General features: G+C 46.8%; 2 protein-coding genes and 2 long non-coding RNA genes across 11 annotated transcripts in view; all 4 read right to left on the bottom strand.

The window, feature by feature from the left end:
- Nucleotides 1-57155, bottom strand: part of ARID1A (AT-rich interaction domain 1A) — a 61325-nt gene extending 4170 nt beyond the window's left edge. Inside the window, exons 1-18 of one of the 2 annotated variants that reach the window (XM_030038623.2) lie at nt 55979-57155; nt 33177-33389; nt 32015-32473; nt 30889-31002; nt 15097-15337; nt 14638-14727; nt 13761-13928; nt 12822-13137; nt 11335-11480; nt 11139-11248; nt 8504-8713; nt 7739-7946; nt 3753-3885; nt 3211-3383; nt 2878-3028; nt 2588-2719; nt 2381-2477; nt 43-916 (exon numbers count right to left, since the gene is read on the bottom strand). In XM_030038623.2, the coding sequence (XP_029894483.1) occupies nt 43-916; nt 2381-2477; nt 2588-2719; nt 2878-3028; nt 3211-3383; nt 3753-3885; nt 7739-7946; nt 8504-8713; nt 11139-11248; nt 11335-11480; nt 12822-13137; nt 13761-13928; nt 14638-14727; nt 15097-15337; nt 30889-31002; nt 32015-32473; nt 33177-33389; nt 55979-57127 (4984 nt within the window). In that variant the 5' untranslated portion in view covers nt 57128-57155. The remainder of the gene's footprint in view (nt 1-42; nt 917-2380; nt 2478-2587; nt 2720-2877; nt 3029-3210; nt 3384-3752; nt 3886-7738; nt 7947-8503; nt 8714-11138; nt 11249-11334; nt 11481-12821; nt 13138-13760; nt 13929-14637; nt 14728-15096; nt 15338-30888; nt 31003-32014; nt 32474-33176; nt 33390-55978) is intronic. The other variant, XM_041129050.1, reaches the window with a different exon arrangement.
- Nucleotides 45529-50428, bottom strand: LOC121233847. The gene is made up of 2 exons (XR_005934091.1): nt 47498-50428; nt 45529-47375 (listed from the first exon to the last, which is right to left on the bottom strand). It is a non-coding gene; the product is annotated as an uncharacterized LOC121233847 (long non-coding RNA).
- Nucleotides 57156-63749: 6594 nt separating the features above from the next.
- On the bottom strand, nt 63750-80385 carry LOC115351663. Its single transcript, XR_003926861.2, has 3 exons — nt 79645-80385; nt 75847-75933; nt 63750-64756 (listed from the first exon to the last, which is right to left on the bottom strand). It is a non-coding gene; the product is annotated as an uncharacterized LOC115351663 (long non-coding RNA).
- A 12282-nt stretch (nt 80386-92667) lies between these two features.
- Nucleotides 92668-135295, bottom strand: RPS6KA1 (ribosomal protein S6 kinase A1). 7 transcript variants are annotated; one of them, XM_030039228.2, is made up of 23 exons: nt 135116-135295; nt 128082-128126; nt 111122-111175; nt 106250-106366; nt 105054-105135; nt 104677-104757; nt 103799-103878; nt 103080-103186; nt 102438-102475; nt 102162-102304; nt 101506-101576; nt 101168-101256; nt 100903-100967; nt 99800-99902; nt 99363-99490; nt 98764-98889; nt 98206-98295; nt 97803-97961; nt 97421-97582; nt 96707-96783; nt 96419-96536; nt 95871-96008; nt 92668-95530 (listed from the first exon to the last, which is right to left on the bottom strand). In XM_030039228.2, exons 1-23 carry the CDS (start codon nt 135176-135178, stop codon nt 95408-95410), a joined length of 2259 nt encoding a protein of 752 aa, XP_029895088.1. In that variant the 5' UTR covers nt 135179-135295; the 3' UTR covers nt 92668-95407. The 7 variants fall into 7 exon arrangements, with proteins under 7 accessions (XP_029895088.1, XP_029895090.1, XP_029895089.1 ...); XM_030039230.2 differs by lacking the exon at nt 111122-111175; XM_030039229.2 differs by lacking the exon at nt 128082-128126.
- Between the last annotated feature and the right edge of the window lie 8000 nt (nt 135296-143295).

Below are 143295 nucleotides of genomic sequence, written 5' to 3'. Positions count from 1 at the left end.
CCCTCGACAGGCGTAAGCGGAAAAGCAGGAGTTTCCTCTTACCAATATCTTTTGCTGTCAGCCGTCTCCTCTGCTTCAACACAGGTTGCGTAGCTTCTACTGATCCTGGAGGGAAGGTGATGTCTCGTCGGATCATGGGAGGCTGTACAGCTGCTGGTGTTATATGCGAGGCAGGGACGGGCGGTCCTGCCTTCTGCATTTTCATCCCCGAGTGCAGGAATGGAGATTTACTAGGAGAAGTGCGATTCTCCAGAGGTCTGGGCAGAGGTGCTGGGCTGGATACCTGAGGAATGTGATTCTGCATGCTAGGGGGGGTCTGGTAGTTAGACTGGGGGGGCCTAGTCATTGGGGGCACGGGGGCAGAGGGACCATAAGGAGGTTGCCGGTTCCCGTGGGAAGGCCATGGTCCCTCATGGTTGACCCTCTGGTCTGAATGCAGAATTTCGTCTGTTCGAGTCACTCCGTGATAAGCAGGCCCCTGGGGCGCAGAGCCAGTGCTCTGCCGATTCGGATAGCTGTACCCTATTTCGTTGCGCCCTTGCCACATGGCGCCTTGCTGCGGGCCCTCTGGAGTAGACTGTATAGGACCACCCATCATCTGAGGAGGCATGTTTTGCTGAGCATTGGAGCCTGGGGGAGCCGAGACCCTGTCTCTGCCAAATTGGAATGGGAACTGGTTCTGTGGCCCTCCGGCAGATCGGCGGTCAGCAGCAGGGTATGTACTCCCATACTGGTTATACAAGTCCTGCTGCGGAGACGGCTGTGCAGTTTGCTGCTGGCTCGGTTGCTGGGTCTGTGCTGGAGGCAGCTGCTGCTGCGTCTGCCCCTGCCCGGCGCTGTATGGTACGTTGTACATCTCCCCTTCATGTCGCTTAGCAGGCGGGCCGTAGCTACCATCCATCGGTCGCTTGTAATTCTACAGGGAAAATAAAAGCATCGACAATAGGAGATTATCTACTTAGAAACAAGCAACCCAAAGCTCAGTGGGCAGAGCTATTCAGAGCCAGAGGATATGCCCCACGGCATGGCCTGTAGGAGGGCAAGACTTGTCTTGTTAGCCATATCCAATGTGAAGTTGGATCAGTCTTTCAATTTCACAAGCCAAGACCAATTCCTTGCGGCTGGCTGGGTAGTTTCCTTGTGGATTCTACAAGGATGCCTTGGGGGCAGAAGTCTGCCCACAGAAAGGACCTTCCTGTAGAAAAGACTCTGCTCTACTATACGTTCACCACAAACCAAACTGTGCACAGGTACTTGTTTCCTTTCACATCCGAGAATTTTATCAGACCTTATTTCTCTTGCATTTCCCAGAAAACAGAGGTTTCTGCTGAAGCATCAAACAAGATGCATTAGAAACTGTTGTACTTCCTGCTTCTTCCTTTCCTGTAGATTTCAAAACACATCACTGAAAGGAGCAAGAACTATTCACCCCCCTTCTTCTTTTATGTGCAAATGGAGAAAACAGTCAATTGCTGAGACAAAATTAAAATCCAAGATCTCTCTTGCCTCCAAGGGTCTATGCTCTAGCTGCTACACAGTCTACTCAGAAGCTCCACGGTCATGACTGGCTTCAGATGGAGCTCTAGGGCTTCAAAGATGACAAGTACCAGAGTAACTCGAACTCTTGGCTCAGAGCCCCGTGGCTCTGGTTGCAGAGCCAAACTGCAGAGCAGTTGGAATTATTCTTAGCACAGCTCAGCGAGTGCCCTCTCCATACTCTCCTAAACCAGAAGACTCAAAATTATCTGAAAAAACATTATGGGTCCTGGCACTGACACAAAGAGCAAGTAATATATAAGGATTACAGAAAGAGATATATGTTCATTCAAACTCTGTCCTGAAACAAACCTGATGTTTTTCAGAACAGCGAGTAGGAGGCAGTGGAGACAGGCCTGAAGCCTTTGTCTGCAGGCTCAGTAAGGCAAAGACAAAAAAAAGCCCTGGATTGTGCAGAACGATGCACCTGAAACAGCTCCCCAGAACGATGAAGGACTTACTCCAAACAAACTCATCTGATCACTTGGACCAAAAGTGTTACAGAAACATGATGGGATTCAGAAAGTTCCGGAGGGGCACAGAAGCCCAATAACACTTCCTGATCTCCTGCTGCCTGACCAGAGCACGGACGTCTGCAAACTACACAACCTCCATTCTCAGAACATTGTTTTGCTAAGGCAACACTGGAAGTGCTAATTAGAACTTACTTAAACTATTTGGAAACTGGGGAAATAAAAGCCTCCTGTATAAGGTACTTAATTCTACACATTCATAAAGCAAACACACAGCCCAAAGAGTTTTTACTGTCCCCTTTTCACAAATTTCACAGATAAAACTCTTCTGTCTCTCAGTCGAACAAATCAGAAACTTCATGATAATTTACCTGCTGTTGCTGTTGATACATGGTAGTTTGCTGGCTAGGGAAGGGGCTGCCCGAGGATGTGCCTTGAGTGGAGAATTGATTGCCATAGGAATCATGTCTGGAGAAGAAACAGATGTATTACTTGTCTGATCAGATGCATGCTTCACTTTCACAGTCTCAGAGCTCTCTCACTGGGAAGAGCTGTTTGTGGCAACACCCCGCACAGACCTTTGCTGCTGCTGCTGCTGCTGTGGGTAGCGGCTGGGAGAGTACATCCCCGATTCAGGGGTGGAAGGCATGATGTTGGGCTGCGGAGTTCCGGTTGCTAAGTTGCCCTCAGGTCCCATGCCGGGCTCCGTCCTACATGGAAACAAAGAGAAAAGCCCCACACGTCCACTTAAATTCACCCTTGCTCCTCAGATGGAAAAGGATGATCAGTAAAGTCACAGTAGTGAAGAGAAAGTAATCATTTCACATGAGTGAAGCAAATCAGGATCTCACCAGGTTCAAATACCCACCTCACTCTGTCATAAGGACCTCCGTAGGAATAATGTTGCCGCTGTCCCATGGCCATGTTACCCATCCCTGGACCTGCAGCACGATTGTAAGGGTCACCCATACCACTGTTGGGGCCCTGCCCTGAGGACATGAAGGGATCGCTTCCTGGAGCTGAAATATTGAAAAAAGGACCAATAAACGTGTCTACCTCTGCCCTAGAAAGAAACGTCCCATCTTCTGGGCAAGAAGGGCAAGTAGAAGGTCTCCTTCTACAGCGCATTCCAGCGTACAGCCAGATACAGGGATTAGTACTCAAGGAGAAAAGGGAGAGGAGCACACAAAGACTTCCTTACCTTTCCTCATACTGCTGTAAGGATCTTTATTTGGCTCGTAAGACATGCGACCCATCATGTCAGAGGTATTCATGCTGGGCTGGTACCCTGGATTTGGAGTCATGGAGTTCCGTTTCTGGAACGTAGGATCACTACCATCTGCAAAGGCATCCTGAAGGCCCACTGAGTTACTCCTGATTCAAAAAAACCCACAGACACGGGATTATAGAGGTCCACAATGCTCCTCAGGATACTTTTCCCCACATGTTCCCTCTCAGGTGTTGCTATCCCCTAGAAGGACCACAGTCATGCTCCCCTAAGAGATGCATGAAGAACTGCCCTCCTACAATACCGTCCTCAGACCCAATCCAAAAGTAATGATTATTCACACACAGATGCAGAGTCAACAATGGTGCTGAGAGCCATTAACAAAGGAGCAAAGCCATGGAGCTCCACCAAAACAGGTATTCAAGTCTCCAGCCACCAGTAGTAATGTCCCAGAAGTGACCTCACGTTCACAGCTTGCATCCAGCATAGCGGAAGAGGGTGCAATGGTTTCATACCTGATGCCTGGCAAAGGGGGCATCTGACTGTGTGGCGTAGACGCTGGAGTTGGTGGCTTCAAGTCTCCTCCTTCTGCCATGGAGCTGCTGGTGGACTGAGGTGTCTGAGGACCCTGCATTGAGCCTGAACCCGCTGCAAGAACAGAAACGTGGTGTGAGAAGCTCTGCACCCTACAGATGCAACCCAGAACCTCCCAGAACATCAGCCTCAAGAACAGAGAGCAAAGAGTCCTTCAAGAAAGAGACAGATGAAATATGGCCAAAAAGGTACAAGGAGCTCAACATTTCAAGGACATACTGGGCCAGACTTCCCAGAAGAACCATGTACAGTAATCGAAAGCTGAGAGGATGCGTTCATTTTCGTTATGCCTTCATTCTTAACCGCATTCCTTTTTATACACCGTGCCACTACTGTGGCACTGTGTCATGTTGCCCAAGCTATCTAGCTTCAAAGGCTGATGCTCTACAGTGCACCATGCGGCAGGGAATGCGGTGCTTCTTGCCAAGTGACAACCACTGACCCATCACCTTCGCGCTCTTTCTACCCAGAAAGAAGGTGGGTTTTAGTCCTCTCCTGGAAGTCTCACAATCTTTCTAGTGATGGAAACTCCAGGACGCCAGCTGAAGTCACCAAGTAACTGTGAACAAGGCTCCTCTGTCTGCTCTGCCCTTCGAGAGGGGTTAATTCATGCAGGTTAATTCAAGCACCACTCCCAAGGATTCCTGGAACAGGGAATGCTGGAGATGCCGGATCTTTCACTGAATGACAAAACCTGTCCAGCAAGTTCCCTGGCTCTGTAGGGGTTGCTTTACGCTACAGTAAGCTTTCACCAAAAATCCCAAGCCGTCATGTGTAATCCAGCTGTGCCATGAGCTCTAGGAGCTCTCCTCTGCCCCTGGATCGCTGTGACACTGTCAGCTCTCAGGTTCATATGCTCCTCACAGCTGGCAAGAGCTGAACTCTTAATTAATGTTTCCATTAGTTACCATCCCCAGCACCCGATATCCCTCAGCTTCAGCCCTGCTGGTTGATGAGTCATTCCAGCTATTCATTAAAATCCTCCGAGGTCACGTCCAGGGCATGTTTGTTTACACCCCACCTTCCTGGCACCCTGTCCTCTTCTCCAGGACTCCCTCCCAGCCCAGGGAGGTCTCGGGAGAAGGAAGGGCAGAGGCAAGCTCAGCAGGGAGTTTCATTCATGGGCCCTCCCCGCCTTTCTCAGTGGCGGTTCAGCTCCACTCGCTTCCCCCAGGAATTCGTCGCTCCTCTTGGTTTGTAATGCTGGCATCGGCAGGAAGAGGCCTCGAGACATTCCCTGCGTCGCTGCCATTTGGTGTTTGTCCCCACCCCCTGCCGTCCCTCCCACTCACAAATTTACACACAGTTGGAGCTGGGCCAGTTCCATGCTCTGGGAATTAAAACCCAACGGCAGACTGATTACGCCTCCCCAGGGACATGCTGCAGTTTGTGAGCAGGAACCCAAGAAGGTCTGCAGGAAACCCGTGCCAAGTGCCCACGAGACAATACCCAGTCCACTCCAGCCAAGGCCTTTCTGTAAACACTTTTGGTTTTCGAGGGTTATGAATGCACACTGCATGGAAACCAGCTCCGGCAGCAAGAGCTGTACCTAGATGACTGTCCTGCAAGGCCTTTAGATGCTCTGCAGCCTCAAAAAGTGGTTAATGGAGAATTGTACAGTGCGATCCTCATCATTTACAAAGTTATGCAGTAATTAATTTGACAGAACAGGCTGAAATGAAGTGTAAGCCAACAACAACAGGTTATAAAGTCTGCAAGAAGAGCAGAGCATGTGTGTCTGTGTGGGATGACAGAGCGCTTTATCCAAATGATGGGACTTCAAAATGCCCCACTGTTGTCCACTTGCCTTTCAAACAGGGAAGTTATTCTCTCTAAGGGTGCTTTGCTGGGAGACAGACCTCTGTGTGTGCAAGTCTGGAGGACGCTGCTTCAGCGGGCCTCAGCAAGCCTCTGGAACAGTAGTGCCCACTGGGACTCAATGCTCCTTTAAGGCTCTTAAGCCTGGAGCTGGGGTTGGGAGAGCTATTTGTGTCATGCCCTGCACCCTCAGTTCCTACCGATCCAGGGGAGCAAGAGAGAGGAAGAAAAGCAAAGTGAAAGAGGAGCATGAACATGCCGAGTGATACAGCTTAAAAGGATCAGAGCAACCAACCATGCTTCACTGCTGCCTCTGCATATTCCTAGTTGCAGGAGTCTGGAGTAAGACAAGTAGAGAGAACAGTTTAAATAGAAAATACAGCACAGTCCTCACGTAGCAGGAATCAAACCTGTGGACTAAGTCAACAGAGCTGCACAAATGTGCAGAGTTTGGGATAGCAGCCCCACAAATTCCTCCCGCTGATGTGCTTAAGCAAGAGATCACCTGTACGACAGCCCAGAAGGCAGACTCACAACCTTCACGTAGCACCATATTAGCTAAAACAAAATAAAAATTGGTGCACCATCTAATCCATTCTGACAGGCACCTAGTGCTACAAAAAGTTTTCAGTGCCTTCCTAGAAGTCTCAGTCCTCTCCAAATAAACTCCAAATGCTCTTAACATCTTTGTTCCACTGTCTAGTATCTCAGCGGGGCAAGAAAGAGGTTTTGGAAAGAAAGTGGGGATGGATTTGTGGTCTAGTTTAAGTGGAACTCAGACACCACTTTAGACAGAAGTTTAGTCTAATGACACAAAAGTTGCTTTATCTTGCAGAATACACCAAGGTTGAAGCTACACTGGGACAGGTTTCCTGACTAGTGAAAAGACATGATTTAGTTCTTTAAAAAAACAACACTCTGTAACTGAGAGGATAGATAAACGTAGTTGCCAACAGAATATTCGGACAAGCGTACTGTCAATCAAGGGCTTAGCAAGGCTGAGACACAACTGCAGTACAATCTAAAAAGGGTTCACTATTCCACTCCTCAGGAGTGAGACAAAGATGATGCCAGGTTTCAGAACCAAAAAGGCTTTTTTTTTTCAAACATTAAAGGAACATCAAAGCAGACAAAGTTTTTATTTCACCTACAAGAACGGGCTTCTGACCAGAAAGAGCATCTGAAGGTTTTACTTATATAAGACAAACTGGAAAACTGAAGCTGAAAGGGTTGGCAAGTTCAGCAGCAATTCAAGCAATGAACTCAATGCAAATGAGACAGAAATGATCAGACTTTCCGAAGACGAAAGAGTACAGCATGCACTGCTAGCCTGGATGTTTTCTCCTTTTTTCTTTTTTTTTTTTTTTAATGTTAAACAAATCTGAATTGAACACTGCTTAAATATTCAGAAACTGGACCACCTCATCAAATTTGAAACAACAGTAGAAGTTCATTTTAAAGGGCTTGATTTCTAGAGCATCCAACTTGTAATAGGCTTACAATGCTCTCTGTCCACAAAGCCTCAGAAAGTCCTCACTGACTCCTGCTGAAGACAGAAAGAACTAACTCATGAGGAAGATGAGTGCACACCCACATCAAGCATTTACTCCCAGAAGGTAGCACTTGCATAGTCAAAATGAGCACAACTCTTCCAGCAAGTTCCCAAAGCTCAGCAGTAACAACAAGGGCTGCTGTTAGAAGTGCAGAGATCACCTTGTAGGGATAACTCAGGACTTCTCTCTCCACCAGATTCTCATACGGCAGTGATGTACTAGTAAGCATAGAGGTATGTGTATATAGGTATGTATGTATTTTTATGTTTTCCTTTTTCTTAAACTTACTACAGAGGTGGGACACACAAAACCTGAACTACCCCAAGCAACTTGACTTATTCCCAGTACCATTCACTCCCCCATTACAAAAGTATTTAATCTACACAACCAGAGAACATCTAATTAGAAACAGACATGGGGGCTTTGTGGAAGTTTGGAACCAGTCTGGCCCACAGCACATGGAGTCGGGCATACAGTGCCAGAGATCCTCTGGTTCAAACATTCATTGCACACCTTAAACCAGTGTCTAAACTCACCTGGAGATGGAGGCTGTATCTTAGTCTGAGACTTCTTTGAATCAGCAGCTGCAAAGATATCTGGAGGGGGGTCTTCACCTCGCTCAATCTTGCACTCAAAGGCATAGAGACACTGGATGTACTGCTTCTTCAAAGAACTAGCTGCACTGCTGGATGTGCCCACATTGAGATTTGTGGCTAACTCGCGCCATTTCTTGTTTTTGTTGACCTGCACAAACAAAGAAGAGGCTCTGAACTCAAAAGCCCAGCTACTTCTCCAACAAATTTTCTGGGGAGAAATCAACACTTCCCAGCTAACACAAAGGATGCAGTAAGGGCTAAGCAGAGCAGATACAGTTGCGTTCAAAACCCAAAACTAGTAAACCCTCTTCCCCACCTACAAAAAACTTTTGAAACAGGGACGGATTGCAAATCAAGTTAGTCACAAGGTCAGTTGACAGCCAGATGCAAAGACAAAGACAGTGTCACCAATCTTTGAACTGGACAAAACATGGAAAAAAAAGCACTCGAATTGAATCTCACTACAGACTGTTCTCAACCAGACAACAGGAGAGCAGACATTTGGGTCACTTAAAGGATGCTGGGTCTTATAAGCATTATTTAAAAAAATAAAAAGAAAATAAACACAGCTAAATGGAAAGTCATGGCTTACATCTAGCTACAAAGCTGACTTTAAATTGTGTTGCCCATTGGCTTGCAACTGCCAGACAGTAGGCAGCTCTGAATACAAATACCCAGTCACCACACTGGCTGCTGGACGCTCACCTGAGTCAATCCTCCAATCTCTTTCACTGAGATGTAGAGCCGGTAAAGGTCCAAGGGTTTCCTGCCTACTGCTGGGAGATTTGTCATGCCCATGGCCTTCTCTTCAGTAAAGGCCAGGTAACGATCTACCCAGATCTTCCTCTCAGGCTCACCACCCAGCTCATAGAGTTTGGTGATCTTCTCATTGGTTGTAGTAGAGGAACTGGACTTCTAGGAGAAGCAAAGAGATATCAGGACTGAGCAGCACAAAAGCAGCTAGTTCACGTCCGAGATGGTTTCAAAAAAGCAGTCAGATAAGAATTCAAATTTCTACTGTTATATTGAGAAAAGCTTTATATTAGACCTACAATAGTTTCAGATCAACATCAGGGAAGTATTATTTGACAAAGGTATCACAAAACCAGCCGCTACTCAGGGAATTCATAGAGTATGTATTTTTAAAAAGTGAAGGGTTTCAGGAATGCTACAGAAACCAAACAAACCTCAAAGAGACTTTGCAGAGAGCCATCTCTTTAAGATGTCCTTTGTGGGCTTGTTTGCTAAATATATGAGAAAACACCTAATTCAACTGCAAATGAGATTCCCCATGGCTACTGCAAGTTAGTCTCTTCTCTTACCCAAGTCGTAGATTCCAGATTAAACTGTCACTAAACACTGCCAAGGAATAAAAATAAACATGCCTCAAAGAAAAATAAAGATTAGAGGCACCTGTTTGATGAATGTGTGCGAGGGGTCCCCCACAAAGACCATCTCTCTTCCTTTGCCTATTGACTGACAGAAGCGCAGAAATCTCCTGCTACCCAGATACGACATAAGCTCCCATACTGGTTTGCTATATCGGGATCCAGGAAGACTGACGTGGAAAGGCATCACAGCAATTTCGAATACAAGCTTTCAGTTACGAAGTGTGAGTATCACACTAGTTCCTACACATCTGATTCACTGAATTGTCCGAGGGTCTATTTAGAGGTAAAACCTGTGGCCCTGCATCTTGTCTTGCTTCCCCCAAGTCTTCTGAAGTAGTGCATAAGCATGTTATTTTGTCTCTCACCATGTGGATCACATACACTTGGAGTAAAGGCAGAAATGGTTTTGGCATTCCAAATGCTTACTTAAAAATGAACTTCCAAGGTAGAAGTGAACTTCAAATCTGATGATGTTGTAGATGAACCCCTACACCCAAGACTGAGTATATTCATTAACACAAGATAATCCTTGAACAACACAGACCAGGAGGACAGAACAACCCTATTTGTAGCTTCTGGCATCTCCTAGCCCAAGAGTATTTAAGTCCTTGTTCGTCATAAATAGAAAGGCAGGTGTCAGAACACATGAGCAGCAGTAAGAGATCTTCTGAATCTTCTCGGAGACTGCTGGTGGTACAGGTATCAAACTTGCACAGCATTTATTTTCTTTCAAGTAGCAAAAGAGGAGACTACGGGCTCAGAAACTGGTTTTTTGGTGGTTCTTTTGAAACTGGTAGCAGTAAGGCAAAGAAAAACAGTCCCTGAAGAACTTGTTTGCCTCCCTCTTCTGGCTTTAACACAGGATTAGTTTGTTTGTGAAACAACAGTAGCACTTTAGTATACCACCTCCCAGCTGAGAGGTGGTAAGTGACTAGCTCCAAGTCTACACCAGAAACAAACTCAGGTTTGTTCTTTTGGCAGTTTCACTGTGGCAAGTGATATTTCCTAATATTAAGTTGTTTTTCAAGTGAAATTGATTGGTCCCGAAGGACTGCGAAATGCTCCCCTTCATTTCTGAACAGTTTATGAATCCCAGCAGTAAAACCCTCAATTGTTTGAATTTTCCTGATAAATCCTGAAGAACCTCTTGGAACCACTGCCACAGTTCAAGCACAGCCGGGGCTAGACACATCAAGCATAATTCACATTGAATCTCCTTACACTGAGCACTTCAACTACATGGTCTTTACCTTTACACTTCCGATTCAAGCAACAGTCTAATCAGCTATTTGTAGGATCTGGTGACTTGGATAAAGCCAATCCAAAAGGCACATCTGTTCAGGTACCTTCTCCCCAGTTAATAAAGGCAAGACTAGCCCACATTTGAAACGAGAACATATAAATAAGGTGTGCCAGGCATCTGTTAGAAATTCTAGATAAAGGCTTAAAACAGGGGAGGACATGTGAATTCTAATGGAAGAGTCCCTTTCCTGGCCTTACTGAGGGCTAGAGGGTCTTTGTAGGGGATGGCACAGTTCAGGCTCTGCAAGAATACTATTATTAACATATGTGTGTATTTAGTGGTTTATTGCAAATATAGCCAGAGCCTACTCTAAAACACAGATACACACATTTCGAGACACTTACGTCTTTAATTACGCTCCAAAACATAACACAACCCAAAAGAGGATATCCCACTCACTCGGCACACTTGTGAGTTAGAACCGTGGTCACAAGTAGCAGTCAGATCACATACTACTATAAGGACAACCATGCTAACGAGAAGTCTGTTCAGGGTGAGGAGGATGAATCAAAATAGCTTTCTCTGAGGAACCACGCTCACTACTAGACAGATGCACTGTTCACTCCAAGTTAACATGCAATGATTTTATTTCCCTGCACGCTGAAGAGGATGGGAGTCATTAAAAACAAAACCCAAAACATTTTACCTTTGACTTGGATTCTGCTTTTGGTGTCCCATCTGCCTTATTGTTCATTTTAGTTGCAGGTGTTAACTTGACATCCCCAAGACCCATCATTTCAGGGCTTGCTGCCATCCCTAGGAAGTTAAAACAATCTTTAACACTGATTCTCCATCCAGTACAATGAAATCAAGGAAATGCCTGATGGTCAGCACTGGCTTACCTGCAGAGTTGTTAGCCATATTCCCACCCATCGGATAGGGTGGGCCCTGGGGGTTTATCATGCCAGCCATGCTGTTAATTCCCTGTCCATAAGGAGGTCCAGTGCCCATCATTCCCCCTTGATTCATGTTGGGATAACCAGGAGGCCTAGAGAAGGCAAGGAAGAAACAGACACTTACTCCACATACTAAGCATTAAGATCTTGTCTTCCAAGGAAGCAGGTTTGCTAAAAGAAACCTTCTACAAAGGAAGTGGAGAAGTGACTTTCTCCAGCTCAATCTTCCAGCAAAAGACCAAAGATCAGGTGCTGTTTTAAAGCTTAACAACCCTAGAGCCTAAGTCTCATTCTCAAAAGAAAACGCGATGCAAACCATTTTAAAAGAGGGACTTCAGTTCTGAACATTTTCACCCTTAATCTTGTTCTACTACATCCCCAAACTGAACTTCAATTCAGTTGTTAAGTTGCCTTTACAGGGAAGAACAGATATGCAAATAATGCAGCCCTGTGCATTTAAGTGAGAATCCATTATTTGTATAGATGAACAGTGTAGTGCTCCAGCCACGTTTAATGATTTTTCTTTCTTTCTTTCCCTTGTGTTACCCATACAAGCTACATTATTTTACCTGTATCAGAAAACCTCATACACAACTGTTGCTCAAACTTGTTACTCAAAGGGACAGGCTTTGATGCCTTTATTGGCATTTGGGAACTTGGCCTCTTGGCAGTCATAGGTAACATCAGACAGTAGATTGCAGAAGCAGTCCTTAAGTCAGCATAAGGACCACAATGGCCAGTCAGACAACAAATATATCTAACAACTTTACTGGGGGAACCCAATTTATAAGCAGGTTCATGGCTCTCCTGGCATTCTGGTAGGCTACATACACCTACTCTGAAATGTGCAATAAAATAAATAAATAAATAAATAAATAAATAAATAAATAAATAAATAAAAATTAAAAAAACAAACCCCAAAAAACCACCATCACAGAAAATAGTTGCAAAGGTCAGTGCTGAATTCCAGCTCCCTTTCCCACAGCTGCTCATCAAGGCCCTAAAAGGAAGAAGTTCATTACACTGGACAAGTAATGCCTTGGTTCAGACAAATGCAGCTGGATGGCTGTCTGCTAGATTTATGGGTTCTACCACACACGCAGCATCTTCTAAGCCACTCATGTAACAAAGACGACCAGAAAGGGAAAACAACTGAAGGGATCTCAGAGTTAAATAGATTTCACCTATGAATATTAAAAATTCCGTAAGCACGTCATTAATGATGTATTCCAACACAGTGCTCATCCAAGCTTTATGCTCTTCCTTTTTTAACACTTAAGATTGATAAAAAAGTCTCCAAGAAGTGCAAACCTTCACGGTAGTGTATGTTCAGTATTACCTGAAATTTGGGTTATCCCATCCACAGCTTTGAAACCTAGATCTGACATAGAGAAGGGACTTTAACAGAGACCAGGGGCAATCTCATTTCTTACCTGTTCTGGATGGAGTTGGCAGCAGCATGCATGGCGGCAGCAGCCGCTTCTTGTGCTTTGCGATTCATGCCACCTGGTGGGGGGCACATGCCTGTCCCCACCTGAGGTGGCATATTCGCCATGTTAGGTCCATAAGGTCTGTTCCCCATGGTTGCATGGCTCATCCTCCCTGGAGGAAGCCCGCTGTATGGTGGCACACCAGTTTGCCCATGCATCTGGCTCCCTGCTCCCATGGGGTTCATGCTTCCTCCCATTCCTGGACTGGGGTAGTTGGCATTGGACATAGCATTGTAGTTTGGCTGCCTGGGATAACCTCCTAAGGAGATAAAAAGAGGGGAAGACAACATCATTCAACTAGTTAGTTTATGAATCACCATAAAAATCTTCTATCAGCAAATATTTAAAGATCACTAACAGAGATGAGGGGGAGTGTTAACACCTCAACAAAAAGTCAAAGTACTTGGATATAAGCCACATAAAATGTGTTTTGACATAGCCAAGTAACAACATCGATTCAAAAGCTGCCTGAAACTCTCCCAAACCTCAACCAAGCAGAGTGAGCTAAATGGTCCAGGACAGGATGTAAAAAACTCACTTAACCCTTTCCAAAACACCCAACACTCAATTTTCTTCCTCTCCAAAGAGAACTGGCCCTTCTTCTCTACTACACTGGATGCACGACCTACACCTTTTTAAACGAGGAGGAGGGATCCTACATTTAGAAGTACGACTAGCCCCAAAAGCAACGTATTTCATCGATCTCAACATGAACAAAGCACAGTTCCTTCCAGCTCATAAGGAGCCCACTGTTTTGTATTACCCACATATTAAGAGGGGACAAAGAAAAACTGTTTATCAAAGACAAGATGTTACAGTTGAGAGAGGCCTTTTGTATTTGCTCAGCTCAGTTCCCACCTGGAGGAGCTGACTGTGCCTCACCTTGAGGTCCATACTGCCCACCCTGCGGTCCATAGCTTCCCATGGAGTTCTGCTGGTATGGCCCCATTCCAGCGTGCATCTGTCCTCCAGAAGACTGACGGGGAGATAAGGCTGAGCCGGGCTGGGGTGAGCTGTACTGGGGCATCTGAGGATTCCTCTGCATGTAACCTGGTCACCCAGTGAATGGAGCAGACAATTATTAGTGCAAAGTATCCATAGGTGCCACTGGACACACATGTTCTTAGGTAACAGCAACCCCTGGGACCCACTAACAAAATCCTTTCAGCAACAGCCTAGACAGATTTTTACAGTGGTTGCTATTAAGGAGCCAGGGTTATCTGCTAAGATAACAGATCCAATTTCCTGTTTTAACCAGGAAAAAACCAACTTAGTGTCACAGGAGTAGACAGTACAAATCTGCAAATCCTAGGGGCTTCTTGTTGTTGGTTTTTTGTTTGCTTGTTTGTTTTCTCAGGGTGACAACTATATACCTTCATCCATGAGAGCTGAAATTTTACACACATTTTCCCCCACATTAACCTTATTTTCTTAGGGGGAAAAGGCACACAATATTGTTGCGAGCACCCCTCATTTTGAGCTTAAGGTCATGGACCTTGGACAAGCACTGTTCACAGAAAAGTGTGTCAAAAGCCACAGAAAACATCTTACAAGCCAAACTATTAGCTTGGATGGAACATGAAGAGGCTGAACAACCAGTAACAGTTGAATCTACTACAAGGTGCCTAAACGCTTGCAACTTATAAACTTGGGGCAGCTTTTAAATGCTATCTCACCATAGAATCCATGCCATCAGGTCAGGTAATTTTTAGTCACACATCTAGCTTTACAATTACATCTTTTAAGTCATGTCACACACCTCGATCTTGCGCTATGCTTGACTGGTTCATGGAAGGATGCATGATACTGTCTGACTGGCCACTGGGCGGTCGGGGTGGCATCTGATTGCCTACACCGCAAAAAGGAGAGTGGTTAATTACAAAAATTGCACACCACAAAACCCAGGATGCAAGAGTATTAAATACCAGTACTACAAACAACTTCGGGAGAAGAGCACGTTAGCCACAGTGAAGAAAAACAAGAGCAAGATCAGTCACATTAACCCAGCAAAATGACACCACTGGTTTACCAGCCATCCCACCCATCTTACTGCATCCTTTAAAAGTTACAGACATTTTAAAGCAAACAAATGAGATCACAGGACCTCAATAACCACATACTACTGACACTGGCCAATTCCTCCCCACCGGCCATGTTAATTCACTCTCCAGCTGCATGAAGCAGCCCCACCAAAAGATCAACACGTGAGTAGTGTTACCTGGTACTGCAGCAGGTGAAAGTGGACCAGAGCGGGACTGAGCAACACTAGCTGGAGATCCAACTGGGGATGGGGAGGGTCCTCTGATGCCTGGCAGGTGAGGAGAGGTATGTGGAGAGAAAGGAGACTGAGCTGGGTTACTCTGCTCTCCTTGACTGCTGGAAATCCCTGATGTGCTTACTCCAGGACTCAGGGCTCCTTCTGTACCCATGGGTAGATCATCTATTGAACCAGACAGGTCCTGCAATACACAGAGAAACAGATCAGGCAAAAATAAAAAGACACGGGACTGTTCTCTCACATACCACTAAGAAAGAGTGCATTTCTCCCTTAGGCATACTACAAATAGAAATCAATGAACTCTGTTCATGCTATTGTCAGTAATGAAGGCTGCTGCAGACTGAGGTAACTGCCAAATGTGTCTTATCCTCCTGCCTGTCTCTGAACCCAAGAGTTCCCTAGCTGGTTTGCTGAATGCTTCCTGATGGTCCAAACAACTAGCTAATTCTCCTACTTGCTTATTTTAATTCAGTTTAGAGGCAAGAAATTAAAGAATGCATCAACAATACACGTAAAACTGCAAACAGAAGACACAGTCCATGTGATCATGGCTTGGAAGAGAAACGTGGCTCAGCCTCTGAAAGACAGAAAACTCCTGCCTCACCATAATTAATTCATAAACCTCATATGAGCTGGGAAACTACTCACTTGAGATGGATAAAAACAAACTAAACAGAGATTTAAAAGAAAACAGTAAAATACTCTTCAGGGTTCCCACTTCCCTTTCTTCAAAGATAGCAAAAATTAGCAGTTACAGTATCAGCCTGTGAAGTTCAGCTTTTCTTGAAGGCAAGGCTAGAAAATACCCTTCCTACTGCATGTATCCACCCTGAATAAGAGAAGCATGAAAAGCCTAAGAAAGTTGAAACCTCCAATCGCCACAGTAGCGACTGCAAAGCAACAGCACCAAAAATCAGCTGGCAAGTCTGAAAAATGGGGATACTTCCAAGAAGGTGATGTGCAGATCCAACATGCACAATTGTGTTAGCTGTTTGATAATAAGGTGCATCAGCTATTCAGGCTTGGCCTGGAATAAATGAGTAAGTAACAGTCCAAGACAGAGTAAGCGGTGGCATATTTGAACAGAAAGCTGGCAAGTTATAACTATTCCAGTGATTAGATAAAATCTCTGCCAGAGATTCAAAGGATCACAGCAGGTGAAGAAGCGGCAGACCAAAGCTTACCAGGACTTCACCTATCCTTTGTAAGTCCTTCAGAGCAATCAACCCTGGATCTGAAGTGTTCTGGACTGAGCCCTGAAGGCATTTCAGATCCAACTCCCTCTGCACAGAATTCAGCTGACCAGCATGAAGAGAGCCAACCTCGTTTAAAACACCATGCAGAAAGGCTGAGCCAACTGATAAATAACTTGGACGCTCCGGTCTCATTTACACTGACTCGCTGATGCCTTCTTTAGCAGCAGTTCGGATAACATTTTCCCAGCTCTGTGCAGTGCGGAAGGACCTCAGACACAAGATACTGCAAACTTATCAGCCTTCAGAAGCAAGCAAGAGCCCTATCACTCTGTAACACCTGTCTGCCAGGTGATGTGTGAAAAGGTTCTGACAGCATGTCCCCATCATCTAAGCTGGAGAACAGTACATCACCACATCCTAGGAAGTGGAAAACTGGAGTTACAGAAGAATAAAAAACGACCCGGCAGACACCCGGCCACCTCATCACACTTGTTGGATAGACAGTGACATTCAGAAGGACAAAGGGGAGAGTTGGGCATCAGCTGCACCACATTCAGTTGCCTGCTGCAGTAAGGCAATCTTGTCCATTTTAACAGTGGAATTTGATCAAAACACTTCTAACAAATGCTGGCAAATGCTACATTTGAGCTGAAAACGCCAGTCACTTGGTGGGATGACTTCGTGCATAGCACGTCCTTCCTCCCCTTCCATTACTGCTTCTGTTTGAGAGATCATTTCCTGCACGACAGTCTCAGAGGTGCATTTGCTTACTGCTGAAGTATTATCTTCCTGAGGAAAAAAAAAGAGCTTTGTTTTATTCCAATGAAAGCTAAAAAACTGCAGAAAAAGCCTAAAAATAGTGTCTAAGAGCTCTTGCAATTTTCACTACCTTCCTATTGTAACATCAAAAGCATTGCTGCTTTATGCAGCTACTCAGTGTTTTCTTTTCCCCCGGACAACTTAGACAAACTGCACATTCCTACTGTGGAAACCATCTGAAGTGGGAGTAAAGAGACAGTAGTTCCAACATTTTGCATTAAAAAGCATCAACCAACACAAACAATCAAGAGCAAAACACTCCTCTCCCTGGACTCACTGCATCTAACTTGAGCCACTGGTATAAGATACATACATAGATTCCCCTCCCTCTAAGTCAACAAAGGGATCAGAATGCCCAGAAGCCAATTCAGTCCAACCTAAAACTGGATGGAAATACTGGTGTTACCCTTAAACACATTAAGGTACTTTTAGTCTGAATCACCGAATGCATCCAAACACTGTTTTCATCATCACTGAAATGGAGACCAAAACCCTTTGCAGAGACAACTCACCACCATGAGCTTATACGGGTACAGCATTTTAGAGCAGTTAAACCTTCAGACCAGAGGGGCAGAGCGTATAGCTACTTAGGTGAGAGATTTTTAGGCAGAAAGGAAAAAACACATTATAAAATGTACACCTGAAGCAAAATACTGGCATGAAAGGACATATACAGAGCAAGCGTGCAAGGTGAAATGTGAAAGTTTCCTTCCATTATCAGGAGTGTAAGTGACATGCTTCTCCAAGAGGCAAAAGAGAACATTTGCCTCCAGGATCTGAGGGGGTCACTGTCTGCTACATGGTATGAGCAATATTCATACATAAACTTGGCAGACTAAGAGGGTATGACTTGGTAATGCCAGGCACGAAAATATCTGCAAGACATAAAATGAAGCAATGTTAAAAACTGTTTGAAAATTAACTCCTAAGTAACTAGATAACAATCTTTAAAGCTGATGTCTTTGACCTTGCCTATGCATCAAAGCTTAACCTAAGTACTGCAAGTCATTTAAAAACATTCAGTTTTAATTAAGCAGGTTAATACAGGGTAGACATGCGAGCGAGGGCCCCTCTGCATTGCTAGCATACCATCACAGACCTCACATATAGGAAAAGCAGGCCTTCTAGCTATAAGACTGTAGATCAGACTCTCAGATCATCAGTTTAAATAAGTTAAAAGTGAATCACATGGCAACCTTTCTTGGATGTTAGGACATGAATTGAAACAGGACCATAAAAATCAAGTAACTCATAAAGTTACTTTCACCGCTAAAGATCTGTAAGTTTTATGAATTCCAACAATAAAGCCATTTCCCAGCAAAGAAACGCTCTGCCAGCACAGCAGCAGCATTTTCTAAGTGTGTTGTTCAGCAGGACTAAGTTTCTCAGAAGTGAGACTCCTGCAAGGGAAAGGAGAGAAGCAGGGACTGGAACGCCTAAGTGCAAGCAGCTGATCAGTAAGGAGCTGTTTTCTACCTATCAAGTTATTTTCTCAGGATGCCAACCATCAAGGCACAGAGTGGGGTTTTTTTTTTTAACTAAACCTAAAGGACACCCTCCAGCTCTGATATCCCATTTACTTAAGTGCACCACAAACTAGGGGAAAAAGAAATCTCTCAGTCTCTCTACAGACTGTTTTAAGGACAGCCGTAGCAGAGAAGCCTTTAAAAAAAGAAAACCTCATTGAAATAATGGAGACCTGCTGCCGTCAGTGGGTTCTGGATCAAGCCCAAGAGGAGAGGGCCAGTGAGGTTTTATTTGCCTCCCACAGAGCATCAGGAGACCTGGAAAGACACAGCAGCACCAGGAGAAGGGCTCTCCTCTTCCATCCTCCCGCCAGCACAGCCAATCGAGCCGAGACAGGAGGTGAGGCTTGACAGCAGTAACTCTGCCAACTTGAAGGAAACGTCAGGGTCTGGAGAATTTCCTCACGTGTTTCCAATGTGTTTTTTATGCATTTTATTGCTCATCTGCCATGCAGATCAAAAACGCTGGAGGGATTCCAACTATTTCACACAGAATCTCACACTCCAGGCTGGCTGCAGCCCCAAAGCCTGAGTTTCTTCACTTGAAATACTGCCCAGTGTTATTTTGGGATGTGACCTGATAGCGGAAGCCCACAGGGACCCTGAAACGATAACTGTTCCAGCTGCGATTGGTTGCCCAGCCCTCACCGATGCCAGCATGGGTTTGTCAGTACTGCTGACAAACAAGGACTCAGCAGCTAACACCTCCTTTTCACACCACAACAAAACCATGCCTGAAATCACACAATCTGGTACCCAAAGGAGGGGGCAGGGGAGTTCATCTATCTCAGGGAAAGGGTTGCAAGTCCTGGCATGACCAACACAAGGGAGTCAGTTAGTTTATGCTGGAAACAGCAAGGTTTCTTTTATATGAAAAGAGGAACCACCATTTCACTATCTGATACAAGCTCATTTGTTAAACAAACATAAAAGATGAAACAACAAGAAATACTTAAGATCAAGGTAACAAAACCCCAGAGGAGAAGAGATTCAAGGCTCCACTCTGGCCCATCCCACTGATCTGGAAGAGCAGGAAGACTGACCAGAAAGCAAATTGATCTCCTCACTGGGGACTGCAGCCTTCCTCTACTACTCCCCTGCCCATCCCCAACCTAAGTGCATATGAAAAGTGTGGGGGAAGAGGGAAGGAGCGCAGTCAGACAGTAATGATTGTAGGCACTATCAGATCACTAGATAGCACTCAAGGAAATTATGATCTGGAGACGAGCATGTCATGGAGCTTATAAATTCTGTAAGGCCAGTTGTTTCCATAAAGATGCTTACAAGCAAGACCAGAGAACAATGGCTAAATTTATTCCCCGATTCTTTCTGAAAGGGAAAAAGCCTCTTCATTGCTTCTGACTAATTGAAACACCTACTTTCTATTACAATTTCATTTTCTCTGCAGTTTCTTTTCCACTCATTCAAGAAGTATCAACACTTAGAAATCACAAGCTTGTCCTTTCCTTCCCCTTTACTTCCACACCCAAAATACCTCAATCCTCTCTATCACAAAAATTACACAGCTGACCGACAAGCTAGGATCTCCCTGCTATTTTGGGGAAACGGATAGACCTATTCCTCCTTCTACAGTACAGACAACTGAATCTTGCATCTTATGCTTCACAAAGCACTCTATCTCGTAATACAAAGCGGCCTAGAGACCTCACCGTCCTCAATTTACACCAGACTTACAGATTCACATCACATCCAAGACGACACCTTGCAAAGCTGACTTGAGATTGCCACATGATGTGACAGAAGGGTCTGGAGAGGGCTCTGCAGCCTGCCACAGCCTTCCTACTTACTGTATGCCACTTCCAGATTGCTTCCCCAGTAGAAACCAGAAGTTGGAGCTGGGGAACACAAGTTAAGCTACAGTAGAAATCCAGCTGATACTTTTCATCGAGAGAGTTATAAACTACTTTCTCCAAAGTCTTATCTTGCTTGCAAATCAAAGAGTCAGAATGGAGTTTTTCAGTCTCCAAGCTGGTCCAGCTTACTAGAGGCACACTGGAAAGGGCCCACACTCCTGCAAGCCCCGCACCACCACCAGCTCAATTTCGACTGCCATGCTTTAAAATTCTGACAAAATCCATCAGCACCTACCACCACAAACACAAAACCCACTGAGCACTGGCTCTCAGCATTTGGTAGGCACCTGCAGGCTCACTGAACACCGTGGGTGGGAATGTAAAGACCTACCATCACCACGAGAAGAAAGTGAACTATTCCAAAGCAGATTTCCAAGTCCTGTCCTATCCCAAAATATACAAGTTGTCCCAGCGAAGACCACCATTCACCTCACTTTGCTCTTCTACCATCGGTTACTGTGCAGAAGATAACAAGTCCATCTTTATAGCACCAAAAGTACCTTCTAGATGCTCATCATTCTTGGAGCACGTATAGGCTGGACAAGAGACAAAAGGGAGGAGGAGGAAGGATGCATGCAGGATGTCTCTCCAATAAAACCTCTCGCCACATCTAGAACATTTCTGGAATTTAAAGTGAAGTAAAAGATGCTCTTAACGCTCTGTTCCTGTGTGCTCTGTACCCTGTCATACTTTGGGAGGAGTGGGGTAGAAACCAAAAATATGTATTTTTAAGCTGCCAGTTTACCTGTTACTGATTTTGTGTTCATACATGTGCGGGAACCATGTTCATCCACATTCCCAAGCTACCCAAGATGACTAAAGACTAATCAAATACAACCAAAGCCTAGCAACACAACTAGCAAGACAAGCTGGTGTTCCCTTGACCGCATGAAGCTTTCGTCCACTGCCACGTAGCTCTTACATCTACGTTCCAAGGCGCTGAAGTTTGGTTTTACTTTAACAAGGAAAGATGACTTTCTCCTGGCATAAGAAACAGGGAATGCCCAGAAGGAAGATCACTGCCACACTAGCACAAGCTGCACAATACACTTCTGTGTTTTATGAAAGCTTTTTAAATTCATGGCTTTGCCTCTTCTCTTATATCCACTTCAAAATGGGACAAGATCAGCAATCAGAAGGAACAAAGGGATTTAATAATGCAATGAAATCACTGGGTTTGGCCCCTCAGGTATGTCCCTGGAAGCTCAGCCTCTGATCTGAGCAAGGACCACATGTGAGCAACTAGAAACGAGACAGTTCTCAGGTTCTGCAGCAACCCGATTTGGAGGAAAACCCAAGATCCTGGTTACAAAACTAAGCATGCATAAAAACCTTCGAGTCCTATTACGTGCCACTTGCTCATCCAAGCAGTCCTTAGGTAAAGGAAATAAGTGCTAGACTTTTACTACTTCAAGGAAATAACACCTGCCCACTAAAACAAATATCAGGAAGGTAACACTATCAAGGCTTCAGCCTCTGCTAGATGGAGTCCATATTCCCTTCCCTTATGAGGAGTTTAAGCTCCTCTCAGGCATCAGTGCTGACAATTACAAACCTAAGATGGGGACTAGAACATGCAAGAGAGATTCGTGCAGTTTCCTTGCTCAAAAAAGAAGCTGAAAAGCTCATTCTTCCAGGCTGGCTTTAGACAAACTGGTAGAAGCTGCTGGCTCTAGCTGCACTGCAGGAAAAAGAGCATTTGGAAAGGAGGCTGTCAGGAGGAGGGGCTCAGTGTCACACAAGAAATTTTACTCTGATTGCAAAAATAAGCTGCTGTTCTAATCCACCTCAGTAAATCTAGGTAAGTCTGGTTGTTTGGCAGAAAGCAGGTACAAAATAAAAAGGGAGGACGACAGACGGAAGTGCTGCTGGCTTTACTACATTCCTGCAACGGGAGACCTTGCAAAACAGCCAGCACTGCTACCGCAGCAGCCATTGATTTTTCAGAGGTCGATACTCCACTCCCACAGATCTACTCGGCAGGAGCTTTAATCACATCTACTGCTCCTACCCTGTGCTACCCCTCCTTCTCTTCCCCCTCCAAATAAAATTTAAAAAAAAAGAAAAAAAAAAAAAAGGGGGGGAGGGGGCAAGGGTACTTTCCTCCCCCTCCAAACACTGAGCAGACTAACAAATTTCATATTCTCAGTCTTTGGAGACGAGAGATTCAGAAGCTGTAGTTGCAGCACAAAGTATAGAAGGAGCAACATGATTCATCCACAGAACAAGATGTCGCTGAAGGGAAAACCCACCGCATGGAAGGCCAGCATTCCCACTCGGGGAGCACTGGGTGCTGAGCTGCTCTGCAGGACCCTGGCAAATGCAGCAGCAAAACTCTCCAGAAGAGAGTTTCTGTTTAACCCATTGAAAGCCGCTCAGCTTCTAAAAAGCATTCCCAGGTTTATCTAAACATTGAGACAACATAAAGTATTCCAAGCAGCAGTGGTAAATGCTGAAGTTTTGCTTGGCAGAGTAGTGTCACTTTGGCTAACACAGAAGTTGGCCCAGCCATCTAGCAGCAGTATTGTCACACAAGAGGACAAAACCTCCAGCTTCAACAGTAACACTGACGCTAAAACAAGCTGCAGGAAAGAAGCATGGAGGACCCCGGGCACAATGAGCAGCAACATCGCAGCAGCATCTGAGGATGCTCTCAGCAACACTGAGTTTATGGAGGGTGTTGGGGATGCAGGTGGAGCAAGACGTACAAGTCAATCACAGCCATCAGAAAGGCTGGTCTGACACCAGGCCTTGGGAAGGCAAGTGCAAGCGAGAAACTAGCATGGGTCTCAGATGACAGACCACAAGCTGTTTATTTAAAGAGCTTTTGTTTTTCTTCCAGAGGTTTTTAAATATTCTACTTCAGTCTGAAGACAAACCCCAGATCATATAAAACACTAAATCACATAAGAGGCAGGAAGCTACCCTCTTTATTGCCAGCCATAGGGATATTCCAATTCCCCAGCAGTGCTTCCTCTGGAAGGCGCTTTCCAGTTTCCGATGTGTTCAATTTAGACTCCAAAGCATTTAGTCATCTCAGCATGTGACTATGCCACCATGCCAACCACACGAGTTAGGGTGGGCAAAGAAATGCAGTAAAGGCAGGAGTCTGAAATAATTAAAGATTAAAAAGGCCCCTGTTCAGGCCAATACTTTGGATTTTAAGACAACTCAGCTTTTAGTATTGTTATCAGCCTCTTTGAAACAATTAAGAGTGACAGAATCAATTTCTAAAAAAGTGGAAGGAAGATTTTAGGAGAGAACAAGATTTCTAAGGTATCAGGTATTTGCAAGCCTGATGAATCTGGCAGTTTCCTCACTGGAAAAAAAGCTGCTGTAGAGACAGCTGAAAGCTGGCAGCTCCTTCCCAAAGTCCGTTGTACCTGTGGGGAGGCAATGATGGAGCAACATGAGGGGCTACAGCTGAGCCCCCTGACACTGCCAGCTGGGGCATCTCTAGAGAAACCACTTCCAGTCAAGAACCTGTCTGCAATACTGCACCCGTACCCAGGTACAATTGATCTGGATGGGACAGAGAAACTGAAGACACATTTGGAAAGAATCAAGGAAATTCTCCTCTCGCCCTGGCTCAGAGCAGCGAGTGTGCACAGGAAGAGGTAACATAACCATGGAAACCTGGCCCATGCGAGACGCTGACGTACGCCCAGTGCTGCCCTCGGGGTCAGGGTGCCAGAACAGTCAATTCCTAGAGATGTCACTTCTTGTCATTTCAGGAAATTCAGGGGTTTTTTTGTTTTTTTTTAAATAAAGGTTTCTATTTTCCTGGGTAAGACCCGATTCAAAATTATAATAAAAACCAATTATACAACTCCTCCTCCAATTACCAGGACTTGTTTGAAATCACAGCGTAAACCTTGTACCCACAATGGTGCGGGCACAAGCCCATAGGAGCAGCGTGGCCGCTGCAGGAAGGGAGCAGAGCAGACTGAGCCTTGGGCCCCTGCCATGCCCCACATTTGAGCACCATGTGGAAACAGTTTTCTCCATGGCATTTATGATCGTGTACGTCTCCAAGACAAGTCAATCCAGCACGCCAAAAGGACATTAACAGGAAAATGATTCCTGTAAACTGAAAGCTCAGGTGTGGCAGCATTTAAAACGCGTGCAGTGCTGTCAGCCAAAGCTAAACACCTTCACTTATCCCCGTGACCGCTCCACGCAGCAGATGAAGGTCACACCAACATGGACTCTCCCTCCCCTACATGGTGTGGGATCTCTGGCAGGGTTAAGTTTTGATGGACAAGGAAGAGGATGAGGCTAGTATGTCCGACACCAGACTGACAAGAGGCCCCCGCACATTTTAAAGGGTCTCCAACGACACCAAGTCAGCAGCAAAAGAAAGTGAAAAACTGATTTCCCTGCCCTACAACAACGAGCTTCTTGAAAGCGCATTTAAAAGCTGAGGGTCACCTCGCGAGGCGTGCGCTTCAGCAGTTATGACACAAGGAGCAGCTCTGTATTTTCAGGCTGCAGCAGTGCAGGGGATGCGTGTGACAGAGCACGGACTATTGTTCGGGATCCAAGACCAGAACTGGTCATCCTACAGCAATTTCCTGATTAAACACTGACCCGCCTAGTCACTCCGGCCGGGCCTAAAAGAACGAAAGCCTGTCCTCTCCCGAGCAAGCCGCCAGCCGTCCCCACCGCCCACCTCCACACGGAGGTCGCCGTCTCCTCTTTCCGTTGGGTCCGCAACTGAAATCGCTCCTAAGAAAACGAAAGGCTGGGGGTTAGGGGAATCAGTGCGAGGCGTGCAGGCAGGAAGCAGAGCTGAGCCGCTCTCGACCAGAATAGAAACAGGAAACGAGCCCGGCATCGAGCATAGCACAGCCCGCTGCCAGCGCGGGCTCCCGCGAAGCTGCATCCGTGGCTCCGCGCGGCATCGTCTCGAAAAGGGACATTTATTGGCGACGAAGGCGGAGGGTTCCGCGCAGCCCGGAGCGGGCCCAGGCGATGCAGCGTGGGGTGGAGAGTTTCCTCCCGAGCACCGGGTCGGATTAGCTCAGTTCAAACCCGGAGGAAGGAGTGGGAGGAGAGAAAATTGCCACATGGACAAATAGCTAAGCAACCCTGAGAAGCAGGTCACAGGCGTGAAACATGTCACTGGAGTGGCTGGAAGATTAGGGTAGCTTTGCAAGCAGCTCTCCACACTCTCCACTATTAGCAAAATTAAAAAAAAAAAAAAAAAAAAAAAAAAGGCACAGCCTTCTCAAGAAACCACACAGAAATGACGGCCACAATCACACACTGAGAAAAGTCTAGGCAGAGGAGCCTTGGTCAGGAAAAAAAAAAAACCAAAACATTTTCAACTCCTTGTATCACCATAACTTGGAATCGAAAACTTCATATTAGCATAAACTGGAACGCACCACTCTCTCTAATACCAGTGTTTCAAGTATTGTGCTCCTCAGGGCAAGCCTTCGGGTGCTGCTGTGTTTACCTGCATATCCACTGTAATGCCCAGGCACCACAGCATGCAACTAACCTGCTTTGAAATGCATACATCACTAATCCCTCTCTTAAGGCAAGCAATAAGACAAGCTCAAAAGGCCAAATACAAACCAAACAGAAGCAGGAAGTCCCATATGGAAAAAGAAAAAAGAAAAAAAAAGAGCTTGAAGTGACCAGCAGATTCAACTATAGAAGGTTATTTTCCCCTTCCCCCCAAAAAAATTGTCAAAATGATTAATTTTAAGCTCAAAGAATTTTTAAGAAAACGTTCATTTCCTGGGCTGCGCCTCCTTCCCCATCTACAGCAGCTCAGACAGTTTTTTGCTGCATTTCAGCCTGTTGCATTGATTATTTCCAGGTCAGGGGACACAGCTGACAGAGCTCAACTTTATTCCACTTCAAGTACCTACAGAGTACAAGTTGAAATGACCACTTTGTAAGAATGTTAAATCCAAACGGTGCTTCCGTGACAACCCCCAGTGTCCAAATTCAGAAACTACTTGACTCAAGAAAGGAAGACGTAATCAAACAAAAAATACCCCGCAACTGCTGGGGATATTCACAGAAGGGTTCTTTCTGCACAATCCAAAACTCTGCAGCTTCATTCCTCTCCCCTCCCCACAAAACCTAATTTTGCTAAATCCATACTGCAAAGACCCAAGACCAGAATGCACGTTCAAAAGTCAAACATGGATCAGGAATTTGTTTTCAGTTGGTTATATTCCTTTCTGCCATTGACAAGACACTTTTCAGATCTAAAGTCAGAGATGAACTAAAGTGAAACACAGCTGAATAAGCAAAATAGTTTTTCAATAGTGCAAAATACTGAGATTAAAATGATTCCCACTCCACATCAAGATGAAAATAAGTTGACCAGGACAGGGATGGGGTTTCTCCCTCAGGCTACGCAGTACACTGACCAAAACAAACTAAGGACATTCTGGGGTCGGAATTCTGAAAATCCTGTCCAAGCTGCCCCAGTTTGCTTCATTATGTATCCGCTGCAACAAAAACTCAAACGCAACCTTGCTATTTCAGGACATCCAAAACCTAGCCAGTATCTGTCCTCCTGGTTCGGCCAGAAGTCCCACCCTATGTAGAACCTTTCCTGTTGAAGCACTGCTGAAAACAATAGCTCTCACAAAAGTTTTGGTTTCCACAGATAGGAAAGTTTCACTGAAGAAATCCCAGAAAGGCCAGTGAAAGGCAAATAAAAGCCAGCACACACTGGTATCAAATCAGTTTTGCTTTATAAATGGCTTTTGGGGCCACCCTGGAAGTCCTAACGCCACAGATACCAACTTCTGCAGTTGGGAAGGTGTAAACAGCCTGGCGTGGCAACCACTGTCTTGATGCTCTACTCCTCATCCATCTCAAAGACATCAGGAACTTGCACTCAACTCCTTCACCGCAGCCCATAAGACAGAGACTGAGGCAAGATAACCATCTGTTGCATGTTCCATAATGAGATACAAAATTCCTCCCAACAAACCTAAAACTCCAGAGAACTTTGCAGCAGAACTGATTTGCAATCCAAACGCAAATGGATGTCCTAGTACCCTATTTGCTTCCCCTATACTTGCTACCACCACCTTCCATGTCTAAGCAGAAGGTAATTAATAGCTGGAAATATTTGATTCCTACAGACTCAGAATCCAAGCCTCAAAAGGTAAAGACACCAAACAAACTCGATACGACTTGCCAGGAAGAATTCTTTGCTAAGGAGAAGAGACTAGGGAATCTCCTGGGAGAAACAGATTTATACTAAGGATTACTATTCCTCTATTACACCCAGACACAAAAGACTACACTTCACTTCTCCCATACACAATAGCAATCTAAGTTTAGTTTAGCTGCAATCCTGACAGAGACTCCCTAGGGAAGCAGCAAATTCTTCAGAGAAAATTCTTCACCTAGCCTGCTACAGGAAAAGAGTACCAGCCAGGACACTCGCATGGATGCATTACTCTTTAAAAGGCATCAGTGAGTTCAAGTTAGCAGCAGCATTCTCCCCCAAAATACAGCAAGTATAATCTTCAGAAAGGAAACAACAAACCAGGAAATACTTAAGCTAGAACAGCCTGTAACACAAGCAGAAATGGAAGACCAGACATTTTGCTGCTTACAGATGAGCAGACAAAGCATTAGAGAAATCAGTAATTTGACTCTGCTGCTGTTAAAAGTCTGAATACAGGAACATTCATCAGGAAAAAGTTTAGTGACACAAAAATTGTTATCCAGATGGTATCTTGAAGACCCCCACCCAGAACGCTCAATGTGACATTTCTCAGGCAGATCCTAACAAAGCCAGCAAGAGCTCACAGGAGTTGAACAACTTGACAATGTCACAATCTAGGAGATCACCACCTCCTGAAATGGTGATAGGATCAGGCAAAGAAAATATTCCTCCCTTTATTGCTTAGAATTCCAACATTAATGTTGATGTACAATATTCATGTATAAAGGCCAAGGACTCGTAAAGGCACTGGGTACATAAATTTAACACTTTATAAGAACCTAAAAGGCAGAAAACCTCCTTTTCCTGCTGGAGCTGATCTATGTTTAATTAAAGATGATGCATGGCACAATTTGCCCCGATTCCAAGATACCCAGTGAGCTATTCTACAGCGCCCATTGAGGCTTGGAAAAGGGCTCAGAACTCCACAAAAAATTAAAAGCCCATAAACTAACTATGCTTCTGTAAGTCATACATAATGGCAAAACAGGGATCTAGGAATCCTCCCGAGTAGGATAAAACTTTCTAAAACAGACAGACTGAGCAATATAAGGAAGATAAAAAGAAATTGATAGCACCCTTCCACGTAGGTCTTTTGTTTCTAAGCATCCCCAGGCCAAACTTCATGCAAGAGATTGATCACTGAAACAAAGAGTTGACTTCCATACACTTCAGAGGTCCTCCCTTTAAACCATTCCACAGCATCACTGTCTGATGCATTTCTCAATTTACAGACAGGGGTGCTGGTCTTGTCCTACAAGATCCTAACAAGACGACAAGGAATTATGAAACACGTACAAGAGTAAGGGTGAGTTTCTGCAGGGGGGTCTCCTTTTTTAAATTTTTGTCTACTAAGGAAGAGAAGGCCCAAAAATACACCAGGGTTGGGTAAGCTAAAGACTGCTTTATTTCTTAAACGCAAATCATTTGGTGATGAACTCAAGAAAACAAGATGACTATAAAGTCTGTTTAAAACAGAAGCAAGCTTTATAGCTAGCCACTTCTAAAAGCTGGACCCATTTTTTACACCCTGGATTTCTTTCATCAAACCTCTAAAGTACCTGATTGGAAATTGGTGGACATTTAAAACTTTTAAATTGGATCAAATTCCCTTGTTTCTAGGTTCCTTCACTCTTACAGCCGAGATGGGTATCTTTTCTTAAACTGCTTGGAAAAATGGAAAACTCGAAAGAGGCCAAATACATATAACCACAAGGTATAAAACAAACTCCCACTTGGTGCTGAGAAGGAGCCACTTCTGCTAAGCAGAGCAACTAATTCCTATAATCTGAGTCAGAGGGCGCTGATTGGTAGGATTCATGAAGGCTCTATCAACAATGCTACTGAACAGGACTTCCCACCGTTTGGAGCTAGAGCAATTTCTTCAATTACTTCAGTGGCTTCACTTTTCCTACATTCTTCGCCAGAAGATGGGTCACATGGAAGAACTTGTGGAGAGGCAGAGTGGAAAGAAACATGCTATTTAAAAGGATTTTTCCCCAGGCCTCAGAACAAATTAAATCTTTGTAATCAGGGTCCAAAAGGCAAAAAAAAAAGGAAAAGAAAGAAAAAAGAAACAACCCACAACTACTCCCATTAGGTGGTCAGAACTAGAATCACTTTGTATTTTGGGTGACAATTTGTACCCACAATCCAAAGGAATTATTTCAAGGGGCTCACAACAAAGCCGTTCTCACTGCTGAGAGCAAAAATAACTTTGCTATGTACACAGCTCGCTCTCCTCTGACCAATCCAACTGCAGCTTAGGAACCTGACTTAGCCAGCGGCTAAATAAAAAAATAAAAGCTCACTCTTTTCCTACTGGTTACAATGAAAGTAACCAGCAAAATCAGAACTCAGCAGCTCAAAAATTTAACTCCAAGTCAGAGGCACAGAACAACTTGTGCAAACTAACCTAAACTTTTAACCCTTCTCCATTTTCTTGATGAAGTTTTAACCTAAAGTTAAACTACTCTGGTCCAAAAACTGCTGGAACACTAGGCACTAGTCTCACACCCAAGTGCTCGCTCTACCTACAGCAAGCAGATTTAGAATGCAAAAGAAAATATAATTCTCCATCTGTCAAGGAAGAAGCTATCTGTGACTGATCTTCCTCACTGCAGGTACAATAAACTTGTCTTTTTCACCAACTGTTCATTCTGATTGGACCAAAGAAGCTTAAATCAGCAGTATAAGGATCCAATGACGCAGAAAGGGAACCGCGCTGTCAGTCTGCTAACCACCAGTGCAACAGTGGGCTGAAGGAACAAGAAAATAAAATAAAAGTGAGACACTTTCCCCTGAAGGTCAGGGTCTACTCTAACAGCAGTCAGGTACTTCAGACACTACAAACAGAAAGCTCAAGAAAAAAAATCTTTTGGCTAGAACATGAGACCAGAGTATTTAGGGTTAAACTTTACTCTCAAATCCATTACTTTTGTAAATTACATTTAATCTCCAGTGGGAAGCCAGAAGCTAATGACTTAGTAAAAAGCACAAGCAGCCTCCATCATTCCCATTTCCATGTGGAATACTACCAGTGCTAATTTATCCTGCTGTGCTTCTGATTGCTCTCGCCCCATTCACTTCTAGAGCAGCTCACCACTCACCGGCAGGCTAGAAGGTCTGGACTGAAGATTCAAGTTCATATCTTCTTGCCCTTTACTGGAAGCCATTGAGGGAGCAGATGATGCCTGGGACCCAAATGAGTCTTGAGATAACTCCTGAAACATCAAGAAACACCAAAAAAACCACAAATGGGAATAAAATAAAGGCTCTGCTGGAATCACCCTGGTATATTCTCACATTGTGGAAGAATTATGTACCCTCGGTGACATTTGCCCAAAACAGGAAATAAGACAGCAAAGAGTTCAAGCCAGCATGTCTAGTGCTCTGCAGGAGGACAAATACTGCCGGACTACTACAGAGAGTGTTGGGAGTAGAAGTCTAAAGCATGACAAAACAGTAATTCTCCAGCTTTCCCTTATTATAGATCCTGAAGAACAGAGACTGTCCTGGGAGACTGCCCGCTTAGCTTCTTGATCTTTTAACATCTTACAATAGCTTTAAGTACTTCATTACACAAACAAGGCAAGTCAATTAAAATCTTTCAATTTTTCAAAAGCTACCTTCGATGCACTGCAATGTTTGCCAAAACATCCCAGCCAGCTTTTCACACAACTATTAAAATATTATTAAGCCTTGCTGAAAATAAATATGGTTTATGTAAAAAAAAAAAAAAATATATATAATTGCTTCATAATTTTTTCTTCAATTCCATGCACTTGCTGCTTTATTTCTCCTCCCTAAGGCCAAGTTTTACATTTAAGAGCAAACTCGTCCATCACCATCTATGTGTCACTCTGCAAGCTGTGTTCTGCTATTGTGCTAAACCAAGTGGCTCTGGAAACCACCTGGAGAACTTCTGCAGACCACAGCATGAAAACCATTCCATTATGAAATCCTTTAGACTGGTATTGCCAATCAGCAGCATTTACTCGACGTTGGTCTTCAAAACTGCAGTATTAGGGTGGCTTAGCCTGTTACCACCATAATATCTCTCTGTAAGAGATACAGATCTAGACACAACAGAGAAAACAGCACATGTATTACTGTAATCATTCCAGCCAGCTTGCTGACGTGTAGTTCAACCGACTTTAATGCACAAAGAAAAGGATTTGCCCAAGATTCTTTAAAAATCACTTACAGAAGGAAACAAAGCAGGAGACAGCCTACCTGAGGAGGGGGGAAGCGTTGCTGGGAGTATGCAGACTGCTGCTGCTGCGGCTGTGACTGAGGGTATGAAGATGACTGCTGAGAAAGAGCCGAGGAAGCTGTCTGAGTTTGTTGCTGCTGCTGGTAGGGTGACTGTGACTGCTGCTGTGAGTAGGGAGGCTGACTCTGTTGATGTTGCTGGGCTGTGGACTGCTGTTGAGGATATGGAGTTGGGGACTGCTGATGGGGTGGCTGGGACTGCTGCTGAGAATACGCAGGCTGCGATGTCTGAAGTTGTGGAGGTTGAGACTGAGGCTGTTGCTGCTGCTGATAAGAAGGCTGAGAGTGAGGGGTCTGGGATGGAGGCTGCTGAGAATATGGAGGCTGCTGCTGTTGGGGATGAGGGCTTTGCTGGTTGTAATATGGAGTCTGGCTTTGCTGCCCATATGCACTGGGTCCCTGCTGTCCATAAGGAGGAATCTACAGAAGAAGAGGATAGAGTTATACCAGTTATTAAGGTATTTCACATACACACACCAAATAAGGTTATGCTCAAAAAGAAAAAATTCAGATACCTGTGCAGAGCAGTTAACTGGGAATGCACTGGAAATGCCACTACTTAGATGCTTCCCAGACAACAGCAAAAGTCACTTGTGTATGATGTTATTCTTGGCAGTAACAAAATTTTAATAGGCACCATAACTAAGTTTTTAGGGATCCCTACCTGACCACCTTTCAATGATAGTAACATTGAAAGAAAAGACTGCTTGCTCCAAAAAAAAAAAAAAAAAAAAAAAAAAGGCAGCCTTTTGAATCCTGCAAACAGTCCAGCAGGATCATGTAATGAGCCAAAACTGACCTGAAGTCATTTCTTCTGTAAAGAACAGCTGTGTCTTTAACAGAACACAGCGGAAAGAACATCTTACTCCCCCCACTATTTATTTCTGCCTTGTTTGATTCAATGCTCTGCCGCTGCCTCTCTTGGAATCAAGGATTCCACAGGTCTTTGTACATCGATCACACCTGCATCCAGATGTGGTGCAACATAGCCTAAAGAAATGCCATTTTACCTAAGCAACCGATTCCAACCTGGTTGAAGGTGGTCCCTTCAGAAGACACAGTACTTTGTTGCTCTTCTGCCTGCCCCTGCTGTAAACAGACTACAGAAGCTTGGGTGCTCTACCTGCTGTGCATATGAGATGCTGCCCATTGTACTTTGTGTCCTGCTTTGCATTCCCATGGGATATCTCTGGGGAGTCTGTGGCCCATATGGCTGTCCTGGATAGCCATGTCCTTGCTGTGGCCCCGCCTGAGGTCCCTGTTGCTGTGTGTACGGGTTGTTTCCTCCATACGGCTGAGGCCTCATCTTCCCCATCTGATCCATTGGGCTTGAAGGCTGCAAAGCAAGTTGTGACACACAATGTACATCCAGCTACATATAGGAATCATTCACAACTTCCCAAAAACCCCAGAAGAAAACTTCAACAGGTTGGCGCAGAGAAGCAGAAGCTCGTCTGCCTCTTCTCAGGCGCTTAAACCCCACAGTTGCATTCTGAATTACAGCAGGATTCCTGTTGCCCTTTCAAACCTACAGACGTTCACAAAGAACAAACCCAATGAGAAGTCATTTTGTGCTGACGTATCTCCCATGGCCGGAGGACAGGGAAGAAGGGCGGAAGGATCATTAAGGAAGATGAATTATCAGTCTAAGTGGCTTTTCCCCATAGTAGGTAGTAGTTTAATGTCCAGATACTCCACAACAAGGTAAATTTAGGCTGAAAATTTAAATATTCACAAGAAACACTGCTTCCTTCACATATAACAAGGTCTCCCAAAACACTACAGGCCGTTAATTTACACTTACGCATTTCAATTAATCCATATTGATGTAGTAATACTGGGCAGTGCTACTGACATTGACAGCATTCAAGGCTGCAGTTCCATTTTTGCTTTTTTTTTTTTTTTTAACATGTGCTTTGCGTCTGCTGCCTTTTGTAGAATAAAGGTTTCTAAATCAAATTTCTTCCGATGCATGAAAAAAAGATTTGTCAGCCTTGAAAGTCAGGTCCCTGAGTTTTAGAGCAGACATGAGACGAGTGAATAAATGCAACTTTCTTAGGACTTCCTAATCTGTACTACCCCTGCCTGCAGCCAAGACATAGGAACAGTCAATCATATTTCCTAAAAATACTATAAACCTCAAAACACAGTCTTTCTACCTAGGCAGTACTATTCCCACCTTAAAGCAAGGACTGCTTTGGTGTAGCGACCTCTAAATGAATCCCAGGCGTAGTCTTTAACCTCCATCACTTGGACTGAATAAGAATTGTTCACTGATCTCCTGATGACCTAATACCAATTAGATGTCTTCCACCAGATCACCATGACAATGGACTCTCTATTACACCATTCCTTCCTGCAACTAGCCCTAGGGTGGTATTTGTACAGATCCACCCTCTCTTGCTGAGATCAGGTGCTTGAGGAGTGGCACTACAGGCCTGCACAAGCAAATATCGCACAAAGCCAGCTCCTGCTGGAAACCTGAAAGAATCCCAGAGACCAGAACAGTATTTCAGTTATATTTGCAGAATCCACCCTCCTAGGAAAAAAAGTTCGTGCAGTATGCTACACTTCAGAAAATCCTACCCCAACAGCCAGCACAGCTTGAAGTCCCAACACACAGACCCTGAAAACATTTGTTTGACCAGCTGTCTGCTACGTCTTGGCTGCCAGGCAAGCCACACAGCACCGAGCCCACGCCAAACAGAAGTAAGTAGGGGCACAACGGGGAGTTAATAGTACTCTTGTGGGGCAACAGGAGCTAGGCCATGGGAGGGAATTCAATGGAGATGGCAGGAAAAGCGCCCCATTTTTGGTAAGGGGGGGCTACCCACTCAACTGAAATCAGGCTCTCTTAGACAAATTCGCACCAATATGGCATAAATCAATTAAGAACCAGGTCCAAGTCCCCTCCTCCACTCCAGTTCAGCCCCGGACACCCCTGCAGATACAGTGTTTGCCGTTCTACGGAAGCTGTTCACAAACGACCATGTGCATGGCACCAGTATGATTCTCTCCACTGAGGCAGATTTTAGATGCCCTGCCACACTCAGTTGCGCTGGATGTTTCCATTTTCGTCCATACTGATACTAAAAGAGTTCTGAAAAAGTTACGCTTCACGTTTTATGTTCAAGTTATCATGGATACTACCACTGAGAAGCAAGACGGACAGAGGCTGCAGGACCTCAGAGGAGGAAGTCCGGAGAAGCCGTAAATCCCTGCACTCCCAAACAGCCGTACCCTGCAGACCATGCCATGCAACCCACACGGGTTTTGTACCATGCTCTGAAAAGGAGCTTCCATTCAGGGGGTCAGAAAAGAAAAAAAAGAGGTCTTTGATGGCTGTAGTCTGAATCCTCAGAGCTACAGTGACTTACCTCCTGAATGGCAGCACCCATGTGGAGCTTCCATACACCCTAACGGATGCAAATCGTGTTTACATCTTTCAAGCAATTGTCCCTAATGCTTCCTGAGTCTTGTCTTGTGGGTATCACCTTAGATTACCAACATCTTTTCCCTCCCCACACTACCTTCTTTGGTATGTAAAAACAGTGCCACCAGGAGTGCTTCCCAGCCCCTAGCTTTTGACAAGTCAAAGCTCTCTTTCACCACCCCGCAAACACACACCTCCTTTCTTCTTCTACCTGATGAAGTGCAACTTTGGGGTTACTGACTACGCATTTCAGCATCTTTTCCGTTTGTTACTTGCTTCCTCTTGCTGGTTACCTCACCTTCGCAGCCTGCTAGCAACGGCAGCTTCTCAAATACATTCCTGTTCGGGGATTTTATTTTTTTTTTTTTTCTAAATATGCACACACCACATGCTGCCTTCTCTGCACAGATTTTCTTGTCTGTGGTCACCCGCAAAGCTAACCATATCTTCAGGAAAGATAGAAACAAGGTGAAGATGCACTTTTCCATGACTCCTACAGGAAGCATGACGACTGTTAAAAAACTTCAAGAAACATTTGGAACTGTTTATGCAGCCATAAAAAAAAAAAAAAAAAAGCCAAACCCAAAACCCAAACATATTTCCAGGATGTGACCAAGTCGTCACCTTGATTGCTCAGCGTAGGAGTACGCAACGTGCTTCCAAACTGCGCTGCTTTGAACTGCCACTCTTCCACAAGGCCCTAGCGCACAGAGGATGCTAAAAACAAACATGAAGAGCACCACTCTAAATTACAGCCTTATAGATAAAATTCTATACACAGAAGAAATGTAAACGCCAATTAATCTCTAATGAAGGAACTATTTCATACGCACACTCCTGACTCGTTGCAAACCAACAGGCTAATTCGTGCTCCCTGGGGCTGCCGCGTACATCTCAAATGCTGCAACGCATTGTTTCTTCCTTTAAAATCTCCCATTAAAGACAAATATCTCTTTTGCTGACAGGGCTTTAACTGCTCTCGTCTTAGCAGTGTTGCTCTGGCTTAGAGCCTACCATCAGGAAGTCTACTTGAATCTGCTGTCTCAATCCTTTTAGGTAATTTAACTACACGTGCCTCAAGAAAAGAACAGTCAAAGTTGAAACGCAGCAAAGTGCAGATCGATCCAACAGCTTGTGCGAAGATTTTAGGGGGAGCAGAGGTGCTGCACAGCTCCTTTGTACACCCATGTTACACGAGATGGGTAAGCCAAGAGGAAGCAACGCCTATTTGCTTGCAAGAACACTTCAGGATAAATAAGGAAATACCAAACTCCGACTGCAAAAGGCTGGAGATTCTTCTCTGGACTGATACATGGGAAATCCTTTCAATAGGAAACCACAGGAGTAGATTACTGTGATTACACTTCAAAAGCAAAGGCCCTGCCACAGAGAGACATAATTGAGAGAAAGTGTTGCTCCTTGATCACTGAAGTCCAGACCCCCTGCTTACACCTCCTTGCATTCATAGAAATTGCTTCTATTCTCCCTTCAATCTCTGTATCTCTGCTGTTTTATAACACTCTTAAGTACCAAAACTTGGCAAAACATAGCCCTGCCACAAGTCAAACTTTCAAAAGCAAAGTTGGTTGGTACGGTGTGTAATGAAAGCAACTGTAAGCCAGTGCTCCGCAGAAACTGCTGAGCTTTCGAGAAAACTTAAGATATTTCTAGACTAAGAGCTTGTAACAGCAAGCCCAAAGCGAGCTTAAATTGCCGAGTTCAAAAGCTCTCCAAATCAGTATGTGTAATGTGAAGTATGTCAGACCCCTAAAATGAAATGGCACTGTGAAAACCAGCTATTCTTAAAAACAACGCCAGAGTTTTCCTTAAAAAAAAAGCTTTTAAGCAGACGAGAGGATTCCACAAACAATTCTTTTACAGATTTTGTCCGGTAGAAGAGAAATTTGGCCTCTTGAAAGAACAGTTTGGTTAAATTGGAGGGGACTTGCTTAATGGTCCCAGCAGGAAAACGAGTAAAGGGATGAGGCAAATCCCACTTCAGAAGCAAGAGCCAAACTCTCCACAGCTGTATAGAAAAATGTAATTCTGACTTTCCCGATTACTTTATTACATATTTGTATTTTATTACGCCAGAGGAAGAAAAGGAAGGAGAGTCATTTACTGAACTCTCCAGTTTCAAATCAGCATCATTCAATTATTGGCAAACGTGGGTATTGGCAAACGTGGGTATTGGCCGCAACTGGCTTCCTCAGCTGCCCAAAAAAAAATAGAAAGGCCAAAAAAATAATAAAAAAGCCCTAAGCTCTCACCTTAGATTTGACATCTTTTCCTGACCAGATTTGTTGTCCATTTTTTGTGATAAAAAATAATAAAAAGCATTACTGGCTGTTTAACCGAGAGAAGCCCTAATTGATTCCCACAGTAATTAACCTGCATTTTACCTCGGAGAGTGGTAGTTAAGGAAGTCGGCACTGCTATTTATAACTCATCTCAAATTGAGGGCAGACTGCCTAAAATCTAACACATCCCAGCTGTACTCCTGTTTGAACTGGGGCCAAGGGAATTTTTTAAAGCAATCTTGGCACTGAATGAATGACACCAACAGTATGAGCGCGCGTGTGGTTGTGTTGTGGTGACGTAGCAGTGGAGGTGGAAGGGGAAGGGGGGGCAGCACGCCGTAATCCCTCTCCCAAGCCCGCTCGCCGCGTACAGGCTCGGCCCCAGCCGGTACAACACGCCGGAGCCGCCCACCGAGAAGCAAACACAGGAAACTTCTTTTCCTGCGGAACGCCTTGAAGTGAGAAGCACATGGCTAATCTGCATAAAAGCAAAGCCACACCACTCCTGCCAGGAAGGTTAGTGCTCGTAATCTCTGGCCATGGAGCTGGCTGCCTGCGAGGACTTGGACCCGCGCCTGATAACCCAGAAAGAGCCGAGAACAGATGGGCAAGGACCCCGGCAGAAACAGCACTGCGCACGTGACTCGCCACATGGCCCCGCGAGCACAAACTATTGTTTGGCTGCTGAGCGCCGGTACAAAGACAAGCCCGACCGGGCTCTGCAAATTCAGTGAGAGGCGGCAGCTGCTCCCCTACCATCGTCAGGCTGGCCGGAGGATGGGGACCACTGAACCCTGGAGGCCTGGAAGTTGCCAAGATGAGAAGATGCTGACCAGCGCCAATGCAGGTTAACGCTGTCCCACAGGCTCACAAAATGAACTGCTCACCTCCCCGGGGCTGAAGCCGGATAGGATCTTACTGAAGTGAAGAAACTAGGTCTTGGTAGAAGAGCATGCTCTTTCCTCGTGTCTCCAACTCCTCGTTAGCCAAAGGCAAGGGCAAGTAGTCTCTGCAGCCCGTGAAGTTACAAAGCAGATTGCCATGTTGTCTATAAAAATTACGTTAGTGATGGACAATGCTGGGAAAGGGGAGGCATTTTCCCTAAGAATTAGTCAGCTGGGATCATGGTCATATTGGATTTAATCACTGAAACCAGGCAAGAGCATAAAACCACCCATGGTCCCCCAACCTTTCTGTGCCATTTCTCTCAAAATCAACAAGCCGTATGAAGCAGAAAACCAGTGACGGCAGCATCAGCTTAACAGGCTGGTAACACCTAGAGTGGCTCATGAAAAAGACCTGGGCTCAAAATCAGCAGCTTTCCCCGCCCATTTTCCAGTCCATTCCACCCCGCTGAGAAACTTCAACCATGCGAAGGCACATGAGAGTCATGGCAAATGGAGAATCACCCAGGAAAAATATTTTGTCTTGATCGCAAGGCTGCCAAGAGGCTTTATCAACTGAGCATTAATGTTTTAAAGAAGCAACCCTAATCAAAGTGGAGAGGCTGCACTGACCTTTGCCATTTCTAGTACACTCCACATCCTCTGGAGCTACCAAGAGCTCAGGCTGTCACAAGACAACCAAGACTGGGTTGGGTCTTGGAGGTCCCAACATCCAACACCATTAACACACCACATTCGCACTGCCTCCAGGGATGAGCGCTTTGACCTCCCACCTCCTAGACTAAACCTCTGCCATATTTTCAAGTTCAAAGGGCACTATAAGAGTTATGCTGCCTGCAGCATCAAGACACCAGTGCCTTGGTCAAGACAAACCCAGTTTTCCGCATACTCACCAGTGTTAAGCTACATTAGGTGTGATGGTGCCCGCAAATAAAGCACAGGTACTCGCAAACAAACGTGAAACGCACAGGAGGGATTGCTCCAAAATGGCACGAAGCCTCGCAGACCCACCAACACCAGCCAGGCAGACTGGAAGACTGAAGCAAGCAGACAGGTACTCCCTCGTGACTTCATCCAACCATGGCAACGCCATGACGTCGCTGAGAAAACAGAACTAACAGGGAGGGGGGAACACAAAGACATCCAGGAGGCAACACAAGATGCTACAGCAAACCCTACTTTCAGCTGGTCACTCTCATGCCTCAGGTTTGCACTTCAGACACTTCCATGCCTGTCTGTATCTCCTGAAACTCCATCGTAAGTGACTCCCAATTCCTCCGTAACCACTCTAGATCAAGCTGAGAAACGAGCACAAACTAACAACCATCCTCATTCGTGAGCAAACACAGTTCATCTTCCAGTGAGGAACACTTTCATCTGGTCTATTTAAGGTGCAACTGGCTGTGCTAAGGTCAATATCCCAGCCTGAACTCGCTGCCTTTTAATAGCCTTCTGAAGGGCCAGTGCACTGGGTCATACTTCATTGCCTCTCTTCCTATGGTGGTCTGCTTTTAAAGAGAGATGGAAGAGGCCGAGGGGAAATTAAAGTTAAGACAAAAAGAAAAATCCTCCTGTAGTAGATGAAGATGCCCCCAAAAGACAAAACACCTAGAAAACCCTGCAGTAAACACTACGCTGATGTGTATCAAGTGTCTCACAAGGACAGTTTAAACGACAAGCCTGTGTTACTGAGAACATCATCATAGAAATGTGCACTTCCTTTTTTTCTTTTCCCCTCCCTTTTTTAAACTTGAGAAATCCACCAACTTCCTTCAGTCCCTCAGCATAAGCAGGCCAACACTCCAAGGCTGCACTGGTACTGCTCAGCACCCATCAGTTACTCTCCTGCCTACCCTCCAGGGCAGTACCCATCATTTTGAGAAACAAGCACTCCAGTAATGAAGCAGGCTGGGTTGCTCTGCCTCACACCCATAAGCTTGGGGTACCAAAACCTGACTGTTGGAATATAGTACAGGATTGGTTTCAGGGTGACAAACATTCACGTTTTGGAAACGTGCAGGACCAGTCTATTTTTATGTAAGCTACAGAAAAGTAACACACCCCCCCTTCCCTTGCCCCCACAAATCCTAGAATCTACCTTAGATTTGAATACACAACCGAGAGGTGATGTATTATCATCTCATTATCAATGGCCAATGCAGATTAAATTACTGTTTGCCAAAGTGTTCAAATAACTGACCTCTGCTCAACAGTTTCAGTTCTGCAACTAGAGAGAGCCTGTTTTTTCTTCTGACTTTTTTCCAGTAGGTCAGAGTTTTGACGGAAGACACTTTCTATTCCTCTAACCTTCTGCTAACACACAGACCTCAGAATAAGCTAATGATATCAACGCTACACACAAAAGGAAAACAGGACATTTTCTAAATTACTTCAGTCACCTGCTTTGCACTATTTGGAGCTCCTGTAAACTTAAAATCAGCCCTGTTACATGTTGCTCCTTTCCTTGATCATACACTTATTAAACCAGTTCCTTCGGGGAGATTTTCTGTAAATCCAGGATACTAAGTTTTACCAGTGGAAAAAAGATGAATAAGTTTTCTCCAAGCAGCTATACTGTGAACTATATCTCCCTGGCTAAACACAATTCAGTAATTACCCTATTAACATTTCTCAGCAAGAGGCCAGTCCACACATCTCGGAGGACTTTCCTAAGCACCACTCTTACTAATACTCTTAAAATTGATTAAAACTGACCAGAGTTTTGCTTACAGGATGTATCATTATGGAGCATTTTATTCCTGAAAGAAGTCAATCAGAAGAAGGTGATCCAGTGGGGAAGTGAAATGAGCACCTCACCTCAAACCCTCACTGGAAATAACCCGACAGGGGTGCAAGCGTTGGTGCCCAAGTACAAGCAGGGTTCTGGGGTTTTTCTTTTTTTTTTTTTTAAAAGGTGGAGGGCTGGAAGGTGCCAAGCCTGCCTGCATTTTAAACAAAGTGCATTTCTTGATCTCATCTTTCCTTCCCAGCCTGACTTTAAGCCCCCCTTAACAAATTCAACAAATCCAGCTTATCAAGGCTCTGGATTTCAGTTCCTTTCTTCAGTCAGTTGTTCTCTCTGACACATGGCCACACTGCTTATCACACCACAATATTTAGGTATCTCTCAGGACCCTCGATATAATATTTCAACCACTATCATATCTAAAGACGACTCACAACTGGTTTTCTGCAATCTTCAGGATATACTCAAAGGCAGATGCATGCTCACATTAACAGGACATTTTTCTGGACTTGTGAAAAGCTGTAGTACAAAAGTAAGATTTATGCTGGGAACAGTGAGGTGGACTAACCTGGGAGAGGGGGAAACTCTGCTTTGTGTTTATGCAAAGTTAGCACCAGGCTGAACCTCGCCCACAGCCGGGCTCACACAGTACCCTCGTCCTCCTGAGACACACAAGCAACACAATGGCAGGTTCCTCATGGACCCCTCTCCTGTCTGCAAGCTCAGCACACATCCTTGTGGCAAGAGCACAAGGGATCCCCTACCACCTGAAAATTTGGCAACAACCAGAAGATTCATTTCCCTCTCTCTCCATCTCTCTTTTGCCAGCACGACACCAACGATGTGGCTAAACATCCACGTTGTTTCAAAATACCGTAATGTAATGCCTTTGCAGGGGCTCTGAACGGCAGGGAAGAGAACAGCCCAAGCCTAGGCTGAGTCTGCCCGTGGCATGGCTCACACTGCAGCAGGCTGGACAACACACGTTGTCCCTATCTGACAACCCAGCCCAGACCGGATGACTTGGCTGGGCAATCAGTTCCTTCTTTATCAAACAGACCCTGATGTGGAAGCAGAAGCTGACAACTATTTACATGAATATTTTAACATGGCATGAGATTCTGACAAACACTATTTACTGAATTAAATGCAGTCAAAATTAACAAAGGATTATGATTCTTTTGCAATAGCTGGAGACCAGTGAAATTTTCAGACTTTTCACAGGTAGTCAGAGTCAGATTATGCAGTTTGCTATTTAGACTGACAGTGTGATCTCTAACACCTCCAATAATTTCAACTTACACTTAAGGATGAAAATATAATTTCCTTCTACCTGAATATTAGATAAATAGCTATCCCCTCACTCTGAGACTTCAACTCACTTTAGAAGCACACTATTCAACCAACTCACCCCAAGATTTCCAAAGTGCCACTGTTGACTCCTCCCAAAATCTAAGCAACACCAAGATGTAAAGAAAACTGCATCTCAGCTCCATGGGAGATGATCCCAAGGAACATATGATAGTTGTAAAGAGCTGGTATTCCTTTTAAGATGGAAAGAAACTTCCTTCCTGAATATTAAATCAGGCTTAAGTTTAGCCAACCTCCTACATCTGCTTTAATGAACTGGAGGCAAGTCAACAAAAAGACAGTTAAATGTCTCATTACAGCATTTTCGTTCCAGGCCTACTTACACACTAGAAGGAGCAAGCAAGCTGATGTTGTACCACAGAAATGGGACTGGGCCAAGAGCAAGCCATAAAAAAAGCAAGAGGAGGAAGGGCTAGGATGGATGAGCAAAATTATACCAAGTGTCACCACCACTTAAGTGATCTCATTTTGATCAGCTGTTCCAGATCACTAGCAAGATGCAAAATATTTGCACTAAGCACCATTGAAAACCTGAAAGGGCTGCAGAAGCCCTGTAAATACATTCAGACAACTGCGACCTGTGGCAAACTTCAGTCTTCCAGTTAATTCTCCATAACCCCCGTTTCCTTTAAAACAAGCAATACTGATCTCATGGACGGATGTCTTTTGCTACTGAACACAGTGGATGTTTTCCAAAACTTTAGGCCTGAAGGAAGACCCACTTCCTTCTAGTGAGCAAGAGGCTCACTAGAGTTTACTTTCCAGAACAAAGTTAGTTTTATCAATTCTTTAAAAGCCCTTTCTGCACAGAAATCCAATGGGTCCTGGTACACACTCAAGAGTTGATAAGGCACCTCCAGCATAGCCTCCTGGCTTTCTAAAAACAATTTCTTGCTAACTCTTCATCCATAAAATGCAGCACTGCAGGTTTCTACCCACTTGTGTCTGTCTGAAAGCTCAATCTGTATTTGAATATCTCATCACTTTGCAAATTTGTCTCATTTTACACCAGAATAAATGGTGGCTGAACAGACTCAACTGGACAGACAAATTCCCATGACCTCTTAACCATGCCAGGTCGGTAAGGGCACACCCAAGACACATCTCCAGATCAGGTCAGGGCTCTAAAACACGACAGGTCTCCAGCAGTCCCAATTCTCCTACTGTACACAACACTAAGATGGAGGAGGACGCAGACACGCTCATTGTAAGAAAGAGGTACAGCTGTCGGACGCTACCTCATCTCAGCATGCAGAGCTCCATCTTGTCCAGAGCAGCTGCCTGCTTTAATAAGAGCTGCATGTCAGGGCCTGTAGTTTCTACAAGCCACGTTTCAGAATTACACAGGCTCTCCCTTGCTTCTGCAGAATAATTGAATTTATTTAAAAGCATGTATAATGCAACATAAAGGAAGATCAAAATAATCCATGACATCTTGAGTTTTGGAATGAATCTGTGGAAAAGACAGGCAGTCTCAGTTTAACTTAGCACAAAACTCTGTGCTTCATCACCCTCGCCTCCTAGACCTTGAATTCAAACTTACAGTTCAGTGGTGGACATCACCTCTGCTTGGTGATGGGGTAATACGGATCAGCCAGCTGTAATTGCCCAAAGGCACACCCTTATCCCAGCCAGCAGAGGTGGGGTAATGATCTGCTCATTACTTCAAGAGTATCTCAAACATACCTCAGTTACAGGGTAGCAGCTGACATTCACAGCACATTTTGTATTGCACCAGGGTTAGCCCTAGTGTCACCTCATCAGGAAGCAACTTAGTACACCTTAAACGCCGTCCATCCCTCCTGACCCCGCCGCAGTATTTTATAGGAGGGATCCAACACGAAACAAGGTAACAAAGCTTTGTTTTGCTAATAGGAAGAAGAAAAGTTATTTTCCTTCTCATTACAGCAGCTGACAAATTCGGGTGCTATTTTTGTGGATTTTATTGAGCCTTCTCTTATTTTAGCCTTAAAATTCAGCCTTCAAGACTCCACTTCAGTTCCATGGAACCAAAAATATTTAAAATTGCAGCAATGACAAGTTACCATCTGCATTTACCAAGGATGCATTCGGTAACTTTATAGCAAGCAACAACCAATCTCCAGTATTTATACCCAAACGATCTATTTGCATCCAGAAAGCAGAGCTGCTGTCATGCCTGCGTTGGTAAGAGAGGAGGTTGGGGGAGATGAAAAGACTACGTAGGCAAGAAACTCAGAGCTGCAGCCAAGCCAGCTCCCAGACAGCAGAGAAGACACAGTACTAGAGCCTTCACCAAGCCAACGCTGTCGTGACTCAGGTTCGTTACAGTTGGCAAGCCCAACACGAATCCCAGCCCCGCAGTGACACAAGGTCATTGTCATTTAAAAATAATAGTAATTTTTTTTTTTTAAAAGCCCACCAGCCCTTGGTTATAGTGACTTTTGAAGCCTGGGTCCACTGCCCCATGCTTGCTTCTGTCACTGGGCTTTTATTTCATCTACATCCAGAAAAATCCAGCTTTCTTTTAAAGCAAAATGAACAACGTGGGGAGTTGCTTAGCAAGTTAAAAGGAGTGTGTGCTGGCAGCTGGTGAGAAGATACAAAAATTCGTAACTGTGCCAATGCCATGGGGGGAGGAGGAACAGCCAACGCTGCAAAGTCTTCACTGGTTTCAGGAACAGGTATAACAAGAAACTGTAAGACAACTCATATGAGAAAAGGAAGATGAGACATGACTGTACCTTGACAGCAGTGACAACTCTGAACAGTTTATTGCCATTTACAGAGTGATCAGATTTAAAGCTAACCTTAATACATGTTCACCATTCAGTACAAGTATCACTGTTGCCTTGACACAGTGCACTTTCAACACGCTGCATTCATCATTAAGGACAGTAAATCTGCACTCTGAAGCTCAGCAGCAAATTATACCACGATCTCCTGATACAATATGCCTAAGGAGTTATTCGCCTGAGCATGCGGACAACAGATTTAGTTAGCACCTTGCTCTGGAGAAGAAGGGAGGCAAGGGTTAAAGGCCAAAACACAGTTGAAAGCCGAGAAGCACTCACTTGCTCTGGGATATTTCATAGAACACTAATCACTTCATCTGATTTTAATTCCTGACACCAAATCAGCATATAGCTTTTCAAAGGAAATCTTGTCCTAGATTGCAGGGTAATCAATTACAATTAACGTGGAAACAAGCTTTTGCAATGCTGTCATGCCTTGTGAACCGAACAGGAAGGCCAAAGAAGGCACTTTAGAAGTATCTTTAATGTACAGGCAGGCAGGACAATTTGGGATAGGTCTGTCAATTTCTTCTGCGCATCCAAGAGTAGACAGTAGATAGCCAGGCACTTTGCTTCTCCTCCAGAGCAGGAGCTGAATAAGAGTGCTTTTGTATGCCATTTCTGTTATGAACCCTCATCCTGGATTAGCACAGTCATCACCTGAAAGTCCCTTCCGCACAAACGTGCCCTATTCCAGGGGAGCCACGTTCTGCCCACAGACAGCTAGAAATGACATTTCCAGCCTGGTAACTTTTTGTAAAACCAAAGAAAACTGTTCCAGGTGCAACCCCATGTCCAGAGAGAAAGTATAATCTAGTAGTTATAGCATTAACCTTGATTTTGAGAGATACGGCTTTGAGCACCTACTCTGAAGATTTCCCATGCACCCAGCTGCAGGGTGCGGAGGCAATGAAAGCCTTCTGAGACGTGGAGAACTGCTCATACTAGCCTCGCTGGTCTATCACAATAAACTGAAAGACTAGGAGATACTCTGATACTTAAATGCTTCCTATCACAACACTGTCCAATTATCCACACACAATTTAAAAAAAAAAAAAAAAAAAAAAAGTTCAAATCTGTTACATGCAGCAGCTGCCCTGAATCTTTTCCAGGGGATCCAAAGCACTACAATTACCACAAGCCCCCCACGCAACAGTAAGCAAATGAGTTTGGGGTTTTTTTTTATTAAAAAAATAAACCCCCCACCCACACAGCTACCCCAGCCTGAAGGGCAGGACTCCAGTACTCCTTAGACTACTGACACAACACGTGCAGCCACAGCACAACAAAAAGGCAGTTTCTGAGAACACGTGATCATGCTCAGCAAACTGGCCTTGAATGGGAAGCCTTTTCCTTGATTAGCCATGCCAGCTCCAAAGTCAGATATACTTAAAGAAATAACAAATTTATCAAGTTTTAACTAATTCCAGCACTTCTACCGTTTCAATGTATCTTCTGCACAAAGGTAAGAACTTTTCCTCAAACCATTTCACAAGGAGTATGTCTGAGGGAAGACCACCTCTAGTCTGGCACTGGTTTAATTATTTACATACAGTTAATGAATACCAGATTCTCCTCCTAAGCTTGTACAGGGTGCATAGTCCTAGTCATTTGGACTTTAAATCCATCCTCAGACTGTTATGAAGTACAAAACTCTAAACAAGCCTACAGGAAGGATCCCATACAGAGAAGTACAGAGTGAGCCCGGTCAGCTCCAGGATCCTGGAAGAAGTTCAGGTGACAAAGCAGGACAGTCCAATCCCTTCAACGCAATCCCCAGCGAGCACAGTAATCTGGAAGTAAAGGGAGACATTTTGCAATTTAACTAGCAAGTTTATCTCCAGGAAATAGGGGACAGGCAGAAAGCCACGCATTTAAAAACAGGTTACCATACACTTTTGCCTGTTCTCCATACCTAGAGAGACTAGGACAAGAGATACTCAGTTAAGATGATCTGAGTTGGAATATTTTTCCTAATGTCCAATGCTAAGGGTAGCAAAGCACTGAAACAGACTGAGGCAGCTCCATTGCATTCATCGCTGTCTGCCCTGTTCTCAGGTATAGCTGATCCTGCCCTGAAGCAGGACAGCAGGCTACATGACCTTTCAAATTCAGATCCAGACCTCTGTTCAACAAGAAAAATATAGTCACCTACAAAAACAATGCAGACAACAAACCAACAGCAAGATTTTACAGGCAGCACAGACTACAATGCACATTCTCCTCACCAAAAAGACCAAAATCAGTGCCACAAACCCAGAACAGAATGGCTATTTTCAGAGCAGGTACCCCTCCCTCTTCTGTGCCTCACACTTCTCAGACCATATTCACACTGCTGAAACTACTGCTCTGGACACTAATAGTGTTAAGAAAGTACAAACCCACTGTCGAAAATTTGAGTTGGCTGTATTATGCACCGGTCTGAGCGTATCCTAAATTTCAGCCCTGGCCGGGGCAGAGCAGGTCTCCCACCACAGCGTCTGGAGGTGTAGCTGCAGCTGTAACTGTGGCCTGAGCGCAGGTTTTAAAACATTCCTGTTCAGTTATTCACAGGCAGGGTGCCAGAACAGTGCTGACATCAGAAGGGAAATGGTAATTTTCAGGGTTTCTCTTAGTCAAACCTGAATGAAATTTCACAAGTGAGTGGAAAGGGGGGAAAGTACTTGTTTAACCCAGTAATTGTCCCCAGGGGGAAATTCCAGAGTCCTCCGAAATTCAAGAATTTCTCTTTGAGAAGAGTTGCAGAATCTCTCAGGATGGAAACTCACAGCTACCTTAGGCCACGGTCAGACATCAGTGACCATCAAAACGCCCTCTCCTCCCGGCCACATCCAGGATGTCACCATCACATCCCACCAAAAAGGCAGATGCGTTCTTCAGTGCCCTCTGGTTCACCACACAGTCAAATGCACCCACAAAACACAGGGCAAGCCCACAGCAGGAACGAGCAGCAGGGGTCTGCTCCACACAGAGGGGATACTGGCTGTGTCAGGGTCCCCCACAGCTTCTCTAAAAACTACTCTCCATGTCTAACTTGCAGCTTCTTGGGACAGTTCGGGCATAATATTAATTATCCAGGAGCAAAAGGAAATTACTTAAGTTTAAAAAAAGAAAAAGGGGGGAAAAAATAAAAGAAAAAGTTAGCAGCAATTTAATTTGTCTTTGAAAGGGTTTCAATTACTATAGCTAACTTAAGGAAATAATGACATGCTGGTTATTGCATGAAATGCCAATAACTGTAATGGAGCAGTAGCTTTTTCAGAGTTATTTACACAAACTGATTTTTCATGGGAATTTCATAGGAATTAACACATACACTCTCTATCTTCACTCTCTCACCCTCCCATAAAGAAATTTCTTTACCATGAGTATTTACAGAATGAACCGATCCCCTTCTTTATTTGCTCCTACCCACTTCTGTCCTTTTTTTCTCTCCCCAAAATCATGAACATTAGAAATTAGGTTCTGCTACAGTTATCATTTTACTCTGAACATATATAGCAAAAAAATTATTTGCTGAGAAATTCTGAAGTAGCTCTTACTAAGTTTACCTATCATTATGTAGCATCCTTTACATTTCACTACAGAAAGCTCATGCCCACATTGTGTAAATACTTACTGAGCTGTCACTTAAAACTCAGAAATACTCCAGAAAGAACACCGTGGCAAACCTGGAAATGCTCTTCTCAATGTAGTCCAAAAAAACTCAAAAATGCTCAAGTTGCATGACTGAACTGCTGAGCTATAACACTGGGAGTGCAGGTGCACAGAAGAAGAGTAAGAAATGGGAACCCCTCCCTCATCCATATGTTAATACATAATATCATCTGATTAAGACACTACAGGAACTGGTAAAATATGTACATGAGCTCAGACCTGAGAGAAGCAGCTCCTCCTGTTCCAGCCCTGCTTCTTTCATTCTACAAGCCTCCGAGGGCAGGCTTGGGTGCTGCTTCTTTAAGCGCAGAACTCCATTAAAAGGGTCTTAACAATATATTCAGCTAAAACTATATACTAGGGAGGAAAGATAGTCTCACACTTAACAGCACAGGATGAGACTCAGAAGACCTATATTCCACTCTCTGCCCTGTCCCAGCCCTAGTGCCTCACCTTGGCAAGTTCCCACATCAGCATCTCAGCCGCTTCCTCTGAAAAAGTCATCGTAAGAACTTAAGACCTTGCATTCCTCCTCTACGTACCAGCGTGAAACAAAAGACTGCCTGAAACCTAGTTTCTACAGAATTTCAGCCTTAAGAATGATGAGCGTACACTCAGTACAGCAGAGATGACATTGAATTTATGATTGGAATTTTACTAGAATCAATTTAGAAACACAGCATGGTCTTCCTGAGCCCACAGAAAGTACACACGGTCTCTCTTCAGGTGACCAACTTCTCTGCTTTTCCAGCCACTAAAACAAAAAACAAAAAGGCATCAACTCCTCTCATGTCATCCAGGAACAGGCGGACAGCAGGGACCCAGACAGAATGCATGTCAGTTTTGGTTCAGCGTGCCAAAGAAAACTGCTTTTTTCCTCCAATCCCACCTGTCATTCACTTCTAACTGGAGATTTATGGCTTTGGCTAACAGACTTCCAGTATAGTTTTACCACTGCACATGCATAACCTCCGGATAAATTAAAGGTTGAACTTCTTGAAATCAGCACATGACAGAAAAACTTTTGCAGGACTTCTCAAAAACATTTTTTTCCCAGGAAAAATGTTTCCTTTATTTTCTTCCACCAGAACAAAAGGGGAGGTATTATTTGGCATTCTTACTGATGGTTTAAGGACCCTTCCAGAAGAAAAAGCAAGCAGCTGTAACAGCAATGCTAAATACTGACAAGCTTATCTTTTTCATTTCCCCCTCCCACCCCCCCCCCCGCAATTACGCTTGCTTGCCTTCGGTTTCTGCTGTGCTACTGCTGCTACTTGAGAGTTTCAAACATTCTTGGCAGGAATCGGGCAATGGCATGCTGATGAGCTTTTCCCCAGAGCAATCCATCACACAGGAGTTGCAATTCAAAAAAGAAATCAAACTGACTAGACAAAGAATTTCAAATACACAGAGTAAAAACGGGAAAGGGCATCTTTCTCCTCTAATATTTTAATTACTGAGATCACAGATTCAGATTCATAGGGTAAAAACTGGATTTCCAAGTTGGTGGTGTTCCTTTGAAAAGAGTAGGAAGAAAAATGGTGGAAAAGTCGCATATGAGGTAACAGATAAACAGCTGCACTATTTAGCCTAATTTTAGACATTGGTTTCTCTCTGAAGGAAAGCTGCTGGTTTTTTTAAAACAGTCTTCACCCAAGACCCTTAATAGGGTCTCGTATAATACTTCTGTAACATAGTATTCATTGACCAGCATTCTCAAATAAGACTACAGAAAAAAACCAAAGTATTATGAACATACCAAGCTTACAAGAACAGTAAGACACAGGTATACGACAAAATATTCGACTCTCATGCTTCCCCCAGACCCAGTTTCTACTGTTATTTAAGAACAGGGAAGAGGTTCTGCCTGTTCGTTGAGCAGTCACTTCAGGAAACATAAGTTGTAGCAGGTAAAAGTAATTAAACTGGACAGTTTTAGCAAACCGAGTAAGTATTCTAGCTAAAAAAAAAAAGGCCCGAAAGTCAAACATACAACCTTCCAGAAATCACATTTCTGTCTTGCAACCAACAAACATGATTACAAGAGACACCATATGGAGAAACCCTCCCCTAGCCCAGATAATAAATAAGGATTGACAGAGCTTTTCATTTATACTTCGTAAAAGACAGGTAGGTAAGCCTTGCTAACCTCATTTCACCAAGAAAAAAAAATACTACAGAACAATCATGTGGTTTGTCCTGGGTTTCCCAGTAAACTGGTGGTGATAAGGGCAGGGAAAAAAAGCTCCAACTGAGAGTCAGAACTGAGGTTTACTGTCCTGTACCCTACACATATCCTGCCTAGAAACACTGGTCACCTCAAAACCAAACATAAAGGAAATGGCATTTCAGAAAACAAAGAGATTTTAAGAGATTTTAAGAGAATGAGGCAACCCCTAGTTTACTGCAAACTATTCTAAAAGGTAAGCCAGCAAAACCTTCAGTGTCCACACCAGAAATAACTAGATATTAACAACAAAATTAAACTAGCACAATTTTCCTACTTTTTCTAAAACAGACAAGGCCTAAAATCGCTCATTCGGAGGCAAACCCTACCCCAGAAAAAGAAGATGTACCACTCTCCTTTTTATTGGAAAGATCTAGTGTGTGCTACACCTTGCGAGCAATTCAAGGGCTCCTAACATTACAATGCTAAGCAAGGAAAAACCCTGCGACACAAGCCAACAGGAGCCAGGTCTCAATTTCCGATTCCAAGATATCGCAGCTCATTGGCAGCACAGAGCCATTTGGTGCCAATTTAGTTTAAAAAACATATTTCCAACAACATTTTTCATGCCTCACTTGCTACTAAAGTTGAGATCTAAGTCAACAAAAAATAGCTATTGTATGGCAACAGGCCCAAAAGCATTTTTTTATTAACATACGATTTTTAAACTGCCTTCACTGAACTTACAATAAAGGCCTAGAGATGTCAGTGCACCTATGGGGAGGTTATCCAAGATGTCAATGTTTAATGCGATCCAAAGACATCTCCCATTACAGGAGATGTTGTTTGTTGTAGCGAAAGCATGTATCACAAGAAATGCCCATCTATTAAAAGGAGGGAAGTCCTTTCTCTTAAGCAGTTTCCTTTAAGTCCCAAGACACTGGGAAAGCCAGCGTATTATTAAGAACTGCTACACACTCTGAGGGAAGGGGGGTGGAAACAAATACATGTTAGAGCTGGAAAAATTGAAAACTAAGATCGCTGGCCTGGTTTCCTACAAGTCATTCCCACAGAAAACCACAGATTTCTCATCCCACACACTGTAAAACAGCCATTCTGATCTCTTGATTCTACTCCACATTTCCCAGCTATAGAGATCATCAGAAAAAAAACGCAAAGTCCTCTATCACAGTCCCGACAAACGTGGAGCACGCCTGCCTTCACAAGGGCTCCCGCTCAGCACCACCCTCCTGGGACCGGCCAGCGAGCAAAGCTGTCTGTGAGGGCTACAGACCGGAGTCTGCCTCTGTGCAAGTGACTATACTCTCATTTTATTACAGGAAATATTCCACCCAAACAACTTTCACGCCAGAAATTACTTTGCCTTTCTTGATGAGCAATGTGATGAAACTATCCCTATGGCATCATCCATAAATCCTAAAAAGTATCAAGAATTAAAGGTATTTCTCTTTTCCACATCGTCCCGCTTCCCATCCCCAAAACGTCAGGTTTACTATCCCAAGGATTCCCGAGCAGAAGAACCCCACACTCTTCCCACATCATCTTCTCCGAGCCTGCACCAAGAAGCGCTTCCCTTTCTGGTGTCTGGTCAGATGAATTACATTCTCCTCTCGCTCTCCCAGAGTTTCTCAGAAGTTAGGTGGCAACTACCCACTCTGTTCATCACTGTACAAGACACAGAAAAGACACAAAGTTTTAAATTCTCCCATTCTAGGAAATTTAACAGAATACACAGTGAAAGGAGGCTGCAATTTAGGGCCGGAGGATTATTATTAATCAACCATTTCTTGTGGGCAGCACCGATGACATGTGGAAGCTTTTTTCCTCATGCTAGATATGTCTGTTCTTTTCTTTTTCCAGCAGAAAAAAAAAGAGGAATTGTCAGTTTGAGTCCAGTAATCCTTGGCACAAAAAGGATTTGGGGGGGGTCATTTGGCTTTCAGGATGGGGGGGGGGGGCTGTTGGTTTACTTTTTATATATGCTATTTGTACTACCTAAAGTTCAACTAATTTTCAGAACAACTATTCATTAATAATTCCAGCGGATGGGACTAGTTACTCAGGTATTATTAATACGCTGTATCCCAGCAGCTCGTGGAATCAAGTTAAATTCATTTTCCAAGATGAAATAAGCCGCTTTTACAAATTCATATCAGAATACTGACAGAAGTACGCTTTTGTCAGGTATGTGCTGTAGTAAAATACCTGCTTGAAAAGTTCAATCTGACACCATATTTTAGCACACATTTTATCTAAATTGAAATTTGTCAGGATACAAAAAGTACCTTCAAGTAAACACACTCACATCCATGACATTTGTCCGAACGTATCGCAGCTACACATGAACATATTCCTGGGGAGCTGAAATCTTCACTGAGGATAATCGAATACTCGCTACCAGTCACCATAGGACAGTTTGATGACCACAGCAGAGATAAGATCCACTCTCTTAGAGAGCACTACTTCAATCTGACAGAAAAGACAATTAAGTAATTCAAGACACTGAAGGAGACATTGCCTTCGGTAATCAAGGAACAAAAATTAAGCAGTTTTCAGATCGACACAAGAGAAGTACTGAGCAAGAAGGGAAACTCTGGAGGCTGCATGTCGCACTACGCGGTATCAAATGTCTCCGACCCAGGGCCTGAAGTTAGAGCAAAGTACGCAGAATGAAAAGGGAAGTCTGTCAGTTCTGCACAAGGCCACGACAGGCCCTGGAGATGCGTGTCTAAACACAGAAAGTAAGCTGGTTTTCATCAAAGTTTCCCGATATTAGATACCAGCACCTCTTTTCCTAGTATCTAAAATGTCTGATGCGTACGCTGTACTGCTTTCTCCCCTGCATGTTTTCTGGCCATCCATATTTCCAGCAAACAGGTAATTCTACACATACAACGATAAACATAATTCTCAGGCTCGTTTTTCCTATTTTTGCTCCTCCGAAAAGCCAAGAGTTGTGACACCGTTGAAGCTGACCACAATCAGCTTCTGAACGTCTGTAGCAAGTCCCTTTATTTACGGGGGGGAAGGAGACACATCAGTGCTTACTGAAAATAAAAGTCAGAATGTGCCCTGAGACACACAGCTAGAGGCTCAGGCCTGTCCTATATTAAAGCTCTATTGAACGTAAATTGATAATTCACCATTTTCGGTGCTTCAGCCACAAGTTTGGTTTTGATTGTTTCATTGTTTGTTTGTTGTTTTTTTTTCTTCTTAAGGCTGTAACATACGCCAGAAACCCCCACATTCCCCATCCAATAAAGAATCCAAACAGCCCCAGTTTTGAAAAGGGCCAAAATTAGCCAGGAACAAACGCATCCTCAGAGCCATCAAAGAAATCATTTATACCAAAGGGAAAGTCACATAACCAAAATAAACAGCAAGCCCATTGTACAGAGCAGCCCTGCCACTGTTCCGACAACACAGACTCTATTCCAGGCTGCATAAAACATCACAAGCAAAATAAACCCAAGGTACAAACAAAATGCCATCGCCTCCTCTTTTGTTTCAGGCACAATGCAACAAGGGCAGGCTGTCTGGGGCTCCACTCCCGCCGATGCGGGGCTGCCACCCAACCGCCTCAAGGTCACGGCCGGTTCCGGCGAGGGGGGACGAGGAGGCAGCGAGCAAAGCGGCAGGGCTGCCGTGGGTCCGGGGCTGGCAGAAAAGCCGAGTGTAAAAGTTTATGAGCTCATCAGGATTGTTGTACCATTACATCAGAGGCAATTATAAATGGCCAAGAGCAGGAGATGGGGAGCCAATCAGATCACAGATAGGATGTCAACCTAAGACCAACTGTCTCCTGGCTTTGACAGAAGGATTTTACCTCCATAATTCAAATCCCAAACCAAAGCGATCTTGCACTTACTGCTCCCATCGCCGAGCTGTTTACCAGCGCTCCCAGCCACAGGCCCCGGCCGACGGCCCGACGGGCCGCCCCACGGGGAAGATGGCCCCGTCCGGCCCGGCCGAGCCGCGGCCGCCCGGGCGGACCTCGCCGGTCCCCGCCGAGGGGTGCGGGCCCCCCCGGGGCGGGGGCCGGCGCGGCCGCCGAGGGGAGCCGGGCAGCGGGGCCGGGGCGGCGGCGCGGATGGCGGCGGCGCCGCCGCCGGGGCCACGCGTTGGCCCGGGCGGGCCCGCCCGCAAGCCCTGGGCCCCCCGCGCCCGGCCTCCCCTGCCCCTCGCCGCCCTCCGCCGGGGGCGACCGACCCGCTTCCCCCGCCGGAGCCCCCGGAGCGGGCCGGGGCGGCGGGGAGGACGGCGGCCGCTCCCCGGGAGCCTCGCACAAAAGGCTGGGGAGGGAGGAAGGGAAGGCGGCGAGGCAGCCATTTTAGAGCGAGCGAGCAGGCACAGACAATGGCAGCTCCCCGGCAGCGCCGGCCCGGCGGGGGGAACCCGCGGGAGCGGCGCCGTCCCCCCGCCCCGGGCCCCTCGCCCCCCGCCGCCGCCCCCGGCCCGTCCCGGTCCCGGTCCCGTCCCGGTCCGGTCCCGTCCGTCCGCCCCCCCCCCCCCCACCGGCGCGCCGCCCGCCCCACGCGGCCCCGCCGTTACCTGCTGGCTCCTGCCGAGGGTCTGTCCTCCGCCGCCGCCGCCGCTGCTCCCGGGGCTCATGGGCGCGTGGTGGCTCCTCGGCGGGGCCCCGCCGGACGCCGCGGCCCAGCCCTGGCTGTTGCCCCCGCCGTACTGCGAGACCATCTCCGCTGCGGCCGGGCCCTTGGCGGCGGCTCCCCCGTCCTGCGGCCCGCCGCTATAGTCGCCCCCGGGGTACCCCTGGTAGCCGCGGGCGGAGCTGGGGGAGGTGAGGAGCTGGTTGAGGGTGGGGGTGGCCGTGGGCTGCGGGGTGGCGCCCCCTCCTCCTGCGCCGCCGGCGGCCGAGGGCCCCATGACCCCGAAGCGCTGCTGCTGGAAGGCGGCGGCGGCGGGGGACTTGGCGCCGGCGGCCGCCGGAGCGGAGCTCTGCGCGCTGCCCCGGGGGGAGCTCAGGGCGTAGGCCTGGGGGGGAGGCGGGTAGGAGCCGGCGCTGCGCCCGGCCCCGGCCGCATAGTAGGAGTTGTACTGGTGGTTGGGGAAGCCGTGCTCGGCGCCGCCGTGCGAGTTCTGGGGAGGGGGCGGCCCCGCGGGGGCTCCCGCCGGCCCCGGGTAGGACTGCTCCAGGCCCCCGCTCTGCAGCGCTGCCATGCCAGGGCTTTGTTGTCCGCCATGTTGGTGGAAGGCAGCGGCGGCGGCCGCAGCGGCGGCGGCGGCGGCGGCAGCAGCCTGGGCGCCCCGGCCGTAGGGCTGCCCGAAGCCGTAGGCTGGCGGGGGCAAGGCGGCCGGGTGGGAAGGGGGAGGCTGCTGCGGCGGCTGCTGCTGCTGCGGCGCCCCCACCCCGTCGCTGCTGCCGCCGCCACCGGGCGGCTCCGGGAGGTTATTGTTCAGGGTGGCGGCGGCAGCGGCGGGCCTGGGGCCCGGGTTCCCGTTCGAGCTCTTCAGGTCGGACTCGGCCCCTGCGCCCCCTCCGTTGCTCTCGGCCCCGTCCTGCAGCTCCTTCCCCGTGGGGCCCTCGCTCTCCGCCTGCTTCTCGCCGCCGCGCTCCGCCGCCGCCTCACCCCCCGCCTCCTCCGGGGGACAATCCCGCTGCTGCGCCTCCGCTTTCTTCAGCTCGGATGGAGCCGGGGCGCCCAGGCTGCTGGCGGCGGCGGGGGCGACCTGAGCGGCCATGATCCCCCCCCCCCCCCCCCCCAGCCACCCCCCCCCCGGACCGGTCCCCCCCCCCCCGAGCTGCTCCCTGCCTGGCCGGCCGGCGTGAGGCCTCGCTGCTCTGCTGCTCCCCGCTCAGGCGGCGGCGGGCTCTTCAGGGCAGCGGGGGCTCATTCCCCCCCGGCCTGGTTGGCGAGGCGGGGAGGGCTCCGCTGGGCTGGGCTTCCCGGGGCCTGGCCCCGCTGTACCTCCTCGGTTGCAGCCGGCGGAGAAAGGGGAGGAGGAGGGAGTGGGGGGGAAGGAGGAGGAGGGGGGGGGGGGACCCGGGACGGGGCTCCCGGTGCGGGAGAGGCGGGAGGGAGGGAGGGGGGGGACACGGCGGGCGGGCGGGCGCCGTCCCCGGAGCCGGGCCGAGCGGCGGCGGGGCCGGGCTGGGCGAGCCGCGCGGCAGCTCCCGACTCTGGTCCGCCGAGTGGGGCTCACTCCGACACGAGGCTCAGCACTGCCATTTTACCCAGCGCCGCGGCCGCCTGCCAAACCCGGAGCGGAGCGGAGCGCGGCCCGGACGGGAGCCTCCCCCCCGTCACAAAGGAGGAGCGGGCCGGCCCCGGCCGCTGGCGGCTCGGCGCGGCGGAGGCTGCCGCACGCAAAACCCGCAGCGGATCCGCGGAGCCGAGCCCAGCCCGGCCGCCGAGCCCCGCGCCGCGCCGGGCCGGGCGGGGGCAGCGGCAGCGGCCCGGGGCTGGGAACCCGAGCGAACCGCGGGGGAGCGGGCAGCGCGGGCGGGGGGGGGGCAGCGGCCCGGCGCCGCTCGGGGTGAGGGGGCGGCCTCCCTTACCTCGCCGGGGCACTTCCCAGGGCAGCGAGGCGACGTCCTCCGGCCGGAGTCCCCCCGGGAGAGCGGCGAGGGCGCAGGGCCGCCTTGCCGGCCGCCGGCTGTGGGGTTTCGGCGGGGAGACGGCCCGTGGGTTAACGAAGCGCCTCTTCTTTGTCCCTAGAAATTCCATTTAGAATTAGCCTTTGCAAACTGTTAGCGGTTGTCATTTCCTCTCCGCCGGTTGTGTCCCTCTGGAAAAGGCGCTGGCGGCACGCCAGAACTGTAACGGCACACATGGACAGACGTCCAAGAAAGTCCGGTTCCCGCTCCTGCCAAAGTGAGGGCAGTGGGCGCTGAACCAGGAACTCCCTCGGGGCAGCTGGATGGGGAGAACCAAAACCACCTGAACGTGTCTAGACACAACACGTTGAGCAACGGGACAGGATGCTCTGGCAATCGCAGAGGGTTACGCGGTGCTGAAGCTCCCCAACCATCAAGGGGTGAACTGAGAATTAGGCCGTTGTTCTTCTGCAACCGTTTCAGACCCAGATTCCCGCCTCCTCCATCCCCGCAGCCTCTCCCAGAGCAGGAAGAGGAAGGAGAGAAACGTACCTGGAACTCTGTCCCAGACACGGCCTGTCCTATGCCAGCAGGTTCTGTAGCTGCGTATTTTACTTCAAATGGTATGGGTCTGCAGCAGAGCATGGAAGGTACAAAAAGATGAGTTATTAGATTATAAAAACCAAGCGCTTAGAAATTAGGACACAGTTGCCTAGTAAAAATGGTGGTCATGGTATGGTGTAGATCTGGGTCCCACGCGCTGAATATGGGCAGGTGTCTCCTCTGGAATATGGAAATGTTTGGAAAAGTGAAGTTTAAGTAAATACAACTTTAAGGAGAGGGGAAACATCAGAAAACAATGGGTGGAGAGTCAAAAGACACTTCTGAGGTCTGAGGCTGCCATTTTAGAACATCACCTCAAAACAAAAAACGGGGCAGCAGTAGCCTCGATTACCAGCTGTACAGTGAAAAAAGCACCGGGCTCGGCCCGAGTCTAACAATCGACAGGACACACCACAAGAAATCCTGTTTTAACAACACTGATGTGAGTGGGGAAACTTGAGTCCAGAGCAAGAGGCAAGGCAGTGCGTAGAAGGACTGAATCACTGCCAGCACTGTATGCCTGTTATGGATGAATTGAAGATTTCGGTGTCTCCTGCTGTCAACTCAACCCTCACACTCATTATAAAACTTACAATATAAAATATTTATCATCTAGAATGCAGGTGGCGGAACAAAGGGGTTTATGCCAAAGCTGGAAAGTGGGAGGGGAGGCGGGACAGGGCAATAAAGAGCAAAATTTTAAATGTATTCTAGAGCAATAAAGCGCCCTGCAGGCTCCCAAACAAAGCTCTGCCATTTTACAGTCTTTACAGTTGACTGTGCAACGCAGAGCAGATTCCGTCTCAGCAAATTGGCCAGTCGGTCTTTCTCCACAGCTGTAAATAAACTACTAGAAACCAAAGGGTGATAAATGATGACATTGGTATTGTGATAGTACTCAAAGGCCTTCATGAAGGTTGGAGTCCCAGAGCGGTTCTAGCATCTCACAGGGGAGGCTCTGTGGCTTTACTCATATCTGTGTGGACCACAGAGCAGCAAAACCACTAAGATACTCTTCTTCAGAAGAGTTTGAAAACTGTGGAACACGCTAGAACAAAAAGTTGATTTACACGCTCTCTTCAGAGGAGCCTCTGTTAGTTGATCAAACCCTGGGTTCTAGGAAGACAAAGAAGCAGGGGGAAAAACTCCTTCAACACATCAGGCTAGACTCTCACAAGTGAGGCCCAGTGGCTTTGTTAATGTCTATGGTGGGCTATAGTGCAATACAGCACCAAAACACTCTTCTTCAGATGTTTCATTTATGCTAAACCTAAAAAAACCCCACCAAACTGCAGAGAATTCTGCCATTGAATCCCAGAACCGTCTCGAGCAACCATCTCCTCAACTCCAAAGCTACAGTCTACTTCAGGAAGCAAAGCCCCCCAGTCTAACTGAGCACCACCAAAAGTTCGATGACTATGGTTCAGGAGCTTAGGTTGCAGCTCAGGTGTGTCCAGGTAAAGACCCCGTGCTCACAACCTCTCTCTACATGTGTCGGTCTTTTGGAATCTTCTTCAAAGAGCACTATGGCAGACTATGAAACCTGGTGTTGATTGTAATGTGAAAAGCAGACTGGATTCCCCAGCCACCCACACAATAAGGAGACACTCACTTTACCAAATGTCTGTGAAAGCTGAAGCAGATTTTGAATATGCCTCATCAATGAGGCCCTGGCACTTTATTAAATATTAAGGCATTTGATGAAATTCCAACTATGGGGTTTGGGAAGCAGATGACAGTACAGTTCTTAACAACATTTCCACCTAATAGCTGAAAATTCTCCCACCAGTCATGTCATCCCGTGTTGTAACTACCATCTTCCCAGCTCTGCAGAACCGGACAAGACTTTTCATTGCAACGCATCAACAGTCTTTTCTCAGCCTGAGCGATCCCTGCTAAGTAGCATGCAGCAGTCCTCCTTTCCCCATCTCCCTAAGTGCTGAGCACGCTTTCCTCCACAACAGGCTCAGCCCCTGGCTGCTCAGATAGGCTGGGGAACCAGCTCTGCGCTCTCACATGGCACTGCAGGCCACCACCACTAGGCTGGCTCCTCCTGAGTGGAAGTCTCCTTCATGAAGGTGGCCATGCCATTTAACCCAACACTAAGGCAGTTTAGGAAACCTGGTCTAGATTAGAGTACTAGAAACAGGAGTAGTGTCTTCCCCCCCCCCCCCCAAGAAAAAAAAAAGGCTCTGCCAACTGTGTGATGGCAAATATGGACTGAATCGTTGACATGGAAACCGGACTAAAGTCAGCCGCGCACCCTCACGCTCACACACACACAAGTTATCATTATCCCCAGCCTTTCAACTTGCTACAAACGTGGACTGGATTCTTACTTCAGGAATTGGGTAGAGTTTCTATAATGAACTATTAACTAGCGCAACTAAGCTAGAATGAAACGAGCTGAGAAGCAATTAATATAGTTGGGTGAAGAAGGATGCTCTTCCATTTTACTGAAAGGCACAGTATGCTGAGATATGCAGACTGGACCCAAGAACAAGAGACCCATCTATTATAATTCATGGAGCATGCTGTAAAATATGGAATGGAGTGGGGGGAAGGTTATCTACTGTACCTCAGCTTATCTGAGAGTAGTTTTGCTAAAGAAAATTACATTTCCTGTAAATATGTTTATATTTGCCCAGCCCATGCCTTCCAGTATTTTAGCCACTGTCGTATCTAGGTTAAGCGCTCTCGTTGCAGCTTCATAACCACTAAGACTAATATTAATTTGAATTGTTTGCTGCGAGTGGCTAACGTGCTGGGCGTTGTGCAAGACAATGCTTATTTATCCTCTTAAAAAAATGTCAAGATATTGTATAATCTCCCTCTCCAGCGCTGACACAATGGCACAGGGGCAGGCAGGGAGAGAGCTCTACACTGCCAACTGAAGTGGAGTTTCAGCAGAAGGTAACTCTGTCAGTTTGCTGAACGCAGCAGCACAGCTCAAAGGCAGGAGTGGATTGTACACGGGATTTTGCTGCTTCCCACCGAGTGAGCACCGCAGGTTACAAAGGGAAGGGACCGAGCCCCTGCCTCGGCCGCCCTGCCAGACTCTGGTGTTAACATTTGACAGGGAGCTGCAAAACTTTGGATGCATATTAAGAGAGGAAAGTGGACCCGGCCTGACTCAAGGAAATGCATTATTTTAGCAGCCCTCGCTAGGAGGAGTAAAAGGCGAAGCGGAGTTTGCGGAGGGGAAGGGCCGCGGAGCGGAGCCCAACGCCCCGCGGGGAGGCAGCGGCAGGCTCGGGGCAACCGGGGCTGCTGTCACGGGAGTCCGCTGCCCCCACGGCCCCTGCCCCACGGCCCCCGCTCCGCCGTCTCCCACCTAAGCCATCCCCGGCGTGGTAAAAGTGGAACAGGAGCAAGTTTTGGGGCACATGGGTGCGGATTCGGGGCTCATCGAGGAGAGCAGCTCTCACCCATCAATAGAAATGAGGCTGGAGCTGGAATTCAGTAATTCCAGAGAGAACTGAAAGATGTTCGGAAAGGGGACGACTCGGGGAGGAAAACAATAATAAAGTGCAGGCAAAGAGCAAACCGCATTTGTTTTATACACGCTGGTGTGCACACCGGGCTGCACAGCTGCCCTCACACAGCAGCTCTCTGGTGCTGAGCGCTCGCACGGAGAAGGAAGAGTAAATCTACTTAAAAAAAAAAAAAAAAAGGCAAAAATAAAAAAAAAGAAAAAAAACAAAACGCGGACCGGAGTTTTTAAAAACCCCTGCACTGGATCAGGAGCCAACCCTCTGATTTCCTACTGAATCCCACCAGATTTGGGACCTGTCGGGTGGGCTCGCAAAACAACCGCGTTACACTGCAAACCCCACTCGGAAGAGTTAAAAAAAAGGCTTTTAAAGCTGCGAAAAGAGAAAGACCTCAACTCTGGGCCTGGATTTTCCCACTGAAGCAAAACTATTATTCTGTTTCAAGTACTTGGGAACTGGCAATGCCGTGCAGGGAGGTGAAATCAGCAGCGGGTTTGCCTGCATACAGAAAGCTACCGGCTCCCAGCGAGCTGTCCCTCTCTGTTTCTCCCACCCTCAGCTGCTCTTTTCAGCGGAGTGTAAAAAAAAAAAAAATATTCACTCCTGTGAAATTCTGCCCTCCTAAAGTGTATTTTTCAGAGAAGTTTGAGTTCAGGCGTCACGACTTGGGTGGGGGGGGTTGCTGCGGGAGAGGCAGGCGCCGAGAAAGGAGGTTTTTTCACCCTTTTCATAAAGCTCTTGCACTGCCATTTTACCGAGGCAGGGAGGGAGCGAGCGAGGGAGGGAGAGCGGAGCGACAGACAGCGCTTGCAAGGAAGTTTCTCACGGCAACTGCGGGCTGGATCTGGAACGGAGCCTTTTGTTCCCGGCAAGTTCAGCAGGAGAGAGAGAGTTGGAGTCTGCCGAAGAGAAAAACCAGCGGAGAAATAAAATGGAGGGAAGTAGGAAGAGAGGAGAGACAGATCGTGCTGAGCTGAGATTAACTGCCAAAGCAGGGAGCTCGGGTATTCTCTGCAGCACGGCATTTATTTAGAAAGTTGGTGTGGTAGCCTCAGGCAGAAATCCCTTGTTAAGTGCATGGGAATGAGTGAGAGACCCAAGGACAAGCATTGCTGTGCAGGAAGTGGAATTTTCCGAGGGGTTCACATCCTTCGGTGCTCTTTTTGCCAAGATTTTATCTCCTTGCTCGATAAAGGGTGCCTCCTAGAGACATCGGGAGAAAGGCCTTAAGGATGAGGCGTGCTCTAGGTGTGTTTAAACTAAATAATTCAAGGTAGGGGACACCTTCCCTTAGAAATTACAGCGAGATCTGAACACCAGATGCAACTTTGGGTACTCCCCTGCCCCCCCTCCGTTTCCCTTTCTCCCCAGCCAGTGTTGAAACACTGTGCATTATGACCATGATCTCTGAATGGGCTGAAAAGTCAACTAAAAAAAGCTTCCCCCTCCTTCCCCCCCCCCGTTTTAATGCTTATACATGTATCCAATATATCCTGTATTCACATAAACAATTGTTTTTGTCTCCCAGTACACACTGCTAATTCTTCACTCCAAAACCACACATGCTCTTTGCATGTGTACGGACCCAGAATGCCAAATGCTATAAACTTGGCTGAATTAACTCTCAAATCGCTGACAAACATTGATCACTTATGAACGGTCGCCCACGGAAGGTGGAGTAGAACTTTAATCCCCTCATTATTTGTACACTTGGTGGTGGATTCAGAAAGCAGGATCCTGCTGATGACGAGTGCTAGCTTTTCGCACAAGTTTGGTTTTCAGTGCAGTGTCCTGAAAATACCGCTTCATTAAAAATATTAATCACCACCTGCATTCTCAGCAGAGGCAGGAGAGATGCGCCTTTGCCCTGTGCAAGGGAGTGCGCGGCGTGGCTGTGACAGCAGCTCAACCAGACACCACGTGGGAAATCCGAGTTCAGGATTTAAACGTGCTTTTCCACTCCGGCCATGAGGGACTGAGAGCCTTGTGGGGGGGGGATTAAAAAAAAAAAAAAAACACAACCCTTTTCGTGCTGCTCAGAAGCGACCTCTGCGGCTGCTCGGGGAGTGAAGTTCAACAGCCCTGAGCTGAGAGCGCAGGGCAGATGCGGCACGGAACCGCCGGCTTCGGGGTCGGGAGAAATCAAACAGCAACCAAAAATGGAAGGGGGGGGACACCCACCAGGGAAGGGCAATTGGCTGAAAAGCGTTATTCTGCGCTTTGTAATGAGGAGTCACACCCCAGCCATCGGAACTCGCTCTGAAGCGGCTGTTTTAACGTGTGGCTAAACACAATGCTACTCCGCAGGGTGCACAATTACGGAGTCATGTGCGCGATCTCCAGGTGCCGAAGACATCTAGCGCCAGATTTTCAAAGGCGCCCGGTTGCCCGACAGGCTGAGCTCTGAAAATATCCCAGGACCGGCGGGGGCTGACCGGAGGAGCCCCCGACGAACGGCTGCCGGCCCGGCCCGGGGTGCGAGCCCCCCGCCACCGAGCTTCACTGACCTGATCGGCGGCTTCGGTCCGGGGTCGTGGAACAGGGGCGGGATGGCCTGGGTGGGGGGGGACGGGGGGACCATCCGCAGTCACGGCTGGGTCGCCGCAATTTCACCTTCGTGACTTTCTTCTGGAGTATTTCATAAAATCGCCTCGCCATCGGGGACCTCTAAAAGGCCTGTAAAAGTTTAATAGGGAAATGTCATAAGGCATCACGCAGGAATTTCAGTTCATCACATTTTTTATGGTGGCATTAACTTTTACGTATTTGTGAGTAATTAACAGCGTGGCTGTTGAAAGAGATTTGAAGACATACAGCACACCACACCCCCCCTTTTTCTCTCCTTTTCTAAAATGGTGCAAATCCGGTTTGCCTCGGACATGACACCCACCAGGATAGAGGTGAGGTGAAAAGTACAAACACCACGGTTTGCCCATGTATGCAGGAAAACATATTAAAACCTACATATTCATCAACATGTCAATTAAATATTATTTTGCTATGCTTATTTTTGGTTGGTCCCCCCCCCCAACTTTGTTTTACTAAAGCAGGGAAACACATACAGAACCCTTGCCTGCAGTAGATGCTTTTTTTTTTTTTTTAAACGGAGCCCAGATGCTGGTCAGGATTAAGGTTACACCAAACACATTCTACATTGCCATTTTCCAAACAGAATGAAGCAGATGGAAAAGATGGAAGAGGATAAGGCAGGAACGGAGCACCACTGAAAACTGCAAGCCCTGCACTAACGCTGTAGAGGAGCGAGAGCTCAGATGCCAGGAGAGACGGAAAGAAACCAGGCGTATCGACTCTGCATATTGCATTCCTCGCATTTAAAATAAGTATTTTTAATTAAACAGCTGTCAGAATTTGTGCTTTAAACCTTATACTTAAAATGGGAAAATTCAGCTGCAACTGCTCACTGTAGTCTCCTTAGGGCTCAGTCCTAGAAGATGCAAAAGCCACTGGCCTCAGGCCACCAGAGTACTTAAGTATATGCGTAATTTTAAACATCAGCAGTCCCGGTGATTTTTAAGCATATACTCCCTTAAAGTTAACCATGTACTCAGCACTTTGCAGGATCCACCCAGAATACTTCATACCAGATCCTAGTTCAAGAAAATGAGTATCTGTACATCTGAGAAAACAAAGAAAATCTTCTTTAGAAATGGGCTAAAGATTTTTTGATTTCTAAAAGACGCGCGTTCACCAGTACTGGGAACTCAGATCAAACTGAAATAAAATCTCTAGGGGAAGTTAGCTGAATCCATGCTTATCTGTAAAATACCACCATTTGGCAAATTCATTCTAGTATTTCAGGTGAAATTCTACAATAGCCGAGTTTACTCAGCACTGTGACTCAATCATATGATGTCCTTTGAAAATCTCTTGCAAAAACTGATTTTAAGATATTTTGTTGATATTATATAGGCACACACACAATACAGAGAAAGAAAACACAAACTGTTAAATATTCATGCTATGGGGAGAACACTTAGTAATGTCCCTTCATTTCAGCTATACAAAGGCAGGCACAAATAACTGATAGAAAATTTAATAAAACAAAACAATTGCAATATTCCACATAAACAAGGTGTTGACCAGCTTTGAAACATTTGATCATGAAAGGGCCAGACAGAAATTCTACTGATCTACCTTTCAACAGTCACCCATAAATGTGTATTTCAAACTCTTAATTCTGTAATCTAACCCACATGGGGAGCTTTAGGACTTTACACGCGCACAGAAGTCTGCATGCAGGGATGTGACTGATTTTCTGCTTTTAAGGCCTCCATCCTGTAATCTTGCTCAAATGTACATGGCCTAAAAGTAAGATTCTTAACTTCACAAGTATGTACCTCAGTGAAATTTACTTGCATTAGGAACAAAAATTTAAGGACATTCAGACCAGCTTTGCTGGAACTTTTAGACTTCAGTACTGGAACTGTGAAACAAGGTCATTTTTATCTAACAGTTATCTATGCCTTTAAAGAGGCCCACAATCAAACCTTAGTTATATTACTTCTTTATAAAGGCTGATACTATCCCATGCACTTTCAGTAAAACAAAGGCATTGGTCAGAAATGTTCACTTTCTCTGTAAAACAGAACCCTGGGCTCCAGACAGACTGAGGAATCATAAAAAAGACATAGTTTTCAAATGTTTATAAAAAAATTGAGTATATCTGGCAAAACAAACAAACAACAACAACAAACCCAAAATTCAAACATTTAATGGTTGGTGCTTACATTCCAATGTTTATAATTAGGTACCTGAGCAAAATGTGCTCAGAAAGATTCATATTCATTCTATGTATTGCTAAGGAGTGTAACTACATACATTATGAAACAAAGTATTTAAAAATAGTGGTTTTTCCTACCTTGAAGAAACATAGTTAATGACCTACCTTTTCCAGTGGCATGGGTTCATGTAATCACTGAGAGCACTGCATCCTTCCCTATGTAATCCTGACCCTCCAGATTCACTACCTTCCTATTGTATTATTTTACTTTGTCTATTCTTAGACTGTATGTTCTTAAAGACTACCTTATACATAGGTGTAGAGTAGCCAGCACACTACACTTTCTGTTTAAACACAGGGATGATAGCAGTAAATAATGCTGAAGCAGCACGAGGAACATAACTTCTGAATGTCAGTGATCAGTGTTGCCACTGGCTGTAATGATCCACTGGTAGTTATGAACAGTTACACAGGATAATGGAGTCCTGGATTCAGCTATTATAATTTAAGAATCTTCTCTTTTTTTTTTTTTTAAAGGACTTTGCAATACTTCAAAATTCATTACTTTTCCTGTATCAATAGCCATGACATAGCATCTTTCTTAAAAAAACCCAAACAAACAAACAAATAAAACACCGCCAAAAAAAAAGAGAAACCACCAAACACCAAAACATGAAGCACTACAGTTGAGTTGTGATGCAAATGAATGCATATTTTTCTACCACCTCTAGAGGTACAAAAATAATCTAAATTGACATTCTACTATGGGAAGAAAGAAAAAAAACAACAACAAAATCAAGCCAAAGACTTGGAAAGTAATGTCCAGACAACTAGAGGCTAATTAGCCTGGCCTCAGTGAGATGTAAAACTTAAGTTCTTTTTCCCCTGGAGGGGGAAGAGATGTAGAGGAAAATAAACAGATAAGATGCAACATAGGTTTAATAAAGGCAATCATGCCAGACAAATCTGATGTCTTTCTTTGATAAGAAAGCAGATTTTTCTTGGTAAAGGAAAACAGTTCATCTCATCCACCTTAAATTCAGTAAAGCATTTGATCTGGTGCCACATGCGAAAATACAAGTTAAACTGGAAAATATGAAGATTAGTGCAAGAAAAGTTTTGTGGGTAAAAAATGGCTAAAAAACCCATGCTGAATTGTGTTGAAATGGGAACTTTTGGGCTAGAGCGAGTGCTTTAAAAGCTCTTCCAGCACTGGTCTCAGAACTGGTGCTACTTATTGCTTTTAAGCCACGTGAGCACAAGGAATTGAAAAAAAAAGTGTTAATATAGCTCGTTACTGACAAAATCAAAAAGCATCAATACAGAAAACTGGAATATCCTAAATGAAGAACTGGATGAGCTTCTGGAACAGCACAGGAATCCTGAGGAATGGACTGGTGGAATGCAGTAATAAGATTAATGCAAATCACAAGGCTGTTCACACAGGGACTAACAGCCAAAATTCTTGTAAACTGGGAATTCATCACAGTTAATAGAGAAGGATGAAGACTCAGAAGCATTATTTAGTCACAGAAATGACTAAACATCACAAAAATGAAGATGACAAATGTGATCTAAAGACCAGGTAAGGCACATCCAGATGTTATGGCAACAGCTCTCTTGCAGAATTCTTGTTTATATTCAAAAATGATACAAGAAAACGAGAATAGTCATACAAAAGGCTTCCTAAGGTGGTTATAAGAGCAAAGAATCTATCATGAGAAAAGACTGAAGTTTTATTTCAGCTAACTCCAACAAAAGAAAGGCTGATATGGGATAGGGTTAGTTTGTATACATAGATTATGGCTTGAACACAGGTATTTAAACTAAAGGGTTATGTTGGCACCAAATATATGTAAAGGCCTAAGTACATTTAAGATGATAGCTAGATTAGAATGTCTTATTATTACAAAATTAGATTTAAAAAAATCCTTCTAGTGAGGCTACCAGGCTGAAAAGGACTAACTGTTTTTATGCTGGGGCTTGATGTCCTTATGGTCAAAATGAGGTATGGTTGCCTCAAAAGCCTGGCATAAGACAGCTAAGGGAGGCCCCTCAAGCCCAACATTAGGAAAGTCCAAACAGAGGGGTTAACCAGTACCAGCAGCCTCCTTTGAAAGCTCACCTGCAACCTGGTGGATGATCAATAAAGAAGATACAATTAGTTTACTGCGGGCAAGTTCAAAATTTGTTTATTGTCACTGTGGAACATACAGATACAGTGGAGAACTTTGATAGCTTTGCCATTAATTTCCCCGCTTTGCGTCAGTGAAATGAGAGGAAAATCTCTTTGCAATATCGTGAAGATACATTTATGGTGGTTAAAAAGTATTCGGATACTATAGTGAAAATGAAAATCATCACAAAAATCCATTACAATTAGTAATTCTGTATTTACTGCAGCACTTGAATTATATGCAATAAATAAAATATGTAAGCAAACATCAAATAACAAGGATAAAAGGAAAATCTGAAAAAAAAACATTCACTGAATGAGACAGGGTTTGAGAAGGCAGGTTATATGATTTGATTTACAATTAAGAGACCACATCACAGTGTGAGGAACTGGATTAAGATGGGCAAAAGCGTAAGAACTGTACACAGGAAAACTGAACACACTGCTTAGTTCCCTGTTAAATTCATCCGGGTCACAAGAGCGTAAAGAAGCATGAAATAGAGAGAGTGAATAATATGTAGGCTGACCCAGCCCTGGAGTACGCACAAGCTCAGCAAATTCTCTGTGTCAGACAGTGCTTGGAGAACTAAGCAGTGATCCTTGTTGTAGTCAAGGCTACACACTGTCACCTCAGCAGTGCAATGGTCCTCTAGTTCTGCAGAGAACTGTTGAAAGAAGCAGCTTTTCTAAGGGTAAAGCTTTCCAAAAAGCCAGAGAGCATGGCACCTCCCCAGAAGACCATAAAAGGCTCACATTGCATTTCTAGTTTTCGATAACAGCTTTTCATTTCCATCATAAATAACATCACCAGGAATATGTATCACCTATTTCTTTCCATCTAGGGTCTCTTAATCTCTCCAGACAAAACATACCTGCTTTAGCAATACTTTTCCTTAGCAAACCAACCATAGCTGCCCTTCCTGGGATCTTCTGTTCTTAACTGTTTGACCACTGGAGATTTTTTTCATGATTTCAAATGCATGGTGTTCCATGCTGTCAAAGATTCCTTCCTTGCACCTGCCACCTCTTCATGTTTCTATAAACAATAATAGACAGGGGCATGGAGCTGAAAAGTGTCTTCACTTTGGGTTTTTTTTTTTTCCTTCTTGGTTTTTTTTTTCTTTTTCTTTTTTCAGTGTTCTGACCAGATAACTGCATGAAAGACCAAGAGGACACCTCACATCCATAAATTGTATCTTCATGTCATCAACGTTTTGGACAAAACCAGAATCCCATAACTTTTCTGTTGTTGTTTTCTTCTTTCTTCAAATGCTTTTCAGATTTAACTTTGGTTCATCTCAACACTAGCAACTATGTCTATTATTTTTTAAAAGGGACATTAACAAAGTTATTCTGCTCATTTTGTGAATAGCAGGAGAGTGAAAAAGTTTAGCAAGAAAATGATAATCTAAGACTCATGTTATTTTGCATTTGCAAGCAAACATTCCTATTCCAGCTCATATTAGAACTTTTTATGAAATTAATGCTTTCTGAGTAATAATAAGACAAAACATATTATAATTTCTATCCATATTGAAAATTAACATTATCTCACAATTCCACTTCCATTGTCAGGCTGACCCACTTGGAGTTCACAAGAATAGTGCATTTGGAAAACCAGTTCTTTTTCCCCCCCGTGTCTTCAGGCACGGCATTTTCAGCAGAGTTTTTTTTTGTAGCCAAGGATCAAGACATGAACATGCACAAGGAGGCGAGTAACTGTCTGGGCAGCAGTACTGCACTAAAGAAGCCAGTGGTTATAATGGATCACAAACTGAATTTGAGTCAACACAATAAAGATAATACATCACAGAAATATTTAATAAGGCTGCTTTACGCAGGACACCCATGACAATTATCTTGCTCAACCCAGTGTTGGTGAAATCTCAGCTGGAATATTGAATCCATTTTCAGGTACCACATAAAAAACATAAAACCAGATATAAACCAACTGGAAAGAGCACAAAGAGAGCAACAAGAATGCTGGGAGGCTGAGAAAATCTAACTCCCAAGAACAAATAGAAATATGGGATTTCCTTAATAAAAAGAAAAAAAAAAAAAGGAGAGACATCATGTGAGAATTGAGAGGGGACAAAATACCAATAGTCCATTTTGTTACAGTAAAGGTCAGCAATCAAACATTCATGTCCACTGAAAGTAGAATAGGTAATAGACTTAATTCACAGTAAGATCTGGTAAAGTAACAAAAGTGACATTTAAACAATGAAAACACTAGCATGGGAAGTTGCGGAATGCCCTGCATTTCAGATTTTTTTAAGGACAGGATATACAAACATCTGTATGCGATACAGATAAGCACCTCTCTCTTGTCTCAGAGTCAGGATGGGATCTAAGGACCTCCTGATGTCTCTATGACAGCTATATTTATTATTATAGCAATACAGGAAGAAAAATGCTGGTGAGAAAGGAATATTTCAATTAAAAAATTGGACTTTTAGATGAAGAACACACCATTCTGGGTCACTGTCTCAGGCTACTATTTAGGAAGTTACTTGGAGGACTTTTTTGCAACTGCCAGCTCCAGAAAAGATTAGGGAGTGCATTAAGTGCATCACTTATGCAAATATATATGCACTCTGAGTTTAAAGTTTACAAGGCATTTCAGATTAAATGTTTGTTAATTTTATTTTTCTAAGTCAAACTACTTTGATATACTTTTGTTGAAGATCTTCACTGAGCTCCACCTCAGCCCACAGTAGCATGACATCACCTACAATAATTGTTAATAAGGTCAAACACTGTTTCTTTGATTAATTTGCTCTGTTACCTCTTGTTCATAAAATCACAGTGCAGTTTTTCCTTACAAAATGGCTATTTTGCAGAGGCTTTTTCATGGGACATCCACAACATTGAAAGTGTCTTTCCATTCCTTGCTTCTACCCACTTTTCAGCATCTTTCCCTGCCTCTTACAGATGTTGTACGAATCAGGGCAAGCTCAAGTTTCTAATGAGTTTGTTCTGGAGAAGTTTCATAATACCATTCTACATCCATTCAATGGTAAATCACCTACATTGATGAGCAAGGCCGTGTACAACCATTAAGAAGTTGTTCTTTGTGTTCATAAATTCTTTCTCCTGGCTTGACAGACCATGTTTACTCCTTGAACCCCCATAACTCTTATTTGATTCACAGACTGGACCCAGGAAAAACTCTAGGTAATTTCTTATGCATTGCCAAGCTTTATGACACAGAAGGATCAGCACCTTCTCCAGATATATACATAAAAAAAAATCCCATGACAATATGCCTGACATAAAACTGGCTAGTTTTCAGTTGGAAGTAATCAGAAATTATGCTCTTCCACAGATGGCAATGGGTTTCTGCATGTGAAGGAAAGTCTTTGTTTTGTATTCTGCCTCTACAGCTGAGATCTGCCCAGGTTTCTAGGAATGCAATTCTGTCATCCTGATGTGTGGCCACTGCTCCTGGCCATCCCGGTTCTGCACCAGTACTCTGTGTATCAGTCACTGCTAGCTGACTACACCCAGAAACAGTACACCATTGAGTAAACTGCTCCAGATAAATCCTGTACAGAAGTAGCAGGTTGATTATGAAGCTGCAGAACTAAGTCTTTCCACCTGTGCAACCTCCCAGGAATATGCATTGTAATGGATTTACCAGTTTCTTCTTCGTGCAACCTTGCAGCATGTTGAAAAAGAAGTTGTATAGGCAAAAATCAATGGATGCCAGGAGAAAAGGAATAGTGATTTGTCAGGTTGACCCACAGAATTCCCAAATTCCTGAGAATTCCCTGTCAGCACACTGTGAAAAAAACATATCGCTGAGTAGCAGAACTCCACTCCATGGGATAACTGCCCAGAATATTTTGAGAGGTAAATTAATACAAGAAAGAACCATGCACCCAATCAAGAGTGAAAATACCTTAAATCAGCATAACAAAGCGGGGTGAGTGTACTTGTGCTCAATATAGTTAAATAGCTGTAATTAGATCAAACAAACTAGATTGATGTATCATCCCTTTGTAGACATGGCCTCAGAAGGTAGGTCAGGAGCTAAGTTCAGTAAAACAGTTTTAGTACTGCAGCTTTTATCTAACAAGGCACAGCCACACACTTACTCGAAAGTAAATACTACTTAGAAGAATTGCTGAATTCCAAAGAAAAAGAGTTTATAGAGAAGACAGCATTCTTTAATAATAACCTGAACTTCTGTCAGTAATAAAACTCTCCTAGCTGATTTGATGATATACCTTTTGGATAAATAATGTACAAAATTTTGGTTATAAATTCATTTGTTTCAAGACACTTAAAGGTTTTTATTGAGTTGTCCCCTCATCAGTTAAGGTTTCTACGCAGAAAAGGTGAATTCTAATGTGCTTTGTTCTTTCAGAAACTTTTAATTAAATTTTAAGAAAATAATGTAGAATAACATTGCATGAAATATGGTTACTAAATTTCAGAGATGAGCAAAACATAACGTAGCAGATGGTATGAAGAGGATATATGTGAAGATATGTAAATAGTAGGGAACCTCACGAAATCAAAAACGTAAGGCAGAACTGAAAGCACGTGCAAGACCCCTGGGAGAGCTGAGGAGAAGCAGCAACAACTGAGCTGAAAGGTATCAGACTTTCCTTACTCAGAAATGACAAAACACCAACAGGAAGCTCTAATCTAGTAGAAGGAAAGACCCATCATAACTAGGGGAGTCAAGATTGTTGTGAAGGGTCTTTAAAGTAAACATGGAAGGAGTGGAGGAAACAAGGACAGAGTTTGCAGGTGCCAACAAATATATTCATCAAACACTGTTTGAATAAAAAGAACTCCCGCAACCCCCAACTATTTCAGAATTGTAATCAATAAGTAATGAAGACATTGTGAAAGAGCTAATAGTAGAAAATAACCTTGTATTGAATAAAGACAAGATGAATTGTTTAAATTAGGCAGAAAACCAAACAAAGAGCAGCTTGGTAACTAATCAGAAGAGTTCCAATCATCAGAAACAGCCACAGCATTACTATGGGGTTAGGAAGAGATGTAGTCTGTGCATTAGCATCATTTGGTACAGAACCTCCACTCCAACTCATATGAATTATTGCGGCTGCACAGATTGCCGTCTGGTAGCTCTATCTTCTATGATATAGCCCGATAAATTAGCAAGTACATGATGACATATCTGCATATCGTAGCAGAGTCTGGGTGAAGACCAAGAAGGTCCTTCTAATCTTTTGATTAAAAAGTTATCAGTAACAGACCAATACTGTTAAATGGAAGTCACCAAATACTACTTTCATGTAGAGGATATTTAAAGGTGAAGGGAGGCACACTTGAGAAGTGGGACTTAGTTGACAACCGCAATTCAGTTGAAGGAATAGCTGGAAAACAGTAACTATTCTAAACATTTATATTTCAAATAGTTGTTAGAAATTAGGGAAAAAAGCAGTTGCTCCCTCTTTTCCTGCGGGATTTGTTCTAGCCAGTGATAGGCCTGTGAAATACATCACTAATTTATCAAGTTGTTAGAATTAATCCCAATGAATATTCTACCAAATGTGGGAGGCAGGGGGAAGGAGAAACCAGTGACCTGGTGTTACAAGAGCACCTAGCACCTACATTCAGAAGTTGAAGAGCATTTTCTTTCTTTGTTTCCACCAAAAATATTGCCGTCTTAACGATGTCTTTACATGTCTCCATCTCCAACAGAAAAGCCAGAAACTGCAATAAGATGACAGGGATACTGAAATGTAGATGGCAAGGGTGCAGAGTTTGGTTGACAAGTCTCGGGAATTGCAAAGAGGAAAGGCTGGGCCACAGATTTTCTTAACATGTCTGTTTACTAATCACCAAATAAACTCAGTTAATAAAACCTGGGAAGCTGAAGAGCTGCTGATTTCTGAAGTGGCCCTTCCATGCAGCTGTGGAGAATACCACATCAGTGTCAGGAAGTAACATACCTTGTTCTTTGAACCAAGAGAACACACTGAGAAGACACCAAACTGCCCAACAACCTGTCTGCAGCTACTGAAAAATTTCATTGCATTCTGAGCGTCCAAAAAAGTGTAACAGAGAGAAAATGGCAGCACTGTATGCAAAAGACAACATTAAAGAAATATGGGACAACTATCTAAACACACTGCATGATTGCTGAGCCCATGGAAGTCACCCTCATGGTGCTCCCTCCATTACGAAGATGCATTTGGTGACAGGTGGCTCTCTCCCTCTGTCTCATGCCAAGCACATTTCCATAGCAGAACACCACAAAGGTCACTGAGTCTAAATCACAACTATTCTCATTTTGTATCTTCTTCTGCCCCAAGTTCAATTTGTCTAGGTGATTTATGAGGTGAACTCTGGCTATGCAAGGCTTCTCTCCTTCTGAATGGAGGAACAATTCAGATAAGAAACAAATCTCTTCTGAGTTAATAGAGGAAACTGGACTTAACCGCATTTACTAAGGTATTTATTATACATCTAGGCCAGATGAAGCTTAGCACATTTAATACATATAAAACTGCAGATAGCTGCTGGGAAGAGCAGAAAACAAACAAAACAGGTTCACAAGTTTCTCAATAATTTAAATTAAGCCGCTAAAGTAACAGAAAAGCAAGAGTTGTGGCAATAGCAACAGATATCTATCAATTCCAGCTTGCTGCTTATAGCAACACACACGAATTGAGAAGCAGTTGGCTCTATGTCCCCCTAGATACCCTCTGGCTGAGGGACTGCTAAATTGTAATCAGTGCGAATACATAATCCCCAACAAGCACTGCATTACTTTTGTGGCTGTTGATTTCATAAATTGTCTTGAGGTTCTTTGTCATGGAAGACATTGTATATAATTACAGAAAAAAGAAGACTGCAACTTACGGGCCTGGTCCTGTGAAAGACGCATGTTCTTTGATGACTCAGCAGTTCATGGGGGATCATCAGCACTTTGTAGATGGCAGCCCAATGCTAAGAGGTAATTTGCAAGAAATAAGTCTCTATGGTACAACTTCAACTTACCAGTTCAGAAAAGACCATGTGTAGAATTCTTAAAACGCAATGAAATCACAGAATTAAAAATTTTAAGTATAAAAACCATTATTAAGTCATCCAAGTCCATTTACAATTATTGATGGTAAATCCATCTACTCCAGATGGGAAGAGGTCACTCTCTTCTTTTTCCAGGGCAAGTCTATGAATAATTTGAGTGATTAAAGCTCAAAGCAGGTGTGAAAATGAAAAAGACCAGGAAAGCACATGGGAAAGAAACCACACTCACATGAAGCTACTTAGCTTTCATTCTGCAATCAAAAAAGGCACCCTCCATTCCCCCCAGTCTATACAGCCACAAAATACAGATGAGTTTGTACATTTTTTTCCAAAAGAGTTGTCACTTTTAAAGGCACATTGAAATCTTATTTTTACTTTTTAGGTCTTCCTTCTTCCATCAGAGATGACCTAAATTCTGAGCTGAAGCATTCACAGGATCCTTGCTTGGAATATAAAACAACAGCAAAAACATCAGGCTGCAAAAGAAGCAAAATAATAGGAGGGAAAATTACAGTGAAGACCTCCCTGAATAACAGGAGGTCACAAACACTGCAGAAATAGATGCTGAAGTAGTACTATCCAGAGAGAGTGGACACAAAGTGATTGCATTTACAGAAACCTAGCAGAAGACAGGTGGGCAGGATGTGAATCTAAGCAAACGGCCACAGTTCTGGGAATACCCAACAGTTCTCAAAATTTTCCCTCAAATATATCACTGTATTCTTTGTGCAAAAAATGTCAGAAACACCAAAATCCAAGAGTCTCATGTTACAAAAAAAATAAAACTTGAAAGCTTACTAGGAAAGTATTCAAATAGAATTAAACAAGTACAGAAAGGTATAGAGGCTATATTTTATACGCTAAAGAGAAAAATATATGGAAAACACTTATACAACCAGGTAATCAGTAGTATAGACTATAGAACATTCACACAGCTCATTATTTGAAAAAAAAACACCAGTATTTGCAGATACATTCGTTTGTATTTTATCATCTTAAACAGTCAACAGAAACTAAGATTATAATCTGTGCCTTTTTAAAATTCCATTCAACAGATGTTCATAAACAGACTTGAGCCAAATTTCAGTTCCCCAAAAGGATATTCAGCCAGAGAACTTCTACAAATGGATGATAAAGTCCTGCTTTTTCCCTTGTAATGATTGCTTTTCTGAGACATCAAATCCTCTCTTAGCCTCATTACAAGTTCCCACCAGCATAAAATGTATATTTCTTTCCATTTCCTATAGTATTGTTTTCCAAAAATGGCATTGACGTTCCCAGCACAAGACAACTTGCCCTCACTTTTTATGTCATCTCCTCAATACAGTATGAAGTGACTGTCTCAGTGACAAGGCTCTGTTCTTTTAAAAAGATGAAAAAAAAAATCCAACTGGTACTAATAAATATTTACTTAATGTAAGGAAAAAGGAATCCAACAATTAAGTATGAAAATGACAGAAAAAAAAAAAAGGTATTTAGAAAGGCAAAGCTGTAAGAAGTTCAGTCCTTTTTACGAGAATGACTGCTCAATAGCTCCTTTTGGGACACAGTGAGATGACTTCCTTAGAAGTATAGTCTAGAAATACCCCAAAATCACAGAAGTTATAAGTCACTTGAGGATTTAAGATGCAAAACAAAATTAAGAAATATCAGGACACGTAATGAAAATGGTGGAATGAAAACAGTGTTGCACTTACTTGTCTATGTTAAAAGGGGGAGGGGGGGGGCTGAAGTGGAAGGTTTTATTTTTACTTAATTACTCTCAGTGTTCACTGGGGACTTCTTCCAAAGTGTATTTTATATTTGGACCCAAATGCAAGCAGGATTCAGCCTTGATCTTATTCCTTATGACAATATGTTTCTTAAATTAGAAGTCCCACAACTAAAATGTTGACACCATCACTAACGTTCCTCCAGCACCTAAGAGTCTCTTATGTGTTATCAATCTATTAATACGGGAAGCAGTTAGCATAGGAGAAAAACCAAGGCGATTGTTTAAAATAAAAAAACAATCCAGAAAATAATACTTTGTAGGCTTGTAGCATCTTTTATCCAAGGTTTTCAACGTACTTTTAAATATGAAGTCTCAAAACACTTAAAAAAAAAATAAAACCCACCCAACTTTAAGGAATTTTGAAAATGATAATACATTAATTGAGTGAGCATCCACCTGTGATGCAATTACAAGAGTCTCCTACTGCAGCATGTCACACATATTCAATCCACCTTCTGGTTACAGCTTCCAAGTTTGTGGTATGTAGAAGGAACAGCAGAGCTGGTTAAAGATTTTCTCTTGCTTCACATACTCTGCAAGCTTCTCATTAACTCATACATGACTTTAATCAGTGCTGAAGCACACAATTCTTTCAGCGTGCATCAGGACTGGTCTGGAAAAAACTCTTACTCAATAAAATATTATTATAACCATGAATTAGTAAAGAAAAGGGCAACCTTTTTTCTACAGTGACTGCTGATTTTCATATATAAAGGGTTAAACCGACCTTCACTGATCCAGAAGAGGTAATAAAATAGAACTTTAAGGACAAAAATGGAGCACTTCAAGAGATTATTATGAAGAGCTACATTCAAGATGAGGGAAGACAAAACCTTATTCTTAAAGCACAGATGCTTCTAAAACAAGAGATCACGCGTTTTAAAAAGCACACTACCAGCCCCATATAATGAATAAGCAAAACGAGGGGAATCAGGTTTTTTTCCCTCGCAGGGCTGTGGAGCTCAGAGGAAAGGGGGCATTCAGTCGATCTGCTAGCAGAGCCAGATGCATGCTTTGCACTTCTGCAGGGCTGTGGAGCTGGTATTGGTTGGGGGGGGGGGGGGGGGGGGGGAGAAAACAGAGTAAGCCTGAGAAAAACCCATCAGAGCTCCTGTCCTCCCCTTTCAGCGTTAATGGGAGGGATACAAGTCTATGGGAGCTGCAGTGGGGGATGGGGCTGGCAGAGGGGGTGGGGAGAAGCAGAGCAAGGCCTTACAATCATCAGCAGCTCTTGTTCTCCTCTCCTTTCAGCGTTAACAGGAGGATGTGAAGCTCATGTAGCTGGGAATGGGATGGGGGAAGCAGAGCAGGATCATAGTTTAGCTTTTGTCCTCTCTCCACAGGGTTAATAGGAGGACACGAAGCCTGTGTAACCGGGATAGGGGGAGGGGATGGGGGGGGAGGTTTAAGGCCTTAGATCACAGTTTCGTGCCCCGCTGTCCCTGCAGGGTTAACGTGAGGATGTGAAGCTCTCGTCTAGGGGCAGCTTTAGGGTTTGTGGGGTCCTGTAGAAAGTCAAACGTGGGGGGGGAAGGGGCGACCTGGGGCAAACTTCCCTAAACGTGGCGGTGCGTTTCAGCCACTCAAGAGGTCTGCTTATCCAGAAAAATGAGCCACTGAGTTGCCCGTGGGGTGGCAGTAGCCATCGGCGGGGTGGGGTGAGCCCAGCTCCTTATCTGTAGGGCGCAGGAAGAGCGGCCTCCCCGGCTGATGGTGAGGGCCGGAGGGAGGGCCCAGGTGTGCTGACAGAAACGCGGGCCTTTCAGAAAGGGGGTGGAAAACCGAACACGGGTGGGGAGGCGAAGGGAAAGGGGCAGCCCCCAGGCCCGTCTGGAAACTGCTCCCAGGGCGCTCACCTGCCAGGAAGACACCGCGTCGCGGGTGGTGGGATATTTAAGCACGACCCCAGACCCTCACCCTAAACCCGGGGAAAGTTTCCCGGAACTTTGCCGTTCGCCCCGGCGAGGGGAGCCGTGAGGCGGCGGGCTGCCGGCCGCCCCCTCAGAGACACCCCCCCCGCCACGGGAGGGGGAGGGGGCGCTGTTCCCGGCTCCGCGCCGCGTTTTCCCGCTCACCCCCCTCCCTCGCGCAGAGCTCCCCGTGCCTCCTCACTCCTCCGCGACTCCGGACCCCTCCGCCGGCGCCGGCACTTTTTCACCTCCCCTCCCCCTCTCCGCTTCCTTCCGACTTATCCCGGCCAAGGCCGCGGGGTGAGGGCGGGGGAGAGGAAGACTTTTCTCCCCGTTTCTCTAACGGTATCCCGCTACGGGAGAGCGGGACGGAGCTTTTTTCCGGGTGAAGGAGGAGAGGCGGTTGGGACTACTTGGCGTTCCTGCCACGGTCTCGGCGGAAGGAGCTCGCTGTGCGAGAGGCTGCGCGGTGCTGCGGCTCTTCTCAGCGCTTCCTGGAAACTCCCGCTTAGGAGCGAGGGGGGGGGGGGGGGGGGAGCGGGAGAGAAAGAGTCCCAGGCCGGGAACGGGCGGGGAGAGGGGGGGGGGGGGGAACACGGCACAGCACAGCCCCCTCCCCGCCGCCGCACCGGGGACGCGCACACGCAGCCCGGACAGCCCCCGCGGCCGCTAACACCCCTCAAACCGATTCCCTCCCCCCTTCTTCTTCTTCTTCCTGTGCAGATGGAGCAGAGAGAAGTGAGGGATAAACTCCCTCAGAACAGCCGTGCAGGCTTGGGGGGCGGGCACCCCTTTCCCCCCTGCATAACCCGGGGAGCGTCCCTCAGTACCCCCGAAAGAGAGGGAGTGGGGAGCGGGACAACGTGACGGGGTGGCCGGGGGACGAAGAGCTCTTCATCCCGGCCTTGGCAGGGAGGAGGCATGGGGAGAAGCAGCCTGGCTGGGGAGGGGGGCAGGGGGCAGCGACCCTCCAAAACTGCCCCTTTCCCCCCCCCACCGTGTTTCCCTGCGTGCACGATGCCCCACGGTGGCTCTCGGCCCCTCCGTGCCCCCCGTGGGCCGGGAGGGCGGTGGGAGAGGGCAGGCGGCAGCGGCGGCGAGTTAATGCGAGAGCGGCTGAGCGCCCGGGGGGGAGGGGAGGCCGAGTTTGTAAATGGAAACACTGGTACATAAGCATTTAGCACAATCGGGCTGGAAAGCTCCAACTGCAAAGGGCTGAGAACAAAAAAAAAAAAAAAAAAAAAAAAAAAAAAAAAAAAAAAAAAAAAAGGAAAGAAAAAAAGTAAAAACCCTCCCTTTGCTGCCCTCTGCCTGCCGCTGCGCTCGGCAAGGCGTGCGGTGCGGTGGCAGGGGCGGCCGCTGAAGTCTGGCTCCTGCCGCTTGCAGCCGGCTGTGGGACTGTGGAAGGGACCGCTGGTACCTGCTGAACCCACCGGGACCCTGCGGGGCCTTGGCCCTGCCTGCCCTCCTTGGCACCTGGGCAGCCGGGTCGTCCTCCTGCGCAGAGCTCCTTGCTTTAGATAGCAGGAGGAGAACTTGCATGTCTTTTCCTGGGTGAAGAAATTGGGGAAATGGGGCGGGGGGCAGCTCTCACACCTGTGTTCCTTTTCTTACTCTGAATGCAATAGGTTATCCTTTTTTTCCTGGGTGTGGATGCACTCCCCCCCACTTCCAAACAACAGGCTTTCTTAAGGGGCTAAAACTCATTCCTGTTAGACTCAGCTAAAGGATACCTGCAAGTAGAGAGGGCTTTGGGGTCTACACTTTAGTACTTGCATTATTTAACGAGACAAGAGTAAAAATGCATAGCGTATGCAGGCCGCAAAAAAAATGAAGTGGAAAAAACAGGAGGGGAAAGCAAGTCTGCTGATAAATGCCCGTGATACACAAACAAGGACACACAGCATCAGTAAATACCGTATGGTTCATTAGATACGGGCTTTAGTGATTCTGCCTAACGGTTAAAGACCTTAGTTCCTCTGCCTTTTCTAGCTTGTTGCCTTTTACAAGCTCATCTCTCCAGCTCTGCCAGTTCCCAGAGTTTACCACCCTTCAAACGTGGAGTTGTTGATCCTCTCTGGTGTTGCAATGCAACTCTTTGACACCCCCCCCCCCCCCCTTCCTCCGCTGAATCCGTGAGTTTCAGGGATGCTGGGACTACTCGGGAAAAGCAGGCAACATGTAATGAAATTATGTGGAAGAGAAGGATCCATTATAGCAAGTAGATACCCGTAAATCCTGTTAGTGACCAAGCATTTCCATAGAAATTTCCTGATTCTAGATGCCCAGCACCTTTCATACGCTTCCATGTCCTTATCACCATTCCTAAACCTCCATGTGGCTTCATTTACAAACCTAAAATCCAAATGTAAATTGAGGGTGAAGGTTGTCCTCAGCCTCCTGATCTCTTTGAAGTTGCTGTCTCGGTCATCGGTTTTAGCTCTGAATTTTGTAGTTCAGGGTCTACTGGAAAGAGCAGCCTCCAGCTCTTGAGGACAGAGAAACATTATCGGCTTCACACTCTTCCAGCACCAGTCAATTAAAGATGATCTGTGCTCTGTTTTAGGCCTCAGCTCCCTTTTAATATCTTTTAGTTAGTTGCTTGCTTTGTTGCACTTTTATTATTTTGGTCTTTGTACTCCAATCAGTACAGAACGTCTTGTAAATATATGTATTTATTCTGTCAGTCTTGCGCTGCTTCCCTTCTACCATCAAAATATTAAAACACAAAAGCTCACTGATTACTCATCAGCAGATCTGCGAATTTACACACAGGCAGCTTTCTTCGGAGCAAGTCAGCAAATTAAAAACAACTCCTTCAAAAAACTTTGACTGAGAATGGATTGTTTCCAGATCCTTTTTTTTCCTCAATAAAAAAGGCAGGTCCTGGGGAAAGCTAATAAACAGCCGCTATTGAAAAGCTGATAGCGCACCACATTCTGATGCTAGTTGTTTTGGAGTAATTGCAATCTTGTGTTTAGATAGCAGGAGATAGGAAAATGTCACTTTGTCTACATGTCCCATAAGAATAAATCATCCTGGATACTTCAAGGGGATAAAGTGTCTACCCACAAAGAGCTGATTCAATAGTCTGGACTGAAAAGCTTTACGTTGCCTGGTAGATAGTTTAAATTATCATGGGAGGATTATCAAAAGCCTAAAAAAAAAACCCCAACACATTAAAACGAAGAACTCAAAGTCTTGTCCAACTGCAGGAAATTTGAGTGTTGGAGAGAAAAAGAAAAAAAGCCCACAGCTCCCTGATTTCATGAACTCTTAATTGAGGAAAAGTGGTTTATTCCTAAATGTCCTTTTAGTGTGCTCTAGTCTGAGGAAGTTATTGTTTGTCCTCTTGTTTTTATGGCAACCACTCCAGTATTGACTACTTTAATATTAACCACCTGAGAGTTTTCAGTGATTCCTGAGAACTGTGTGAGTGATAATGTGCCTCCCGCACCCACAGCCCAGCACAGTGATCCTCAGCACCACTGTATGAGATGTAAAGATGCACCTTGAAAAGGTTCAGGTTCTGCGATTAAGTATAAATCAATTATTCTGGCTGAATTTTGTTCAATTAATGATGTTAATTGCCTGGCTGGCAGACAATTTAGAATTTGAAACCGTTTCATAACTGATATATAAAGATTTTGCAGTTGGAAGTGATTTAACAGTATTGTTGATAATAGATCCAATACATATCCCTCTCCCACTGTTTTGTTAGCTCCCCACTGCCAGGTAGAAGGGGAGTCCTGCTTGGTTAGGGAAAAAAAAAGATAATCTGGTTGAGAATTGTGCTTTATTTTAAATAATTACCAGATCCGGTGTAGTATTTACACTTGTATTTTTAATGTTCCAGCTGACATTTTTTTATTTTTGAAGTTAATCAAGCGAGCAGAGATCACTCTCAATCCGGACTAGCAGAATCTAGTAAAAAAGGTGTTAGTTTTATATAGCTGCTGTTCTAGCGCTAAGTGCATATTAAACAGGGAAAGCTGTGGTTATCAGACCGGAGTACTTGATACTCGGTACTCCCACATGGTACGTTTGAAGTGATATTACTGAAATATACTGCAAGAGACGCCACTCTTCATCTTTCGAGCCTCCTGCTAGGCCTCTGGCGGAGGATGAGGGAAGTTTACAGGAGCTTCCCAAATGGGAAAGGAAAAAAAAAAAGCCAGTTAAATGATGTATTTGTGAATCAGCAGCTGAAGAAACATTGTCATGTGAAGGGAATCCCACTATTAATGAAAGAAATGTTTCCATGCCTGCATGCTTAAGTGAAAGCCCGTGCAACACTGCAATCTGGTCACAGCTCCTAAACCGTGCAAGCCCACACCATTTCCGTGCTTGATGTGCAGGCAGTAGAAACACGGGGGAGCAAAGAGAATGGCATTGTTTGTTCGAATGAGCTACTGTCGAGGGTGCCTGCGTTTGCCTTCCCCACCTTCTCACTGGAGACTACCCTGCAGGTCACAGGAACTATAGCCATGAGGCTGAAGAGAGGTGGAGATTACCGAGCTGAAGCAAACACGTTAGAGAAGTCAGGCAAGTACTTTTGGAGGAGGACATTTCAAGCACACTTTTCAACCCATCACAGGACCTGTTTGGGATCTGGCAAGGCTGCACTAGTCCTAAGGCCAAAGAAGTAAAAAGCAGGTAAAAGATACAGGTGTCTCCTCTCCGTGGCTGCCAAGGAGAGGTAGTGAGAAGACAGCGCAAAAATTGCCAAGGCAGCATGCTCATTTTTCAGAAAACACCCATTAGTGGAATTGTTTTCTTTGCTCAAATTTGACAAATCAGTTCAAGCCCGCACACATCCTGCAGGATACATTACACTCAAGTGTCTAGCCTGTATTTCCAAACAGCTCTGTCACCCCACTAGTGATCATCTGTCGAAGGCACCTCATTGCAAGCTGTAGTCCTTCAAGACAAAAGAATTCAAAATATTTATACCCTCTTTTTAATGAATGGAAGATGCTGTTATGTATAAGCTGAAGACACAGCAAACACCAACAGAAGTAGCTAAACTTGTTTTATGTTTTCTGGTGATGTCAAGTTGCCCTCTTACCAATCTTTTTGCTGTTCTTCTGGCCTCAACAAATTTAGAATGATATTTCAAAGACCGCTGATTATACTACTCAGTACCTGGAAAGAGAAAGAAGCCGTGGATGGAGTTAAGAAGAGAGATAAAAGCAGTCTGCGGCCCAACCCCAAAATTTTCACAATGCACGAGTTGGTTGTGTGAACTAGATGCAGAGAGCTACAGGGATGTTATGCTGCAATCCTGCAACTGTGATTCTTGCACATTTAAGGCCGTATCTGATTATGCATTTGTATATTTTCTGAGTATGTAATTATCTAGCACAGTACATGCGGGTTATGGAGTAAACCCACTTGGGAGCGGTGCACTGTGAAGGGGAGAAAAGGTCTGCCTGTGGGTGCGTGGTGTCTGTGTCGGTGATTTCAACAATCAGTGTGTGCAGTGCAGAGAAAAGTCTTACCTGGGAAGAAATTGAGATAAAATCATGGCTTTGTGCTGTGAGCAGTTATTGCCTCCCTGTAGACTATGAGGATCCAGAGTACCTGCTCAGGCATAGTACCAAGCAGGTTACAGTCGAAGTAAAAGTTTCAGGCTTCTCAGAGTTGAGGAGTTAAAGAAATCTAAGTGTCCTTGCTGTAAATGCAAGGTAAATTATTCATTCTCTCTCTCCCTCCCCCTTCCCTCCCTCTAGTTCAGTTTTTCTTTTCATGCTTTAATCGTTTTGACACCAAGCTGTACAAAAGTAATTTAAAATTAACATGAGTGACACTTGGTAGATAGCAGGACCTAGCACAGGGCTCCACCTTCTACTCGGGACTGTGGAAAGGGGCTCTGGATTGGCTGCAGGTCCTGAGGCAGCTGATGGGGACCATGGAAAAACATGGCAAACAATTAATTTGCTAATTTAGTTTTCTGTTTAATTTGAAACCAGAAAATTGTCAGGCACTCATCAGCCCACGAGCAAGGCTGAGTGGACTTAGGGCAGTACTGCACTCTTGACAGCAAAGAGGGGATGCATTTGATTAGCCAGCAAAGCAATTTCTTCTGCCGGTACCAATGGCGTTTAAGAGGCTTAATAAAGTGTTTTAGTATTGAAGTTCTGCAGCAATGGGTTTTGTGACACTTCTTGATCCGGTGCATTTTGTGTATGTGATAACAGCCTCTTTCACTGGGAAAGAGGTAACGTGCACACACGTGTTGCAAAACAGCTGTCAAAAGTTGCCACCTTAAGCGCAGAACACACCCTAGTCCATCATTAACCTGGTACCTCCAAACGATGCCTTGGTCAACCGGAATTCTTACAGGGATAACTCCTGTGCACGATAAATGATGGCGAGGCGTAACAGGCCTGTATCAGGACTAATGTCCTTTGATGGAGAAGGAAATGTTCTAATTTGGTTTCCTCCCATCAGCTGTGAAGGAGAGTATGTAATTTCAGATCTGCATGGAGTGAGCCCTTTACGCTCAGTTTTGGGCCTATTTTTGATTTAGTAAATTGAATTGTATCTATTTATTTCACACGTCCAATTCAGGATTTCACTAGTGGCTCATCAGAGCAAAAAGGTGCACATTTACTGAGACTGAGAAACCACCACAGCCCTAAATTTCATCTCATGCATTTGCAAGGGTTTGCTGTTGTGTGTGTGAGTGGGTGTGTGCAAAGTTGTGAACACATTAAATCAATTAGTTCGTTACCAGCAGAGGGAGCGTGGGTCAGGGCTGGGTTCAGTGTGGAGTCAGTAGGCTAAAAATGGGCCTGCCTCCCAAGGAAGTGTCACAGCACAGCTCTCTAAAAGAAAGACTGTTGCAGCATCAGCACGATTTGTTCCTAAATCCAAATGAACCGAGAGATAGGATCTCATTTGCAAATCTGAGACCTTGCTTGGCCTCCCTAATTCACAGATTTCCTCTTCCCCTTCTAAATGATGCTCTCTGTAAGTCAAAGTCACTAGATGGTACTGTTGCTGTTTAATATTGACGCCTCTGTGGGCCAGCTATTTGGGAAACTCACATTTCTGCTGAGAGCTGAAGAAGGGCCATGTAATTTGTCAGGGAGATGCAAGCGAGGAGCCAGGGAGAAGAAGTAGGTCAGATCTGGTTCCAGGGATTCGGCTGTCGGAGGGGGAGCGGAGGGATGGCAAAGATCTCATCTGAGCTGGTTTGCTTCCAGGTCTGCTGTCCGAAGGGGGGACGGGGTCAGGCCCTCACGTAAACCCCGTGAAACCCAGGTCTTAGTCAGCTTTGCTCGTGGTTAAACACTGCTGGGGGTGGCTCAGGCTCAAGAGGAGGGACGAGCCCTCTGGGGCTGCGGCTGGTGGAAGTTGTGTTGCTTACCGACCTCGGTGCACGTGGAGTCAGTCTCCTGGCAGGAGGAAACACTGGCTCGGGCAGCAAATCTCAACCTTTACAGCACATGAAAAGCCAACCCGAGGTGAGCGACTGGTTGCACAAATTCCTTAACCACTCAGAAACACTCCCAAGCTTTCAAATGACATCATTGCCCGGGTCCCATCCCAGTTAGGAGGTCACCAACCACTCCATCGCGGATGGTAACAAACAGGTTATTGTGCTCTGCTCCGCAAACAAGCCCCAGCCCTCCCAACTGCGAGAGAGACTCCTTCCCTGGTCGGGCAGCCTACGGAGAGCGAGCGAGCTAGCTGCCTAGCTGCCTGCCTGCCTGCCCTGCCTTCACTTGGGTTTCTATTAGAGGGGAAAGTCAGGCCAATTAAATCAGGCAGCATTGAATCTCTAATTGACATAAATGAGACAGACAGACAGCTGGGAAGACTGGGGGGGAGGGAAAGGGGAGCAGGTGCCCTGGATGAGAAAGAGATGGAAATCCAACCTAATAGTACTGCAGCTTTTCTTATTCTGTATGTTTATATTAGCTAGCAACATCTTGAAAAGTGTCTGAGCTCCTGCTGGAGACAAATTAGTGAAATAAATACAAGTTACAATCATTGTGTAGTTGATTAGGATGTTCCCCAAAACCTCCAAACAGACCCAAAGCAAAAAAAAAAAAAAAAGCCTCAAAAAGACTTTTTTATTTGTGTAGTTAAATAGAAAAATCTGTTTTTTCCCTATGCAGTTTGAACATAAGGCCTCGCAGCTGAACAATTACAAAATAATTTAAAATCCTATTTGTTTAATTTTCCACATCTGAGCATCCCTTGACTAGGTATTTCCCCCTCTCTTTTTACCAGGGATTGCTCTTTTTCCTTGAACAGACCCTTCAAACATTAATTTATACAGAAATAAGTTATTTAAATTCATACATTTCAGAAGAATGAGGCGTAAAGGGGAGTAACTTACCGAAGTCCCATACACCAGCACCAGCACTGCAGATGGAACCAGAATTACCAGCCCTTCGGCAGGCGTCTCCCCAGGGAGAGCGTGCAGCCTCACCCAGGGTGTTGCCCTTGTGGAAACACAAACTGTTGGCCATTTTCTCGAAATGCACCTCTCATGCTGTATAGGGGAGCAGAGGGAACTGTGCGGGGTACAAAAGGAAGGGTGAAAAAGCAGTCCCGAGTGGATGCAGGTAACAAGGGAGGGACCAAATTCAGTTTTGCTGTGGTGGTAAATCCTCCAGTAGCACAAAAAGCTGCAACTCTTGCAAACCAGAAGGAAAACAACCTGTACCTTAGTTTTAAAACAATGAAGATCTGCACATTGGGGTGCAAGAACACCAGAAATGCTTTTCACTTACATTTCCAGAAACTTTTGAAGTCTCTTCCCGAATATTTCAACACATTTTCCTTCACCATTTTCCCAGCTGGGATCATTTTTGCTAGTACAGACAATTCTTCTTGGTATCCATGGGAATTGCCTCCATAATTAGACGTGCACCCAGTGCACAGATCAGAGCGTTCAAACCCAGCAGCTGGAACTAGGAGGCGGGTCTGATTAAATCTGCTCTGCCACAAGGAGAAAAGCCAGCTTTAATGAAACATCAGAAGAACTCCCTACCCCTTCTTTAAACAGAGCAGGAAAAGGGACTCCTGTTTTACTTCGGGAGTTGCTGCTCATCATGTGCTCACAGCAGAGAGCAAGCGTAGCAGCAAGTGATCTGGGGCCTTGAAATTGGGGATCTGTCTCATTAAAAAGGGTCTAATTGCCAGCAATGGCATTTATTAAAGGGGGCTCACACTATGCCTTCAGAATTACAGTAAAGACTGGAAATGTTAGCAGTTGCAGACCTTGGTTTTCTCCTCAATAGTTTAGGATAACCCCTCCTCAAGCCAGTGAGATCAGGGTCAGCTCATGCATGTCTCGTAGAGGAACAGCTTCTCATCTGGGTTTCCTGCCCTGGCCAGAAGCGATCATTTGCGTGCATCCACAAAAACGCGCGCACAGCCAGCCAACAACTCGTTTTTTTCGTGGAAAGTAAATGATTTCTATTACTGCATGCCCAGTCTGCATTTAACAATCTGCTGTACAGAAAAGGGAGCTGGTGAGAGAGGCAGATGGTTGGATAGGAATTATTAATCCAATATGAGATTTTTTACCTTTAGTTGCGGCTTCCACTTGGTGTCCCAAACCCCACGACTACTGGGGGCTTCCCCGCAGGCTAAGGCACTGAGCTGACCGAGGAAGGCAGGCTGCGGGTGTGCCGATGGCACAGCAGAAAAATCATGCCGTATGCCTGCGTTTCTCTACCTTTTTTTAAAAAACAGAGCTGGGAGTTGGGGTGGAGAAGACATGTTAAACTTACAAGTAGTTTGGTGGGTGGGGGGAAAAAGCGACATTTAACAAATAATGATTTTCCTACTGCTTACGGCAGCAGAGGACACGGCGGGGACTAGGGATCAAACACGACGCTAGTCTAGACACAGCTGCAATCCTTGCCTGCCTTAGAAGTTCGTACAGCACAGGCTGAGGAGAATTTAGCATATCGTTTCCCTAATATGATTAAAATGCAGCTCCCTGTCCTGGGGTACTGACAAATCCTCAAATCTATAGGCATCCAAAACCACGTTACCATTTCCACTGCTGAAGAAGTAATTCACTTTGCAGATGTGGCAGCGGAGACAAGCGATGCCAACTAATGGAGGTTTCTTTAACTAAAGTTTGAACTCAGCCCTTCTAGTAATTTGAATATCATTTTCACAAACCTTGCGAGATGCAGATGAATGAGAGATTCCTGGCTTTGAGTCAAATGCTGCAGTAATTAAATGTTTATAAAACACTTCAAGCATGTGAAGTGCTATTCTCATAGACAAGAAACCAATAGACTATGGCAGATTGGAGCCGGATTTTGAGGCACACCAGCAAACACAGCTCATTTCTCCTGCTACATCTCTCTAAAAGAGTTGCTAACAGAGGATTATGGAGAACATTACCAGGTTCCTTTTATTATAACCAGAATAAGTCAAACCAGAATTGCTTTCTTTCATATGAACATGTGTGACTCAAGAGTTTTTCCCTCTGTAATAAATATCCAACTAGAGGGCCAGCTTGCTGTTTATCTCGTGAAGAAACTACCCTTGGGGAATCGAGAAATTGCTGCTACTTCTGATCTCTCGCATAAAACTGAAGAGGTTCCACCTGTTACAGGTTTCTAACACCATCTGCTGTTTAAAAATAAGACAGCATTTGAGCTAAGCAGCACAGGAGAGTTTGTACTTGTTTGATAAACCAGAAGTGACACCAGCTAATCTAGAAGGTTTGTGTAATTGGCACATTTCACTTTTGTTCTTTCAAGCCCTGAACATATTTCAACTTGATCTTAATTATGAAGTGAATTATTTCTTCGCTACAAGACCCAAAAACCCAACGAGCAGCAGCTGAAAGCCAGGTCCACACCACAAAACTTAAATCTTCATCCACAGTCATGGGACCCCATCTTTTCAGTATTGAAGTAGATTTCGAAGCAATGTAATTCCACTCCAAAGCCTGGCCCAAAGAACCTACTTAAAAACTTTTTCTTAGGAGACAGCCATAGCCTCCACAGGGAATGAGGAACTCAAAGAAAATAATTATTTCTATTAAAAATATTTACCTTTTGCTGTGTCATACTGCTTCTTGTATGACAGAATAAATACTCTAACCAAGGATTCTTTTACTGCTTCCTAATTGAAAGTGATACAAACTTTTGTCCCAGGAAAAACAACAGAGCCCTGGAGTTCATTACACATCTAAATTGAAGGACTTGCCACCAATGCTGTTAGTTTTTGTTGCATGTGTTAAAAAGCAAGGAGGTATTCTTAATAACAACACTTTTTCTAAAAGAAAAAAAGAGTTTTCTCCTAATGGGTCCCTAGAGAGCCCAGCCATTCACCCCGAGACAATGCAGTAGTTTTATTACCGCAGGTTTAGACAAAAATTACCCCAAATCTTAAAGTCTAATACCAAACAGAGGACACAGCTACATGATCCTTCTCTAGTCGTATCACGTCAGCCCATTTACAGCATCGTCCTCCATATTTAACATTTATAACCCCCTCCACATACATCATTTAAAGAGTCAGTGGCTCCTTTTGTAAGCGATCAGCTTCTTACCCCAGCACTTTACATGCACTTCTCGACAAAAGAGACCTTTTACATGTCAATTTATTTTCAGACAAGCATATCTGAAAGGGAGTTTCTCTCCAGAGTAGAATTAGTATTAATGGCAGGTGTTCCAGTGTAACACAAAAGGAGGAAGGCTGCAAGTTAGCTGAGCTTAAGTAGTAAGACAGCTTGATGTTTTAATAACCAGAGGCAAGAAAATGGAGTGGCAGCGGACCTCCAGCTTTCATAGCATGAATGAAGGTTTTATTCAGAGCCCCCTATGTACTTGCAAAAGAAGACCTTCAAATATTTTAAATGTTTTCATTGCATTAAAAGAGGGATTAAATTGTTGAATATTACATGAAAGCGCAGCATCCGCCCCACATACCGTCGAACACGCTTGTGGTCAGCGAGTATTTCCGAAGCCTCCCACGTGTTTGGGAAGGCGGCGGTGGCTGCCACGAGGAGGTGGTGGCGGCACCCAGGAGGCCACCGGCTGCACAATTCACTGTCCACAAATGGCAAAAGATGCAGGAAAAAGAATTTGCATTAGTTGGATGGAAAGTTAAAAAGCTGATTGGTTGCTTAGTGAAGTTTCACTAAGAAAAATAGATAATTGCTGAGAAAGTTACTGGCCTTCAGTTTTAAAGGCAGCCTAAATAATCATGATGGGAATATTTATCAGGCCAAAATACATTTATTTATGCTCTGTTTAATTTGACAGGGGTCACATCATTACGAGGAAGGCACGACTACTTCACACAGTGGGAAGAAGAAAAACAACCTCTCAGCTGGGTCAACCTCTTTTACAACAGAAAAGTTGCTGATTTATGCCCCAAAATAGTAAAGTTTAGTCTTTCTTATACAGAACCTGTATTACATAAAGAGAGCCGCTCAATATTTTTTTCAGGCTGCTTGCCTATGAATTAACACACTATTTCTGCACAGGTTAATTCCAGGTAGACTCAGCTATTTGAGGCTGGATTCTGGGATTTCTGCTCCCTTGAGCTTTCATATAGACACACAGGACAGAATCATAAAGGTCAAGTCGGCCATGAAACACCTAAAAATAACACAAGCAGTTTTCCCTGTAAAGATTTCCTTATGTATTAAAGTTAAATACATTTTTGTCCCTTTTCAAATCAAGACAAAGGTAAGCTGTATATCCTCTTTGTCCCAAGTTAAAGCTGAATGACCTCAACTCTGTGAGAGCAGATCATTTGGTCTTCTCTAAGACACTAGCTCCCCCCAACAGACGTTAGAGACCCAGCCTGCCACAGGCCCAACCTTCACCTCAAATCCTGCAATTTCAGTTGACAGCAGTTGGTCCCAACTGTATTTTGGCAAAGGTTTGATACTGTCAGGACAAAACCAGAAAGGGAACGAGGGGGCCCACTCGACCTGGTACAAACACCTACAGTTCTCATACACAGAAAGATCAACAAGTCCATTTTTATTGAGCACTGGAATTAAAAAAGTAACAGCACTTGGTTGATTTGGAACTAAAAATCAAGACTTATTTTTACTTATGGAAGAATCACTCAAAACAACTTGGTTAAAAGCACCCCAGAAAGCAAGGTGTAGCCCTTCTTGTTCACTCTGTTCTCCAAAGTGATGGAGGTCCCAGAAGCTACAACTGCACCAAACAAAGTTCCTCTGATTGAAGACCCCAGTGAGGCGGAGGGGTTTGACGCTCCGGGTATCGGGGTTTGACGCTCTGGGTATCATCTCACGGCTAGGCAGAGTCTGCAGCAACCGTGGGCTGCTCTCCCTGTGCCCACAGAGCTCTACACCTGGTTGTGCTAGGCATCTTTTGAGTTGTCACTAGTTGGCCTCACACCAGCACCATTACAGGGAGGGTCAAGCAAAGGTTGTAATGTTTTTCCTGACTGATATTTGAAAACATTTATAATTTCATACAAACAAGCCAGCTACCATCCAAGCAGGGCGAACGTTTGGTTTAAGACCCATCCTGACAGTCCATGTTGTTGGGAGGTTCACAGAGAGTGGTGATCACCACCAACACATCCAACGCCATCCACCGTTTCAGACCCCACCCTTGAAATGCAGCGTAGGAAATATTCTGAAAAACTGCTGAGGTGTCTGCTTCAATCCCAACAGTGCCCAGAGGGACTGACCGCAGCTCCAGAAAGAAGCTGTTTATAATTATTGTATTTGTTTCAGGTACCTAAAATTTGCACACCTTTTCACTGCCATGAGAGTTACTGCACAGTTGTAGGAAACACAAGGCAGGTTCACTGGCATCAATGAAACCATCTTGTCAGAGGAGAAAGCAAGTATTTTTGAGGAAGACATTTTGCTTGGTGGAGTGTCCCCCTCCCCAGCTATGACTAAAACATTAAATCCAGCTCTGCTGGGGGTCGGTGGCAAGACCAGTGAGAAAATCCAGTGTGCGCTGGCACTGGCTGCCTCTTCTCAGCAGCACTGGACATTAGGGCAGCACTTGGAATAAACACAGAAAGAAATTGTGACTATTGCAGCTTCTCACTGGCTGCTCCAGGGATTAAAACAGGACCTGCCTGGATGAGGGTAGAGGAGGACAGAGCTGTACATCTCGGAGAAATTTTTTTTATGGAATTCTCCATTTTAGAGTCAACTGGGACTAAGCAAAAGGGAAAAGCCAAGAAAGAAAGTTCCCCCTCTCAGCCACTGCGATCAGCCCAAAGTAGCAGAAATTCACATGAGAACCTTTCCTGGCTTTAGACACGTCCTTGAGCACGTGAGTGTTTGCAGTCCCTGTAGCTCTCCTGCTCCTCCCGAGAAACAGCCACCACCAAACCAGGGAGCTCCAGCAATTCCCTGCAAGTCAGAATGGGTCTAGAATTTATGCCTAGCACAGTTTGCCTCCAGGTGTTGGTTTCTATTAGCACTAAAATGTCCTGAGAGTAAGAAGTTCCCCTCCGCAGCCTGCATCCTGCCATCTTTCCTGTTGATTACTGCCTTATTCCATAACTGGTTCTAATTACTTCCCACTGCAAAGTGAGGTATTGCACCTGAGAGAAGGTGGCATAATATACAGCCCTACTACAGTACTGCTGGTTTTCCCATCACAGGGCCAGATGAAAAAGCTTTGCGGATCTCCCAAAAGGCAGGCAAGAAACATTATCCCTGTACGACGTGGGGAAATGACCGGGGTCACTTATTCTGCAGCTAAAAGTCAGTCAGTAAAATAACGTCAACTGAATGACACGTTTATTGTACAATTCAGAAAGAAACCCTGAGTTACCAACTGTAGAACAAAGTTAAATTAAAAAAAAAGGATGGTTTGTTTCATAGGTTCCTGCTGAAGGAAAGGAAAACCAAAAATGGTAAAAGCAGCAGCGAGAGCCAGCCCAAAGCCTCAGCTTTGCCGAGGAGAAGGTTCCTTTGTCATCCCCACCTGCGCGGGTGACAAACTGCCCCGGGAGTGATGGGGAGAACGTGAAGATGGGAGGGCAGAGGGAAGGAATGAGCCAAACCTAGCAGGTATTCTGGACAGCTCAGCATCTAAGGGGGTGTTTGCAAAACCTGTAGTTTATTTTGCTCGGAGAACTGCTGTCTGGGCTGGGGGAGGACAGGAGAGAGGAAGAAACGGAGTCTAAAAGATCGACCTTACACTGAACTCAGACGCACAAAAAGTGAAGTGAAAGGGAGGGAAGTCCTTTACAAACATGAGTGCTGCTGGTTAGGAGTCTGCAAGGTTGACTTTGGGAAGGGCATCCAAAGGTTCAGGGGAGGAAGAACCCCAAAGCCTAAGCCTCAAACATTATGCAGCCTTCCAGCTGCAATGGTGTTGGAGAGGATCAATTCCAAGAAATGATGTAGCTACAACAAATACCTGGCCCTACACAGGAAAGGGTGAATCAGAGCTGCTTTTTAGTGCCACTTGACATCAGTTATACATTCTAGTTCTCATATACACAGATGGATGTCTTTAAAAATTGACAATTTACACTTCAAAAAAATTTTACAGTGAAGTTCTCTCAGCAAAGATCAGTCCATACAAGGAGGAGCCCATCTTTCAGAAACAGGAAGGCATTTGGCCTTTTGAGAACAAGTCCTCAAGGGAGCTCCTATGCAGGCATTGACCGCCCAATCTCCTGCCCCCCGTTTTCGGTAGGTGTGCAAAGTCTGGTGTGCCTGCACCGCACCGTGCGGCTGCAGACCATCCCAGCTTCACAGTGTGGTGGAAGGAAGTTTCTTCACCCGCCTCTGTGCCAGAATGGAGGATTCGATGGGCTTCAGCTGGGGGCTTGGCTTGGAGCTGTTCAGTGCCGAGTACGTGGCAGCCATGGCCCCCTTGGAGAGAAGGCACGAGAAGTCATTTAGATGTAGAAGAAGTACTTCAGACTCACGGCTTTACAAGCTGAGGCAGCAGAGTAGCCAGACCCACACACAAAGCCAGGAGCATCTTCCTTTTTTCTTTAAATCTCCCTCCCGTACTGACATGCTGTTAAAGAACCTCCCTAAGTTTTCCTGCCATTAAAACAGCTTGTCTTGTCTTGCTTCCCCTGGCCCACACCTCTCCAACTTTCCATCCTGCTTTGCCCACACCACCATCACCCCACCTGGACCGCTGCTTTCCAAAGAACCCAAAGTACCCGAGGAACCAGCTGAAGGCTCAGCCCAGACTTTGTACCTTTACAAGCTGAACGTCCTGGTGATTCAGCTGACTCTGGGGTAAGCTGTCCTTCTGGGTTATCCAGGGATGCTGCAGGACCTGCTTGGCTGTTAGACGCTGGTGAGGATCTACGTGAAGCATCTTTGATACCAGATCCTAAGGGCATTGTTTGGAAAGTTAGACTTTAGAAGATTTCATACTTTAAATGCAAAAATACCACCTGTTTGCCCCCAAATTCAGAGGCCAAGTTTAAAGTCCCCAGACATCAATCTCCTTTTGTACAAAATACGTTTTCGGTAGGCCTGGGAGGCGTAACACAGCAGCAAACCCAGCGTGGGTCAAGCACGAGGTTGGTGTTCCACGCAAATATTCACAGCCAGAGCTAAAACAAAGCGGGGAGAGGCACACTGCTGAGTGGGAGATATGCATGGGGTAGAAGCTACACTGCTGGTTTTCTCCTCTCTCTTCTGCTCTTCCTCCCCAGCCTCCTTTAAACTTGCCTCACAGCATCTGGCCATGCTTGACCTCAACCCTTTAATGTAACACAGACGAATATCAAATCATACCTTGGCCATGTCAGAAATAGTGTCCCAATTGCCTCCACTGACGGAGAACTTCCCCCCGCCTATCCGGGTCAGGATCTCTTCTGGAGTGTCACTGGGACCATTTGCAAACGGAGTGCGGCTGAGGAGAGAAGAGAGACCATTTGATTTACTGTCCTGTGACCCAGCCAGGGAGCACCTCCAGGTAGCAGCAACCGATGAGGAGAGGTCCAACTGCCACCGCAGAGCAAGTCCGAGAGCAAGGTGGTCACAGCCCCCACTGTTGCCTTCCAGCAAGACCGAGGCACTTACCCTGCAAGCATCGTATACAGGAGAACTCCCAGGCTCCAGATGTCACAGCCCTCGTCATAGCCTTGGCGTTTTAGTACCTGAACAGAGTAAGCAAAGGCAAAAGAATTGTGTTTGGTTCTTGTCGTTGAGCTCACTTCAGCTCGTGAAGAGAGGCTTGACCCCTGCATGCATACAAATCTGTATGCAAAGCTTCTAGAGCCCTACTGAACAGCAAAATCTTGGACTGAAGATAAGGATTCAAATCAGATTTTGGTGTCATGGAACAGAGGAACCCCCCAGGCACATCAAAACGACAAGCGAGACAGAAGCCATGTTCCAGTGCGATGACACTGCACGCATGCTCCATGGTGTGCTGGCTCTTTTTCCTTCTTCCTCACCAAGATAGCTGAGTGGAAAATCATCCCACTTCTTTTAACAGGTCAGTTAATCAGGAAGAGAAGCAGCCTAGAAAATCACTGGGATTTTCAAGTCTCACTACCCTAAGCAGAGCCATCAGGGCAGTACAAGCTGGAGGACTGCACTGTAACCGCACTTGAGATCCCCTATTTGTTCATTACTACAAGTGGTATTTCTGTAATTACCTCTTCCAGGACAGAGTATGTCAGAGCAGGCTGGAGTTAAGAACAGGGCAGACCTACCTGTGCCAAGAGAGAGCACAGGCGAGGGGAGGGACGTGAGAGCTACCAAAAGGTCTCAGGTCAATAAGGTGCTTACCTCGGGTGCCACAAAGTTTGCTGTATAACAAGGAGTCATGAGAAGGCCATTCTCAGCCCTCAGCTGCTTGGCAAAGCCAAAGTCACAAATGCGAATGCTTTCAGGGTTTCCTGACTCATCCACATAGAGAATATTGCTGGGTTTCAAGTCCCTGTGAACCACCTGTGGAGCAAAGAAAGTGCCATTCTCAAACCCTTGGAAGACAAAGGTCTGAAGCTGCATCAGGACACTCAACCCCTGCTCTGGCCCCACATCTGGCTTGCCAAGACAGCAAGACCAGCAAGAAATAATAGCCCTGACAGGCAGAGTTACTCCCCGGAGGAGAGGGAGCGTAGTGCAATGCCAGACAGCTTCCCAGGAAAACAGATGTAAACATACTCACCCCTTGGGAATGCAGATACTCCACCGTTTTACAGATCGTGTGCAGGACCGAACTGGCTTCCCTCTCCGAGAAAAATTTCTGTCTGAGGATTTTATCCAGCAGCTCCCCTCCCCTCATCAGCTCAGTCACCAGATACACATACTTCCCATCATCATACACCTACCAAAGCAAATATGGAGGAGTTAACCCAAAGCCGCTTCCAGAGCTTCCCTTTTGTACTTCTGTACTGCCAAGAAGCAGACAGAAATCAGCAATGCAGAGGTGCCTCTGGGGATGCTTCCCCACCCCAGAGCGATACATTGAGCAGGGACATTGGGTTGCCCGTGCTGGAGCTGTGTTCTGCCCCCATAGACCAGTCTGCGCTTCCTAAACCAAAAGGAGAAGTCATTCAAGTCACACTCACATCTTTCAAGGTGATGATGTTTGGATGCTGCCCATATCGCAGGAGGATTTCTATTTCCTCAGAAGGGTCTCGCTTGCTCTTGTCAATAACCTGCAAGAGTACGGATAAGCATTACCCACAATGGGGTGGGAAAGGGGCCAGGATGAAGCAAACAAGTTGAGTGTTTGGAGCCCTGCAGAGATCCTGGCACCATAGCTGTTCCCTGTCCCTGCCCTCTTTAGCAATAAGCTCTAGAAATTCCCTAGTCAATTCATCAGTTCTGTGTCCCCAAACCCCAAAATTTTATGTCTGGCTTATTTCTTAAGAGCTGATGTAGCCACAGCAAAATTTGCGAAGAAAGGTGAGATAGTATCCTCCCTCTGAGAGAGGAGAACACTGCTTCCCCACTATTCCTAGGTAAGAAAGCTTGTGCAGTTACATGCACAGCAGCACAGAAATTGTCCGTTTAGGCCCTACACAAGCAGGGAAAGCAATTTCATTCCTGGATGTTATTGTGGTCATCATGGGGACAAACAGAAATCTAACAGGGGAGTTCAGTTCAGATGGTAAATCTCAGACCTTGACTGCGTATTCCATGTTGGTTGCTTTATGAATGCAGCGTTTACACACTGAGTAGGAGCCGACTCCGATTGCCTCCTTCACCACGTAGCCATCGTTGAACTGGACATTCTTGCCGTGCAGCTGCTGCAAGAGGAGAGCAGAGAGTTGATGAGCTGGTAGAGTTCAGGGAAGGGTTTGTGCAATGTGCTGAGTTAACTGCAACACAGAGTGAGCTGACAGACTGCTGTCTGCTACATCCCACAGCTTCTCCTCCTGGCTGGGGAGAGGGAGGAGAAGAGAACAAGGCAGATATAGGTCAGTAGGCTAACACTATCTGCATCTAGCACGGCGCATTTCGGTGGAACCTTTCAACCCACCTCCCGCTAGCACGGGTCTACCTGGAGAGAGGAAAGCAAACAGGCTCGCATTGCCCTGACGGCCTTTGCACATGACAGTCAATAGAAATGAAAGAACAACAGGATGCAAGAATTCAAAACAGAACGACACTGCCTCAGGCTTCCTGTTAGCTCTGCTCCAGATGGTACAGAGGTCCTGCGGACCCACTCTGGAGTATTACTACAGCTTCTAACAGTTGTTCCTCTGTCCCCACTTCTTACCTGTACCACTGAATGTAGAGGCGACTGGGCAGGTTTCACCTTGCCATCCTCCATCAATCCGGTTGCCACAAAACTGAAACCTCGGAAGAGCTGATGGGCCCCTGCACTAGGGGGGATGCCTGGGGAATCTGCAACAGGAGTCGAGAAACAACTTGAAGAGGGCTAGCCCTGGAGAAGCAGAAGCCTTCCCCTTGCTCCCCAGGAGCTATGGCTCTTCTTTAGGTTATTCGAGACTAGAGCCGCACCACGCAGCACCGAGCTTATCCCTACCACCCCACATACCTATGGCTGGGTCACCTCCTCAATGCTGCAACCAGCCGGAGCTGGCAGCACCAGCGGGCGGTGACCCTTGCCCTGCTGGCACCTGCCAACCAGTATTAAGTCATACAGTATCATTTCACACAGGAAACTTTGGCTTTGCATGAATTCATACAAACCTTTTGGTGTACGTGATGTAAATTCTGTGTCAAAATAAAAGGTGTCATCTGGCTGGCCTACTGCAGGCTTGAAGGGTGGTTTGATTTCCCTGCGGTACAGCTTCTGCAAAACAAAGACAGCTCAAAAGTGCTCTGACAGGTCAACGCTCTCGTACACACTCAGAAGGATGCAAAGGCTTGCTAGGAACAAGAGGCCAAGAAGAGATTTTGCAAAACTAGAAACAGCTCTGTGGCTTAGCATTTAATTGCAGCTCAGCAGTCTGAGGGAAGAATTCTTGGCCAGTGGGGTGCTTTTGAGTCAGTTTGTGGAGAAAGACTACAAGTTCTACAATATATTAAATCATGGGGAAAAAAGTGTTCTATATGCAACTTGGCCCCAGTCCAAAAGCAGTATCTATGAAGTATTTACCTCACCAGGCTCTTCCACCTCCTCCTAACTCCCATTAGGGCTTTGCTGACACATACCTCCCCAGGGACAGCCAGAGGAGATGCCCTAGGAGGGCACTTATATCCCAGCACTCCCACAAGTAGCCTTTTTAAATTGCTTCTTGAAGCAAAAATTTGAAATAAGCTTTACTAGCATTGGTGGAGGTTCAGTCCAGCAGCTTGCTGTGTGCCTCAAAAGCATTAAAAGATTGATCTTCAAAATCCCTTACCAAGTAAGGGAAAACGGGGAAGAAACAAAATTACGTGGTAAAGTAGGGAGTTGGCCAGAAGCAATTGGGAAATGCTGGTTCAGTTATTGCCCTGCTTCTCTGTACAAAACAAGGTATTTCCTTGCCAGAAATGTTTCCCCGATTCCTTCCCACTTTGTGCAAGACAATCCTTGTGCCAAACCCCAATTAAAACCTGCACTTTACTGTTGAGAGATGAGTAAATTCAAACCAAGGTGAGATCATAGGCAACTCAGGTATGAAACAGTTATTCACATGACAAACAGAATTTTAGTTTCGGGAAGGATTATTGGAAGACATGGAAACAGGGACTGGTAGCTCTCCCATAGCTGATGCGGGCGTCATGACCGTGCTATTACTGCAGTCAGCAGAACTGCGTTACTGGTGCCGAGTGGTGTAAAAGTTTGCTCTTATATTTCTGATACTCACATTCCAGTCAATGGTAGAGTAGAAAGGATGGCGCTTGATCTCTTCCGCCCCATCTGGTCCAGAACCTGAAAGATGCACCCGTGAAGTGCGTTGCATTAAATGAGGACCACCAAGTATGCAGCACAGCCAGGTATTACGGGGAACCTGGCTGTGATGAAACGAGCCCATTAACCGAGCACAAGTGCGAACACGCTGCTGACCCACGAGGATGTGAGAGGCCCCGACACAGCATCAGGTGTACTCAGAAACCAAAAAAATGTCTTACCTAATCGGTTGGCTGGATTCCTTTTGAAAAGGGCTCGCAGGAGGCTCTGTGCTTCAGAGCTCAGGAACTGTGGCATGCCCAGCTTTGCTCTGGAGAGGAAGTTATGCAATCAGTTGCAGGTTTAAAGAAGTCAACCCACAAGCCGACTGCAGCACCTCCACCCCCGAAAGTACAATCATCTGTTTGGCATTTACACTGCACCCTTCAAACTAACTGTTGATACAAACCCACTTGCCAAATAATGCCATTAAGTTGCGAGAACCCCCAAATTGCAACACGCTTAGAGAAAGAGCAAAAGCTCGCCTCCTATACATACAGGAAAGACAAACTCCTCTTACTTGAGGATGAGGGTCATTGTCTCCTTACGATCCTTTCCCTGGAAGGGTAGCGAGCCGGTGAGCATTTCAAACTGGGAGGGAAAGAGAAGAAGGGGAGGTCACGTCTGAGCAAGCCTGAGGGTTGCACAGATCCCACCGCACCTTCATCTGGGAGCTCGCCAAAGCTAGCGAAAAGCTTGCAAGGGATCAAAAGCCTAGCTCTAAAAACGATCGCAGACATCATATTTTTCTCCAAAGGAGCTTGGTTCCCAAGGCTTGCAGCGGCAACACGTTCAACACAGCGCCTTCTCCTGTGGGAGCCCTCAGATTCAGCAACTGCCAGACGGTGGCACCAGATCTGCACAGACACGGACATCCCAGCGCTGGGGTGGACACGGACACCCCCACGCACCCCATGCTGCACACCCCAGCGCTCACTGGGACAACAGCCTCAGGAACTCTGCCTCCCCCGAGAAACACGCGATCCTGGCTGGATGCCTGGACTACAGAGCCCTTTCAGGGAGCTTGGAGAACATCCCCAGGTCAGCACATCTGCTAGACGTGCAGAATCATGTAATGGTGTTTCAGAGCTACCGCTGGAGCAGCTGCCGAGCCAGGTCCCCAAACACTCTAGCTGGGTACATACCATTAACACCCCACTCCAGCTGGGTACATACCATTAAGACCCCGTAGGACCACCAGTCAGCACTGTGCGAGTGGCCTTGGCGATTCACAACTTCTGGTGCCATATATTCCACTGTTCCACAGAAGGAATAGGCTTTCTTCTCATGGTCTATAGCCTCCTTACTCAAGCCAAAATCTACATAAGAGAAAAACTGTCAGCGTGCACCCACGTGCTCTGAGCAATCACACAGAGCAGAGAGGCCTAAGAGAAGCTCCATATTTCAAGAACCAACCTTGCTGGAGCACAAGGCTTTTGTGGAGTCCCTTACCTGTGAGTTTGATGTGCCCTTCTTCATCCAAGAGGATGCTACAGCATGAATGAAAAAACCAAGTTGTTACTGTCTGCAATAAGGGCTGGTGAGAACAAACACACAGAGCAGAGGCTGGTCTGAGACGCTCCCAGAATCCAGAGAAGGTTATCTGTGCCTTCCCCCAGTGCTTTAAGCTCCATCACCAAGACACGAGCGGGACCAAGAGCAGCTCCCTTCTCTCTACGCCCTCAACTTCACATTGAACGAATGACCCACGCAGGTTACACCGCCTTTGATCCCCCCACATAGCCCAGGTAAAGGACAACCAAGTCATGCAGCTGGTATGCGTCTCTGCAGAGACCCAGCCTGGTGCCTTTTCCCTCCGAAGGCTCTCAATTGCTTAAAGCTGGAGCCCGGAGACTGCCAAGGATTACTGCTCAGACATGTGCCACACACATGCTGCCTCCGCAGCGCTCCTGGCCGTAACTGCTGATCTGAGGAGCAGGAGCCTTGTCGATTGGCACTGCCGCCTTCCATCTGGCTGGCCTCGGAGCATCATTCGGCTTTGCCTTCGTGGAAGAAGGCTGCGCCGTTTGCTGCCTACAGGCTTGGGACTGAACTGGAGGACTCGGTTCCCTGCCTCAGCTGTGCTGCACGTACTTCTCTGGTTTGAGATCCCTGTATATGATTCCCAGGCTGTGCAAATGGTCGAGCCCCAGAGCCAGCTCTGCTAGGTAGAACTTCACGTCCTCCTCGGTGAACATGACCTGCAGGAAGGGAGAGGAAGCGGACAGGTGCTGGGGTTACAACGCTGGCAGCGGGACAACCTCCGCTGCACCCATGCAAGACCTTTCACAGCCATGTTGCTCCTTCCTGCCCTTTCATACCCAAGTTTCCCAGGCTTCAGCCACCATCCTAAAGTATCAATTAAACAGCAACACCAAAAAAAACAAACAGGGTTACTAAGCAGCAGACAGGTTTTTAAAAAACTCTTTGCTTAGGTTAACCAGGTTATGTTCCCAGTTGTCTTCGCTTGGCACAACTTCTCGCTACCCCTCCCATCCCCTGCCCTTGCCCCATCCCAGCGAGGCAACACAACCAGCCAATGCTGCAGCAGAACATGCTTCTCGCCTGTTTTAAGCTTAAGTTTTGCTCAGAAGCTGCTGCGGAGGTGAGACCTGCCTCCTATGCTGCTGCTTTTCTGCCAGAGGACAGGGTTCCCGAGTCATCCTCTCCTGTTGCCAGCTCTGGGCTACCAGCAGCTTGGAGGTTGTTTTCACCCCCTCAAAGACTTTGCAAGGGTCAATCGCTTCTCCAGGCAATTAAGCGCAGATGAACTGAGAGCTGCAGCAACCACCAAGATGCCAGAGCATACCCACCTCTTTGGAAAGCCGAGTGAAAAGGTCACCTCCTCTGAGGAAATCCAAGATGAGATACAGCTTCCCCTCTGTCTGGAATGCTGAAACACAAGCCGGAGCAGGAATCAGACCCCTCCGCTGAGGGAAGGCTCCATGGTATTACATTAATCACTTAAATCCCAATGGCTCCAGTTGTGCAGATGCCCTGCATGATTACTAGGTTAAACACAGGTAGGGCTAATTATTTGGGGTAAATGAGATCGCCTGTCCGTGATGTTGAAACGGGAGCTCACCAGCAGCACTCTAGCACTGCAGAAAATCCTCATTTTGGGAGGGGTTGGTTCCCTTTCAGCCAGTGATGCCCTCCTGAAAGGGCTGTTTTCCCGAGAGAGGCACTGGTCACTTTACAGGGAAAGAAGCTGTCCTCGCTTTCCTCAGAGTCAGAGCATTAATCCTGCAAAACTCTGGCTTGACTAGTTAACGCTGCTTTCTCAGTTTCTCCTGATTTAATGTTTTAATCGTGAGGATTTGATGTTTAAACCTTTCCTTCTGGTCTATGCTCTGTTCCCCATTCAGTAGCTAGAGCAGGCATGGGACCAAAGACCTTTCCAAGAAAGGATTTGTGTTAAGGGGATTGTGAAGGCTTCAGAGCAGCACAGCCATTGAGGGACACAGACTGATCCAGACCTCTTCTCCATTTCAGGTATCTCCAGAAGCCTGTTAGGGACCACGAGAGGCTCTCAGCAGCCTCCAAGCAGCCTGCTGCTGGATGCCTCATGCTCATCTACCTGCTCATGGCAGGCATGCCTGTAGTAGCATCTTTATTGTGCTTAGAAGCAGTCGGTGCCTGTCTGAGCCTGCAGCCCTTCTCCCAGTGTCCCAGCTAGCTCCACACTCACCGTAGTGGAGTTTCACCACAAAGGGGTGGTTCACATCAGCCAGGATGTCCCTTTCTATCTTTGTCCTTACTCGATCACGCACTGTGGAAAAAGAGAGGAACAGCTCAGACACTGAAGCAGGGACACAGTACCCTGGTGTCAGTCTTGTCCCCAGCCTTAAACCCTTTAGTACCAGGCAGCTTGAGCCAGAGCTTTTCTCACCTCCATCACTGCGACAAGAGGCTTTTAGAGATGGAGAGAAAAGGAGGCTGTTTGGCTGAGATAAAGATACTTCTCTTTCACCCAGACTACCCTGTGGCCAGCAGTGACTGCTGACACATTTCCCCAGTGCTCTTTGAGACACAGAGGATAAGAGCATCGCAGTAAGAGTCTCGTACCTTTCAATGTCGCCTTCTTGAGCACCTTCATGGCATAGAGGTGGTTGCTATCTGGCGGTGTTATTTTTCTCACCAAGAAAACCTGAGGCAGAAGAACACCACATTTGCCAAGCACTAAACATTAGCAGTAGGAGTTGGATGCCTCCCAAAGTGGCAAACCTCACAGTAACCCTAAGAAGCAGCTGGCCGCAGGACTGGTAAGATGTACCTCAAGCTCTCTATGTGAAACCCCATGAGGTTTTCAGGAAAGTGCTGTGTGCAGACTCCTCTCACCCCCTACCTCCAGCCATTACAGCACTTGCGCTTTTATACTGCGCTTTCCTCCTCTCCAGTCTTCCACACCTCTTGCTCACTCCTGCAGTTCTCGTGGGGCTGTGGCTGATGCCTGGGAGCTGTGACTTGAAGCACTGATGCTGCAATGTACCACAAAGCCTCCTGGTGACTTGCTGGTTTGACAGCCAGATCAACTCCTTATTATCCAGGTCCTGCATCCTCTTTGGATTTTTACCTCCTTCCCTTCCCTGATGTCCCATTCTACCTGTTTTTAGGCAGCTTCAAAAAGACACCACCTTTCTTTTGCATAAAGCCACTGCTGCATTTGCTCCGGCAACAGCACACGGTTGTGTACAAGCTCCCACTGTTAGCGCTGGTAACTGATTGACATGAAGTTCATTTAATGTGTGAGCAGATGGTCTGTAAGAGACCTGGATTATTTACACATTGAAAGAGATAAGAGTTACAGGCTACTTCCTTCCCCCTTCACAGAAGTGAAACTGGACCGTAAACAGGGGCCAAAACCAGTCCCTGGCACACAGCACTATTTCTGAGAAGACAGGAACCTGCCCAAGTCCTCCAAGTCCTCAATTCAACTGACAGCTTGGCAGCCAGCTAGAGAGCTGCAGGAGGTCCTTCTGCCCTGCGTGACACCTGCATTCATGAGCAGGATACTACTCCTTTCCTCCTGATCATCTGAAAAAAGAATTACAGGGGAGCTTTGGACATAGAGGCTGGCCCTTGTGAGATGGCATTGCTACAGCTGCCTTTCAGGTTAGGAGCAACCATTTGCTAAGTGGGCTCTTCACTCAGATTCTCACAATCTGGTGGGAATCGGGAAAGTGCTTTTCGTTAGGGACACAGTCCCTTTTGTCATCAAAATCATTTATCTGGCGTGACACATAGGAAGAAAGTGAACTCACCTTGCCAAAAGAGCCCTGTCCCAGCACCTTCAGGAGCTCAAACTGCGAAGGATCGGCTTTCTCGGAGCCTTCCTTCACATGGTGCGTGATGTTGATTTCTTTCACAACACCTTCGCCCTGAAAAAGAGGGGACACGGTTGAACAAGGGAAAGCAAGCCTTATTGGATTAAGGAACGAGGATTGTAGCTACAGGCTCACAGGAACCACATCTGAGAGAACCATAAAAGTTGGTGCTTCTCACAGGTATCTCCTGGCTTCAACATCTGGAATAAATAAGTCATCGGTAGGCTCGCACCAGGCAGCCTTGTTAAATATCCTGCACTCTCCCCAAAGGCTCCGCTCCTCACACCACAGGTGTTGCATTTCTTTGAACTGCATTTCAGAAGAGTGCTTGAAAAGCACCTTCCTTTTTAAGGCACTGGTAGCAAAAACAGGAGTGTTTATGCCACTAAAAATCCCACAACACAAAAATACGGCACTGTTGTCAAAACACGGCCAGGGCTGGCAAAAATCAGACATGTTGGAGCCCATCTGCTCAGCAATCTGAGCAACTCTGCAACATAAGTCTTAGTGCATCTTCAGCACATACAGATGATGCTTTAACAGACTCAAGCCTTCAAGAAGATTGAGGGGAAGCCAAGGTCTCTGGCACATGTTTTGTTTAAAACACATTCTTTTATTTAAAAAAAATAAAGAAGAAAAAGAGATTTAATCAGCAGTATCTAGAATAAACTCACCAGTGAAGCTAGGCCAGCACACAAGAACAGCCACAGACCCTGAGGTGATGCTGAAATCCCTCCTTTCCCCAGCAAACCTCGTCCATACCTCTGGCGCATAGAGCTCAGAGTTCAGCTCAACAGAAACATCTCGCGCTGCTTTCTATTTGCATGCCAGACTTTTTGCACTACTAGTCGTCCAGCTGTGCCTTTCCCCCTACTTCTCTTGATCATACCTAGCCAGTATACCTGTACTTAGGTTTCCTCTGAGCTTGACCTGTTCCAGCCCCTCTCCCGACCGACCACGGGGAGAACCCACAGGGCAGGCTGGACTCAACTTCCCACTTCTACAGACGTGAATCTTACTCAGGACAGAAATCTCTTGTAGCTGTACATCTTGTGAGGGCAAGTCCAGGCTTCTTAGCACTTCAGTCCCACGTTATCCAGCATTAGATACGGTCTGGTTGCTATTTGGACCTGAAGGCCAGCAATTACGTTCCAAAGGGCATTAAACACGGTTGCTCTCCGACCCTAGGGCAGATGCGGCCATCGGAGGCTGCTAGAAAGCTGGAACTACTATTTAGTTTTTCCCCTTGCAGAGCTGGGGGGAAAAAAAGTTATGCTTTGTTTTCTGAAACTATTCAGATACTTGGTCTGGAACCCACGGCCTAATCAAAGCAGCTTTTAAAAACAACAGGAACCAAGTTTCAGGCTCTGCCTCTCCTCTGCACCCCAGCCCACTCCCCACCCTCCCAGCACCTTCTCGGGGAGGGTGGCCTTGCCAAGCGCCCGCGGATGTGGTTGCCTACCTGCACCGAGCACCCTTCCCTTCCCGCTCTCACGCTTGGCTTTTCTCTAGATTAGGAAGTGGCTTTGTTTCCATGTTGGTACCTTTGCTCTCTCAAGATCCTGCGTTATTCAGACACTAAGACCTAGCAAAGAAGCCCGTGCTCTCAGCGGTGCAGCACGTACAGCCCGAGCACGGCGAGAGGGCAGGGGGACAGGAGCTCCTCCCGTATTATCCTGCCTTTTGCTGGTCTCAGTGACCACAGAGAAGAAAGATCTTATAATCCCTGTAACAACAAGTTTTCATGTTCCATATGCTCTCCCAGCTTAAATCAGCCACCTTACACTTCTGGTTTTTCGTTTGGAGGCTTAGTCCGCAGCAGACGGCTGTTGGTTAGGAACAGCTTCCCACTTCTAGCCAAAAGCGTGAGGGGCAGTCAGCCAAGAGGTCTCCTCCTGCTAGTCCTTCCCTGTTGGTCAGCTCCCCAGGGAGCGACCCCACAGCAGGGAGAGACCCAGGGATCGGACCAGTGGAAGTTGTAGGCTCTTTCTGCTCCCCCCATCTTCATGAAAACACTAGAGAGAAACCAGGACTACACAGCATCAGCACTCGTACAACCATGCATGTTTCACCCCGTAGCATCACACACCTATGCAGAGAGGAACATTTAAAATGAACTCTTGTATCCACCTCCAAGGCATCCGGACCCATTCTCCCGCCAGAGCTCTTCAGGAGCTGCGGAGCGAGGTATTTTCACAGCTGTGGGAATTCTTTGCCTTGGCCAATAGCAAGACCCAGGGTGTTTAACTACAAGTGGTTTCAGCAGCCCAAGCTGTATCTGAAGGCAGGCAAAGATTTGCATATGCAACCTGCTAGCCAGACCACATCAGCAAACACACATACATATATACATACCAACAAGACCAAAAGTGGCATCAGCAGAGACATTGTTGATAGCTTTCTGAGAAAAGCTTTGAGATGCCATTTGGCATCTCGCTGACCCAAGGGAGGTTTTCTCCCGTGGACTCATCCAGTAACTTGCAATTCAACAGTTGGGACTCTGGGGACCAGCTCCTACAGCCTGTTTAGCAGCACCAGAACAAGTCTCTAGCACAAAAGCACTTGCGTGCCACCGAGCACAAACAGACTCTGCTTGTACCGAGATAAGTTTCTTCAAATGGCACCGTGAAGCAAACTATCCCAGAAGGCAGAACAAAAAAAGCAAACCAGACTGCTCCGAATATCCATCTGAAGCATCAGCCCACCTGGATGAGCCACCAGCAACACCAAGTGAAGCAAAGCGAGCTAGCGGCAGTACTGACCGGGCTGGAGAGCTGGCTGGGGGCAGGCAGCTGCAGGCTGCAGGGCTTGGCTCGATGTTTCCTCTGCAGCCAGAGCGTGAGGAACGCGCAGATGCGAGGAAGTTTAGGGTCCCTCTCCATTCTCCCATCCCGATATCAACATCGCACAGCCCCAGTAACCGTCACCCCCGCGAGATCCCGGGGAAGCACGGTCGGCTCCCGAGGATCGGGGAGGCTTCCGCGGAGCTGCATGGACGCCCCACGCTTGAGGTTGCCGGATGGAGGAGATACAGGTGGTTAAAGCCCAGCTGGCAGATGCGCAGTGGAGACAAGCGACTCGGTTGCAGAGGCACATTCACGCTCCCACTCCCCAGCAACAGCGCTTGTGGTTGGGGCTTTTTGGTTGGGTTTTTTTTTTTTTTTTTGGTTTTGGTTTTAAAAAAAAAAAAAAAATCTCACAGCTCCTTGTTCACATTTGGGTTCCCTGGTTCAGACAAGATGCTGACAGAAAACATACATGGTCTAGTTAAAGTGACTTCCATCTAGTGCTGCATGAATCTCATGTCAGGCTGTGAGCTTTGGGGGTATTTCCACAACGGGGGAATATTCCGAGAAGCCATTTACTCTTTAAAAAGGAAAACTCACGAAACCTCACACAGAAGTCTGACACCACCTCGGAAAGCTGCACATCTCTTTGCTCTCACACTGGCACAGGGATGATAAGTCACCCATGATGGGATTTGGGGTGCATCGATCCCATGGGCAAATCCTCTAGCATCACTAGGATTTGCACCTAGTCCGTCATTTGCTTTATGCTGTACGGGAGTACTTGCTGTGGATGCTGGAGTTATCTAACAGCCACCCTGGGAAGTTCCATGCGAGGTATTTTTTAAGGGTGCTTCTGATGCAGACAGCTTCTGAACCCACTGCTGCTTGGATTTATTGGCAGGACAGAGGAGAGGTATTTAGATCGCTTGTTTTGCCTCCTTTCCCCTCCAAGCCTGTTCCCCTTTGCCCTTTCCATTGGGTCAGGACAGACAGATGTCTTCTGCAGCAAGACCCCAGAGAGCACAGGTAAGAAAGAAACCCCTTGAAATGAGTAAAAAGACACCCACGCACCTTCGCAATTAGAAATAACCCCGTGTCAGCGTTGATTTCTGAATTTCTCCAGAGAGCGCAGAGTATGAAAAGAGGATCTTGGTTTGGACCCAGAGAAACTACTTATGACTGTCTTGCCTCCTCCGCCCCCATAATGTGCTCTTTAAGAACCGATAACGAAAGAAACAAATGACTTAATACCAGCAAGGCAGCTGGTCCCAGCTCCACAGAGGGAACCTCAATAGCTGATGAGGTCCAAAGCAAGGGAGCAGGTGCCAGCGAGCAGCATGAAACAGCACCGCGCAGCTGCTGAGCACAAGTCTCCAGGAGACTCGGTTCATACTGACACCTCCTTCGCCCTGCCACAGTCCCAGTGAAGCAGAAACCGTGTCCACAACGTGCCGTCCGACGGTGAGCATCACCGCTTCTAAGGAAGCTTTACGTTGCTCAGTGAAGCTGTGCAGGAGATGCAGCCAGCCAGCTCTCTGCGTGTGGGCCTGGCAAGATCTGATAAATCTTGTCCCGATCGAGACAATTTTGCATGTTGCGTTATCAGGCACTCAGCACGGGGAGAGGAGCCTCAGAAAAGCAATCAAAAAACCCCACTGTACGTCCCTGCCACTAAAACTCTGGAGCGCCCGCCCCAGCAAGCTGACAAGATCAGAAAGCCACAGGAGACATATATGACAGCACGGAAAGGGGTTTGGTGTGGGGAGGAAGGAGGAGGAGGATGAAATCAAGTCCAGGATGTCATGTGAGCAAGTGAGTAATAGCTGTTTTCTGTATTAGCCGTCCCACCTAGCTGAGACGGGCTGGTAGGGGCTTGCTGCCAGAAAAGGTTTGGTTTTCAGAGAGGTCCTTGCGAGCTCTGCTTACGCCCTCGCATACGTGGGACGACCCGTCATGGGACAAAGTGCAAATTAAATGCATGAGTCTCCTCGAGGTGCACATCTGCAGCAGGCTCTCTTACCTTGTCTGCCGAGTCCACAAGGTCTTTCTCTATCCAAGTGATGTCTGATTTTGCCTGTGGGACAACAAATGAGTGTCAGCACAGAGGGGCTGTGATACTCTGCTAAAGTTTTCCCAACGAACTCGTTTAGCAAGACCAGGCGAGCTGTTTCCAGTCACCGGTGGGGTCCCACCAGACATCGCTCCTCGGGATGTGATTCTGAGCTCTGATGGTGGCTCCAGGAGAGCGGTCGGAGCCAGCTGCTGTTAAAGGCTTTGATAAACTCTGACGGGCGGTGGAGAAGGACACGGTGCCGGCGCTTTGTTACACGCATTTCCCAAGAATCAGAGCGCCACCGCCAAGGAGAGAGAATTAATTTCTGGCAGGTTGATTAAGGTCTAGATCAGATTTTACTCTCAGCTACACATGGACAAGCTCCAAAAGCATCTGTTCTGGTAGCCGTGTCCTGGGTCTGCAGGGAAGTTTGGCACCCCCGTGGCAAAGAGAGGGCTCCTCTCCACGGCAAGCGCAGCGTTTCTAAAGCAAACAGGAGGAACATATTCAAATACCAAAACTCACCACATCCCTCAAGGGCAGGGCAGGGCCAGCCCAGCTGCTCTGACAGGTCCCTGAGCAGCATTAGAAATGTCAATTTATGCTGCCTCTGGGGCCAGATGCAATTCTGTGAACCCTTACAGGGACAGATGCAGAAGCATTTAAGGGGAGCTCAGAAAACAACTGCTTCTGAGCTAGGATATGGCTCCTTCTCCCCCCAAAACTCAGACTTAAGGGAAGAAGTAAGTTTTTGCAAGGTCAATACCCAAGCCTGCTGTATTTTAATGAACGTACATAGATTTGCTATCACAGCTAGGCACTCTTTCACCTGTTTTTTAGATAATGAGCTAAGTTTGAATAGAAAAATCACCCCCCGAAAAATCAAAACGGATTTGAAACATTTCCTCCGAGAGGTTCAAGTCTTTGGCTGCGGATGAGATAAAACTCATGTGACTGCAGACAGAAGGGATGTAAGAGAGACTCGAGCTGTGACTTCTCTTATGTCTTTTCAAGCAGTTTGTCAGCACAACGGAGCCCGCAGCGCTGGCAGGGCTCTTCGGCGCCAGCAACGTCAACCGGGTGGGCACAGCGCGAGGCAGAGCGACCTGAAAATAGGACAGGAGGTACGGAGAGGCAAGAGAAGAAAAAGCAAGCCTCGAGGGAAGGGAGGAGCTGCGTGAAAACAGCGAGATTAGAGTTAAGAATTAACTGATTTTCAGCTCTGGAAGGACTGGATCAGATCGGAGGGGGCCCTTGCAGTCACCTCCTTCCCCTCCTCCGCTCCGTTGCTCTGCCCTTGCTGCGGGAGCAGCCGGGATCTCTTTGGGTCTGGGAGAAGGTGGTTGTCCCGCTGCCGCCGTGGGAAGCGGATGCCCGGGGCAGCCAGCTGACACATCTACCAAAGCCACAACTAAACCCCTTCCTGAACTCCCCAAAGCGATCACAAAAACCTCAGTGGTCCCCGCCGGGGATCACACCCACCCCACAGGGAAACCAGCTCCTTCACGGCTCCGACCAGCGAGCAGGCACCAAACCCTGCCTTGGATGGGGATGGATTGATTTCTCTCCCACAAGCACGGATCTCTCTGCAGGTCCACCCTACCAGCACAAGACACTGCTCCTGTGAGCTACCAGCCATCTTCTGACACCCGCAGCCTCGGGGGAGGCCATTTTACACAGATTCCTGCACCACTGAGAAATGATATTTGCTGTTCCTGAAAAATAAAAAGGAAACCCTGGCCACTGGGCAGATCTGAGCCCAGGAGGTCGCTCAAGTCAGAGGAGGAGACAACTTCTTCTGAACTTCCCAAAGCCGCCTTCGAACTGCACGGATGGCTTAGTCACCCTAGATCAGGGCTGGGAACATACATATGGGGTGGGTTTTTTTGCAACACCAAGTTCAAAATACAAGTCCTCTTTCCTACTTTCCCCTTTCTTGAGGAATGATTTTACAAGCCAGAAGCCAAGAGACAGGTTTGTTTTTGCTCGCGTTTTGTCACTTTGCTGGTTGATACAGTCACATCTAAATGCAAGGAAGAAAAAAAAAAAAACTGCAAGAGCTAGAAACAGATTACGCTTTTGGCATTTCGCTTCCTATTCATCAACAACTAACCAGAAGCTGTTTTAATTTCTGTTGCTTCAACACATGCTCTGGTCCCAAAACACTCCCAAATTTCTGGCAGCACCTAGGAAAGACACTCTTTAGAAAGCAGTTTTACCATCAGAAATGCCTTTTCCAAAAGAGAAGTCGTTAATTAATACTGGATAAGGTCTGGCTCTATGAGGTCAGGCGATTCACCAGCTTCTTGCGTCCTGCAGAAGAGACAGAGCACAGCACTGTATGCAGAGCAGATATTTTATCAGCTAGACACTTGCCTCCTGGATCCTTGGCTTGCTGCGAAAGAGGAGCCTCAGCATCTCCAAAGCTTTAGGCTGCTATTCTCCCATACTTTGCAAGCTGGCTTCTGAACTTAGAGCACTCTGCAGCACCCAGACCAGCACGAGAACCCCGAGTGTAGTAGTTATGTCACTGGGATGTATTTTGGGAGTTTTCACTGAAAGGAAACTGCGGTTTCGTATGGGGAAATTGCATTGTGTGGCGATGGCTGCACAATACCAGCAGGCAAATGAAAACACTGGATGGCTTTACGGGTGCTTAGGCATGGCTCTTTCCATCAGCAAATCTCAGCGGGCTTTTCAAGAGGATCAGTATAGTCCCCCATGTTACAGACAGGAAAACAGGCATAGAAAGACCAATTTCAGTCACTACACGAGGCAGCAACAAGCAACTGAGAGCCTGTGCAGCTTTCTTCCTCAAAGTTATGCGGCCCCTGCTCTGAGCAGCACAAATGCCGAGTCCAGCACAAATGCTCTCCCTGGAGGATCAGCTGAATTGCAGGTCTGCAGGGAAGGGGTCAGGAGGAGGCAGGTTCTGCATCCTTCCCTGGTTCATCCCTGCCCCACGTCAGAGTCGCCGCTTGGTCATCTGCTGCATCAGGTCTTTGGGACGCTGCTGCGAGGCCCCACGTGAGGTTTGCACGCTGACATCTTATGGGAGGGTTGCACAATCCTGTCCGCTTGCTCAGCGGTCAGCTCCTGCACCACGACGCTGCTCTGCACCCTGCTCTTATACAGCCAGGGATGCCTTAATACGGCCAGAGATGGGCACTGGCCAAGTCAGACAGTGCAGACACGGGGAGCGGAGTGGAGAGGTGAGAAGGTCTTTGTCCCTATGGCTCTGAATCAATTCTCTCCCATTTCTATGTTTGCAAGGAAAAGAGTGAGCCCCACGCTTACTCCCAGTTCCTGTCAAGAGGCCATCTGCATTTCATCTGTACAAAATAGATACCCTAGATGGTTTCAAAAGTTACCCAGCTGTTTCACCGGTGTCACTGCAAGGTCCTTTGCTGTTTTACAGAATCCCTTTAGCTGTCCCCGCTCTGTACCTTAAAGTCACAGCTCCTGCCAAACTTCTTTCCAGATCCATGCAACTTTTGCGGCTGTTAAGCTGCTTAGTGCTGCCCTGGACTGCAGCATTCAAACTGCTGCCAGGCTGCAGCTGTGTCTATACGGAGCATCCCAATAGCTCCTTCCCACTTCTAGAGCCTGTTTCCCAGCGAGAATCGCTCCCTCCTCAGTGGCAGGAGGCACAAGGGATCTCAAAACGATTCTGCAGCAGAGAAACACAGAAGCTGGAGCTTACGTTTGGGCAGCTACAGCTTGTGCAAGGAATTAAAGCAGCTGCAGAAGGCAGGCATGCTTCTAGCGTGAGATGGGATGATGCACTACCCTGGTTCGTGGTCTGGCCTCTCTTCTGATCAGTTTTCTGACCTGTGTGTTAACATGGGCACAAAGAATTGCATCCTCACCCCATCTTGCCTTGCCAGGGGTCTGGCTCAGCCTGCCCGCCTCTTTTCGCCCCTAGAAACAACGCTTTGAATTCCTGAGGCTCTTCACAAGGAAGAAGCTCATCCTGAAGCCCCTCTGCTAAACCTAGAGATCATAAACCAGTCTTGGTCAGAAGCAGAAGCCATCAGCTCTTTGCTTCGCACGCAGCTAACAGCCACGGAGGGAAAGGCTGCTGCAAGAGTGCAAACCTCCATTGCTTTGCTGTCTCTGCTCCCAAGAGAAGGGACCAGAACCAAACAAACAGGTAACAATCCCAATATAAGGCAATAAATCTGTAGCAAGAAGCATAAACCAAAGGAAACTGTGGTGCAGGCAGCTGCACACCAGTAAGCAGGTTGTGGGTCTAAGGGCAAGAGACACGCAGGCTGAGCCAAGGCAAGAGCCTTCTTCCATCACACTTCCAAATGACCTTACACATCCCCGGTGAGTTTGACGCTTTTAGGGCAGAATTAAAGTCACTTCTAGGCCTTATGCCATATTTTTGAAAAGCAAAAACTTTGTGACAGAAGTGGGTTTGCCAATTCTGTTCTTTCTTTTCCTATACCCGTGGGTCCTGGGAGAAGCGGGGTGATGTTGTGTGAGCAGACGCTGGCAATGAAGTGCCAAGACCCGGCTGTAAACTCGGCGTGAACCTGCTGTCATTGGCACATCAGTCCTAGGAAAGATGATCCCCCAAATCCAGTGGTGCCAGATACAAATGGTTCCCAGTACACGGTTTAAAGATGCTGTAACCCAATTCTGTGTCAGCAGACAAGACTGTAGGACTAAGCTCCAGCAAGTCCCTACATAAGCTCCATAAAACAGGACACTTACTAGCCCTATAGATTTAAATCAGAATAACCAGGGGCTGCCTTTGCCTCCTGCCAGGATCCAGTTACATCCCACCGAGCACTGGGAACGGCATCGGGGAGGGAAGGATCGGGGTTTCATAAACAGGAAGGCGATGGTGTGAAGAACTGCTGCCCGAAGCGAGACAGCTGCTGTCACGTCAATGTGCTCCAGAAGTGGGACCGGTGCCCCATGCTAGACCAAAGGGATGTCTCAGCAGAGGTTTCAGCTGCTGGCCAGGAAGCACTGGGTGAAGACAACCTCTGACTGCGGGCAGATCCCTTCAGCGCCGACCGCTCCTGGGTGCCAGCCTCAGGAGTGTGGGAGCTTCACACTCCTGAACTTTTGCATGAAGTAATTTTATGCAACCTACTCCAGAGCAATAACCTCCCTGCAGAGCAGCAACTCTGGCTCTGGAGGGAGCTTGAAATAAATGGGAAGCAAGAGATGCTGCAGCTTTGCAGAGGAAGCAAGTCTGCTTTTGCTGTTAAGAGCAGAGAGGCAAAGGCTGCTCTGTCTGGAACTTTTTTTTAAAGCGGTGGTTCTCAAAAAGGGGAACAAACAAAGCAAAGAAACCTCCCCAGCCACTGCCTGCCCTCCTGCAAAGGCCTTATTTGGGCAAGGCTGACGGTTGGTCTCATTTGCAACCAACGAATTGGCCAGAACCACGTACTTTTGTGTGCATTTCTTTGGTGGATCACCCTCAGTGCTCCTGGGAACCCCCAGACTTGGCCCCAGCCTGAGCAATCCTGGGGGACGCTCGTCCCTGAGCAGCACCGTTCTTCCCTGAGCAGAGACACCGCGCAGCCTTGCAAAGCGAAGGGCTTCAGCTTGCGGTGCCTGCGTCCGAACGGACCCACCAGCCAGCACGGAGGACGGGCTGGACCTGTTTAGAGAGATGGGATGGAGAGAAGGGAACCGTGCCTCGAGGCAGAGCCATTTTGACACGAGAGGAAACGCTGCCCACAGCAACGAGATGGTCATATCAGCAGCTGCAGATTTTCACTCGCTTTGTTGCCATCCACAGACTTCCAGGAAAGCAAGGCAGGCAATGCTAACTACCCCCACAGGAAACCTGCCCTCTGAGCAATGCCTCTCCAGAAGTCTGCAACTGCTCCGGGACCTCTCAGGAGCTGAGAAATGTCACCGTGTACCTGTGCTACATGCACAGCCTGCACGTGGCACGGTCACCACGTCAGCCCACCGCCACTCCTGGGGCTTTGCTGGGAGGGGAGAGCAAGAGCTAGGTCAGAGTAAGCAGGTGCTGCTGCTCCATCTTTATTCGGGAAAGGAGTTCTTTCCTGGCCTGTCACTCGCTACAGCTTAGGAGAGAAGTTGAAAACAGAAGTCCAGCCAAGCAGAACATTTTGTGAGATTGTACCAATTTCATTCAATTGCCAGAGTTAGAAAAAACACCTGGGAGAATTCAAGAGTTTCACTTTACCTAATTCAGCGGGCATTGTAGTATCAAGGTTGTATTCAAAGATTGAACACCAAAGCCATCTCTCTTGTACTTACACATACCACACACAATTACAGGAAAAAAAACCTTGAAACCTCAAGCAATTTAAAAACCTCTCTGCCCAAGAGCAGACTCTGTCCTGTTCTCCCACAGGTGTTCCAATGGGTTTAATCCCAGTCCACGCTCCCTGGGCCATACAGCTCCCGCGGCCCCACGGCTGCCCTCCCTTGCAGGTATGAAACCTTGTGGGCTCTGGTTTTCCCACTCCAGCATCATCCCAAACATCACCGATCCAGCATCGTTGCAGGGCTGCCTGCTGAAAGCAAAGGTCTGACCACCGTTTTATTGCGTTTTATAAGACAGGGTTGCTTTTGCTTAGAATGTGCATGCCTGCATCTGCAAAAGTTTGGGAAGAAGAGACATGGGACCTCTCACTTGAGCTCCTCAGCCACTTCCAACCACATTCAGAGCAGGAAAAGCTGCTGAAGATTTCAGTCCCCAGGGTTTTAAAAAAGAAGGCGGCAGATGGAGGGAAGAGGTGTGCCTGTGCCCCTATGAGCCGTCAGAGAATCAGCAACAGCTTTTTACAGGAGGAGGGAGAAATAGGACAGCGTAAATGCTTGGGATCACAGACAGAGCTTAAAAGAAGAGGGAGATTCTTAGAGCAATCCAAGAGGATCTTCAGAGAAAGAGACGGCTTCGTTAGTCCTTTAAACTAAACTCATGCTGAACAAGGGCATTTGCTGTTTTGACAGACAAAAGCCTCGGGAGGCGGCCAGGGCCCGGGGGAGGAAGGGCCCACCGCGGGGTGGCTTTGAAGATGGAAGTCTTGGACAAAGTCACTTCTACAAACGCAGCTAAGGAGCACTGGAGACTTCGGCAACTGGAACTTCCCGATAAGTGGATAAGGACGGGGGCGGATTCCTGGCAGGAGCTTTGCTGCTAGAGGTTTGCGGCAAGGGAATACTGAGAGGGAACAGTGCTGCGGTAGAAAAGAGGCACGTTTCACCCTACGCTGTCTCCAAGGACTGTTTTATTGGTCTCCTGAAAAACAAACCAAACCAAAAGCGAGGGAGGGAGAAGAAACCCAGGTCACGCAGTCAGACCTCTGCGCAGCGAGGGTGTCGGAAACGCTGGCGTCTAGAAATCCTGTTCATCACTACCTTCATGCACAAACTCTTATGGGGCCAAGGTAGCTAAGAGAAGTGAATGACCAACTCCATCATGGCATGGATAACACCAGGAACCTCCTCCCATATGGCTTAAAACAAAAGCCTTAGACTCCGAGCATCCTACAAGCATCCTGCAATCTTCCTCGGGGCGATTTCCCTCCACTCGGAGAGGCAGCCAAATGCTTAGTGTAAAATTAATTTGGTGACCCTTGAGAAAGACTTTTCTGCCGCTCCGAGCAGTGATCGTGGCTCCCCGCAATGGGGGTAACAAGCAGATCCCTAAAAAGGGAAGACTCAGACCGAGACAGTGCAGTTTTACCCTGTTTGGTGTTTAGATGGAGCAGTTCCACCCTTTTTTCTTTTCGTGGGCCCCTTCTCTCACCAGCAAGTTCGCTTCTTCTGTATGTCAGAAAGTGACCTACATCATCTTCTGCGGAGGTGGACAGAGCTGTCACTGGGAGGAAACACTGCAAAATCCTGGAGGCCACAAATAGACACCAGCATGGTCTGGCAACGAGGAGGAAAGCACCAGTAACAGAGCACAGGGGACTTCCCGGCAGAGCACGGTGGGACAGCGGTGACAGGTACCGGTGCACGCAGCCGTGGGACAGGCTGTGTCACCCCAAAGGGGCTGAGAGCCCGGGGCACCCTGCCAGGCTCCCCCTTGAGCACACTCCAGCAGGTGGCACTCGGAGCATCTTTAATGTCCAAAAAGTGTTTCTGTTCTGAAACAGGAGGGTTAGAGCCCAAAGGACCCATTTCATAAACACCCATTTCATAAACACCTCTGTGGGAAGATTGAGCACCCCTAAACCAGGGGGGATCTAGGAACTGATTAAGCGATGAGATGTTTTCTCAAGCAAAGCCTGAGGCTGAAGAAGGGAAAAGGTGGCCTCACGCAGCAGAGCTCCCATGGCAAGGCAAGTCCTTCTGCTCCACAACATCCTTTTTGATCTGCTCGGTTGTTACCTGACTCATTTGACCAGGAACACCAAAATACCTGCTTTACACCAGGGGGCTCAGGTCCCTTTTGGGATGGAGAGAGCAGAGAGGCTCAGGCACAGGCATCCCCTTGCACTCCCCAGTCTCCTCCCTGCTCCTGGCTCTCTCCAGGGGCATTTTGGCACCAGATCCTGAAAGTTTCTTTTAAAAAAAATAATTAAATAAAATCTCTCCAACCTTTCCAGGCACTACAGGCCACAGCTGGCCAGGATCAGCTGACAATGAGCAGTTCGGGCTAAAGATACAAGCTTAGGCAAAAGATGTTCCCAAACCCCACCGAGACATTCCGATAGCTCTCCGGTGCCACTGCAGCCTGCTGCAGAGCTGCAAGAGAAGCACTTGCAGCCAGGAGGACTTTGCACCCAGTGAAATGAGATGCCAGAAAGGAAAATACCTTTAACTGCCAGGAGATAAGGAACTACTTAATTATGCAGCTTCTACAGAACAAATTAGTCTCCATTTAGAAAGCGCAAAGGATACTGCCTCCCCTTCCTGCAGCCCTACACACATTTCCCAGCAAGGAGGAAAGGTCCGCTCCCAGCAAATTCAGATAAGCTCATGCTTTGATGGTGGTAAAACCAGGACACCCCATCCCAGGCTTTTCTATATGAAGAATATTACTCTTAGGAACCAGCATTAAAGCATTATCCTCCATCTAGACACGATGCAGTTTTGCTACTTTCAGTACAGAAGATGAAAACTCTAACTAAATTATAAAATATAATGCTGGTTTCACAACAAGAACTGAGACTTGTTTGCTGCCCCTGGAGTTATCGTGGGATGTGGAAACTATTCTCTATCGCAGGAACGCAGGAATTCCATACTCCTCCCACAGCACACATGCTGCCGGCGGTTTTCTTGTTGCAAGACGCACGAAAAGTGGTCTCAGGACTTGGTAAAGCCTTTGCTTGGTACCTACCGGGTTTTGGGATGTGCACGCTGGGAGAATCCAGCTCTCTCTCCCACCCTCTGGGAAAGACACACGTGTGAGATACATTGAAAAAAAAGTAATCACCACATTTGCATGGTGGCTCTGAACTAGAGCACTGTTAAAAGAAAAAAAACCACATCCAAAACACACCCTGAGCTGTGTGTTACCAACACCCTGGTGAGAGCGTACAGGATGAGCGCCTGCCGTAGCAACGCACAATTTTTTCATTTAACGCTTGTACAAAATACTGGTGCAGCCAGCGGCCGCCCCCTCAGCAGCTCAGCGGTGACACAGGCACACACGCCTGCCCTGCGCGCCGGGGATGGGACCGTAACGTGAAGATCGCTACCCATCCCCTTCCCAAACATCACAGTATGGGAATTACAGTCGCCCTGAACACTGGGAATAACATGTTTTGTCCTGTTCCCCTAAGACATGAAAAATGCTGTTTTAAGGAGCTTTTCTTCCCCCGCTCTGTCCCTGCAGAGACACCAGGGCTCCCCTCCTGGTGCTGCTGCCCAAAAGGAGCGACCCACCAAAGACCACCGCGGACCCCAGTCCCAGTGCTCCCCGGCTGGCCCGATGACGGTGCAGAGCCATCGCCTCCCCCTCTCTGTAAGCAGACACTGCCTATGCCTGATCTGTAACCTGGCCAGGCCAAGCCGTCCGGTTAAATACCCCTCTCTGATGGCGAGGAAATCAATACTGCCACATCTCAGAGTGCTTACGGGAGCACAAAAAGATTGTGTTCACAGTCCGTTCGCTATTCCCAGAGCCACACCAGCAGCTCTGCCGAGATCAAGGTTTCAAGTACAAACGAGGGATAAATGCCTTCATTTTCCGTATCCGAAGGGGTGACATTTCCCAGCTGCGTGCTCCAGGACTGGGAAGGGAAGGACCTGGATTTCACACCGCAGTCGGGAAACCCTTTCTGCCTCAGAGCATCGTTGCAATGAGATCAGCTGGAGTTTCTGGGAGGCAATGCCAGCAAGCGGCTTTTCCTAAGGGCGAAGGAGAAGGGCTCTGGGCAAGACAGGATTCCTTAGGGGATAGCTGGGATTATCCTCCCTGGATGGTCCCCAGCCCTGCGGCAGCCCCTGGCAGGCAGCACAGTGCAGCTGGGGGCGGGGGGAAGTTATTGCAGCTTCACCTGGAGCTATGGAAGGAATTTACGGCTCGTGTTCAAAACTAGGCTTTAGCTTCCAAATAAAGCTGAGACTTGTAAAGCTGCAGGGGCTTCAGAGAGACTGCTTGCGTGTGCAGGGAGAGTCCTGCAGCAGCATCTGAGCCAGTGATCCCCCCAACAAACCCAGCCAAGGGGACTCAACGCTCCCAGTTGCTGGGGTGGCATGCTCCAGAGACCCAAGCCCGCACTGACCCCTTCAAAAATCAAATGTGAATAAGTTCTTCGGTTTGAGCTCTTCGGTGTCCTCTTCAGTGCCAGCCCTCGGCTGCTGTCCCTGGCACAGAGGGAGCTGCCACCACCCCATCCCCTGCGGCCGGTCCCCATCTACCCTTCCCTCCATCGGAGAGAGGAGCCTGCGACTCCTTCATCCCTCCGGGGAAGCGCTGGCAGAGCTCTGGCCTCGCTCACGCTTCCTCCTGGGTCCACAAGGAACTTGACTTCAGCAATCCCGTGCCCTCTGCCTCCCCAGCTCAGACAGCCGGGAGAAGCCTGGCTGAGGAGGGGTGGGCAGGAGGATCCCTCGCTTTGCTGCGGCCTCAAGAACTACAGCACATAGTAAGAGATTTTTTTTTTAATTTTTTTTTTTTCAGTAAAAGAAGCTTTCTGGAGGCAAAGCTTGAGGCAGTTTCTATGAACCCACAAGGGGGATGGAAATGGAAGAGAAGAAACCGGAGCAGTTTTGATGGGTCGGCGCGCCATGCGTGAGGGCTGTTTGAGTGCTGCTTGCCAGCTCTGCAGACTCTACTGCATTCCTTATGTGCAAGTCCTGTAAACTGACCCCTCTTCAATTATTCATTAGAGTCTGCAGCTCATCAGAGACTCTGCTCCTCAAACAAGCATTTATTTGTGGATTTTTTTTTTTTTTTTTTAAAGAGCTCAGAAGCTTGCTCTTAACCATAGCCCAGCCTTGCCAAGGACGAAGAGCAAACGCTCTGGCAGGAACAAGCCAGGCAGCTGTCAGGCATTACATTAAAAACAAACCCACTTGATTACTTCAACTGACAAGACGGAGAAGCCAGTTTAAGAGCTTTACTACTGACAGGCTGAAAAAGCTGAACATTAAGAGTAGCAATAGCTGCAGCCCAGTCCCTGCGGCGCAGAGGGGAAGGCAGATTTTCAGGCAGCACCATGCCATGCTCGAGATGTTCTGCTCCCACCAGGTTATCCCAGGTCCTGCCCAGTCCTGGGGGACCAGACTGGCCGGAGCACTCTTGGCCGAGCGGCTGGAAGCAACGGAAGAGGGGCTGTGGGCAGAGAAGGGATTTGCTGAGGTACCTGTCTCTGCCCACGTTCGATAGCTTTCCAGTTCTTGGGGAAAACAGCAGCAGCTGTGCAAACACGCCAGGCGTGTTTCAAAGCAGAGCGTTTCACTTGTTTGTTTTAAACCCCTTCATGTTAAGAGGCTGCAATTAGAGTGATGTCCAAGACTGATGAGGATTGCAGCGCTGGACGTGTCTTCTGTCTCGCACTCGGCCTGGAGCTGGAGGTCACGCTCAATGCTGGGAGCCTACGCAATGAGAGCCCTCCATCACCTGCACCCTGGGTGGGCACACAGGACTTGCCCTTTGGTAGCCAGCAGGTCTCGGGTGACTCTTTCTTCCTCCCGCCCTGTGAAGGGAAGGTGCTTCAAGTTTCCCCTCTGACCACCGACTTAGTGATGCAGCTCCAGAGAAGACAGGACAACTGTCAATGGATGTTCTGGCAGCCAGCGAAGCCTACAGCAAGACGCGCAGTGGGTGAAGGAGAGAAACGTACTGTTGGAAAGCAGAGCTATGAGCAAGCACTAATGCAGTATGCCATGATGGAGCAGCAGAAAGCCTTCCTCTCTTACATCCTGCTGGAGGAGCGTGAAGAATTCCCACTTCATGACTAGAGGTCAGAGCAGGATTCCTCAGCAGCAGTGAAGCCCAGCCTGCAGGAAAGCTGCTCCAGCTACATCCAGTTTGCAGACGGGAGCGAAGAGCCGGTCTCGAGTACCTCAGCAGGTGCAGGAGGAGCGTAGCAAAAGCAAGAACCAGCCTTATTTCTAACAGCAGTCGACTGCTATTGAACCACACAGAGGACTGGCACCGAGCTATCTCACAGGTAGATGGCCACAACCCTGTTTCCTCCAACTCATCCCAAAGAATTACAATCCAGAGCTGTGACTGCAACTGTACTTTGTCATCACTAGAGGGTTATAGCAGGGGTTTGCACCCAGAACACCACAAACTAATACCCGCTGGTGATGCGGGTATTTCTCTGGCCAGAAGTGTCCACATCCAGGGTTCCTGCCTATAGCTTCCCTTGCTGAACATGCCGCAGGGGAAGACCTTTCTGCAAGCTTTACCTGGTCAGAACACAAGGATAAATCAGCAGGAGCTATACAGATCTGGGAAAGAGCCGTGTCTTCCCATTTACTGCATTCCCACTATGGTTTGCTGCCTAACAGCAAGGCTCAGCCTGAGCAGGTGGGGCATCTCATGCCTGGTCCGTGCAGCAAAGCAAAGCCCTCGCTCTGGTCTCAAAGGTCTCTTTTATGGTGCAAAGCAGAGCTGGAAGAGGTTACTTACTCACTTCCCCAGTTTTCATTGCGCACTGTGATTATCACCCAAGAACAAGCTGATCAGCACTCCCAGCCTGAGCCAGTGTTACCTCCAGAGAGAGTGGGCACGCTCAGCACTGCAAATCCACTCCTCTGCTCTTCATTATGAAGTGATTTCACTAATTGGGTGTTGTACTTTCATGCATAATTCCTCAAACTTGGCACCTTCAGGAAGCACAAGCTCACCCTCAGCCAAGCTGGCTGCAGAGCAGGCTGTAAAACCCCAATTATGAGAGGTTCCATTTTTCCACTGAATTCAAGCCCTCTGTTGCCGTTCCGCAGCTGAACAAGGATCAATCTTCAGCCTACCTGACAATTAAAATCTAAAGAACATGGGAGAGAACGAGGTTCAGTACCTGGGGACCAATGCACCACGCTGCTGATTAGCCCCTGGGGCAGAGCAGCTTTTGAGAGCAAGGCAAGAGACCTCCCTTTCTGCTCCTGACCTGCGCAGAGATGCAGCTGAGGTTAACCCAAGGCTCTCGCAGGAGAAGTTTCTCTCGGTGTCGGCCCAGGCTGGGTCAAGGGAAACAGAACAAGAAGAAAGCAGACCCTGAGCTCTCTGCAATGCAGAGGATGCCGGGGCAGCAGTCCTGCTCTGCGAGCGTCCGTCCTGCTCCTCTACCGCCAATACGAACGTGAAAGAGGAGCTTTTCTGTTCAGCAGCCCGCAGACGTCGCACTGAAACCTTGCGCCAACTGCGCTGCTGCTATCCTAAAGCCAACATCAAATTTAAACAGGGTCAAACACCACCACCAAACAGGAGAGGGGGGGTTAAAAAAAAAAGTCATCCTTGTACCTATCTTTGCCAAAGGCTCCTGTTCAATGTAGCGTTGGATTAGCAATTTGGTTTTAGGGATGTGGCCAGGATTGCCTGGCAGATCGCAGACTTTTACAGTAGGGACACGCTAGGAACATCCAGACAAGCAAGGATTCAGGCACAAGCAAGCTAGGATTGTGCTCGCTGTCAGGAGAGGGTTTGGCTTGGAATTCCTTATGGCCACAGAGCTGGAATGCTGTTGGGATGGCCCTGACTGCAGATCCAGGCTCCTTTCCCTGCGACCATGCAAAGGGAGGCAGATGCTCCAGACAGCTCTCTGCCCAACCTGTAGGATCTTGCAGGCATTTCCAAGATACTCAGATAAACACACCGAGGTACGATGCTTGCAGGGACTTGTGTACCACAATTGTTCTTGAAAGGTGGGAATCCACACAAGAGTAAAAGCCACAAGAAGTTGTGAAATGCACCAGCTGTCCTCGGTAGGAAGCCGAGTTGAAACTACAAAGGCAGCTAGAAAGCACCAGATCACAGCCAGCCTGGCCCAAAACATCCCCTCGTTACCTCTGTGGCGACCATTTCATCATGTTTCATGCCCAAAGACCCTAAATGTACAACAACAGCAGGTGAGGTGATGACAGAGGCATTAGACTGCATCGGTCTCGTACTACCAGCTGCGAAGTTCCCAACTCTTTTGAGGAACTCTTGGATTTCCTCCTTTGCAAAGCGTCTTTGGTTATTGCCCAGGCAAATAACGATTGTACTTCTGGCAGCATCCTACTTATGGGGACGGGGGGAGGGATGGCACTTCTGCGTGGGTGTTGAGTAATCGTCATTGTCGCTGCTTCAGGCTATTTTAAGAAGAGATCACAGAATTAGCCGCAAAAGGGTAGCAAGTACAAACCTAGAATAAAGGTGCCTCTTCCCCTTACAGTTTTCCACGCACAGCTAGAACAGAAGGGCATGGGAGGGATCCTGAGCAACCTTCAATTTGAGAATAGCCAACCTCAGATGTTTACTGCCGTTTACTTCTCCTTCCTTAGTCCGTGTTGTAGGTAGAGCCAGTGCCAGAAGCTGCTGCTGACAACATCTACCCCCAAAATGAGCAGAAAAATACATAGATATTCAGTGCGCTGCCTGCATCCCCCATCTGCAGCATCACAGCTGGTTCAGAGTGCCAGAGTTGGCCCTGAAGTTGAAGGTATGTGTTTATAGGAGGGATTTCATTTGTCTGTGCTGCTAGCAAACGTACCTTGTACAAACTTGGAAAAGGCGACCGAGGTTATTTCAGGAGCACGTAGCAGGGCTTCACATGTTCAAAAGTTACTGAAAATGGGATTGTCAGACACCGCTCACAGGCATTTTGGCCACGGTGCCTCAGAAAAGCGGAAAGCAAGACACCTGCAAGCAGCACAGGGCTCTTGTGGTTTCCCTGCTGTGGGATGTTGGACAACTTGCCTGCTGCTCTGCTCCAGCTCCCCAGCTGCAACGGGGACTTCACTTCCCTGTCCCACAGAGGGACAGACACAGACACAGAGCAGCAAAGAGAACCCCAAGTGCTTTTTGGCCTCTATCGCATGATCTTTCTGTGGGGCTGCATCTACAGATGGAATCAGCCAGGGTTTGTCCCAGTGATGTCCTTCAAAAAAAAATAATCTTCAATTATTTTTAAAGCAACATCCTTCAGCGGCTTTTACAGGAGGCCAGTTTAGCCAAGTGTTTGAAGATGAAAGAGGCAAAGTCTCAAGTCTTAGAAGCCCAGCTGGAATCCAACCAGAAGAGATTTTTTTTTTTTTTTTTTCCCCATGCCAGAGATGCAGGTACAGTGAAGAACTGTAAAACCACTATTCTCAGGGGAGGGAAGTGCACAGTCTCATTAACCTGAGTTCATCTGACCCACGCCAGGTTTCTTGCAGGCCCCCTGGAAAAGTGCCAGTCCAGCAACTGGGACAGAAATACAGAACAAGTAGGTGAGATGCAACGGCAATGCTAGAAGTCCAGCATAAGTTCCTGGCAAAGAACTGCCTGAAAAGCAGACGATTGCTTTTTAATTTTAAACTCCTTTTACTAAAAATATGACAATAACCAACTGGAAAAACAATACAACAAGCCCCCATGGCCTATAGCACGGACGATGATTCAGAGAGAGAAACTGCTACAGGGCACTCACTGAGGGTAAGGCGCAGGACAAACTCTTGACAACCCGCTCGGCAAGGTCTCCCAAGCCGAATCAAACATGTCGTGTCATTCTTCACAGTTACAGCATGTATGTATCAGAAAAGGAAATCCTGAAAGTCTTAGGATTTCAAGGTACTGAAATGGCTCTTCTGCCCTGCACAGTGTCTCGCAGGACAGAGAAGTATGGACACAATTAGGAAATACCCGTGCTAACAACATCGGTCCTTGGTCTCGTACTTGGAGAGAGCTCACATCAGAGAAGTCAAGTCCTTCAACATCATGCTGTCCATGTGTGGAGCAGCAAGAGCTTTAGGTGTCTGAAGAAGGTCTAGCAGATTAAGACCCTTGCCCAAAACATGGAAGACAGCAGCTCAGTTCCCTCTACCATTCCCACCTGATGTTAATGGGGACACAGAGGGCAACTCGACCAAAGTGGAGCTTCTCCCAGCCCCACCAAGGCAAGAGAATAAGCAGATACCAGGCGGTCAGCAAGGGCAGCTGTGCCAAAACCATCAAATACTCTTGTATTTCTCATCCCATCTGGCAAGATCACAACACAGAGAAAGGTGTAAACACGGCACTGGAACACTGCAGGGATTCTCGCTTCTAGCCCTCTGCTACAGCCTCCAGTCCATCTCCTGCGTGCTGGACTGAGGTAGCCCTTTGGGAAACTTTCCAGATATGTTTGGCTGACAAAAGGGACAGGAAGAAAGAGGGTTTATCTTTTCTCTTCCCCTACTCCAGTCCCTTACACTCCCACATGCACTCATCCAGATTACAAAGCAGCAGCTTACAGGCTTTAAAAATAGGTGTCCCCAACCCATTCACCAAGTCAGCTCACACCCCACACGCAGCTCAGAGGGATGACTTATAGACGTAACCCCAGAGCATTTTTACCTTGGCTGGAGGATTCCCACCTTCTTCTGGAGCAGCCTGCCCATTCTGCAAAGGAAGAGAACCTGCCGTTAGCACACGCCAGGCATGGGACCGCTCCTTACAGCCCCTTACAAAGGCTGTTGGCTTTGAGAGCCCTTCATGCAGGACAAACAAGGGAGGATGCCACTTTCAGACACGGTACAAGACAGCTGAACACTCCCCATACACCGAGGGGACACTTTCTATTAAGGAAAAAAAGTTGTTTGAAAAAAAAAATAAAAATCTCTTGTTCAAAGACTCTCCATGCTCCCCGCAGATGAAATTAGAGCTGCTCATATACCGACCATCGCTTGTGGGGCGAACCCCCCCCCTGCACTCCTCAGGCGTGGATCCCCAGGGCGGTGGGTGCAGGATTCCCACCCTCGGCACCACGTGCTGCAGAAACTGCTCTAGAGATGCAGCCCTGTGGTTGCACCATCCCACCTCCCGCACCCACTCCACTGTTTCTCCGGGACGGCTGGAAGAATCAAGCAGGGAAGATCAGGTGAAGATGGGAAAGCAGTGCTAGAGTGCAGTGAACAGCCATTTTACCATGACGTTGGCTTTAACATGAACATTTATCAGTTATTTATTACCCTATCACAGCTGATACCGCTGCAGGAAATCTGCACCACCTGCTTGGCTCCAGGCCACCTCTGGCCTGCAAGTCCAGCTTCTGCTGCTGGAGCTCTGTCCAAAGTCACAGCAGGTGACCTGAACCGCCTGGAGTAGCATCAGCCGGTCACGCTCGGCACAGAACCAGAGACATTATCGGGTTCAGCACAGCACCGTGCCTGGAGAAGCCAGTGGGAGCAGAAGCGGGTGGGATTTACTTAGACACAGATACTCAGAGCAGGATAAGCGCGTACAAAAGGTTTTCTGCAGACTGTGAAGAAAAACAAGGGCAAGAAGATTTTGCTTTGACATCTATTTGCACTACAGTCTCAGGCTCCAAAAATCATGGAATTCCTCTCTTTCTTTGAAAGAACAAGGCAAATTTATTCACTCCTCTTCAGATGTTATGGTCCAAGAGAAGAGTTGCAATGCAACTGTACCTCAGCCTCAGATTGTTAGTTAAATGCCTGGGTTTTAGAGCCTTTCAGGAATCTAACAGAAACAAAGCTAGCTCCTTCCCTGGAGAAGCAAAAGGACATCACCCTGACATCTTAGAACTACACTATCCCCTTCTCCCTCTTGGGCCAAATTTAACTTACTCCCTTTTAATACAAAGAAAAACTTGCAATTGTTGATCTTGAGAGAGCTTTGGGGCCGCTGAGAAAACCTCACTCTAATGCTGCACTCGCTTTCTACAACATTGACTGGGTGCTTCCAGGTTCACACTCTCCTGCTTCCCATAGGAGGTCATCACTGCTGGTTTTAAACCGCTTGGCTACCTGCTCACGGCTAGCTCACAATAAAAGGTGTAATGCTAAAGAGCTGAATTTAAGCACAAGTTTAGTTTTCAGGTACTTCAAATCCACAGACAATAGTCCAGAGTCTCCATATATCTTCATATTTAGGTCTCTCCACTCCCACCTCGGGCCAGCCTGTGCTACCTGCAGCAGCTCAGAGCACCTCAGTCCTACCACAACGTGGAGTTCCACCGCTCCAGCTGGGGAGAAGACCACCTGCCTCTCGGCCTGACCCTGGCCCTGCAATATTTCCATTCATACGGATCCCCTCGGAGCTCCGTAACTCACCTCAGTACCAACTTAAACTGGGCTTAAGTTCCTAAGTATTTTCAGCCAATGACTGAAAAAAGCAATAGCACTACCATGCAAGCCAAGTTCTTCCAGAGGAACGTTGCCCTGATGTTTACACAGAGCTCTTGGTACCATTAGCACAAAGAATAGCTAAGAAGTGAAGTAAGATTTTGTGTTTATGTATAGCCTCCACATAGAAGGGGGGGACACACTGTGCTCAAGATAACCAGACTTGGAAACATGCTTATGTTTACTGGCTCAGCTGTCACTGATCAACAATTCCTAACTTGCTGCTGATCCAAACCATAGCTCAGGGAGGGCTGTTTATGTCTAAAACAGCTTAAGAAGCAGAATTTCCATGTTGGACAGAGGGAAGCAGTGCCTGGCTCATGATCTGGAGAACAGATCTACAAGGCACGTGTCAGGAGAGGGGTGAGTTGATGCGTAGGACAAGCTCTTTTATTCCCCTGGGAAGACGAGCACACGATGAGTGACTGCAGGGTCCGTCCAACCCTTCAGCTTCAAGGATAAGCCAGGAGACACTGGGTGCTACCTCCGGACCTGCCACACTGCTGTGTTTCATCAGCTCCCTACCCCGAGGAACACTTGTCCTACACGCTGCTGTTGACAGAAATCCATCCTACCTGGGGGTGGAAGGGATGTGGAAAGAAAGAGAACGGTGTCTGTGCCAGGGAGGTTTCCTGGGCAAGTAGGTCCATGGTCTTAGAGGGATGAAGCTTCTGATGAAACAGTCACTTTCTCAAGCTGACATAAGGCAGATGTATAAAGAGAGAACTGGAGTATTTAGAGCCAAGAGCTTTCCTTCTCCCCCAGAGCAAACCCAGTCCTTATTCCCTCATATGGAATTCAAGAGTCATTTGTAAGCATCGAAGATGGAAACACACTCACAGCTACAGACTCATCACCTCCCGAGATAAAATACAGCCATTCATTGCGTCGTAAGTAGAGCTGAAATAGTTTGTGGGTTTCTTGGTTTGACATTTGTCTCTTTAAAATGCTTTATTTCTGCACTCCCCCTGCATACCACGCGCAGTGTGTTAGCAAGTGTATGTGTGTTTGTCTCCGTGCCAGATACCCTTTTCCAGCACATTGTTCTCAGGGTTGGAAAGGAGCCTCCTGAATGTCCTCCTCCGAGAGCAACCCCGAAGATCTCCCCGCAGGCAGTAACCAAGCAATACCTGCTGCAGGAGGGAGGCACAGCTCCTTCCCTTGGGTGCCCAGGGCAGCAAGGAGCCGATGCAGACCGGTGGCAGAGCAGGGCTTGGGCTGCCAAGACGGCAGCGGCACGAGCCTCACTGGGGGCCAGCAGCCTGTCCCTGCAGCTTTCCAGCCAGCACTGCTCTGGGGCGAATGGAAACGGGGATTACAGAGCTAATCTGATGGGCACATGGAGCGGCAGCCTGGCAGCGAGGGCACCTCTGGGCGAGCGACAGCGAAAACTGCCCGAGAGGTAACGCAAAAACCCTTCTGCACACACGCTGCTCTAATAAGTTTTCTTAATAGCACGCAGAAAAGTATATTGGAAAACAAGTGCATTCAGTTACGCAACTGCCAGCCTGGCTGAACTTGAGAGATATTTATCTTAGGACATCTTGCATTTTAAATCCCTTTAATTCCACATAATCCGCAGCACAGGGAGCAATTTACAGAACAGGCCGGTGCTGCTCTGATCTGCACGCAGGACAAGTCGCACCCCTGGCAGGACCGTGCGAGACCGTGCCCACTCCTGCTGCCATCAAGGGCTGCGCTCTATAGTTAGCACCATCAGCACAAGTCATCCCGGATTATCGACAGCTCTGCTTAGGAAAGCAGCCTGCTGCTATTTCTGGACCTCTAGGTTTTGACTAGTCACTTTTGAGATGCCTATACACAACACAACAAGGGTACCAGGTACCCAGAGATGCTCTTTCACCCAACTTGGATGAACCGTGAAGCATTGAGGCAGAAAGGAATGGGGGAAGAAACCCTTCACCCCAGAGCTTCTGCTAGTTTGACACAAGAACAAGGCATTTTTATTATTATTATTATTATTATTAAAGTGGAATTTATGAATCTTGCCTATTGCAGTTCAGAGAAAGGAAATGATTCTGCAAAAATAAAGATCTCCAAAAGAACTCACGTAGCCCAAGCAGACTGAGGAGTCTATACACAAGGCATATCAGAGACCACAGTTGCTCGGCTTCCTCCCCTATCTTTTGATCATTGTTTTATGTATTGTTCACTGAAGATGCTTGAAAAAGATAGTTATTCATGAATACCTCCTGCTCAATAAAGGATGATACACATATACAGGCAAAAATAATTAGCTTGAAGTGGTTGGGTTTGGTGTAATCCCACGTCAGTTGTGTTGCTGTATGTTTGGGTAACAAGAGTTTAAAGAAAAGCATAGCCTTGATGACAGTATCCATCGCTATGGTGATGAAGTCATTCAACTCCATTCTCTATCGCTTGTACTCTGCCCCAGCCCAGTTTTTCTACTACATAAGCAATATTCTGAATAATATAAGCAGCAGAGAGAACAGGGAGGGGGGAAAAAGAAAAAAAAAGGAAAAAGTATTACGAAGCTAGCTCAGTCCCCAGGACAGAGGGACTTGGCTCCTGCAAGGGATCAGTTCCAGCTCCCACTGCCGCCCACTCCCATGCATTTCCCCGGCACAGCTCCAGGCTGAGCTCCGGCGGGCCGGGACGAGGGGCACCAGCCGTGACCCATCTCCAGCAGCAGACAGCCAACACTCCCAGAGCACAGCGGAAAAAACCCAAATCCCTTAACAATAGGACTGATGCCTCCACCAGCGTGGTGACAGCACCTCTGCTCCATGACTCAGAAAGCAAAGGTTGGAGGAAGCCAGTTTCTAACCTGGATGGCAGCGATCCCGGGGCAATTTACGTAATTGGCATTCCAGAAAAGTCTCCTCGGTTTCTCAGTGGTGCCACCTTGCCCAGGAGTGGTGAAAACTTTCTCCTTGGGCCCCTACCCTTGGTGATTTTAGCCTCAAGGTGCAAAACTCCCCCCAAGCCCAAGTCCCTCTCCGCAGATACGCTGCTGGATCTCAGGGAATGCTCTAACGTCGGGCCCAGGCAATAACCTACACCCTGGCTCCGGGCGCACGATGTGGTTTCAGGAATCGCGATCAAGTCGCTGCAGGACTTCCTTCGTCTCCCAGCTTCGAGCACAAACCCATCCTCGTGACTCAAGCGATGCTTCAGAGCAGATGCTCTTAGCCCACCGCACCTCCGTGCCAGCTGCTTGACACCCGCAGCACAGGCGGACCTTCGGCACAGCACCCCAGCCGCACGGCAGGGGGGTCTCTAGGAGAAGACCGTATCTGGCCGATGAAAACGAAGCAACCTCACATCAGGTTTGGAGGTGAAGAACGCCCATATTATTTTCCTCACTGGAATCGAGCGCACGTACTCGCTCACCTTAAAACAAAGGGAGGTAAATTGCTAATGTCCCACTTGTGATCTTAAGACATAAAAAGACTAATCTGCAGAAATATCACCTGCAGGCAGCTCCTGACCCTGACCTAGAGCTCTGGCCAAGGTGAGATGGGGGAATGGGATAGCTCAGAAGCCGGAGGCAGGCCCTCCAGTTTCAGTTTACAATTAATACACCCGTTACTAATGCAATGGGGCAAACAGTCCTTGCTGCTGCCATGATCTTCGCAGCTGACTCGGGCTGACAAATACACCGGACCCTCCTGGCCGTTTCTGCTCAGAAGAGATCCCGTGATGCTGACACAGCGCCTGCCTGGCACCTGGGAGACCTGGGATTAAGGAGTAAATGAATCTCGCCCGCGGCATTCACTGCCCTGGGCACTGGCATTAGTTTCCTCCCATGACGAGTCTAGTTGCGTTTTCTGGCTTTTCAGGCTATCTTCCTACTTAGGAAGAGAGAAACCGCAACCAAAAAGCCCTGTCTCGCAGCAATAACCTACACCCTGGCTCTGGGCGCACAATGTGGTTTCAGGAATCGCGATCAAGTCGCCGCAGGACTTCCCTCATCTCCCACCTTCGAGCACAAACCCACCCTCGTGACTCGAGCGATGCTTCAGAGCAGATGCTCTTAGCCCACCGCACCTCCGTGCCAGCTGTCCGCACAGGCGGACCCTCGGCACAGCGTTCCACCCGCATGGGGGGTCTTCTAGGAGAAGCCGTGCCGTATCTGGCCGATGAAAACAAAGCAACCTCACCTCTGATTGCCAGCAGACCTCCCCGCTGTCATTGCAGCAGTGGTGAAACGCTGCCTCCACTCCAAGCAGAGATCTCTTAAGAGGCAATTTTAAATAAGAATGAGTAAATCTGACTGATTCACCGTCGCGACATCCCTTGGCAGGATAGAGGAGCGTGACAGCATCGAACCCAGCCAAAATGATGGGAAAGCACCAAGTCTGAGTAAAGCGCCTGGGACAAAATCCCCACCATCCCTCTGGTTTCTCCAGGAAGGCTGCTAGTTCCAGTTTGGATGAGAAGATGTTTAACTAAAGAGTGCCAGGATACAGTGCCTCAGCTGGCTGCTCTGCAACGGGTGAAAACTGCTACAAGCTGTCCCCTTTATTCTGAAATGGCTGTGATGCAAGCCTGCAGATGTGGACAGATGCTGTGCACTGTCCTGCACATCTGGCTCGGAGGTCTTAATTAGAAGGAAAAGAGCAAAGCAGGAGGGGAGAGCAGACATCCAGCAAAGTGACACAGGACCACGACCGGAGTTCGCAACACAGGCCTGCGAGAGCAGCTGGGGCGGCGGACAGTGAGGAAGCTTGCGGGAAAAAGACTCAAAATCCAAGATATTTATTCCCTGGGCCTTCAGCGGGGGCCGTTTTCCTCTAGGTCTGGGAAGGGATTTAGGCGCACGCTGCTCCCGCTCCCCAAATAATCAAAGCCCGCAAGGGCGGCAGCGGAGCCGGGAAGCCCCCGGTGCCCCACCGCACACGCACCGAGCCCCGGAGCAGCCCGCAGCTGCCCCCGGCACCACGGACCTCCGGCGGGCTGCGACCCCCCCCCCCCCCCCCCCGGGGGCCTCCAAACCCCCACCAGCCCCCCCCAAACCCGGGGAAAGCGGACGGGGCGGGGGTCCCCGCAGCCGGGAGGGGGGTCCCCGCAGCCGGGAGGGTCCCACCGGGCGGGGCGGGGAAGCCGGGTCGGGCGCTTCTTTGTTCGGTGGAGACCCCCGGGGAGACGGCGGAGAGGAAGGGGGGGGGGGGGAACCCCCGTGCCCCCCCCCCCCCCGTCTCCCCACCGGGAAGGGCCGGTGCTTCCCCCCCCCCCCCCGCCCCGCCGCCCCCGGCTCACCTCCGTGTCCAGATGCACCAGCTCCATGTTGGGCCAGGGCTCGGCCAACTGGGCGAGCGGCATGCTGCCGGCGGGGCTGCCCCGAGGGGCTCCGGTTCGGGCTCGGGCTCGGAGCGGAGACCCGCGCTGGGCACCGGCTCCCCGGGCCGGGCCGGGCCGGGAGCGGCGGGGCGGGGCCGGGGCGGGGGCGGGGCCAGGCGGGGCGGGGCTGGGAGGCTCCGCCCACTCCGCTGCGGGGTGGGAGGGGGTCTCGGGGTTCCCGTCAGCTGGAGGGATCCGGCGAGGAGTTCTCCCAGTTTGTGGTGGGTTTAATGGGGGAGGAAGATGAGGAGGTGTGCGTGGATGCTACATGCATCCCTTCGGGGGGGGGGCAGGGGTGCTCGGGGATGAGCTGTTCCCTGCCAGCTGCACCCTTCCCTGGGCATTTTGCCCTGATAGATTTTGGAAGCAAAGAGAGTTTAAAATTGTTGGGAGGGTACTGCTCGCTCGTGTCCAGCAAGGGAATCCTCAAGGCACTGAGAATGCCTGAACAGAAAACATCTACTGAAAAATACCCGGCACCCAATGTCCCACTCTTCTGCGCCTTGGAAAGATTTTTTTTTTCCTCTAGGAGTGTCCAGCTGTTTCACTGTACACACGACGCTGTGTGGCATCACCAGAAGAAGAGGTGGTGAGGATAAACTCGGTGACACAATTCAGATATTGCTGCTTAAAGCAGGAAACTGCTCTGGGAAATCCGGATTCCAAGTTTGAGATGTGCAGTGAGTCACTGCTCATCACCACCTGCAGTGCTCCCCCCCTCCGCCACCTTCCCTACAAAACATGGATAAAAAAACATACCCACCTTTCTACAGCGTTTGGAGAGCCTCAGAGCAAAGGTGCCTTAAGCACAAGTGTTCATAATTCATGGCTATTCTCACCTGCTGGGTTTCTCAAATAGGAAAAAGTTTTCTTCTGCTCACATTTTACCAAACCCCAAAGCACCATGTTTTCATGTTTCATTATAAAATTATTTGTTTAAAAAAAAAAAAAATCTTTTTAAAAGGGTGCATCGCTAAGGGTTGACTTCATCAAGGTGTGGCTGGAAATAGTTAATGAGCCTAAGTAAAAGCATACGCAGCTGGGGTTTTGCATTCTGAGGGCAGCTGTCCCTGGAAGCCGGGGCTGTACAGCCCTTAACCTGTTCAGAGAGGGCAGCGAACTCCAAAAAAGGTGAATTAGGACAGAGCCCAGCACTCTGAAAAATTCCAGTTAATCTTCACAGCACCTGAAGCTAATCTGTAAGTCATCATCAGGACCTGCTTGTGATTTAGGCTAGAGCTGTCATCTTTTTTGCATGTGGGGGAATCGAGTGTAGAAGATTCCCACGCTGACAGTAAGTGTTTGAGCCAAGCCTGGGAACTGCTGTCTCTAAGACCTGTGCTCAGAGCCCCCCTCTGTGCCATAAGTGTTGGAGCCCCAGATGAAGGCATTAAATAACACAAATCTACCCAACTGGTACTAAGTGAAGTCCTGTTATAGCCAATTAAACTCATATCACTTACTGTTGGAGCAAGCTGAAGCAGATCTTGTGGAAAGTTATTCATTCAGCTCTAAAGCTATCCATATTTTCCCCTTATTGCCCAGTACATGGCGTGCCGTCTGGTTACATTCATCCTCCAGCTGCTGCAACCTGCTTTATATGGCATCAATAACGCGATGATATCAGCACCAGCATCCCGTTTACCTTCTTCATTTGTTTGCAAAATGCATCTCCCTTTCCTTCTGCTCCGCGTGCGTGTCAGACAGGTCTGGGGTAGGAATGCAGAGGCGGGTGAGGGTAGGACAGTGCTCTCTGCATCCTTTCTGGAAGGAGAACAAAACGAGACATTACTTGGGGACCTGCCGTGCTTTACCACCAGGCCCCGTGAATCCAACCTTTGGACATCACATCCTGGTGCACCTGGAGCTTCCCACCTGGGTGAGAAGCCCACAGGGAATGTTTAAGCCATAATGGCAGGCACAAAGGCCGTTTCCCATTAGGTGACCCACTGAACGCCTCCCAGCTTCCAAGGAGGGTTACGCATGGAAGTCAGGCAGGGTCAGGTGCTGAGCAGTTACCTCCGGCAGCTTGAGCAGACAATCTCAGCCAGGCTGGTCATTAACTCCTGGGAAATTTCTGACTCCAACATCCCGACTGTTATTGTAAAGAGTAAGAAAAAAAAGTTAAAAATAAAATAAATTACTTTTCAACACTTCAAAAGTTCTAGGGTGGTACAGTAACCAGTAGAAAAGCAAGTCTTCATTTTCAAGGTCTCAGTGAAAGTTAATGGGCGATATCCAGAGGAACTGTTTGAAAGGCAGAGCAAGGCCTATTGCAATTCAGTGAAGAAAGGGAGACAGAAACCGCCGCTGCTTCCGTCCCCTGGCAGGTCTATTGAGAGGCAGAAAGTCCTTCATATTTCACAGCAGAAAGACAGGCAGGCTGACCGTGAACTTGACAAAAGACAGAAATTATGGAGCTTTATGGAGCAATGACTTCTTTAGACTGGAAGAAAAAGACGGCTCTAAACCCATGGGTACCACTGCACTTAAATAAAACTACCAAATTATCCTGCCCACTTCATTTAATAAACCAGCAAATTAAAGATATTGGGGAGACCACAAATGACTTGTGCATTGTTATTATTCCCTGCAATTCTTCAGCTACTTTTATTAAAGGATAGGAGAGGATTTTGCTGAGGTAGCTCTACAGTATCCTCAAAATTATACTAACACCCCTCTAAAAAGCATAGGCAGTACCACAGCAATTCAGCAGCAATGCTGGCTAGGCCAGCTAAAGTCTCTCAATCCCCAGCTCCAGCACCCAAAGCGAAGCCAGCTATCTTCTGCTAGAAGCTATCTGTTATCAGACTGACCTTCCCTCGATTCCTGCACCAGATAATGCTGAATCGTCGTTGATTAACAGAACGTGAAATGTGCCACACCAGATTGCTGCTAAGTCCAGGGCAGGATGTTTGAGTAAGAGAAATGAGGTAGTGGTCTCCCCCAGGGTTTATTTCCTAGTCAAAGAACAGCTATAAAAAGCAGCTCCTATCCTGAAAGCAGGGTACAAAATGTGTTCTTTGGAGTTGAACAACAGAGCCTGCTGTTTGGGTGAGCGTCACGGCTAAGTACAGTGATTAAAACATATATACCGGCATTTTTCTGAGACGGTTGCAGGCTGGGGAGAGCTGCTGCTATAGTAAACAGAGACTCCAGATCAGCTGGATGGCCCTTTTGTCAGCATTGCATTTGCTGAAAATTCAAAATGCTGCGGTTTTACTTTGGTTTTAAAAACATCAAATCCTCCTCAAATACAATTGTAGATATTTTTGCCTCTGCAGCTGGCTGGCTTTTGGTGTGTAATGTTTTCTTTTTCAGAGAGGCTGACAACATTTGTTAAGCCAGTTATCCCCAAAGAAGCACTTCCAAAGCAGATGTATCGAGACTGGTCCTTATCCACATTACCAGATCCAATTTTTCCTCATTATTCCAAAAGCTGCCCAAGTGATTCTCCACCTAACCAGACAGTAACCCAGTGCTCCCACGGCTCACCATATCCTTTCTTTTTACCGAAGCCAGGGAGCATCTCTTATTAACTGCCTGCTTTATGCTACGCTGCTTTTACACATATAAGGAAATGCAGAAAGCTTACAGGCACGAGAACTCGCAAGGCTGAGTCCCAAATGCCTGCTACAATTTACAGACTTGTGTAATCTGCTTTGTGTTTACGCTAAGACAGTCGTTTAATTAGAGCTCGCAGCAACTCTCTTTGTAATTTTAAGATTGACTAATCAGTTCCGTAGTTCATTGTTATCCCCGCTGCACTAATAGGGAAACTGAGTCATGTTTTCAATAGGTTGTCAGGGCAGAAGTTGAACTCCACGTCCTGTCTTCTAATCCCCAGCTCTCAATTCACGATCTCATTTCCTTGCCTCTTCTGCTTTGTTTTGCCGCTATGAAGGAAGAGATGACAGATCACCTTGTTTTGATCCCAGGGACACATTTTTCCTTAGCGTGGTACAAACATCACATTGAAGATACAAAGCAGGGGCCCCGGAAATGAGAAACTTTGACTGTCTTTAACAGCAGAATTGCTTTTTGCTTTCCTGACAGATTTCTTTCCGTTCCTTAGCACCGTCTCGCGATTGCAGCTGCCTCAAATGCCAGCGTTTTCCAAGGCAGGTCCAGGCAGCGGTCGGAATGCAGAAACTACACCACAGCAGGCAGTAGGACGAAGAGCTACTCGGGGAGCAGAGCCTGGGCAGCTCTCACTCCCCTGCAAGAGGTTTGTGCAGACTGAAGGCTTATTCATAGAACAAGCACCTTTAACCTCTGCCGATACTTCCTGCAAAGGTGAGCATCATGCCACCTTGCTCAGCTCACTTGCGTTTTTGAAGGTGCCTAGCATATCCGAAACCCTTTCTTTTGCAGAATATATTGCATTTTGCCTGCTGGTTCTGCAAACTATCTGTCTGCTAAGCCCACCCTGCTTCTACGTGTTATTACTGTAAACCATGCTGTCCCTCCACGGACCGGATCTTCTGAAACATCTCCCAGGGAGCCCCTGGCTGAAGCACACACGGCTCAAGCCAGGGAAGAGTTCTGCTAGCAGAATTGATTAAGCCGTTGGCTCCAGGAAACACGCTTAATTTGTGAATTTTGCACCTATCTCTCAGGAACACTGAACTGCAGCCAAGAGGTGCCTTGAGGAGAGGGACCTGTTGGAGCCAGGATGTGCCCTGGGAAGGCAGGGAGGCGATGGGGAACGATCCGCCGAGGCAGCGAGGCCATATCTGCTGGTTGTCATGGATACAATCGCTGCCGGTCTCCTGTATCCGTTACCTTCCCTTTCCTGGATGCAAATAAACGAATGGTGGTCTGCTCCTGTTCCTATACAGGACACAACCCTTGACATCCAAACAAAAGGAGAAAATAATCCGTTTCAAACCTAGACATCTCTTAACATCATCTGAGGGGAGCGTGGGAGGTGACTTGCTTTTTCGGTATTCAAAATATGTGACTCTGATCATGCTCTGCCCAATTGCATTTGGTTCTGTCCTAACCTTTGGCTATTTCCTAGGACCTCAGAGGAGCTGTTTTCACAGCCCATTCAGCACAGCCTTTGCTCTGGCTCAGCTTTTTGGATTCATGACAAGCTGCTACAGACTTGGACTCTGCCGGCCGCACGCGCTTGCTGTTGCCTTAGCACACACACACACACGCGGGCAGAACTTTGCAGGCTCCAGTGACTTCAGCTCCCTGTTTCACAGGAAAATGAGAGGTCAAGTGTGGCTCAAACTACACCTGAAAAAGGCTTTTACAAAGCCCCATATAAAATACAAGCAGTTGCTTTATTTTTAATTTTAATTTTTAAAGCAGGTTTCCAGCCCAGGTGGTAAGTTATTTAGAGCGAGTTATCCGGCAAATTTTGTTTTTAATTAGCACACAGATATGTTTGTAGTTTATTTCAGTGTAGCACTATGCGAGGGAGTGATAACATGAAAGAGAAAACTATTAGAAACTGTAAACAGAAGTGAAACCGCCAGGCCTGTTTTCACTGTCCCCCAGCCAGGGAGAAAGCTGAGTAAACAACAGTGCTAAGTACAGTTGGGTTTTATGGTTCTTTTAGGTTTAAGAACTTGTAAACAAGTGATGAAGCTTTTAAGTGGATACAAATAGATGTCCTCAGTTTTGTGCTACTTACAGAGCACACAGGTCCCAGTTTCTCCAGACAAGGTAGGGGAAAACAAAAGCACATTTCAACAGAAACCCAGCTCCAGCAAGAGGAAAATGTCATTCCAGTGTTCACGGTCTGAAGCCTACATCATGCAACTGAACAAGTCTCGTCCTGCTTAATAGAGGGCACACACAAATACCCGTTCCTCATCGCCCCATTCCACAGTTTGGGACGCCATCATTCAAAGTAAAAAAAAAAAAAAAAAAGAAACAAACAAAAAAGAAAGAAACCATTTCAAAATTGGAAGTGAATTTCAGAAATCCTGATAAGAAGCCTAAAGACCCCAGTAAACTATTTTCCTTAGGGGGGAAAACCCAAACTTTATTTCTGATTTGTTTAAGACTGATATACACATGACTGGCAGCATTTTACTTCTCAGTCCTCTTACAAAACAGAGACTGTTGCACACATCCAGCCTTGAAAAGCCACACCCCAAAAATAACCAGAGAAATGAACTTCCAAAATATGAGAAATGATCCTGACTGGGACTATTTTGGCCTAATGACCAATTGTATCACATAGGAAGAGAATATACAAGCATGATTTTTTAGAGAGGTGTGGGAAAGAGGTGCCGTCATCATTTAGGGACAGAGAAGCAGGTCTCCAACTTCTCTTCTAATAACATTTGTTTTCTGTATTTTACAAACTGCTTAAGGCAGTGCAGCAGCACAGATATGACTCAGCTGGCTTGCATGGTCAGGTAGACACATCTACGCAGTGCTCAATGGTTTCCTTGTTGGGGAGTGAACAAAAGGCACACGAAGTTCAGGGATGTCAGAAACCCGATTACCTGGCAAAAGAAAATCTATCCGTCCCTTATCAGCATTAAAAAATCCCCACCAATTCTGGAGTTAGCGAAGGTCTTAGATATTTTGCAGTGTTGCATGTCTCACAGCACACTGTAAAATGGTACAGAAATACAAGGCTGGTACTTTGCTGCTTGCCTATTTAAATTGCTCTTCTCCTCTTCTCACCTTCACGATGAGTAAAGGAAGGGACCTTGGAGACTGCTCTTTAGACATTCTTCTTTCCAAAAGAGGCACTCGTGGTTTATATTAGCAATGTAAGGACTGTCCAGCTGGGCCTTTTCTGGCTCTCTGAGGAGAGGCTTGGTGCGTTTCTCGGTGAGTTTACCTAGAGTACTTACACCTCTGCTGATGAGGGAGAAACCACTTGATCCTTAACTAGAAAAATCCCTTTCAGAATTATTCTCTAGCGGCCATATAGGCATTCAAAGTTCAGCCCAAAGGGTTTTCCGTTAGCAGGCTAAAAATCCGCCCGCCTGATTCTTGTGTGCTGCACTCATTTTGTTGTCGTACTCCAGAATTCCTCAGAAAAGATAATTTCAAAGATCAAAAGCAAGAAGCTTACTTTTATCTTCCTTCCGCTAACTTTGTGGGCACCCGTGTGATCAAAAGCCATCTCTGTTACACTGCGGCTGTGTCTTTCCTCTGTCACTGTAAAGAGGGGAAGGTAGTGTTGCTCAGACAGTAAAGTCTTACCACTGGGGACTAAATACCTTTTATAGAGAAATGTGTCCCAACATTCATATTCAAGAATTCATAAAATAAGCATATAAAAAAATTAAATCAAAGACTACTCAATGCACAGAAAAGCCTCCAGCACCTAGAGCGCTCAAGGGACACATCCTCACCATCGGTGGGGCAGGCAGTGGGACCTCCCGTCTCACTCGCCTCTGCTTTGCTCGCACGTGCGTCTCCAGCCACCGAGTAACGGTAATTTACAAAGTAAAAACTTGATGCAACGGGTATTTTGTCACCCAATGGACAGATAAAAGCTTCAGTGCATGCTGCTTTATATCAATAAAGGTTTTGCCAGAGGCAGTGAGCGTTTTAAAGGCTTCCAACTCTGGAAGCTGATTTGAGTTTTGCTGCTGACTTCAGTGACAGCAAAAATGAGACTTGCATGGTACGTAACAACTCCTTTCACCCTTTTCCTGTGGGAAATCAGATATTTGCTCACAACCTGGTTTCAGCAAGACCTGGCCAGACCTGCTGTCTTATTTTTCTGTTTACAGTCTGCACAGAATCATTTTCCCCCTCAACCTAAGAAGCCACTAACATGATGTTGGAGATGAATGTCCTGTGGCAGCAGCCCAGGGTAAGGTATGGTGGAAATAGGGTCAGTGTGTTGGAAATGGATAACAAATAACGTCTGAGGTAACGTTATTTAACTCAGAAGTCTTCTCTCAAATATAAGGACTCTGGGGTACGCTACAGTCCTTAGAATAGTACAAGAAACATAGTGCTATTAGCTGTTAACACTGAGTAACACCATAGAGTTGCTGAAAGGTAATATTGATCAATAGAGATGGAAAACAGTTTTTTTGGCAGCTCTTTGCCAGCTCCTTGGAAATTAATACGGGAGTCAATTACCAACAGACAAATGTCCGCTCTAT

Source organism: Aquila chrysaetos, chromosome 16, assembly GCF_900496995.4.
Source record: "Aquila chrysaetos chrysaetos chromosome 16, bAquChr1.4, whole genome shotgun sequence".
NCBI lineage: Eukaryota > Metazoa > Chordata > Aves > Accipitriformes > Accipitridae > Aquila > Aquila chrysaetos.
Note: the sequence above shows the minus strand (reverse complement) of the source record. Positions and strands in the feature narration are given on the sequence as shown.

Bases quoted from the DNA above. Each gene is read 5' to 3' on its own strand.
- RPS6KA1 (XM_030039228.2), bottom strand. From the start codon at position 135,178: ATGCCGCTCGCCCAGTTGGCCGAGCCCTGGCCCAACATGGAGCTGGTG. The intron at 99,903-100,902 runs GTGAGTATCAGA...TTTGTTTTGCAG, and splicing joins ACTCTACCATTGACTGGAAT to AAGCTGTACCGCAGGGAAAT. The intron at 96,784-97,420 runs GTAAGCACCTTA...TACTCTGTTCAG, and splicing joins CAAACTTTGTGGCACCCGAG to GTACTAAAACGCCAAGGCTA.